At 36.4% G+C, this 134,284-nt stretch overlaps 5 protein-coding genes across 8 annotated transcripts; 1 reads left to right on the forward strand and 4 right to left on the reverse strand.

The window, feature by feature from the left end:
• Window positions 1-5,117: 5,117 nt before the first annotated feature.
• On the reverse strand, window positions 5,118-18,109 carry spmap2 (sperm microtubule associated protein 2; the record flags this gene model as incomplete). Its single annotated transcript, XM_084120297.1, has 6 exons — window positions 5,118-5,359; window positions 5,435-5,597; window positions 9,384-9,510; window positions 11,486-11,552; window positions 11,782-11,846; window positions 18,048-18,109. The coding sequence occupies 6 exons, from the start codon at window positions 18,107-18,109 to the stop codon at window positions 5,118-5,120; spliced, it is 726 nt and encodes a 241-aa protein (XP_083976423.1).
• A 7,371-nt stretch (window positions 18,110-25,480) lies between these two features.
• shda (Src homology 2 domain containing transforming protein D, a) lies at window positions 25,481-38,389 on the reverse strand. Of its 2 annotated transcripts, XM_084119830.1 has the most exons (8): window positions 38,272-38,389; window positions 36,611-36,675; window positions 36,078-36,414; window positions 33,159-33,312; window positions 32,724-32,921; window positions 30,833-31,013; window positions 29,595-29,714; window positions 25,481-27,824 (listed from the first exon to the last, which is right to left on the reverse strand). In XM_084119830.1, exons 3-8 carry the CDS (start codon window positions 36,408-36,410, stop codon window positions 27,638-27,640), a joined length of 1,173 nt encoding a protein of 390 aa, XP_083975956.1. In that variant the 5' UTR covers window positions 36,411-36,414; window positions 36,611-36,675; window positions 38,272-38,389; the 3' UTR covers window positions 25,481-27,637. The 2 variants fall into 2 exon arrangements, with proteins under 2 accessions (XP_083975956.1, XP_083975957.1); XM_084119831.1 differs by lacking the exons at window positions 36,611-36,675; window positions 38,272-38,389 and having other exon boundaries at window positions 36,078-36,552.
• A 914-nt stretch (window positions 38,390-39,303) lies between these two features.
• Window positions 39,304-46,037, reverse strand: yju2 (YJU2 splicing factor homolog). Its single transcript, XM_084118784.1, has 8 exons — window positions 45,894-46,037; window positions 45,498-45,598; window positions 44,214-44,358; window positions 43,993-44,127; window positions 43,563-43,744; window positions 42,426-42,570; window positions 41,026-41,161; window positions 39,304-39,879 (listed from the first exon to the last, which is right to left on the reverse strand). The coding sequence occupies exons 1-8, from the start codon at window positions 45,915-45,917 to the stop codon at window positions 39,743-39,745; spliced, it is 1,005 nt and encodes a 334-aa protein (XP_083974910.1). The 5' UTR covers window positions 45,918-46,037; the 3' UTR covers window positions 39,304-39,742.
• Window positions 46,038-46,693: 656 nt separating this feature from the next.
• On the forward strand, window positions 46,694-106,359 carry scn12aa (sodium channel, voltage gated, type XII, alpha a). Of its 3 annotated transcripts, XM_084119620.1 has the most exons (28): window positions 46,694-47,159; window positions 53,758-54,064; window positions 55,824-55,934; window positions 60,251-60,348; window positions 63,233-63,361; window positions 67,004-67,095; window positions 67,239-67,481; window positions 68,025-68,088; window positions 75,794-75,935; window positions 76,039-76,236; window positions 76,559-76,735; window positions 78,714-79,064; window positions 80,291-80,405; window positions 80,853-81,091; window positions 82,426-82,599; window positions 84,287-84,643; window positions 88,670-89,092; window positions 92,897-93,014; window positions 93,121-93,275; window positions 93,496-93,669; window positions 96,294-96,320; window positions 97,516-97,638; window positions 100,417-100,689; window positions 101,706-101,759; window positions 102,776-102,917; window positions 103,011-103,111; window positions 103,205-103,475; window positions 103,773-106,359. In XM_084119620.1, the coding sequence occupies exons 2-28, from the start codon at window positions 53,798-53,800 to the stop codon at window positions 105,002-105,004; spliced, it is 5,850 nt and encodes a 1,949-aa protein (XP_083975746.1). In that variant the 5' UTR covers window positions 46,694-47,159; window positions 53,758-53,797; the 3' UTR covers window positions 105,005-106,359. The 3 variants fall into 3 exon arrangements, with proteins under 3 accessions (XP_083975746.1, XP_083975744.1, XP_083975745.1); XM_084119618.1 differs by lacking the exons at window positions 46,694-47,159; window positions 53,758-54,064; window positions 55,824-55,934; ... (4 more) ...; window positions 68,025-68,088; window positions 96,294-96,320 and having other exon boundaries at window positions 75,818-75,935; window positions 103,205-103,499; XM_084119619.1 differs by lacking the exons at window positions 46,694-47,159; window positions 53,758-54,064; window positions 55,824-55,934; ... (4 more) ...; window positions 68,025-68,088; window positions 96,294-96,320 and having other exon boundaries at window positions 75,818-75,935.
• Window positions 106,360-115,557: 9,198 nt separating this feature from the next.
• Window positions 115,558-131,320, reverse strand: acvr2bb (activin A receptor type 2Bb). The gene is made up of 11 exons (XM_084118602.1): window positions 130,878-131,320; window positions 126,934-127,141; window positions 124,535-124,644; window positions 123,687-123,838; window positions 122,229-122,372; window positions 121,952-122,095; window positions 121,628-121,773; window positions 121,404-121,518; window positions 119,983-120,121; window positions 118,692-118,822; window positions 115,558-117,861 (listed from the first exon to the last, which is right to left on the reverse strand). The coding sequence occupies exons 1-11, from the start codon at window positions 130,918-130,920 to the stop codon at window positions 117,658-117,660; spliced, it is 1,536 nt and encodes a 511-aa protein (XP_083974728.1). The 5' UTR covers window positions 130,921-131,320; the 3' UTR covers window positions 115,558-117,657.
• Window positions 131,321-134,284: the final 2,964 nt, after the last annotated feature.

Raw genomic sequence — 134,284 nt, forward strand, 5'->3', positions numbered from 1 at the left:
GATACAGCTGCAAATAAGTATTTGAACACCTGTCTATCAGCTAGAATTCTGACCCTCAAAGACCTGTTAGTCTGCCTTTAAAATGTCCACCTCCACTCCATTTATTATCCTAAATTAGATGCACCTGTTTGAGGTCGTTAGCTGCATAAAGACACCTGTCCACCCCATACAATCAGTAAGAATCCAACTACTAACATGGCCAAGACCAAAGAGCTGTCCAAAGACACTAGAGACAAAATTGTACACCTCCACAAGGCTGGAAAGGGCTACGGGGAAATTGCCAAGCAGCTTGGTGAAAAAAGGTCCACTGTTGGAGCAATCATTAGAAAATGGAAGAAGCTAAACATGACTGTCAATCTCCCTCGGACTGGGGCTCCATGCAAGATCTCACCTCGTGGGGTCTCAATGATCCTAAGAAAGGTGAGAAATCAGCCCAGAACTACACGGGAGGAGCTGGTCAATGACCTGAAAAGAGCTGGGACCACCGTTTCCAAGGTTACTGTTGGTAATACACTAAGATGTCATGGTTTGAAATCATGCATGGCACGGAAGGTTCCCCTGCTTAAACCAGCACATGTCAAGGCCCGTCTTAAGTTTGCCAATGACCATTTGGATGATCCAGAGGAGTCATGGGAGAAAGTCATGTGGTCAGATGAGACCAAAATAGAACTTTTTGGTCATAATTCCACTAAACGTGTTTGGAGGAAGAAGAATGATGAGTACCATCCCAAGAACACCATCCCTACTGTGAAGCATGGGGGTGGTAGCATCATGCTTTGGGGGTGTTTTTCTGACATGGGACAGGGCGACTGCACTGTATTAAGGAGAGGATGACCGGGGCCATGTATTGCGAGATTTTGGGAAAACCTTCCCTCAGTTAGAGCATTGAAGATGGGTCGAGGCTGGGTCTTCCAACATGACAATGACCCGAAGCACACAGCCAGGATAACCAAGGAGTGGCTCTGTAAGAAGCATATCAAGGTTCTGGCGTGGCCTAGCCAGTCTCCAGACCTAAACCCAATAGAGAATCTTTGGAGGGAGCTCAAACTCCGTGTTTCTCAGCGACAGCCCAGAAACCTGACTGATCTAGAGAAGATCTGTGTGGAGGAGTGGGCCAAAATCCCTCCTGCAGTGTGTGCAAACCTGGTGAAAAACTACAGGAAACGTTTGACCTCTGTAATTGCAAACAAAGGCTACTGTACCAAATATTAACATTGATTTTCTCAGGTGTTCAAATACTTATTTGCAGCTGTATCATACAAATAAATAGTTAAAAAATCATACATTGTGATTTCTGGATTATTTTTTTTTAGATTATGTCTCTCACAGTGGACATGCACCTACGATGACAATTTCAGACCCCTCCATGATTTCTAAGTGGGAGAACTTGCAAAATAGCAGGGTGTTCAAATACTTATTTTCCTCACTGTATATCTCGTGAAAAAATTTACTTTCATACCTCCAAAACAAGTTTTGTTCAATAAATGCAGCAGCAGATGTTGAATATGTCTACTGTCTTCTTGGTGGGGGGAGGGTCTAACTGTGCATGTACAGTGTGAGTGTCATCACTCTAGCTTGTTTCTGATTGGAGAAAAAGTACATGTTGCAACCATCCCGATGTTGCAACCATCCCCATGTTGCAACTGTCCCCGGTCTCCCCTAACAATAAACATTCCAAACAGTAGTACACTGTAATAAAGATTAAAGTGCGTTTTACAAGAAAATACAATTTAAGTTTTTCTACTCCAAAATCATGTTTAATACAATGTGTTACTTGCCTTTTCTAGTAATTATTTGTGAAAATTACTAGAAATTAAATAGTAAATCACATGACCTCATAATGTGCATGCTTAATTCTGCAAGTCATGTCATCATTTTAGGATTAAATATGTATTGTGAAAAAAAAAAAAAAAAGTAGCCTATTGTGCATTGCATTGTGGGATACAGTACAGTGTGAACTGATGTACTGCACATTTTGGCAGTACAGGTCACAGGTTGCATACAGAATATTTGTATACTGTGCACACAGATACTGCAGAATGGCAGTAACATGGCAGAATATATGAATAAGGAATATGATAAAGGTAGCCTACTCTGGGTTTGGACAAAGACCACAGAAAATGTCCACTAAGGAGTCGAGGTTGGTGCGGTGGTTCAAAAATATTGAATTTGCGCAAAGATGCACTTCATGTGTTTTTCATGTGAAGAGAAAAGACTTTTTCATGAAGGCCTGGAACAGAAATTAGCCTATATCAACCACACACCTTGAGGAAACATGACGGGTCTATGATGACATAATGGACATTGACTCACTCACTCCATCACTCAAAACAATCTAATGGAAACATTAATGAGTCTCTCCTGAGTTCAGTTTTGATGAAGAATTTAATGGAGAAGAACTTAAGATGACAAACACATAGGCCTACTGTACATCAGCTCAAGTAAAAACATTCAAATGAGTCATTTGCTGTTTTCTGAATATCAAAACGAATCATTTGTTAAACTGATATTGGCCTATAAAATAACACTAGACAAGGCTTAAGCTTAAGCAAGGTTTGAGCTGTTTTAAATGAAAGCAACTGATATATCCTTAGCTATGTGGAACTCCCGATCGAACGTGCTCACCGGGTTGGGAAGAGATCACCTGGAAGCTGAGCGCGACCGGTGGTTGTCCGTTTCAACAGGTGGACGAGATTTTGGATAAGGACGAGATTTTACAGAAGCCACGACAGAAAACACGAGAATGGCGTGAACGAAGCAACAGTGAAGATGATGGATCTAACGGACGAATTCGGGTGTCAGAGGACTTCAGCAGGCTATCGAGTGCGTGAGATACGGAGAAAGCTGGTTAATTACATGCAAACTCTTCGTCTAAATCAGGGATTCTCAAACTCGGTCCTGGAGGGCCACTGTCCTGCAGAGTTTAGCTCCAACCCTGATCAAACACACCCGAGCAAGCTAATCAATGTCTTCAGGATCACTAGAAACTCACAGCTAGGTGTGTTTGATCAGGGTTGGAGCTAAACTCTGCAGGACAGTGGCCCTCCAGGACCGAGTTTGAGAAACCCTGGTCTAAATCAACCTAACACACGGATGTCGCTTCGTTTTGATAAACTTTTTGTGGACTTTTTTCACTTATGACACCGAATCTGAGTCTGTGGTTGAAATTGGACTTGATAATGAAGAAACATTTGACACTCGTGTAAAGTAGGATGACGGCCTCGGCCCAGATGAATTTACTATGATCTCATGGTTAAAGACGAAAGTCAATAACTGTGAGTTAATGGATACCTTATGAGTCATATGCGCAAAAGTTGTTGCTGGTTCTAGTAGTAGAATTTGCTTTGACCTCATATTTGGTGTTAATGCATATGCTTTTAATGTGTTGTAGCCTGGAATATTTTCACATTTTATATTGAGATACAATACATTGTATCTCTGTGTTAATGATTTAACTTTTCAACTAATATATCTATACAAATTATTTCTGCGGTAGAAAACATTGTGGCACCAAGATAAGCCACTATGAAGGGGGCCCTTGGGTTGGCTTTAGCCCCAGGGCCCTATGTCTTCTTAATGCGGGCCTGCTTATGAGTCTGAGCTCTGTCACTTATTGGCTGGTTGCACAGGGTTTTTTCTCATGCATAAGCAGCATTTGGACTTAACATTGGAGGTATCTGTGTATATGTAGCCTACATGATTCTATATTGTGAAAGATTTTTCGGTTACACTTTTACACTTTATAATACACTTTATTTATAAATTAGAAAAGAGTCGGTTATGCAATATCAGTTTAACAAATGATTCGTTTTGATATTCAGCAAACAGCAAATGACTCAAAAACATACATTTTAGTTTGGGACTAGGCTTTAGCCTTGTCTGTGAAACCGGGGGAATATGTAGTCAGTAAATACGGTTTATTTGAAGTTTGATACAATATAATTTGATAAAGAGCTTTAAATTTGTAATATTAAAAACAGATCATTTATGGATTTTAATACTGACACGACGGATGAACCATAGCCTACTGATGATCTTCATTCATTCTGTGATCTTTATCAGCGAACGCAGAACAGATTAATACAACCTATGACGGTTACCTGAAGGCTTCAGGAGCAATTTCAGATGTGCAGTAACATGTCATTGAGCACAACGTATAATTTCCCTCAAATGAAGACATTCCATGTTAGCATGAAGTGCCTTCAAAGCACTTCTGAGCACTCTCGCTGGCTACAGCCTTCAGGACACGATCTGGAACCGGCCCAGACACCGGCATGGTGAATATGAGAGTCTGAACGTCCTTATTTTAGAAGCAACAAACCCTGACTAACATTACAAGTCTCTTCTGCTCACCAATGCTGCATTTATTTAATCAAAAACAAACACACTAAAAATAAAAATATTGTGAAATATTATTACATTTTAAAAAACAGTTAAAATTGTAACTTGATCAAAGCTGAATTTTCAGCATCATTACTCCAGTCTTCAGTGTCACATGATCCTTCAGAAATCATTGTAATATGATGATTTGCTGCTCAAGAAACATTTTCTGAGTATTATGTTAAAAACAGTTGTGCTGCTCAACATTTTTGTGGAAACCGTGATGGAAAACTTTTGTGAAAAAAAAAAAAAACTACTTTTAAGAATGCATTAAACTGATGAAATGTGACAGTAAAAACACTTAGATTGTTAAAAAAAATCACGATTATCCACAAAAATATTAAATGGCAAAAACTGGTTTTAGCATTGATAATAAGAACCATTATTAATAATTAAGCACCAATAATAACTGATAATATCTGAGCAGCAAATCATCATATTAGAGTGATTTCTGAAGGATCATGTGACACTGAAGACTGGAGTAATGATGCTGAAAATTCAGCTTTGATCACAGGAATACATTACATTTTAAAATATATTCAAATAGAACACAGTTATTTTAAACAGTAATAATATTTAACAATATTATACTTTTTTTTAATCAAATAGATGCAGCCTTGGTGAGCGTAAAAGACTTCTTTCAAAAACATAAAAAAAAATCTTAATTATTCTAAACTTTTGACCGGTAGATTAAATGATAAACAAACCAGCCTCACTAAAGATGGAGGGATGATGGTTTATTGGCTTTTACATTTGCGTGGTAAGGGTAAAGACAGCTCAATGAGTCTGGGGGAGGCGGTGGCGGCCCGGGCGGCAGGACTGACCCGGTAGGGGTCGTACCCCTCAAACAGGGCCTGCCGTGTCTTGGGTCGAGCCAGCGTCTGCAGACTCTCGCTGGCTACAGCCTTCAGGACACGATCTGGAACCGGCCCAGACACCGGCCTGGCGAGAGCGTGCTGTGCGTGAACCTGTTTAGGAGCTGAGAGTGGAAAACATGAGAGATGAACAGAAAATTACTATTCAAAGCTCTCCAAACGTGGTGATATGGACTCACAGGCCAGCTGCAGTATTCGTGAGGAGGGTGGGGTGGGGATGCCAAACGCGTGGGTGCTTGACTCCACACTGGGTGCTTCAGTTAACACCATCTTCGCTCGCTTTGGTTGAGCTAAATGGCATATCCTAGGACTTGGCTTGGCCGTTTTAACTGCAACACTCAGCTGTAAAGGCACAATAATACAGATCTGGTAAACCGTAAACACATTCTTCAGAATGTGCTTGAGGGCTTGTGATTCAACACTTTAAAACTGTAACGCAGAGCAACACACCTAGAAAGAAACAACTGAAAGAAACAAGGAGATCACTGACAAACATTAGAAGATCTGACCACTACTAGTGGTCTAATTTCTGGAGTTTAAAGGGTTAGTTAACCCAAAAATAAAAATGATCCCATAATTTACTCACCTTTAAGCCATCCTATTTTTATATGACTTTCTTCTTTCAGCCAAACACAATGTGGAGTTATATTGAAAAATATCCTGGCTAGTCCAAGCTTTATAATGGGAGTGAGTAGCCTGAGATTTTGAAGCCCAAAAAAAGTGCATCCATCCATCATAAAAGTAATCCATACGGCTTCAGAGGGTTAATAATGGTCTTCTGAAGTAAAGCGATGCGTTTTTGTAAGAAAAATAAAGGATTTTTTTTTTTAAATATAGGATTAATACATGATATTTTTTAACCTAACTCCGATTGTGTTTGGCTGAAAAAGGAAAGTCACATACACCTAGGATGGCTTGATGGTGACTAAATTATGGGAAATTTTCCTTTTTGGGTGAATTAACCCATTAAAGAGGACCTATTATGCTTTTTTTTAGTGTGTAATGTTGCTGTTTGAGCATGAAAAATGTCTGCAAAGTTAAAAAGCAGAAAGTCCCTCTTCTCTATATCAGTGTCAGTGTTTCTGAACTCCCTGCTCTCCATTGTAGTCTTGAGGTTACTTAAGGGAACGAACATGTCACAATATTCCTCATTTGAATAATTCCCACCAAATGCATACACACACACACACACAAAAAAACTATTCTAGTAGACCCCAAAAACAAAATCAAGATGTTTTAAAAGGGCATACTAGATCAACTTTAACTACACCTTAAGTTCTAACATGCCCGTGTCATTTTGAACTCGAAGACTTGGGTGCTCACTAAAAGTATGTACTTCCCGTGTTGTGCATGTTCATACTTTGAGATTTTAGTAAGACAGAACATATAGTACATTTTTGTACATACAGTACATTATAGGGACATACCAAATCATAACTTTCATAGCTCAGATATCTTTAATTTATATATTCATTGCTCAGATTGCCATCCAGCTACATTTACTAAATCACTTCAGTCCAGGAAATGGCTTGATGAATGTAGTTTTTCCTGTGTCGTCAATATATTTCATGCTGAAACAGGAAGGTGGGGTGGCAGACACTGAAGGGATTGTCCCAATTTTAAAATAGTTCATAGTTTTTAGTTAAACTCACGCATGGACCAAAATGTGCCTATAAAGCAAACACACCAGCACACTTCCAAAGTATACAAGAAACGGTATATTACAGTATGACAGTACGAGTTTGGGAAAATGCTTCTATTTTGAATTATAAATAATAATTTCCCCATTATATTTACAATTCACCATAGATCTCTAAATTATAAAAAAAATTTTTTTTTATTGTATTATTATTATTGTAACATCTTTCAAAATATCATTTATTCCTCAGTCTTCAGTGTCACATGATCCTTATCCAACATGATCTGCTGCTCAAGAAATATTTATCATCAATGTTGATAATATGCTTTTTTTATATAAATGTTTTGTAACATTATAAATGTCTTTCTTGTCATTTTAATGCATCCTTGCTGAATAAAAGCATTAATTTCTTAAAAACACTTTACTAGGTTACTTAGGTTTCATTTGTTAACATTGGTTACTTAGTTGAATTAACAATAAAAAAACACTTATTAATCTTATTTAGTTCATTTCAATATTTACATTACTAAAATCGAAAGTTGTACCTGTTAATATTTTAATGGACCTGAGCAAACATGAATGAACAATGAACAGTAATATTTTTTATTAACTAACGTTAACAAAGATTCATAAATACTGTAACAAATGTATTGCTCATTGTTGGTTAATATTAAGTAATGCATTTACTTGCATTAACTAATGGAACCATATTTAAAGTGATACCAAAAATCTTAAAGTGCATGTACTGGTTCTTTAAAGAACACAGAAACCAATATAGTCCAATATTAAATTCTCTAAAAAGTATTTTTGGATTATAGTGTGGGTTTTGGTCGTATTTAGTCATGTGGTAAAAAGGGTTCAAGGTTTTCCTTTCTCCAGAGAGGTGAGAAGCACCCATTTGTAACCACTCATATAAAGGTGTGATTCATATAAAGGTTACAAACCAGTTATTGAGGGGAAAAACACTTTTTTATACATCTTGATACTACTATGCCATTTTAAAATAACTAATATGCTCTAGTTTACATTACAGGCATGATGGAATCTAATGCATATTAGATATGAAAGTCATTCTCCTTTGAACAACTCAGAACGTCAGTGGAGAAAGGCATATAGTTAATCATAACATCGTAATATACATCATATCACCCGCTATATTGCTAAATGTATCTGATTTTTCATATCAGCAGAAAATATACTGTGAGAACCTGGCTTCTCTTGAGACCCCACTGCTTCACAGCAGATAATGATATGCTAAAGCCCGCCGGCACATTGACCTGATTGGTTACATGGTCCAGATGGCAGAAACACCAGTGATTCCAAACCGCAGTTTTTTCACTGCAGTTTTAAGGAGAAAATACTCAGCAGTGGTGCTGACTTATGAATTTGCACATGGTTTGTCTTAAAGCATATTAAAAACACCACATAAGACATATAAATACCATTAAAAACTTTGATTTTCACTTTAACTAAAGCATTATTATTATGAATCCTTGCAGAACGGCTTCAGCTCAGTGACATTTGTAGGATTTCTTAGAGTGCATGATTGAAACCTTGCAAACAAAAGAAACATGCACCAAACTTTGTGTACATTTTACCACCAGACTCTAAATACTAAACACAAACCAAAGGATAATCTGACAAAAATAAAATGTTAAAATGTGCACAAGCTCAGGCATTAAAGGTAGGGTAGGCAATTTCGGAGAGGCTAGCGATCGCAAGCTAGTTTTGAAAGCATGAGATCCCACTCTCCCTTCAGAGCGTCTCCAAAGCCACGACTCCTTCAAAACACATGAACACACACAGCAGAGAGCGAACAAAAGAGACGGCGTTAAACTACCTAATGTCTGAAAGCACATAACATTATAATAATAATGAACATAACTTAAAAGAGAGCTGACCTTTATCACCTGACTGCTGCAGATTGATTTCAGCATGGTGGTCTTGACATAGAAACACATAAATCTCCAGGTAGAACGTCACGGGTTGCCATCTCGTAATTACGGTTAAGACATGGCGTGAACGCAGCATAAGCTGGTAGTTTTGGTTCAGGAGGAACTGTAAAAGGTGCTGATGTTTGTTTGTGGCGCTCGGTGACTGTTTGTCTACAATTCTGCATGGATCACGCTGATGAACTGTGATGTCTGAGAGAGCAGGTGCACGGAGGAATGGAAATACATAAGTTATGTTGACAGGCAGGTAGGATATCGTATCATTGCGTTCAGACCAAATACAATGATTGGATGAAAATTTTTCGGTCCTGAGACTTCCACAGAAGATATACAGTACAATGTTTTTTATATTTATACCACTTCTATGAATGATTGCTATCAGGATGTGAAGAAAGTTTCAACCAGTTTAATACCAGTTTAATCTATTTAATATCTTGTCTAATAATAATATCTTGTAAGTTTAATAAACTATTTCAAAAAATATTTTTAGGAGCGCAAGCCTGATCTGAAATTGTAAGATGTAGTGTTTTTACTCACAGGAGCCAGAAGGGGGCGATCAGGCTGCCATCCATCAACAGGCACACGAGGCGAAGCCAGTGAACACACTCTTTGAGAAGGACATGCTTTTAGCGCTGCTGCACTAACCATCCACTCCGGGGACCTTCTGTGAGGACAGACGTGTGAGCTATGTTAAGTATAGCATACTACCATAATACTATTTCTGCTGTACACTGTGCAGAGTATGCAAAAATAAAAGGTCACGTAGCACTCAACTTGACCTTCCATTTCATGTGAAAATGTCTGTTGCTGCATTATGTTTTCTGTTTAACATTATATATTTCTATCACTATATCATTATATCACATTTATGTTTCGTACGGCCATGAATCGTGATCATGAACTTCTAGCTTCTTTCTTTTCTTCAAATCAACTAGATGACACCCGAGAGAGCTGGATTCATATTTGCTTATTAACTAATTACAGATGCGCTCATCAGTTGAGAACGCAGCCAGTTAAAGCCCTGTGATGAGCTTTGAGACTGAGTTTAGCGTTTGAATGAAACCAAGAGGACCGAGAGCGGGAGAGCAGTTATTGCACGAAGACGTCAGTTGTTGTACTGCCTGCGTTATTAAACTCTAAACGGAAACTGAAATTATGAGATAAGCATCCTGGGATATTTTGGAAGTGAAATTACTGTTTGTGTCCTTTAACGATGATAAAATGGAATGAATATGAGCTTAACTCTCATCGGTTGCATATGCACATGAATGAAGGGGGAGGTGTGTAGTGCATGTGAAACAGTTTAAGTGGCTATAAGAACTCCATATACACACATTCAATAATAATAAAAAAAACTTATTAATATTAATACATGCATATATTTCTATAACTTAACATTTGTTAGCATATTGTATAACATGCAGGGGAATCTTATATTGAATTGGATTTAAAATTGAATTGAATTACATTATATTGTAATGGCTTGTTATGCACATGGAGTTAAAATGCATTTATACAGCCCTGTGTGGTGACTATTTCTTTAAGAATTGTAGCTTTACATTAAACGTACAGTATGGGATTTTTTCTCCACTAGGGGTCGCTAACCTATTTACAATAACAAAGGCGTAGTTTGATGACGCAACATTTGCTAAGAATTATGGATCTTGTCGTCAACGTCAAGCCGACCGATCTAATAATGTTTATGGATGACTGAATACATCAATGCTTTTATCATGACTGTGATATGAAGCAGTTCGGGATTGCTAAGAGACAGCTATCAGCTCCACAAGCGACGCGAGTCCCGCGGATATAAAAGGAATATGGACATTTCATTCTACCGAACTACACGCGAGTGCAGAATTACTACTCACAGGTCAGTTTATTAGACAAATTAAACTTGTGAGGTAACGCAGCGCTGTTTCACTTGGTCTAACATTACACTAGCACACTAAACTGCATTTGAATGTGTTGAAATGTATGTGTTAGTTTGTCTGTATGAGACTAGCAGTAAACTAGATCAACATTAGAATAACATACAGATCATATTCTGACATTTTATCATTGTTGAACTATATAACATTGATTAGTTTTATGTAAATGTGCTCACCTGTTTAATAAAGTACATGTAGGAGCGGTCGAAGTCTCAGACGTGGAGCTCTCGTTTATATACTGTCTATAGGAGCTCTCGGCATCTCGAAAACACCGCGCTGATATTAATTCTCGTTTTAGTTCTCCTTTTTTATCCAAAGTCTGGTTGCCATGGTCCATAATGTTTGAACGAAACAACAACAGCGTGCAGATAGACATTGCGAACTACAGTGGTCCACGTCTGTCGTCTTGGTTACTATCAGAGGGCTCTGGTTCATAACTCTGGTTACCATGGCAGCACGAGCGGAAACCAGGGACAACGCGGATATGACGCCATTGACTGCGACAAAACGGAAATAAAGAAACGTCCCGTGTCTTCGAATTAAATTAAAATTTCTCCTGGTTTGAAAGTTGTTGGAAACAGTCGGGATAATGTAAGTACACAACTAAAAAAAATATATAACATAGATATAGTGATTTTTGCTATTTTTAAAGCAAAAAAGTTACATATTGTGCCTTTAAGTAGTTTTAATGGAAATAACATCAGTCACCTGCTCTCCTTAAAGAAACGGCTTGATTGTTTGCTCTGGGCGAGCTTCTCCAAGCGAGGAGTCAGTTCTGTGGAGACAATCTCAATTACCTTTTTAAATGAACATCCTTACTGAAAATATTTTCAATATACACAGTATAATTGTAAACTTTCACACTGTAAAAAAAAAAAGTCCTATACTTTAACTTTTTAAGTAAAGCAAAAGAGGTGCCAGATTTGCAACCTCGCATTCATTAAAATCATGTTAATATTTTCATAATGCTTCAAGGTGTTCGGTAAATGAAGTGATTCTCATACCAAAGGCAGTTGTGGAGATGTTCTTTGACCTGGCTGGTAGTTCGTCAAGCCAGTATACTGAGCGCCTGTTTTGATATTAAAAGAATACAAAATAATTAATTATTGCAGTGCAGAAAAACACAAAGATAAATGGGTGAATTGAACACATTTAGCTGCTGTATTTCATCATATACTCTTAAAAATGAAGGTATTTGCAGTGATGGCTCCATGAAGAAACTTTAACATCCATGGAACCTTTCCAATGCACAATAGTGGAAAAAAGGTTCTTTAGATTACTAAAATGTTCTTCACACTAAGAAAAAGTGGTTCTTTTAAGAACTGTTCACTGAAAGGTTTTTTGAGGAGCCAAAAATGGTTCTTCTATGGTTATTTTAGGAACCTTTATTTTAAAAGATGTACATTTCCAAAACTATTGTTGGGGTCAGTGTCACTGCAGTGTTATTACAGGAATGCGGCAGAGACAAGTTAATGTGAAAGCATGAATAATTCACAAAAGGAAGCCCAAGTTATGGTTATGTGCTGCAGTTTGAATGAGTCAAAGAGCCCCCTTGTGGGCAAACACGCCAGTTCATTTAAAAACTAGGTCAAGCACAGACAGAGGTTTTGACCATGTGAGAGAATGGCAGTCTTTATTTTCCTGGGACACAGCAATTCAGTTCTGTCCTCTGTAGAGGATGATGCCACATATTGAAGTCCTTGTATGTCTTGTATATCTATATTTTCGAATGACATTCAAAGTAGAGTAAGATGTTCTTTACATATTCTGAATTATTACTCATTATTTATCTATATATAAATATATGGTAATAATTAACTATGACTTTTGCCTCAGTAAAATCCTAATTACTGCTTATTAATAGTTAGTAAGGTAGTAGTTAAAGTTTAGGTATTGAGAGGATTAAGGGATGTAGAATATGGTCATGCAGAATAAGGCATTACTATGTGCTTTATAAGTACTAATAAACAACCAATATGCATGCTAATAGCAACTAGTTAATAGTGAGAATTGGACCCTAAACTAAAGTGTGAGCAAAACATTTTTTTTTTCTCTGGCTGGTGACTAGCTTTTCTTTTATTAATCCATCTTCTGTCTCTGAGTTAATCTTGAAATCCAACTCCAACTTGACCCCACATCTACTGAAATTCTGCCACTCTGTCATCTTTGCACCTGTTTCTTATTTCATTGATACATCTCTGACCTTTGCTTCATTTCCTCTGCCACTCAAAACTGCTGCAGTTTCCCCAGTTCTCAAGAACTTTCAGTTCTATCTAATTATCGTCCTACAGTACCAGTCAAAAGTTTGGAAACACTACTATTTTTTATGCTTTTGCAAGAAGTCTCTTATGCTCATCAAGCCTGCAGTTAAAAAAACTAAAAACTAAAAAAAACAGTAATATTATGAAATATTATTACAATTTAAAATAATGGTTCTCTTTTTTAATATACTTTAAAATGTAATTTATTTTTGTGATGCAAAGCTGAATTTTCATCAGCAAGTACTCCAGTCTTTGGTGTCTTATGATCCTTCAGAAATCATTCTAATATGCTGATTTGATACTCAGTTATTATCAATGATGGAAACAGTTGTGCTGTTTAATATATTTTTTTGGAATACTTTTTTCAGGATTCATTGATGAGTAAAACGTTAACAGCATTTATTCATAAAAACAGCATTTATTCAAAATAAAAACATTTCTAACAATATAAATCGTTACCATCACCTTTTATCAATTTAACGCATCCTTGTTGAATTAAAGTACTAATTTCTTAAAAAAAAAAAAAGTTATTGTTCCCAAACTTTTGAATGGTAGTGTATATTGTTACAAAAGATTTCTATTCTAAATAAATACAGTTCTTTTTAACTTTTTATTCATCAAATAATCCTGAAAAAAGTATCTCAGGTTATAAAAAAAATATTAAGCAGCACAACTGTTTCCAACATTGATCATAAATCAGCATATTAGAATGATTTCTGAAGGATCATAAGACACCAAAGACTGGAGTACTTGCTGATGAAAATTCAGCTTTGCATCACAAAAATAAATTGCATTTTAAAGTATATTAACCCTTGTGCATTGTTTAAATTTACTACCTTTCGTTATGTTAGTGGCTGAAAACAGCCACTACTTTAAACTGCTGTAAAAATGTATCAGATAAATATTTTTTTCAATTTTTTTTGCATAAATCTATTAATCAACCTCAGTCCTGCTCAAAAATACTAAATGTTTAAAAAAAATTCAGGATTTTAACTCTTTAATTGCCAAATTCGTAAATGATGTCACTGATTTGGGGGGAAAAAAACACAAAATGACTAATTTTCAATATAAAATGTGATTGTGGACTGGATTTTTTTTTACCTTTTATCACAGTCTTGGACATGTCAAAGATTAGAAACAACATTGGTTTTGATGCATTGTTAGTTTTTGTGCAGCATGAGATTTTAACTTTTTCTCCCTCATTTACTGTTCGTGGCTGTTTTTGCCCCATTGACTTCCATTATAACCACATTTTTTGATTGCAAAGCCATGACACCATATAATCATGCATTTTTGATTGTTGGTGGTTTTCCCTGTTGGGAAGAGGTAAAATTTGTAATTTTTACTGTTGATAACTAGGTGGAACCATTAACCCTTTAGATAGGCCTGTGCAAAAAAAAGCTTAGTTTCTGGCTTTTACATGGAGTTATATGGAGTTTATATGGAGTATAAAAGCATAATAAAGTGTGTGTGTGTGTGTGTGTGTGTGTGTGTGTGTGTGTGTGTGTGTGTGTGTGTGTGTGTGTGTGTGTGTGTGTGTGTGTGTGTGTGAACTCACCTTGATGCATCTGAGAAAATCAAAATATGCACCTCAGCTCTCAGAACTACATGGAGTAAACAAAAACAAAGTAAGTGTATTTATGCATCTGCTGCCTTTTGATGGTGAGAAATGCAGACTAAACAAAAACAAAGCAAGTGGATTTAAACGCGTGCATGCAAGCCTGCTGCTCATTTGATGGTGAGAAGAGCAGCAAGCAACATGAGAAAGGGCTTGACTTGTAGTGAAGTTTTAGAGATGATTATGCAGCCTGACCCCTCCAGCGAGCTGCATGATGTATCGTCTTCCCCCTCTGACACCACAGACTCAGGAGAGTCAGATCCTGATTTGGATGTGGCACCCTCATCATCCTCTCTAGCTTCCACTGAAGGCAAGGAGGATTCGGAGGATCCTGGATCTGGGTGGATTGGGAGAAACGGCGAAGTGTGGTTTTCCACTAACGCGGAGACAACTCCCTTTCTTCAGCCTGCCAGAGGCGTGACTCCAGGGCCGACGCGCTATGCCATCGCAAAGGTCCAGAACATGGATTCCGTGTTCAATCTGTTTTTTATGGAGGAGATGATTGACCTCATTGTCAGCATGACTTGCGTCAACACATACATGTTTGTACAGTCATACAAACATGTATGACTATGCTTTGTGATGGCATAGCGCGTCGGCCCTGGAGTCACGCCTCTGGCAGGCTGAAGAAAGGGAGTTGTCTCCGCGTTAGTGGAAAACCACACTTCGCCGTTTCTCCCAATCTACCCAGATCCAGGATCCTCCGAATCCTCCTTGCCTTCAGTGGAAGCTAGAGAGGATGATGAGGGTGCCACATCCAAATCAGGATCTGACTCTCCTGAGTCTGTGGTGTCAGAGGGGGAAGACGATACATCATGCAGCTCGCTGGAGGGGTCAGGCTGCATAATCATCTCTAAAACTTCACTACAAGTCAAGCCCTTTCTCATGTTGCTTGCTACTCTTCTCACCATCAAATGACCAGCAGGCTTGCATGCACGCGTTTAAATCCACTTGCTTTGTTTTTGTTTAGTCTGCATTTCTCACCATCAAAAGGCAGCAGATGCATAAATACACTTACTTTGTTTTTGTTTACTCCATGTAGTTCTGAGAGCTGAGGTGCATATTTTGATTTTCTCAGACGCATCAAGGTGAGTTCACACACACACACACACACACACACACACACACACACACACACACACACACACACACACACAAACACACACTTTATTATGCTATTATACTCCATATAAACTCCATATAACTCCATGTAAAAGCCAGAAACTAAGCTTTTTTTTGCACAGGCCTATCTAAAGGGTTAATGGTGCCACCTGGTTATCAACAGTAAAAATTACAAATTTTACCTCTTCCCAACAGGGAAAACCACCAACAATCAAAAATGCATAATTATATGGTGTCATGACTTTGCAATCAAAAAATGTGGTTATAATGGAAGTCAATGGGGCAAAAACAGCCACGAACAGTAAATGAGGGAGAAAAAGTTAAAATCTGATGCTGCACAAAAACTAACAATGCATCAAAACCAATGTTGTTTCTAATCTTTGACATGTCCAAGACTGTGATAAAAGGTAAAAAAAAATCCAGTCCACAATCACATTTTATATTGAAAATGAGTCATTTTGTGTGTGTTTTTTCCCAAATCAGTGACATCATTTACGAATTTGGCAATTAAAGAGTTAAAATCCTGATTTTTTTTTAAACATTTAGTATTTTTGAGCAGGACTGAGGTTGATTAATAGATTTATGCAAAAAAAATTGAAAAAAATATTTATCTGATATATTTTTACAGCAGTTTAAAGTAGTGGCTGTTTTCAGCCACAAACATAACGAAAGGGTAGTAAATTTGCCCACAGTGTACTGTTGAGTTTTTGAAAAATTTCAAAGCATTTTCCCAAAATATGTGTCAAAATAAGATTTGTCACCAAAAATCATTCCATTTGCTGAAACACAGAGAAAGTTATGGCCAAATTTATACTAAAAAATACCCCATAGTGGATGAAAACATCCCCAACAGCACATAAGGGTTAAAAAAGAGAACCATTATTTTAAATTGTAATAATATTTCATAATATTACTGTTTTTTTTTGTTTTGTTTTTTTTTAACTGCAGGCTTGATAAGCATAAGAGACTTCTTTCAAAAACATTAAAAATAGTACTGTTTCCAAACTTTTGACTGGTACTGTATTTCAAATCTACCATTCATTGCCTAATTACTGGAAAGAACGGTTCCTTCCCAGCTTCAGTCTTTTCTAGTTGAAAATAATCTCTTAGATAAATCTGGTTTTTGCTCATTTCATAGTACTGAAACTGCCCTTGTAAAGGTAGTAAATGACCCACTACTTTCTGGTGACTCTCTCTCTCTCTCTCTATACTTCTACAACTCAACCTCTGCATTTAATACTATATCTGCCATGATTTACTTATTTCTCGCCTCTCAGATGTGGGTGTTGCTCTTTCTTGGTTTTCTTCCTATCTCTCTGATAGACAATTTTACATTTCAATGCAGGATTTTAGATCTCAGACTATCCCTCTGAAGCGAGGTGCCCCCCAGGGAACCATTCTAGGGCCATTACTATTCATCATTTACATAATACCTCATACTACATGGTTTTATCATTAGCTGATGACATCCAGATATACACAGTGCAAGCCTGCTTTATCTACTCAAATTGATAAAATATCCACTTGTGAGAATGAAATGAGAATGGCTCAACTCCAACTCTCTGAAACTAAATATGGACAAGCCTGATATCATTATTACTGGAACCCCAGCACTTACAAGCAAAATTCCTACTGACTTTGCCTGCTAGTACTCTAACCAAACCATTCAGTACTGTAAAAAAATCTGTTATTTTTGATTCCTCTCTCACATTTGAGGCTCATATGAACTATCACCAAATCTGCTTTCTTTCACTTCATGTCACATTGCCCATTATTGCACATTGTTAATAATATATAGGCTATAGCCTACATATACATATATAATATAATGTATACATATATCAAGCATAGGAATATATATATATATATATATATATATATATATATATATATATATATATATATATATATATATGTAGCCAAACTCTGTAGCCGAACTCTGGAACAGAAACTTGTGTTTTAACATTCCAAATATATCTGCATGCACATGTAGACTAATTGAAGAGTAAAGTGAATGTTTAAGTGCTAAAATAAAGTGAATGTTGCTATATGCACATAAATTTGGTATATGCATATATATATATATATATTTATCAAAACACTTATTTTGCCTATATTCACACAAATTGAGTGATAAGAAAATTGTAAACATTTATTTGTCAAGTTAATTATGTCATTTGGAAACTTGCCACCGGGATGTATATATAAACACACGGCCATATATAGGACAAACCCCGCTGTTGATCTATAAAGGGATGTGCTGGTGTACCTGTCTGGGAATCTGAGCAGGTTTGGTTTGGGCAGCGCGAGGCGGTCTGTGCTCGTGGCCATGATGAAGCGCGTTCCTGCTCACTAAACACAATAGCTTACAGTAGTTATAGCCGAACCCTGGAACAGAAACTGGTGCTTTAACCTGTATAAACATATGAAAACATTCCAAATATATCTGCATACACATGTAGGCTAATTGAAGAAAAATAAAGTGAATGCTGGTATATGCACATAGATTCGAATGTAAAAAAACAAAAACAAAGCGAAAGAAGCCTAACCTACAACTTCAGACAATACCGTTAAATACAGTTTAAAGGTTATTTTATTAGATGAACAGAAGCTTCCACAACTCACTCACCGATCCAAGCGTCAGTGGCGCGTTACGTGTCACCATAGCGACCGGTGACGCGAGGACGCTCTATCTACCCGGATCTTCATTTAAAAGCATTGGGGAAAAAAATCTTAAAATTTGATCATATGGAGAGGTTTAAAGTCATTTTCTGTAGGAGTCAGATGTTATTACAAGGCCATTAGGAAGGGCATTTCAAATCCCGTATCATGTTTTAAAGACACATAAGAACAGATTCTCTCTCAAATACTCACTCCCTGGTTGTGGGGACTTTCCATAGACATTATAATTTTATACAAACTGTATATTATTCTATCCCCTTACTCTAACCCTGCCCCTAAACCTACAGAGAACTTTCTGCATTTTTACATTTTCAAAACACTTCACTTAGTATGATTTATAAGCTGCTTTACTCATGGGGACCCAAAACAAAAAAATTCCCCATTTAGTCAAAATGTAGGCTATGGTACCTTTGTGGGAGACAAAAATAATGAGTCCCCATGAGTAAAAAAAAAACACACACACACACACACACACACACTCTTGACAAATAGCCTATATATAGGGTATAATGTATACATATACACATATATACATTATAGCCTACAAATATACATAGCCTGCCTTGTCCTGGAAAGACAATTCAACCTAACAGTTAAAATCAACCTTAATTATATTCTCGTCCCTGGCCTGAATTAATGCTAGTGTGGTTTTATTGCGTTCATAACACATACAAAAATATGATTATATTACAGTTTCAATTTGGACAAAGTTGTGAAGTGAAACCAACATACATAACCACAGCTAGAGAAAACAGACATGTATGCAATTTGACTCACTTTAGGGATGCAAAATACAGACCCCAAGATAATTAATTAAATGAAAATAAAATCAATTCACTTGACTTGCATGAAATAAACAGTTTGTAAACAGTTTGAGGTGTAGCTAATTCTGCTCACGCGGGGAGGAGCTGCAGATAAATAACAGTGTCAGTGTGTGAGAGCTCCAGCACAGCAGCACATGGGAGTCAGAGCTTAGCTTGCGTAATGATCACCAAAGTCAAATGTTAGACTGGTAACTGAGCCCAGCAGAGGGTGAACCACGAGCACAATGCTGGAGATTAGAAAAACACAAATGCATCAGACAAGAAGGCCATCAGCAGCTGTGTGTGTCCTCTTTCATTCAGATCTCACTGCACCTCCTGCAAACTCAACTGAACATTTATATCATATTCGGATTGGTCAAACGCACTATACAATGTTTGTACAGTGACCTCTAAAGTGGTAAAAGATCACTGTGCTAGTTTCACATCATGGTCTCCTCCCTTGTGAAAAAGAAGTACACTTTGAAAAAGTGTGGAATGTAATGTTTTCGGACTCTTAATTGCATGTTATTTACAATTAAATATAAAATTATTATTGTTTAATTACATAATGCATTTAGTTTAACATAAGAATGCTTTTTGACCCATTTAAGTATGCAATTTCAAAATTACTTCTATTGTGTTTGAAATAGCGTTTGAAATAGTTTGACAAGCGTTTATGATAAAGTAAAATATAGATAAATGGATAATTGGGACATTTTTTCCCCCAGTCATCTGAGAGGCAACAAGTGTCCAAATTTAGCTGAATTCACCTGTATTTTACTTATAGGCCAATTAAGTAATTTGGGACGCTTTGTGCCACTGAGACGTCTGGGGAAAAAATGTCCCAATTATCCTGAATTTACCTACTTTAATGCAATTTCTACTGAAACTTGTTTTTAAATATATTTGTAATGAAGTTGCAATTTAGTACATTTAAAAGGAATTTTAAAAATAAATAAATATGTTACAATAATCATCAAAACAAGTATATATATTTAAAGCATGACAACATATTAAAGCAATGATTTATGATGTACTTTAAAATAAAACTTTTAATGTGACTGTTACAAAGTGTACATTTAAAACTGTGTAAAAAGTTGCTGCCTTTTTAATTTTTAAGTACAATCAACTTCGATTTTTAAGTCATATCATCTTAAATTACATTAAACTGACTTTAAAAAATGAGTTGAGTGTTGTTTAACTTAAAACTTATTTTGATGAGTTAAAGCAATGGAAAACATTTAATCCAAATTTTTTAGTGTACACACACTTAAGTGGCCTTTTATTTCATTAATATATTATCTGCAAGAGTTTTTTGTATTTTTTATTATACACTTAAGATTTGAAGCACACTTTAAGTACAGATTCAATACATTTAAGTGCACTTATTTTCACAAGGTAAATGTAGTAAAATAAATTTAACTCATTGCAATATTTCATGTCTATTTGTGCAATAAGCTGGATAATATTAAGTATCAATGTAATAAGTTGGATAATGTACATCGTAAATCAATCCCAACAGGACACAAGAACCCTAATTCCTAAAATAAAGAGGGTTCTTTGCTGAATCATACCATTATCACATCATAATGAGGACATAAACAGAATCTGCTACACCATTAAGCTTGTTAAATCCATGTGAATCTTTGGATCCTTTAAAGATCTTTGAAGAATAAAGGTGAATGTTATGATAAGGTTCTTGAGAAAAGAGCTGTACTATCGCTGCAGGGAAAAACTCTGAACATCAGTGTGTTTCAACATGCTGAAGTATGCCAGATGAGCAGAAATCACTGTACATGTAGACACATGCTAAATATTTACCACTGTATTTGTCTTGCTCGATAATGCATTACCAGGGTGAAATATTACATTTTTCTAGAGTAAAATCCACAAAGGCATTAAAGGGATAGTTCACCCAAAAATGTAAAGTTCTGTCATCATTTACTCGCCCTCAAGTTGTTCCAAACTTTGTATGAGTTTCTTTCTTCTGCTGAACACAACAGCAGGTATTTGGAAGAATATGAGTAACCATACAGTTGATGGACTTCTATAGTATGCCAGTGGGGCCAAATTGGCCAATGCATCAACTGTTGGGTTACCGACATTCTTCAAAATATATATAATTCCTCAAGGAAAAAACTGCAAAATGTGATTTATGGTCAGGCATAATACATTCACATGTAAACCTCATCCTTTATCAAATTCAAGTACTTGATCTTTAAACATACAGAAAATGAAGATGTGTACCTGTACAGAAGTCACAATCATGATGCAGTCTTCAGAGTGATTGTTTAAAGGGGTGATATAATGCTCTTTTCACAAGATGTAAAATAAGTCTCTGATGTCCCCAGAGTGTGTATGTGAAGTTTTAGCTCAAAATACCCCACAGATATTTTTATATAGCATGTTAAAATTGTCACTTTTTGAGGGTGAGCAAAAACGCACCGTTTTTGTGTCTGTTCCTTTAAATTCAAATGAGCTGCTGCTCCCGGCACAGGGGGCGGAGCTTCAAGAGCTTGCACTCACACAGACATGCACTGAAAATTTCAAAAACTTTTAGTCTTTTATGTTCAAACCGGATTCAGACAATGATGGAGAGACTCAAGAAGAAGTGACAACATGTAGAAGCAACAGGACATTTCTGAATGGTTAGTTGATGAATTTATGTAGCTTATGTGTAGTTATCTTCTAGTCATTGATTAGCATATTCTGTCTTGATAATCTATAAATCGCGTTCAGAGGGCGGGGTTTATGTAAATTCTAGGGTTAGTGATGTCACTAACCCGGGAGGAATGTTGTGTAGTCTCTACCAGCCGTTTGTTGTAGTCCTTAAAAAGCGATTTCTGTAAAAGCAAATATCTCCCTTTGCTTTGAACTTTGATTGTAACTTTGCAGATGTTGTTTATGCTCAAACAGCAACATTACACACTAACTAAAGTTAGAAAAGTGAAATCATAATCAACTACCCCTTTAAAAGCATGATTTGAGGTGTCGTCCTCTTTGTAGCACAAACATCGCAAGAGAAGTTTAATAGTTTGGGTTTAGAGCAATAATAATAATGATGCTGCTTAACAAACACCAGTAATAATCTATTACAGCACCTACACTGACAGAAAACAGTTTTGAATAATTTCTTTTCTTTCTGTTTTTCTCTCATGCTCACCAAGGCTGTATATATTTGATCAAAAATAGTTATATTATGAAATATTATTTTAATTTAAAATAGCTGTTTTATACATGAATATATAGTAAAGTGTAATTTATTCCTGTGATCAAAGCTGAATTTTCAGCATCATTACTCCAGTCTTCAGTGTCACATGATCCTTCAGAAATCAGTATAATATGATGATTTGCTGCTCAAGACACATTTATGATTATTATGAATGTTGAAAACAGTTGTGCAGCTTCATATTCTTCATAAAAACCTTACAAACATTCAAATGTTTAGAGTAAGATTAAAAAAATAAATAATTAAACTGATCACAAGCGACAGTAAATACATTTATCATGTTACAAAAATATTTCTATTTCAATTAAATTTTTTGAACTTTCTGTTCATCAAATAGTGCTGAATTATTTTCATCATGATTACCTTCATTTATACGGTAGTAATTGTGCAGAAAGTCTAACTTGTCCACACCCTTCGGTTGCCCTTTTCTGGTCTATCAGGCCGAAAGGATCAGCTGTTGCCGTGGTGATCAAGGTGGTTTCCTGGTGGTTGTCCAGGAATTTTCTTTGACCCGACGCTGTTGAAATGTTCCAGCTTCAGTAAACAGTACATTTACACACACACACACACACACACACACACACGAATGAAGTTACAGCACAAGGAATATTAATCAGAAAACAAATATTACAAACAACATTATAAATAACCAACTCAATATCAACCCCCAATTTACACGAAAAAACAAAACAAAACAAAAACAAAAACACATTAATAAGTAGTTGAAGTGTAACATCCATCAACATTTTAGGATTAAAGTTATATGAATGTTTATGGGAAAATGTATATCCTAGACCTACTATGTCATAATGCCTTTTATTTTTTCGCAATTTTAATCACCTTTTGCCTTCACTAGTTTATAATTGTTGTATAATGATAATTAATAATAATAATAAATAACAAAATTCTGTTTAAAATAGTTTAGATAGAGTGCAGCATGTCAACTACCCAAATGTAAACAGTATTATAATAAACATAATGACTATTTCATCTTGTCAAGCGGACAGTGATGCAGCAAGACATTCTCAGCATACCGACAATAACACAATAACACAATGCAAGGATGCAGGACGGGTTCTTTACAGTGTGACTCACTCGGGACAATGTTGGCACTGGATTCCTCAGGACAGCATGGCAGAATGTTTCTATGATCATGAGACAAGCAAATCACACCTGCATGTTGCCATCTTTTCAGAAGCCTTTGGTAAATCATAAATCATAATTATGACATAAAATGTCATAACTGTGACTCAAGCCATTGACCTCATAATTATGACATACTTTTTATTAGTACATCATAATTTTGCATTTGTCATGATTTTATTTTTTTATCTCATTTATGATTATCTCATAATTTTTTACTTATTACTAGTGTCAATTTTAACCATTAATTTAAACTTTTGCAGTAATGTCATTAGTTTTGTTTTGTCACAATTATGACTCATTTTTGACATGTCATAATTTCGATTTTAATCATAATTAAGAAAAAAATGCTTTGCTAGATCATAATTTTGACAAAATGTTAAATTCATGACAAAAAGTTTTAAAAAAAACCCTGATACTAAGTTATAATTATGCAAAGTCACTGACAAAAATTGACTTCAATTGATCTCATAATTTTTTTATGAATGTCAATTAATTTATAGCTCAATTATGATTTAGTATCTCACAATTTCAACTTGTGCCATAATTATTACTGTCTTAGTTTTGTGCCATATTAGTACTGTCATAATCATGACTGTTGTCTAAATTTCGACTTATCTTATAAAGAAAAAAATGCTTTGGCAGATCATAATTATAACAAAACGTTATATTTATGAAAAAAAGTCAAAACTATGAGATACTAAATCATTATTATGCAGTCACTGACAAAAATGCCTTCATCTTATAATTTAAATTTGTATTACTGTCAAATTTTTACTCATAATTTTGATTGTCATTTGATTTTTATCTCAATTATTTTCTCTTATTATTTGTGTCAATTTTGACCATTCATTTCGACTTGCAATAATGTCATCATTATTACTGTCATAGTTTTGATTTTTGCCATAATTATGACTTTTTATCTCAGTTTCGACTTCTCGTCATAATTTCGACTTATCTTAGTATTTCATAATTTTTAATTTTTATGACAATTATAATTTTGCAAAGCACGATTTTTCTTGACTTTCATTCCCCATTACTTATTACTGATAATTTTCCAACGTTATCCTACTTGTCATTGTATTTGCTGCTTATATCGGTTTTTAAATACATCAAGATATGTAGTTTAAACACCACATATGTGACCCTGGACCACAAAACCAGTCACATGTCGCACGGGTATATTTGTGGCAATAGCCAACAATACACTGTATGGCTCAAAATGATCGATTTTTCTTTTATGTCAAAAATCATTAGAATATTAAGTAAAGATCATGTTCCATTAAGATATTTTGTAAATTTCCTACCGTAAATATATAAAACATTTATTTTTGTGAGTGAATGCAGCAAAAGCGCGAACATAAATGAACAACTTTGAAGGCGATTTTCTCAATGTTTTGATTTTTTTGCACCCTCAGATTCCAGATTTTCAAATAATTGTATCTCGGCCAAATACGGTCATATCCTAACAAACCATACATCAAGAGCAAACTAATAGATGGCGCTTTAAAACAGTCACAGAGCTGGTTCTTATCATCTTCAGATATGAGAAACATTTCAGATGTCATTTCAGTCTTGACAGCATAAATCAGCCGTGTTGAGCCTGAGTCTCATAACACACACATACCCAGAAGCGTTAGAGCTCAGAGTCAACAACAGAGTGTGTATAAGCTCGGTCACATGGCGGAGGCCTGACCTATTTTTTACAGTGTTGCATGAACGCTTTATAAGGCAGGACCCTTTCGCTGCCTTCTGCTTCTCCCTTCAGCCCAGTAATGTCACATCCAGTCTGGATTCAACCGTAACATGGGATAATAATTCAACACACTTCATTTTTTTTATGAAAAAAAAAAACCCTCCTATTTTATTCCAAAGAAAAGCTGGAAAACAGCAAATAGAAAAAACCCATAAACTCACTAAAAGTACAGTCATCATAACAAAACATTATCTACCGTGTGGATCTCTATAGCAAGTCAAAATGCAGTAGTGTGTGTCACGTGCAAGTAAACCAATCCCAAATCCCTTAATATGAAAGCTGTTTATCATAACATACACTATAGAGTGGGAGATTGTGTTTCTTCAGAGGAGAATTTAACAGTAGTGGTTTATGATTCTGGGGGACGTGGTCAAACTGACCTTATTTCAAACATCACGTTAACCTAGATAACAGTCCATGTAAGGTCACTCATGAAGCTTTAAGTATTGCTAAGAAGTCCTCGGAAACGACCCGACGGCACTGAGCGGGATCATGATGGGTCGCATTGTGACAGCAGCCTTAAGTGAAGCGAAAAACCACAGTAATGAAGACTGCTTCCTGTCATACAACAAGACCGGAGCACTGAAGCCAATGAAAGTGCAGCATTAGATGGTCTGAGTACATCACTTCCTGTTTTCATCATCCTCTGCCGCCTGGGATTCTGGGAGCAGAACAAATCTCTGTGCAGATGGCCATCCGGACGAGTGAAAGTCACATTCGGAACATTCCAGTGTCGTATCCTCACTTCCCTTAGCATTAGACCATGATTCATCGCTTCTAGTTACTGACAAAAGGAAGTCAAGGACCGCTTTCCTGTTCCTGTTCCTAAAGAGAAGCACTCATTTTCACCTACAGTCACTCAAAATTAAAATTCGGTCATTATTCACTCACCCTCATGTCGTTCCAGACCAGCATGATTTTATATCATGGAACAGAAAGGCAGAAATTTAGTAGAATATTAGTAAATGTACAATACAATGAAAATGGATTGTGACCATCGCAGTTAAGCTCTAAAAAAGCACCATAAATGTAGTCCATATGACTTTTGAAGCTAAGATTTGAAGTTTCAACTTTTTATTACGTCATAATTTTTATATGGCATAATTTTTTCAAATGTTAATTATGGCTGAACTGCAAACTTAAATCTTATCATGATTTTGTGTCAATTTCAACTTTATCAACGGACCAAAATTGAAGTTATTTGTATCTTTCCCTCTGCCCTAGTTTTATTAACGCAGAAATGCAAATGAGTATTGAGAGCTGCAACATAGTATGAAAAATGTACATAACTAAAATTATGGTGTTAATAACTATGACATAAAAAGTCTACATGAGATAGAGTCTAAATTATGACAAGTCATAATTGCCAAAAAAACCCTGACTTGTCAGAATTGACTTATCTTATTCTTATCAACTTTTTATCTCATAATTATGACCATGTATGTCAATTTCAACTATTTATCAACAGTGCAAATTTTAAGTTGTTATTTGTATCTTTCCCTCTGCCTTAAGTTTGAATTTGAGGAAACAAAAAATGCGACATAATGAAAGATTTATGAATAACAACTAAAATTTGTGCTGTTTTCCACATACAAAGCTACTATATGACTTCAAAAGACTTGGAGTATTGTGCACAAGTCATATGGACTATATTTATGATGATTTTGCCCTTTTTAGTGCTTAACAGCCACGGTCATCATTCAATTTCATTGCATGGAAAAGAGCAGCTTAAAAAGCATTCAAAATATCTCCTTTGGAACGACACGAGGATGAGTAAATGATGACAGAATCGTCATTTTGGGTGAATTATTTCACTTTTGAAAACAAGGACCTCTTTGTAGTGTACATCATTGCTTTTTTTAGTATTGTAAATCTCTATAAATACTTTGGTCAGTTTACATTTAATCCTCAAATCTTAAATCTATTATTTGAAGAGTTTGGAGCAGAAAACAAATATTGCAGTTCCCACAGTGATGCAAAAAAGCATTAAAGTCCAGTGAGAATATTCTTCATATGCGTGTCGCACATCAATACAGCGTCATTACAAGCCCACTGTGTTTCCGTTCGCACCAGGGTTGGTTTCGATCACGCTCCGGAAAAAATCAAACGCGCACTCCGAACACAAATCAAACTCTCAAAGATCTGCTCAAGCCTTCGATGTGTGATTGAAAATGAAGCACTAAAGTAGTCATCTGAGTTAAGCCCTGAGTGTGTGTGTGAGCGTGTGTGAGTGAGTGTGTGTGGCCTCAGAGCGTCTGCACCAGCACCGGGAAGAGCAGAGACAGGTGTTCGGCTCCGCGGATGGGCAGTTTGTTTGTGGTGTAGTAATGAATGACTTCAGGGATGGAGTCGAACGGAGGACTGTTCTCTCCCAGGATGAACTTCCCATCACGAGACCGCGAGAACTTCATGTGCATGAACCCGTGACAGCTCCTGCAGAGAGGCGAGACAGAGAGACAAAGCCATTGAGTTTGCATGTTGCTTTTCCATGGCATGCAATGCAACGGTAGAAATGTGTCAGCTGGTAGAGATTGCGCTATACTGTTTACACAATGCTATGCTGAATGTCAAGTGAAATAGTGTTGCTGTTGTGAGTGTGACCTAAAACTATTGAAAATCATTTTATTTAGATGAAATAAAGCTGAAATAAAATCCAATGTAAATATGACAAGTTTGCCTGCCTTGGCAACTAAGTGAAATAAATAAAACTTGAATAAAATTTAAGTTACATACAAATACAAAACAAAAATGGAAAAAAAAAGCACATAAAATGACTAAAACTTAAGATGAAATAAACGCTAATCAAGATATTAATAAATACTATAAAAGTATAGAAATAATACTAAAATAACCCTGAAGTGAAATCAGTAAAGAAATGTGGAGATATGCATTGCAAAAAAGGGAAAATAATTAAATGAGATGAAGCGAATTTCATTTGTAAAGTATTAAATTCACCGGATCATTCATAAAAAGGTCATTACAACATGAATACATTTTTTGTTTACACTTTATTTTAAGGTGACAGTTACACTGTACTTCCTAGTAATATTAGCTAATTAACCACATCTACTTACTATAGTTACGGTTAGGGTTAGGTACTTGTAATTATGCATAATTTACTGTTATTACTATAGTAAGGACATGTGGTAACTATGCCACCTTAAAATAAAGTTTTTTTTTTTGTTTTTTTTTCGCAAAAAACAACAACATAAAAAAACTATATGGTGAATTATATCATTTAAAAAACTTAAAAATGTTACATAAAACAAATCTTACATAAAAGATGCACACCATGATGTACGATTTTGGTAATTCTGCTCACACCTATACCCACAGCCATGCTTTTTAGTGGGCACTACATTATTAATAGCATGCTTAACACATTCACACCCACACAAAACACCTCAAACCTGAATAAATTACACATTCAACCAGAATAATTAGATGTAACTTCCCTTTCCAGCAGGAAAATATCAAGGTAGTTACAGAAGAACAAAGCATGAGGGGGAAAAAAACCCAGATGGCTGCTAGGGGATTGCTATGTGGTTGCTAAGGTGTTCAGGCTGGTTGCTAGGTGGTTGCTTACTGGCCTAAGTCCAAACAAAACCAGCCTCAGATATTCTGGGCCTTCCTTCAATGAACATCTTGGATTACATTATCAAAATTTAAATCAGAAAATCGTCATAAAATCTTAAAATCAAATGTTCCATTTAGATTGTTTATGTGGATTTTCATAAACCTGTAAATATTAACGGTGGTCATGTGTTTTGCGTACACAGAAACACTAAAGACTCTGGCCTTAATAACCACTTAAACATTTGGCAAAGACGCAGACGCAGAAACATGAACCTAGTTTAGCAGGAACAATTTGTGCTATTTTTAGAGACAAATGACTCCAACTGTTTCATGAAACAAAAGCGAATATGGGACACGTACTTCAGTTATTATACCTCTGAAAACAATCACAACAGACAGTATAAAACAGTGGACATTTTAATGGACAATTATACCACACTGAAAGAGAGAAACAGAAAACAGCAGCCATTTTCTACTCTCAAATGACTCACAACACAGACTTTGATTTGCAGCAGAACGGGATATGAAAATAAGAAGAACAGCACTGTGTACTTCAGAAGAAATGAGTAAACTTTAACTGAAATGATGTCACTGCATCAGTTTATTGGGTTCTTACAGTGAGTTTACCTGAGAGAGAGCGAATAGTCGTTTCGGATGGTCTGGCTTTTCCTCACCAGATAACTGCACTCCTTACAGAGCGTGAGCAGAGATTCGGCTTCTGAGCGTGTCAATGCACCATGGTACCACCTAAAAAACACACACACACACACACACACACACACACACACACACACACACACACACACACACACACACACACACACACACACACACACACACACACACACGGGTCACTACTAGGGTTTTCATGATACAATATATTCAGCAGAAGATACAAATACCTGGAACATTTCACAATACTCATAACTGAAGTGTTTCTGTTATTTGAAAATGCAGAGAGATTGAATACAACTTATTTGACCAAATTAGAATACACACATAATTAAGCTAAATAATTAAAACATAAAAAATAAAACAAATGTAATGGATGGAAATAGACAGACAGAAAGAATAGACAGAGAGACAGACAGACAGACAGACAGACAGACAGATAAGCCCCTTTCACACAGCGCTTTGAACCCGGGAAATTGCCGGCAAATTGCCAGAGCGCCTTCTGTGTGAAAGCAAACACGACCCGGGATTAATGCCGGGATCGATGCCGGGTTGGGGACCTAGTAACATTGCCGTGTTCAGTCCCGGAACGCGCGCTGTGTGAACAAAAGCCGTAATAATGCCGTGTCGTAGTGATGACGATTTCGCCAGCTGTGAATTGGTACGTAATGCGCAAGTTTATGATCGAATCAGAGAAAAAAATGCACAAGCGTGGTTTCTCGAGAGGGAAATCGCAGCTCATAAGCAAACTTCGGACGCTGCTGAGACATTAAAGTCACGTCAATGTCACGTGTCTTTACGGGATTTTTACGGCTTGTGTGTGAACGCACTCTCTGATTCCGGAAAATCACTGGCAGTGTGAATGAACCAAAATCAAACGAACCCGGGTCAAATCCCGGGTCACTTTATCCGTGTATTTTCCGGAATCTCTGTGTGAAAGGGGCTATAGATAGATAGATAGTATAGATAGATAGTATAGATAGATAGATAGATAGATAGATAGATAGATAGATAATATAGACAGATAGATAGATAATATAGATAGATAGATAATATAGATAGATAATATAGATAGATAGATAATATAGATAGATAATATAGATAGATAGATAATATAGATAGATTAGATAGATAGATAGATAATATAGATAGATAGATAGATAGATCTCAGATTTGCAGATGTGAATACCTACACCTGTTTCTCCAGGGCCAGTGTGGGGTCCACCCTCTCACCCAGGATGCAGTGGGAGTTGCTGGTCTTGCTCAGGATGGTGGCTCTGCTGGACGCTGGACTGATTCTGGACACTCCGGCTTTCCTCAGGGAATCGTCACAGGGCAGAGTACACTGATCCCAGTCTCCCGCTTCAAACGTCACTACAAAACAAACATTACAAACACACTACAGGTCAGCTTTACGGTCTGTTCCTCTTTCTGATGATCAAAACCATTAATATTATTGCAATTTAAAATAAATGTTTTCTATTTTAATATATTATAAAATGTAATTTATTCCTGTGATGCAAAGCTGAATTTTCAGCATCATTACTGAGTTGTAATCATAAAAATAAATGCATTAATTTATACAGTAATTACATTACATTACATTACAATTATATTTGAAATTACATCTTTTTATGACAATAAAGCATAACTCCCCTACTTTTTTGCAAAAAAAAAGAATTTTGCAAAACAAAATTCACGTTTATTATATGTTTAGTATCAGATATAAGCAAAAGTCGTGTCCATAGTACAAACAATGCAAGACGAGTTACAGATGCATTAACGTTAATACTTGCCATGAGAGTCAAATCACTAACTGAGTATAGAATAAGCATTAATAAGAGTGATAATAGTGAATATTGTTTTCACTATTACTCTTTACTATTTGCTCTTTGTCAGCACAGCTGTTCCTGCTGTGAGTTACCGTAGAGCAGCAGTGGAGGATTCCTGCTCCCTCTCTGCCATTATGAGAAGCTCTTGTCATGTTTGTGTGACAGAGCATGAGCAATCCATATGCAACTGGCAATCTGATCAGAAGTGGTGAAATGACGATCTGAGTGTGTGTGTGTGTGTGTGTGACGCTGATCTTTCTGCACGACTGCTCCTCTCTTCTGGTCTCCACCTATCGTGTGCCCCACATCCCTCTCCTCACAAGAAAATCCAACAGAATAGAAATCTTCCTTCCTCACGTGCAAGATAAAAGACAGACTGTAATCTGTGCTTAACGATTAATCCGTTGATGCGTTAAATCACGGTTCAAAACCAACGTGCCAACGGCCGGTGACTTGAGAAAATGTACTGGCCAAAAATATATATATTTTAAATTGGCCACAAAACAGTTCATTAAAAAACATACAGCTACTATTAAAACTAATACTTAGGCCAGAAGGTTTTGGGAAATAAACAAGTAATAATAAAAATCGTTTTTAAATTATTTAATAGTCTATAATTAATAAATGTATTATTATTCAATTATGTACACAATATTACTACTACTATAATTCTATCAAGTAAACAATCAATGCAACAGTAAATTGAGTATTTATAATTAATAATAATAATAATATGGTTTATTTATTATTTTATTAATATTATAATCATAATTATTATTTATTTTTTTATTTTTAAACTACACAAATCAATAAAGAACTATTACTACTGCAATAATACAATCAAGCATGCTATACAATCAAGTAAACAATCAATGCAACAATAAATTGAGTATTTATTATTATTTTGTATAATAATATTTGTATTTCATATTTTATGTGTATTCATTATTTTTAAATTACACAAATCACGCAATAATAAACTGAGTATTTATTAATAATGTTATTGTATACAACAGTAAATTAAAATTCTAATATTTAAGGACATCTCAATTTATTTGCTTTCAAATGCTAAACCAGAGGTTTTATTTTGGCAGAAAACTGTGCGAACTGTTACCGACCGACTCCGTTTCATATACTCGCATTTGCTACTTGGCGACTGATAATTTTGGACCCTGCTTGCAGAGTAGAAAACCACATTGTCAAAAGTATGAAAATGTACTGTTGTGGAACAGAGCCCAGTGCTACATCTTACCAGCGAAGGCTTTGGAGATGTTCTCCTTCTTCCACTCCCAGGGCTGGTCGTACTCATCGGCGGGCCTCTCGTCATCCTGGGGCAGATGGCTCTCTCTCTCGCCCTCTGCGGCGGCCTCCCGGGGCCGAAACCTGTCCTCATACGGACTGTCGTAGAGCTGCGGGCTGCTCCTGCCCCCATCTGAGCTGTGCTGGAGCTCTGAACAACATCAAACACAGTCATTAGCACCAGATGACACGACGATATGGCGTTGTGTATTATGAGAGTGAATGAGGACTGGAATTGTCAAGCTTTGAAGAACATGCAAAAAGGACACATACCACAGACCAGACCACAAATTAAACGGACTGGAATATCAATGGCTGAATAAAAGCTCTCTTTGGCATATTTTCACATCTCTTAAATGATGAGAGATCCAGCAGGGAACTACTGTACCGCTTATGAACCGCTGGGCCTCAAACGGCTCCATGTAACTGCTGGAGGCTTCTACAGCGTTCTGCTCCCAGCCGGGTCTGGGCCGCGGGTCTGGCCTGGCGTCAAACGGGTCCGAGTAATCCGTCTCCCCGACCACAGGAGCTGAGGGAACCACCTGGGGAAAAGAACAAGGAACGAGGGTTGAGTGATGTCTGAGTGATCGAGAATCAGAAACGAGGACAACTGCAGTGCTTTACGCAGATCATGTAGATGCTCATGAAGATTTTAGTTTAGATTAGTTAACTAAACCTAAAACCATTTTTGATACTTAAGTGAAATAAATTAAAGAAAACTTTAGTTGCCAAAGCAATTTCATTTACTTTTACTAGATGTACTAAAATAATTAAAATTTAAATGAAAATAATAAAAAACATTAAAAAAACAATAAAAAACTCCAAAATCAATTCAAAATATAAAAAAACTGTAATATACTAAAATAACACAGTATTTTAGAGCAAAAATACACATCAAATATCATCAAAAGGCTAAATAATATCAAGATATTGTGTTTTGACCTACATCGGCCAGCCCTACTTCACATTACATAGCAAAAGTATTCTGAATATGGAGATAAATAGTCTCAAAACTAAGGCATTTGCAAAATATAATTCACAAATACATACATTTATTGTTTTACAAAATAAGATTGGCTAAGGAGGAAACCGTTTAGCAGGATGTTCATGATGCTCTTTTCCATGAAATGAAAGTGGAGCTCTCAGACTCCAAAAGTTGCCATAAAAGCAGTCCATTCAACTTGTTTTCTACACTGTCCAGCAAAAACAAAGTCGCTGTTTGGATTTAAACAGGCAAATACTTAAGAGTCTACGATTGGATCATTATTGCAGTGATTATTATGTTTCTAGCATGTTATATGTTTGGCTACAGTTCCTCTAACCCTAACTGATGGAGTGTGTAGATTTTCATTTCTTAAACACCCATGTAGGAAGACACATCATGGCCATATTCCAGGATGACAATGTCAAAATTTATAAGGATCAAACTGTGAAAGAATGGTTCTGAGGATCATGAAGAATCATTTTCACACATGAATTGATGATCCTCTGAGTCCAGATCTTAAATTCATTGAAAGTCTCTGGGATGTGCTGGAGGAGACTTTACCGAGTGCTGGACTCTTGCATTGTCAATACAAGATCTGGACCAAATATTGATGCACCTCTTGATGGAAATACATGTTGTGATGTTATTTCCATACATTTTTGACCAAGATCTTGTAAAGTCTCCTTCAGCACATATTACCCTTCGCATATCTTCAGGCAAGATGTTTGATGTGCACATGCCTGAATGAAGTTTGAGAGCTATGCCAGAGGAGAAGATTATTAGTCTCTCAAACAAAGATTATCATATGACTTAATTGTTAACTAAATCTTTAAGATTTCGATTAAAACAAACTCTGGTGTGATTGCTCTGTTCATTTGAATAAACACTACCATCTGAACCCTGGTGCGCACCAAACAAGCGGACCATGACCTGTTTTTTCTCATCATAATCGTGATGTTTCCCATCACAGTTCAGTTCAGGCATCAGAACTTGCTGCAGAACTCGCTCTCCTCACTGCAAATCTGTGTGTGACAGAGGGATCCCTGCCGCTGTTTTGACTCCTTTACGCATTTATAAGCTCTTCACGAGTTCTCAGCTTCATCATATGTAGCTATGCACAAGCGCATTTAGCCCAAAACACAGCATTGTTCTGGATGTTTGACAAGTTCCGTCGCAAAATATCATAAAAGCAGTTTTTTTTTTAATCTTTAGGTTCTGTCTTAAAAATTACAGTGTGAATACTAAATGAATCAGGACTAAATGTATAATTGTATTTTTTGGTCCGGACTAAATGGACCAAGAGAACTGAACTACAAGTGTGAACACACCCTTAAAAATTATGTGAAGTTAAAAGAAAATTTTAATATTAGATGAAAAATTTAAAGAAAACAATTAAGATTTTAAACAATTTATAAAAATGACAAAAGCAAATAACAAAACAACTAACAATTAAACAAATTAAAACAAAACCTGAAAAAATATAACAATAAAAGCCATTTAAAATTAATAAATTTTAATAAACAATGTAATAGTATATAAATAATAGTTAAAATGACCTGAAATACAGCGCACGAGCCAAAAGGACTTCTTTTATAGTGCTTTTTGTCCTTTCTAATGATTGACAGTCACGATCACATTATGCTTCCGTTGTACAGAAAAGAGCATTTTGCTCTTTTGTTTCCCTAAAGAAATACAAGACGATTGAAACAAGAATGGTGGTGTGTGATAGTCTATAACCCGCAGCCATTGGGATTAAATGTATTTGGGTTAATGAAATGGATTCCCTATTCCCCCACCCTTCATCTCCGACAAGACAATCGTCACCCGGGCAAGCTCTGGAAACACGGCAGAATCGTGCGTCTGGGTTGGTTTGTTATGACATCCGCAAAACTCGTTCACACGTGAACCAATCAGATCTACTCTAAAAGAATCACACATTAATGTAATCAATCTCTGCCACGCTCATAATAACCACCTGATCTGTGGTGTAATGATCCATTCATGATGACAGAAGTTGACTGGAGGCTCTTTACAGGCCATATAAAACCACCAATAAATCACTTTCACATAAACAAACTCAAGTTTACTTGACATTATGATGATCATTAGAAAGATGAAGTGCTTAAAAACCACAATTCTCCATTAAAAAACATAGCATATTACTCAACTACATTTTTATACTTTCTGAAGAGGTGTTTGTCTAATCCCAGACATTTTTCTAAATATCAACCCAGGATATCTTTCAAAACACTCCATTCTTTCTGATAACAGTCCAGTAAGACCCATTTAAGCTCTCTGTATATTAAGAAAACAATAACTTACAGGGGCCTGCGGTTCCTCAAAGGTCACGATGTTCAGCGGTACTTTGCTACGCCCGAATTCCTGAGATTCCACTTTTATCAGTCTGTGTTTGGGAGACACAATCTTCACCTCCACGCCGTTGGACAGCACTGTGCCAAATGCGGGAAACACTTCCAAAGACCCCGAGCCGTTCACCACGCGGTTCTCTGGGGGTTCGTAGGGGTCCTCAAAGTCCAGCTCTTTCTGAGCCCTGTAGGCCCGTAGGATCTCGCTTTCGGTGTAGTCTGGTTTCGGGGGCTGCGGCGGTCCTTTCCTGCTGCCAAAACTCAGGTGATCTCTAAACCACTTTGCCATGGGTCTACGACCAACGCGAGAAGGAAACAGATCCAAATATATATATATAAATGAGCTGTTATGCCTCTAAAAATCCCTCTATCCTAGTTCTTCCGTGGAACACCATCCATAAATCTTGAAACACCTAACCAATAAGTTACTTATTACTCACAGTGTGTCAATAAACGGCACATAGGATATGATATTGTGCAATAGCTCACCTCAGTTTCCCCAATGCATCGATCCTTTAGAACATCCAACTTCTATTTGGTAGCATTAAATGGATCTGGAAAGCAGAAGCACAGTCATGACACATTAACAAAGAGAAAAACAAAAAAGATGTGGATTATTTTAAGCTTCCACCCCTAGACCTGCCCCCAGTAGAAAAGACATATTAAAGGGATAGTTCACGCAAAAATGAAAATTATGTCATCATTTACTCATCCTCAAGTTGTTCTTTCAAGAATAAAAGCCTTACAGGTTTGGAACGACAGGAGAGTAAGTAATTAATGACAGTTTTTTTTTGTGTGTGTGTGTGTGTGAACCCTTTAAGGGTTTTTTCCCTTCATCAGGGAGGATCAAATGAGCTGACTTGCTCTAATAAGGACTTTGGACAAACTTCAGAGAGCTCATTTGATCCTCCCTGGTGAAGGGGGTCTTGAAGGGTTCACAAAAACAAAAAAAAATCAATTCTGTCATTAATTACTTACTCTCCTGTCGTTCCAAACCCGTAAGACTTTTGTTCATCTTCAGAACACTCCATTGACAGCTACGCAACTACAACTTTGATGCTTCAAAAAGTTCATAAAGAGATTACTTTTATGATAGATGGATGCGCTTTTTTGGGCTTAAAAAATGGTACCATACACTCCCATTATCTTGGCAGAGCAAGGGTATTTTTTTTTATATAAGTCTTTGGTTGAAATAAAGTCATATACAACTAGGATGGCTTGAGGGTGAGTAATTAAATAGAGGTGAGAGTAAATAATGAGGGATAATTTTAATTTTTGGGTGAACTAACCCTTTAATGACCTTCTTAAACCCGAAGAACTCAATTCTTCATTGGACGAAAAATTATGCAACAAAAGTGAATGGTGACTGAGGTTGTCAGTCCCTCACATTATGCGTAAGAGCTACTTTTTGTGTTTTCCTTGGAAGAAAGAAAACAATACGGATACACGTTAGCGTAAATAAAAGGTTTGGGTGAGCTGTTCCTTTAAAAATACACATCATATCATATACTGTGGAACAGGCGATAAGCCTGTATAACCTGATCTACTGTAGATCAGGTTATACGCTAATGCATTTGTACTTGGGTCATAGATTAAACATAACGGCGATGATTTCTTATACATGGAAACATATAATTCAGTATTACTCAAAGAGAAAGTTTCACACTCACACAACTCAAAGAATCCTGTCAAAACAAAAACATGCACCAACTGTACACACCCACTTTCCTACTGTTCCCATTTAACTCAACACACAATAGTAAGATATTTACGTATTTTAAACTGAAATTATACAAAAACTGTCAATATATATTACAACTAATGTTAGCATGCTGGCTAACATCTCTAAACTTCGCCAACCGACATTATTTTCACTTTCTTTGTCGACAAGTCTGATTATATACACGAATACTAGAGTATATTGAATATAGAGGTGGAATTCTGCATTCATTTGGAACACAAAAGTAAAAACCAACAAATTTAAGCTGCGTTTTGTTAGCCGGATTGCTTGCTGGCTAACTATGCAGCGCGCGAGCCCGATGGATAGTCACTGAGGAGCGTGTGCAAATTGTTCATCTAAAACGGCAGTTTTAACTCATAAAAACAGTTCCGAAACAAACATGCCCCCAAAACATTTGCAAAACACTCACCTCTCAATGACGGAAGGATGGATGGAAGCGAGTATATAAAGAAGCTGTGAGGAAAATCTCAAAAAGTGAGGAGCGTGTGCACGTGCAGATGGATGGATGAGTTGCATCGGATTGCAATGGTTGTTGCAGCTCAGCTCAGCTGGTGAACATCACATAAGCTCGACTGACTTGTTGTTAAAGCCCACTGGAGAGTTGCATTGTCTTTGTTCTTGCTGAGGCATTTCATTTCACATGGTGCCTCGTGCTGTTTTACATGCATTCTGCAAAATGCAGCATGTCTGCAAAGCAGTTATTATGAAAATACATGTTTTAGGTGAAATAAAGAGATTGAGTGCAATTAAATGCATATAAACAGGGGCTTCTTCTAGTTAACCACCCACAAAAAGAAACGATCCGATCAATACACGTCGCCAAACCTCATAAACACCTTCTCCGTCAGCAAACAGAGGTCAGATTGTAAGGTTAGAAGGTCACCAGCACTTTGGTGGATCAATATGCCAGATGGTAAACAATTAAGTGTTGACACATTAGACTGCATTAACATCACATTAGCAAGTGTTACCTTGCTAATGTGCCATTTGCGATTTAAATGCAGAATGTCAAAAATATTTGATACACAATAAGGTAACACACGTTACATGTATTTACTATAGCAATAACTATAAATGTGGCATAATTACATGCAACTAACCTTGAACCAAACCTTAATCCTATCATCATCCCATAGTAAACACATGTAGTTAATCAATATTACTCAGGTCTCATTTGTTAGCGTAAGTTAATGCATTAACTAACAATGAGAAATACATTTCTTACAGTAGTTTCTTTGTGAACATAAGTTAATAAAAATACAAGTATTAACAGATACAACTTTTGATTTCAATAATGTATTAGTAAACGCTGAAATGAACATGAACTAAGATTAATAAATTATTTAGAGGTATGCATTAACTAATGTAGTTAACAAATGAATCAGAAATTCATTTTTCAAAATATTTCAAAATAAAACAAATGGAAAAAAATAGTCTAAGCTTGGAAACGAAACACAAGGAACATTTTATTTGATGTTTGTGAAGAAAGTCTATTGGAGATGATCAGTCTAAATTAGATTCAGATTCACTTGTCTCCACTGCAACCCTCAAATGCATTTCCTCGTATTGACTGAACTAACATGGAGAAAAAATACTACATTATAGTGCATAATACATTATAAACACATTATAGAGTACATTAGAGACACTGGGATGACGCAGATCTAATAGCGAATAAATTCCAGGCAATGGAAACAGCTTCTTATAGACAGACAGTGCTTATCCAGCTAAAAAGATCATCACTGAAAAATAAAAATCTCTCAATTATACTTTTAAAGAGTCCAAGTAATGGAAAATTATAGTGGTCTGTGAAAAAGAGAGGTGGTCATTTTTGCTGGTCTAAAAATAAACATTTAAAAACACCACAGTGTTTTCTCGGCCTAGTCAGAGTTGGTGTCATCGCTGTCTGTGTACGCCCCCAAGAGGCTGAGCGATGAACCGCTCTGAGACGCGGCTGGCTGCCCGTTGGAAGCACTAGCTGAGGCTGTGGAGGGCGCGGGTTTGGCAGCACCGGCCCCTGAATGATGCACAGAGAAAAAGCAGATTAACAGATGTGAAGGAATGAGGGAGTTTGATACGTAAATACAACATCAGGGATTCACTCATAAGAAAAAACAATCTACGGCACAGGTTAAAAACAGGTGACAAGTGACGGCACACCTACGCATTGCGGCCAATAAGCCAACATCAGGGTTTGTAGGTGGAAACTGTAGTTGGTCAGGCATCATTTATTCAAGTGCCCTTATTTTATTAAATGGTAAATTTTGTCCACACCCATTTATATATATATATAAAAAACAGCTTCGCAATCCATATCTGTACCATTCCTCGATTCCAGAGAAATAATAAAACAAAAATAGTACAAATACTCCCCGAATCCTGATATACATCCACTGATGTAGAGTTGCAATTTTAGTTTAATAAAAAAATAAACAACAAATATCAATTTATTTATTAAATAATATTAATAAAATAAGTCGTCAAGAAAATAACCGTTAATTTGCAATTTTAGTGTTTATATTTAGTGTTGCAATATTATTAGTAGTAGTAGTAGTAGTAGTAGTATTAATATATACACTACCGTTCAAAAGTTTTGGTCAGTAAATTTGGTTTTAAAGAGAATAATACTTTTATTAAGCAAGGATGCATTAAACAAACAAACAAAAACTTTTCAAATAAATGCTAAAAATTCTATTTATCAATGAATCCTGAAAAAATTTCAGCATTGATAATGATGATTAATGTTTCTTAAATAAGTAAAGTAAATCTGCATATTATAATGATTTCTGAAGGATCATGTGACACTGAAGACTGGAGTAATGATGCTGAAAATTCAGCTTTGCATCACAGGAATAAATTACATTTGAAAAATATTCAAATAACAGTTAAATTGTAATAATATTTCACAATATTACTGTTTCTACTGTATTTTTGACCAAATAAATGCAGCCTTGGTGAGAAGAGACTTCTTTCAAATACATTAAAAAGTCTTCCTGACCCCAGAATGTGCTATTGTGTTTAAATGACTGAATGAATGCATGATTTCTTTTATAATCGGAATGTTGTTAATTGCTGCTTACACCCCCCACACACTCGTTTTGACCGGACTGTCCCTGACACTTTTGAGAAATCACAGATTGACTAGTTTTAATAGATCATGAACCTTTTTGTGTGTCAGGAGCTTGTGGTTTCTTCCTCACCACCAGAGACCCCAGAGCTCCCTTCCCGCCCAGACTCCCGACACTCCTCTCCCAGCTCTCCAGCTTCTGCTTCTTCACAGCCACAGATGATGATGAGCCCTGTGGAGTTCAGGAGGAAAAGGAGCACAACAATTAATGACAAGCATTTGAGGAGAAAAAAAAAGCAAGACAAATGAAGTGGGAAGATTTACTTTAGGACCACAGATCATCCTATATGAACATATAAGTACAATGTATAGTTAAACAATCTGTCAGCTGATAGTGCATTATCTTGCTCATTACATGGTTACTTGGCAAATAAATAAATAAATGAATATTAAATATGTATTTGAGCTGAAATGATTATGTGTGTGTGGAGTGATAGGAGAAACATGAATCTAGCACAGCTACACTACCGGTCATAAGTTTGGAATAATTACGTATTTTTAATGTTTTTGAAAGAAGTTTCTTCTGCTCACCAAGGCTGCGTTTATTTGATCAACAATGCATGTAAAAACAACAATATTGTGAAATATTATTACAATTTAAAATAACTTTTTTATTTGAATTTCTTTTAAAATGTAATTTATTCCTGTGATCAAAGCTGAATTTTCAGAATCATTACTCCAGTCTTCAGTGTCACATGATCCTGTGTTAGAATCACTCTAATTATTATAATCAATGTTGTTTTGTGGAACCAAAATACACTACAATTCAAAAGTCTAGGGTAAGGTTTAATAAAAATATAACGACGAATAGTTATATTCGGCAAGGACACACAAAATTGATTTTATTAAAAAATAAAAGTTACCAAAGATTTCCATTTCAAATAAGTGCTGTTTAAAGAACGCATTGTTTCCACAAAAATATGAAGCAACAACTGTTTACAACATTGATAATAATCAGAAATGTTTCTTGAGCAGCAAATCATCATATTAGAATGATTTCTGAAGGATCATGTGACACTGAAGACTGGAGTAATGATGCTGAAAATACAGCTTTGATCACAGGAATACATTACATTTTACAGTATATTCAAACAGAAAACAGTTCTTTTAATTTGTAATAATATTAAACAATATTGTTGTTTTTACTGCATTTTAGATCAAATAAATGGTAAGCATAAAATACTTTCAAAAACATAAAAAAATTTAATAGTTTCAAACTTTTCAACCATAGTAAATGTAGGAAATTGTTTGCCTGAGAGCATCAAAAATGTTTGATCACAGCATGTCACAACTGACCAATCAGAGTTGAGTATTCCAAAGCCATGTAATAAAAACTAATTTTTCCGATTATAATGTATAAAAGTGAAAATGTTAAAACATAAAATTAAATAGCAGAATAAAGAAACTCTAACTGAGGCAACTGTCTTTCACTCGACCTGTGATCCTGCGTTCCCGTCTGTAGTGAGGATGTCTGTGGGTTTTTCAGCCGTGTGTTTCCTGCCTTCGTCTTTTGCATTTTCCGTCTCTTCCTCAGAGTCCGAGTCTCTCAGTCGCTTAATCAGAGCTCTGTCTAACATCTCTCTATGAGAAGCAAGAGAAGAGAGAAGTCTAAATCACAGAATATACAGTATATACTATAGAATTCATGTTTCTTAATCTTGACATTAAGGCCTGGTTTCACAGACAGGGTTTAGATTAAGCCAGGATTAGGCCTTAGATCAAATAGAGCATTTAAGAAGCTTTTATAAACGTACCGTAGGAAAAAACATTACTGGTGTACATCTTGAGACAAAACAATCACACTGACAGATATATCAGTGTAAGTTGCTTTCAGTTAAAACAGCTCAAACATGCATTTTAGTTTGGGATTAGTTTAAGCCTGATCTGTGAAACCAGGGGTATGTGCTTTGGAAAAACATACTTGAATGTACTTGAAAAACATACAGTGAATGTACATAACCTCAAAGAGGTGCTATTATTGTCACATGTAAATATAGACAGTAAACAATATAAACACAATTATGATTTTCAAACATTAATATTTTAGGTTAAAATGCATGGGAATATCTACAATATTGTACATAAACTATATTTTAGATGCTGTAATCTAGGGCTGCCTGATTTGGGGAAAAATCTAATTTCAGATTTTCTGATAAAATTTGCAATTTAAATCTTAATTGGACCTGTAGTGTGACATTCATTGTTAAAAGTTCAAATATTCCACTATTAAAGGATAATTCACCGAAAAATTACATTGTTCAAAACCTGTATGAGCTCCTTTCTTCTGCTGAACACAAAAGAAGATATTTTGAAGAATATTATGGGTAACCAAACAGTTGATGGACACTATTGGCTTATATAGAAGGAAGAAAATACTATTGAAGTCAAAGGGGCTCATCAACTAGTTACTGACATTCTTTAAAATATCTTCTTTTGTGTTCAGCAGAAGAACGATATTCACACAGGTTTGGAACAAATTGAGGATGAGTAAATGATGACGTAATTTTCATTTTTGGGTGAACTATCCCTTTAAGTTTAAAAAGCAAAAAGTCCAAGCCTTTCTCTTTTCATACTTGGTCTCTCGTTCGTCTTCATCCAGCTCTCTTTCTCTCTGTCTCCGCTCCATATCTTTATACTTATCCAGCATGCCCTCGAAGTCCACCCGCGCCTGCCTCTGGTTCAGGTCCTTCAGCTCCTGCAGGTTCTCCAGCACCTCCATCTCCATCTTTGAGTCCCGTGTGCGGTTCTCCAGGACCTGTGACAGCATTCAGGGAGATTAGCTTTTACGTTTTTAAGGGTTTGCTTACAAAGACACTGTAAAGGCTTTTATGTACACCATATGTGGAAAGCAGAGGAAAAAAACTAAATGCTTTTGTCACAAAAATACACTGATGGAAAGTGGAAGTAAATCAAAAATTAAACACGAATAGCACAGAATAAAACGATGAAAAAACCTCTAAAAGACCACATGCGTCTTTTATGATATTAACGTTTCTAACAGACCTTCATGGGGTTATTGAGTTCCTCTTCCTCTCGCTCCAGCTGGATCTTTTTCTCCTCCTCTTCTAGAAGTTTCTCAGCCTGAAAATTACGTGTTGCACCATGTTCCATGGCATAGTCTGTGTTCTCTGGATCTGTCTGCGAAACACACCAATCAGATGAAGTGCAACCGAACAAACACACAAGGAAATCTCCTGAAGTGTTGTGCGTGTTCATTGGAGTACCTTGAAAGTGATCTCAGCCAAACATCTGGTGCATTTAATGTAGAATCTAAAAATGGGAAGCCCCATGTACAGTTCGTTCTGAACGGTCTCCTTACGAGCATTGAACTTCTTCCCTTTGTAAATGTATTCTCCACATGTTTTACACCTGCAAAACAGCAAGAGTTATTATCTGAAAGATGATATATAATCTATAAAAAAAATCAAACTACATATGTTTCCTCACAAATCAGAGAAATCAAGAGATTCTTTGCCATTAAAATAGCATTATATTCAGTATACCATTACTTAGATTGTTGTATTTTATTTATATTTTTCTCTTATTTTTATAGTGATATACAGTACCAGTCAAAAGTTTGGAAACATTACTATTTTTAATGTTTTTGAAAGAAGTTTTCTCAAGCCTGCATTTATTTGATTAGAAACACAGAAAAAAACTGTAATATTGTGAAATATTATTACAATTTAAAATAATGGTTTTCTATTTTAATATACTTTAAAATATAATATAATTCTGTGCTGCAAAATGAATTCATCAGCCATAACTCCAGTCTTCAGTGTCACACGATCCTCCAGAAACCATTCTAATATGCTGATTTATTATCAATGTTGGAAACAGTTGTGCTGCTTAATATTAATAACTTCTTTCATAAAAAAGAAAGAAAGAAAATTACTGACACCATACTTTTGAATGGTAGTGTATATTACAAAATATGGTAGTGTATAACAAAATATTTATATTTAAAATAAATGAGACAAAAAAAAGAAAGAAAAAATTCTCATTCATCAAAGAATCCTGAAAAAAGTATCACAGGTTATTAAAAAAGCATAAGCAGCACAACTGTTTCCAATCATGTGACACTGAAGACGAGTAGTGATGATGGAAATTCAGCTTTCATCACAGGAATAAATTATATTTTAAAGTATATTCAAATAGAAAACCATTATATTAAATTGCAATAATATTTCACAATATTACTGTTTTTTCCCCTGTATTTTTTATCACATAAATGCAGCCTTGGTGAGAAGAAGGGACTAAAAATAGTAATGTTTCCAAACTTTTGACCGGTAGTGTATATTGTTGTTCTTCTATGTAATTTTATCCTTAGTCGAGAAGCTGCATAAAGTTCTGCATATCTAAAAACATGTCATTATATGAAACCTGCAATAATTATAGACATTATAACTACCTCATGTCCTTATATGACAGACCTGTGTTTCTATCTCAAACCATGTATGATATTGGCAATAGTTATATAAGTTAGTTAAAAATAAAACTTGTCTCACCTCATATTAAATGGTGCCATCAATCTGACCACATACTGACGGTCTTTGGGCAGTTTGAGTTTAGGGATTTTAGACGGATCAAAATCCGGAGGATAGTATTTCTGAGGAAAAACAAGAAGAAATGTTGTAAAAGTGACAGTTCACCACAGTAGAGTAACTTTGTAAACATAAACTTATTTCGAGGTTCATCTTAATAACTGTTACGTGTGCTCAAGGTTATGTACTTTAAGTGCATAGAAAACATTACTTAAATACTTCAACTTAAATTGAATAAATGTATACACTGCGTTGCTACTTCATTAGCATGCTGTTAATGATTATCTTAGATATTACTCCTCTAATCCACCTTAAGCCGCAGCACAATAATAATATAGAAGTAAACAAAGAGGTACTTACATTCAAAACTTTTCTTTCCGACATGGTTCTCTTTAATTTACTAAAATGTAAACTAAAACCGACAACTGAGTGCCCAAATGTTTGTTACTGCGAGCTGGACGCTTCTTCCTCGCGGTCTGTCGCGCGGTGTGTGTGTGTGTATCCGTCACTCACGCGCTGCAGTGCTGCCACCACCGGCAGAGCCTCAGTATTACAGGACACAAGGCAAGCATTAGCATACAGAAGATGATCATAGGCCTACATAATAATACAAGCCCAGTAATATCATATGAACATGCTTAGTATGCCAAAAAATGTTGTAAACAGGAAGGTGATAGGGTAAGTAAGGTGATTTATTATATATTAAAAACAGAAGCATAAATCTCTAAGACATAAAGACTTCACTGAGGCCACTAGAGGGAGATGCTGAATAATAAATACATTATTAAACGCTAAAGAGTTTTTCGTGTTGCTTCGATTAATTTTAGCGCATGCATTTCCTATTAAAGTACAAGCTGTGATATTCACAATCACGGCATAGAAGAAAGCAAACCAAAAATGTTTGGAAGAGATCCTTTGTACTAAATAGAGCAAGTAGTTGAGTGCAACCTTAAGAAAAAGTAAAAACATATATTTACTACTTTTTATAGATATGACAGTCACTGGAAACACAAATCCTGACGTTAAAACCATCCTGTAAGGACAAACCAGCCGTTCCCGAAGTGAACTCTGCATTAGGCACCAGTCAAAACAATCAATACTTGCAATAAAAGAGTCGTACAGACATTTTTTCTTGCTTATTATCTAATTTGGCGCGCGCAAATGTTTGGTTATGATGCGCGTAATCCTGCAGCTCTAGGGCGCGCGCATGCATTGAGACGCGCAAACTCATGCTGTGCGCAAAACCAGCTGGACACATACGTAAATGGCTTAAAATTCAGTCATATCTTCAATGGGAAGCACGGACAGCGTTTGGATACAGAGTTCTGTCTTAAGTGAATGCTGGGATATAGATAAACTTTAAATATGGATCGCGTAAAACACGTAAAATGAGCGTTGCGTGGGATTTAAGAGTACTAATGCATTTGTGCGGAATCCAGATTTCAACGAACAACAATTTACCTACAGCAACAGAGACAGTCTGAAAAACCTTCCAGAGTCCTTGACGGAATACTTTATCTGGGATTGGGGTTATTCCCATCATGGATCAGTTTGGGATTTTGGATTTACATCAGCGCAATAAATGGAAATGCGTGGACGCAGTGCTGCAATTAACGGAGTTTACATGTAAGAGATTTTTTTTTTTATTTACATTTAAAACGATAAAAGTTCATGTGGGTAATACATTTTGTAATCTTTGTAGAGTTTCCGAACCCAGTTCATTGCAGGTGTAATTCCACATATGCAATATTAAAAAGGCAGGTTGAACTATATGAATAACAATTCAGACATAAAAGTAAAACTTCTTCAAGTTTCAACCTCCTTTTCTATAGTTCTATACTGCATGGTTCTTTGGGCATTAAAAAGTTGTTCCAATATACTGCAGGTTCTTCAAATCAGTGTTGAGATTTCCGTATTTTAACAGAAAAAAGACAGAAGGTCCACTAAAAAAAAGGGAAAATAATGGATTTCTTTTTCATTTCAACTGAGATATAAGTTGAAGCATTTGAGGATTTAGAAAAAATTAAAGAAAGAAAAGTTTAAAGAAAAATCATGTATATTAAAAAAAGGGCAGAAATGATGTGCAGACCCTTTGTACAGAATTGCAATGCTGATATAGTGCAAAACCTTCACTTGTGGACTAAAGTGTAAACTTTTTCAGAGTGATTCAACCTGAAAAGAACTCATTCACTCATCCTAATGGTGCCATGGCTGTGGGTTCAGTTCCTGCACTTGGATGTATTTCCCTGCGCCGAATGTTTGAACCCTGTCCTCACTTCTCTATCAGCTGGGGTTCAGATGGCCTGCAGGGTGCACAGATATAATGCATTATGGGTGACCTTAATATACATGACTCCTCCCATTTAATGATCCTTAATGGATCTGTTGGTTTTATCAGGTCGTGAGAATTCAGTGAAAGCATGAGTTGTGCTGTTGTAATTTTCAGGAATTTTAGTTGTGATTTCTTTCTAAAATCCCAGTACAATTGTTGGTACTTTATTTTACGTGTCTTTGTGATACTTTAGTTACTGTTGTAGCCTAATAATAACTAAATTATGCATACATGCAACTAACCCTAAACCAAACCCTATTCCTAACCCTTAGGTAAGTAGTTAATTAGTATTACTCAGTAATTACACTGTAACACGGACGCCTTAAAAAGTGTAACCAAATTGTTTTTAAAAAAAGATACTGCATTTAAGAAAATGTCCTTTGTCCAATGTGATCGTTATGACAAAAACACTTTATATTACTAAAACTTTCAAATAATAAAATAAAATGTAAAATATAAAATTAAAAACTAATTCAAAATATTAATAAAAACTATAATAGTTTCTCAATTCGTTTTCCTAATGCATTAAAATGCATTCATAATGCCTTATAATTCATCATATGTTCTTGCTATGCATTATAATATTTAAATACTGTAATACTTTAAATCACATGGCCAACAACTTGTTTCATAAGTTTATGCTCTTTAACAGTTTAAGCATGAATTGATAAGGATTAAGGGTTTCAATTAGTTTTAAGCAGAGGTTTTCAAGTTCAATCTTGCCCCAAAAACTGCAAATAATTTGCATTATGTAATTTAATAAGCAAGTGAGATGTACATAAAATTGCTTAGACATATAACCAAAAATTAAACAATATTTACTCACTTCACACACAAAAAATAGAATACACAAATTCTCAAAATAGCCAAATATTGATTTATCAGCATGAACAAATTTTTAGTTTATATACGAAAATATATAATGCCTTACTTGATGTACAGCATTATGACTGATAAAGGATATAGAAAACGAATGGATGTTTGTAATGATTACGATACCTTAATTCTTCGAAACGTCTCTGTAAAAGTGACTAAATAATACAATATCTGTTTGCTCTGAGGAAATATTTGCGCTTCAAAATGCTTGCATTGGTTCCACATTGTCTGAAAGAATAAGCAATTCCAATATAAACTTGATTAAAAACTGACAGGTGTCATTTGTCTGTCAGATGAAATATTACACTTGGCTTTGTACAAGTATCAATAACACAAGCTATAGCTGTTGTTTGAAATGTATGACCATATGGCTGACTATTTTGATCCTTTGTTCCTCAACCAATGAAAATAGATCAAAAATAGCTCCATGATGTGAACCATGAAACATAAGATTAAAATATAAGATACATATTAAAAAGAGAATTTGGTCTGCTAAATTGAATTTTGATGAGGACGGCCTAAATCAGCCGTGCTGCATGATCAGAGTCTCTAAATCCACAAGTTTATTAAACGTAAAATAACCTGCTGAAAAAGTTAATATCAAGAGTAGAGATACAAATGAAGAACCTGGAGGAAGCACAAGACAGAATATAACCGTGTGTTTGTGACTGTTAACCGCCTGTTAAGACGATTAACAAAATCCTGACTTTGATTACATTATGTTTGTGAGAATGTGAGAGTCATTTAGACTGATATCACATATAAATCTACGACACACACTGATTTTGCATTATTAGCTGAAGGAGTGTTAATTTCAACACTCATCAGTTTGATCAAAGGTCAGGAAATGAAACGCCGGATTTGTGATTTAAATGACTCTTTTTATGTTCAGAATGGTCTTTGTAATGGCTGTAAAGGCTCATCTGAAAGCTTCAGAAATACTGTATATGGGGACAGACCTTTTATTTTAAATGAGAACCGATGATCCTCTAATACACTCTTAGAAAAAAAGGTTGAATTGGGTTCTATTTAGAACTCTTGGGTTCTCGACTAAATTTTAAAGAACCCTGTTTGCCAAAAAGTTTCTATATGAGGAGATATGTCTTAAATGATTGCATAAAACTTTCATGTTTAAAAGGTTATTTCAGTTTTTTTTACTAGTGATCAAGGGTTTATGAGCCGTTTACAATTGAATTAAAATAAATACCCCTTTAATTTAATTCAATTTGTAAAGATTGCAATCTTGAACCATTGATGGCATTTGTAATGCAGAAATCACATTTTTGTCTTCTGAGAGTAAAGCCACCGAGAACACTGCTGTATAGTGCAGTATTTTGTTGCGTTTTGTATACGACACTTGGTCAGAGAGAGGCTAGTCATCGACCACTTCAGTTCATTTGACAGTTTTTTTAATTGCTTTGGCACAATTTTCACATGCAATTGAAAACTCTTAGTACTAAAATCACAACAGATCATAAAAAGGGCACTTTTTTCAAACATTCCATATATTTTTAATTGTATTAATACAATACACAAAATCACAAAGTCCTTTTCACTACACAAAATAAGGTTTTTATCTATATGTTTCATGTAAAAGTAGTAGTAGTAGTATTGATCTCATTTGGGAAATTAAAGTTTCAGTTTAATGTTATATTGTATATTTCATTTACAGTAACCGCCTTTCATAAAGCTCTTACTGTCAAACTTCTGATTTGCATCTCTTCTCGTTCAGTTTAATACATTTGTCTGTTATTTACTCCAAATGAACTTAATGGTTAATCAGTGAATGATTTGGCACACCTATAGATTTCTATAGATACTTATTCTATAGACATGTCTATAGAATGTTTGCAACTTCGGATATGGTAACCAAATGTTATGAATTCTTTTTACATAAGGGATTTATAGATAAGAACCACTACTATGTTCAAAGTGTGTGCACACGTAAGTGTGTTTGTGTGTGTGTGTGTGTGTGTGTGTGTGTGTGAAAGATTTGCAATTTGTGAACACAGAGCAGCATTTTACATTACAGTATGCCATGTGATACTGTAAACAGAGACAAAACTATGCTAGAGACTGCCAGAATATATTAAACAGTAGTATAGATTGAGTCATATACAGTGAGAACATTTACTGTATTGGCAGCATATACTGTTTTATAGCACAAAACCCCCATGGCCGTGTCATAACTTCATCAGACGTTTTGATAACACACTGGCTAGATACTATTACAAACAATATGGATTCAATTGCATAAGTTAGGTGATGCAAATTTTTTTTAATGTGGCATCTGTAGCCTGTATTACAGTTTTTTTGGTTACACTTTATTTTAAGGCGTCATTGTTACAGTGTAATTATATATTTAAGTACTGAGTAATATTAAGCAACTACATGTACTTACTATAGGGTTAGGGTAGGATTAGGATTTGGTTGAGGGTTAGTTGCATGTTATTATGCATACTTTACTGTTATTACTATGATAAGTACATGTAACATATGTAACAAGGACACTGTAAAATAAAGTGTTACCGTTTTTTTTAATTCGCTTTAGTACTATTTTCACAAGCTGTACATTTTCAAAACTCTTGAAACTAATCTAAACTGATCACACTTTTAACACAGCTAGTCATTCTTTCAAAACCTGATCCCGTGCTTTCGTTACAGTTATACACATTTCAGTTCACATAATCATTGTTTCAAACACATTATTATTGTAAAATGTAACTGAGAACATTTGCTTTAATCGCAGGAACACAACAGTATGATCTTCTTTCAGTTTTGTACTTTTAACACTCAGTTCATTCAACAGCAAAAAATGCAAGATACATGTTTCAAATCACCCTTGTTGCTGAATTAATTACAGTAATACAGGCTTCAGTTGCCACATTAGAAAATACACTTACATTACATAACTTATGTAATTGAATCCATAATTTTTGTACTAGTATCTATCTAGTGTGTTATCAAAAGGTGTGATGAAGTTATGAAACTGCCATGAGGTTCTGCACACCAGAGTTTGCTGACAATACAGTAAATGTTTTCACTGTACAATATATGCCTCAGTCTATAGTCTATAGTTGACCTTTAAAAGGATGAGTTACAATAATGTGGCAGTCTCTACCATGGTAATCTGTTTATCACATGGCATACATACTGTAATGTAAAATGCTGTATTTGATACCATCTGTCTCCCTTCTACTGATATATCTCTGATCAGTCTGACTCTATTCTGCTCACAAATTGCACATTTTTGTTTCTTTTTTGTGATGATGATTGACAATCAGACTCCAGAGAATCTTTCTGCACTGGTTTAGATCCAATCGGGCAAAAAAACTATATGGCTAGTTCGCAAAAGTTTTTCGGAAAAATCCAAAACAGAATGGTTTAGGAGTTATGAGCCATTACAGACTTTTGATCGCTGTAGCGCCACCATCAGGCCGATTGGGGCGAGCCTTGGTGACGTTGTAGACGGGGTGGGTACTACCATCCCTCAAAGTTTCAAGTCTCTACGACTAACGGTTTGGTCTGCCAGATCACTTTTAGGGGAGAATGCTGATCCTTGGAAATTATAACAATTACAATAGGTTTTCTGCGCTACACGCTTGAACCAGCATGTTAGTGCCCTCAACAGGCCTCTTAACTAAGCTTCACCAGCTAGTTTTGCTATTCTGGACTAGCAGCACCTCACCAGCTTGGAGACTCGTGTTGGTATATGCTTTTGCTTGTTTTCTTACAAAAGAAGCACAACAGAAGTGACGTCCCACATTAATATGCATCTAAACTGACAGCTGAGTAATTTGCTACAGCTGAGAATTGTGGGTCAGATCAAGCCGCCGTAAGCCACTTTGAGGCTGTGGGTTAGATAACGCTTTCTGGCTTTGGTCGGCGGTGAAGAATTGAAAACATGTCTGCCAGGGAAGGAACAGGAACTTCCTTCTCCACGCGCTAATCTTCAGAAACACGTCACTCCAGCTGCTGAGTTAAACTGCAATAAAAGCACAGGCTATAAATGAGAGCGGGTTAGGCCTGTTAGTCATCAGTTTTAATATATGCCCTGTCTGACACCAATTTAGTCTGATGTTCCATTCAGGATGAGAGATGAAGCAGGAGGTTGAGGAGGTCAAGGCTGGATAAGCTTTTCTTCACGCTGGACTTAGTGGATGATTCCTTATACAACATACTGTATAACTGTACTGAATGAATCCGCCTCTGGTTCAGTCACAAATTTCTAAACACTAGAACAAGAAATCACTAGATGGAATTGATAATCGCTTAATATTTGAGAATCTTATACATGACTACTGGAATATGTTTCTGTAACTTTCAAACAAAGTTGAAAAGTGAAAAGTGAAAGCTGTAAAGTGACTTTATAACAAGCAATTGCGACTTTATATCATGCAATTCTGACTTTTGTTCTTGCAACTGAGAGTTTATATCATGCAATTGGAAGAAAAAAAGTCAGAAAGAAAATTGCATTTACCTTTTTTATTTTTTATTCAGTAGCGGAAACAAGCTTCCATGAGGCTCCGTATTCACAGACTGGTGATTTGATAGTCTCGAGGTTAACGCTAGTCTTAAAAATTAAAGGCTCTTTATTGGCATTGATGGTTCCATGAAGAACCTTTAACATCCATTCCACAAAAGGTTCTTCACAGTGGAAAAGGGTTCTTTTGATTATTAAAATGCTCTTCACACTAAGATAAAAAAATGGTTCTTTGATGAACTGTTCACTTAAAGTTTTTTTAGGGAATAAAAAATGGTCCTTCTTTGGCACCTCCTGCGACCTTTATTTATAAGGGTGTATGAACTGGGAATTTAGATGATACACGGGATCTCTGGTACATCCCATGAGCGCATTAAAGTCCCTGAGGAATCCCCATCATGCCCTTGAGTACATCAGGTGACTCCAGAGGGACTCAACCCACAGTCATTGTGCTGTAAATTGCAAAACAACAAGCTCATAGAGTGACTTTCTAACTCTATTTTTCTCTCTGTCTCATGGCCGACTCCATCTAGCTTTGAGTAACTTCTAGTACAGGACGATCAGGATGAAAAGATGGCGACCATGCTCTTACCAGCGGGTCCTGATGGCTTGCGACCGTACACTTGTGAGTCTCTGGCGGCCATCGAGCAGAGGATCAGCGAAGAGCGGACGAAGAACACGAAGGATTACAAGGCGGACCCCGGGTACACGGAGGAGCCCAAACCCCGTGCTGACCTGGAGGCCGGGAAGGGGCTTCCTCGGATCTTTGGTGATATCCCTGCAGGACTGGTCGGAGTCCCGCTGGAGGACATCGACCCTTTCTACTTCAAGAATCAGAGGGTGAGTCAGTCTGAGGTTACAAGTGGCCTTCGAGATGTTTTAGTGCATCTTAAAAAAAGACTAAGTGCAGTAAATAAGGCCTAATGGATGTGAAGTTCATGTTTTTAGTTGAATATCGTCACAGTCCATGAATAAACAGATGTATTTATAGAAGTGCATGTAATGCTTTTGTTTTTCGAGATACATACTTGTGCATTTTTAAAAGCTGTGGAAAAACATTTTCTGTTTTTTTCTGAATCATCTACCTTGAAATCAGCCTCTTGGTTCTGCTCTGGTTTCTCCTGGAGAGCAATGAGATTAACTGGAGAGAAAATGGAGAATATTTCCTACATCTCCTGAAAAACAGGACCCCCTAACTTTTGTCTCTTTGGCCATGTTTACAGCTGGAATTAAGATGCGTTTCGGTCGATTGGATCACAAGTAGACAAGGGAGACATTCCCGTTTACACCTGTTGTTTTAATCCGTGTCTTTTGTCCACTTTCAACCACTTCTGTCCTGATTTCTTCGAGGAGAGGGTCTATGGACGGGTAAATGTGTAGACTTTTTCAGATCTTTCGATCAAATGGACAAAATAAGCTCACACAATTTTCTCTGATAGCTGCAAGATATTAGAAATCAGGAATGATGAGAGAACATTGTGCTTGGTACGTTTTTAATCTTCGAAACCAAACTTTGGTCTAGTTTAAATCTCGTCTGGCTAGAGCGCTTCACATAATGTTTACACATTAGTTCAGTAGACGGAGAGTAGACGGTCTTTTGTGACTGTTCAAACACATTCAGTCACATGAGCTTTTACACTATGAAAGCAATCCGGTCCAATGCGTTTTCAACTACCTCTGGAAGTGGTCGAAAGTGGACAAGCTCAAAATGTTTTAGACCCCGTTCACACCTGTATTTAGTGTCGTCCACTTGTGATCCGATCTGACACATAATTGAGAATTTCATAAATTCTGCATATCTATACAATAAAGCAACCTCTGAAATTTAAATAGTGTTCACTAACAACCCATTATACAGTCATAAACATAATTGACAGCAGAAGACCAATCAGAATAAACTATTACAGAGAGTGATTATCTAGTATTGGCCAATTTGGTCACTGGTATATTGTGATACATCTGATGAAATATTAGCTGAACATTTAATTTATATATCTGTTTAATCAATTGTCTTTTCTAAAAATAGTGGTATTGTGAAACATAATTACATTTTAACCCTCTGGTGCTCTTCACGTGGTGGTCAAAAATGACAGATTTTTATTATTATTATAATTTCAATGAAATTACTGTACTATATTTTAGTTTGATAATGTTTTTTATTTAATATGTGTATCTTTAGGGGATTTTATGGTACTAAATTATATTTATGCAGTAGTTAATTAATTCATTTATTTACTTTTTGAGCATAGTCTAGTCTTCAGTGTCACATGATCCTTCAGAAATCATTCTAATATGCTGATTTGCTGCTAAAGAACCATTTCTGATGTTTAAAACAGTTGAATGCTTAATATTATGTTTTTTTAAGAATAGAAAGGTCAAAAGAATGATTTAACATTATTTACATTTAGACAACATTATAACATTATGCATGTCTTAAAACTTTTGATCAATTTATCATTTCATTGCTGAATAAAAGTATTAATATTTAAAAATAAAATCATTCTGACAACAAACCTATGAACATTATGTATCTTTAGATGCAGAATAGTGATATTTCATGTGTTCAGACTGACTGTTTATCTTTTTTCTCTTTTTACAGACTTTTATAGTAGTAAACAAGGGAAAAGCCATCTTCCGCTTCAGTGCCACATCTGCACTCTACATATTCAGTCCGTTTCACTGCATTAGAAGAATCTCCATACGAATTCTAGTCCATTCATATCCTTCCACTGAACGTTTCTCTATATGTGTGCATGTTTACTTGCTTGGAGAATTACACAGAGATTTGGTCTGTTTATAGCCGTGCTTCTGATTTGTGTTTAGTAACTTGCGCAGATATCAGACCTTAAGACCACAAGCTTCTCTAGAAACACAGATGCACTGATTTCTTTTTTCATTTGCAAAGTATTTTATAACCATATAAATCTACTTTCCAAAAGCGCCATTCAAAAAGGTATATATGAGAAACTAGAGTTGGGTGGCAGGCTATTTTGACTTGGGCCAGTAAATAACCACCTCGCAACCATTAAAACTTCCTAACAACCACAAAGCAACATGCTAAAAAAAAAAATCTACCCCAAATATCATAGAGCATCTGCACCGCAGTGCATTGGCAACCATCCAAAACATCGTAGTATCATGCTGGTGATTTTTGCACGGGCAAACACCACTTACATTATCAGAAAACGTAGAAACAGAATTTAAAGTGGTTTGGTTTTTCCCATTAGGTCTCTGAAACTAATGAGGATATTATCAAAAGGCATCAAAAGCCAAAAATCTGGACCAACAGCAAAATGATATCCAGCTGCTCACATTGTGAGGCGAATCTGAAATATTTACCATCGGAGTTCTATTGGATTTGGTCTCATCTCTGAAACAGCTCTGTAATGTTCTTCCCTGGCATCGCCAACCAAATCCGCTGATATTCCTCCTCTAATTCCCCAAATGAAATAAGAGCGCAGTGATTTGGCATCATGTGACAGCTGCATGCACAGATGTTTGAGTGTCCGTGGTCATGATGCACACAGGGTTCCAGTCCTGTGTCAGACGTTTCTGTGTTAAAACAGTTAAAACCATTAATATTTTAAAGAGAAAGGGACATACAGACTGTATCACAATGCCACTCCAGGTTACTGTCATCATGCTTTACCAGAATACACATATATTTCATTCTACATTTCTACGGTAACATTTACTGTATCTTTTTATTTATTTATTTATTAAACTCATCATTATTGAAAAAAATATAATAATGATATTAATACAAAAATGCTAATACTTTACTAATTAAATAATATATTGATATTTTACCTAATTTCAAACAAGGTCACAATAAATAATTGTAGGTTTTTTTTTTATTTGTATTTGTATTTATCACTAACCTTTTTGTATTGACAAAAAAACAAACTACTTATTATTCTTTTTTTTTTTCTTTTTTTTTTACCATAACTAACCATTAACTTGTTTGTATTGACACAAAATATACATAAATTAATCTGAATTATAATTTTTTAAATAAAAAAATAAAATCACATTTTACCAACGCCTACTTGCTATTGCAAAAATTATAATACTTTATACTAATCAAATAATATATTGACATTTTACCTAATTTCAAACAAGCTATTTTTTTTATCACTACCCTGTTTGTATTGACAAAATAATCTAATTAATCTAAAAATACTGTTTTGTAAAAATATTTAAATAATCTGAATTTGAATTTAATTCATCTGAATTTGTCTGAATTAACTTGTTTGTATTGACAAAAATATCTATAAATATATATATATTTTTTTTAATTTTGCCGTAACATTACTGACACTAAAAATGCTGTTTTGTACAAATATTTTATCTGAATTTAACAACATTATCAGTTTGTTATAGGCTATACTTTTCAGATATGGTTTAACAGATATGGTTTCATTTTCCATTGTGGGACAGATAACAGAGTTCTTTGAATGTAATACAAATACGCCAGTAGTTGCCTTTATAACGCAGGAGTTTACAGACGATATGAGATGTAATTAGAGACCGTGTTATGGAGGATGAACAGATATTTCTGTTTTTAACTTGTGTTTACTTCGCTCAAATAGTGTGCTTGGACAGCTAGAGAGAAACTGGCAGCCAGGCATCAGACAACCGAACAGGCTCACGTGGAAATAGAACCATAACTGTTCCTTACTGTTCTTAGAACCCGACGGTGGAAAAGCGGCTTTATTATATCCCAGCCTTTCTATATTTTCATGCTCAGAAATGTACAAACAAAAAAGTTTTCAAAAATTCTGATAATATGATGTAAAACATACTGAGTTACTGTTATTAGGAACATCAATACTACATTTCCTAGATACTAGCAAGACTTTAGAATCATTTGTAGAATGACCCACATTTAGTTTAAACACTATACTGTGCCACACGTGACGCAGCATCTCCTCTGACTGGACAGTTCAGATAGGGCCAGCCATGTCTTGTTTTATCCTCAAATGCCACAGGCTCTGAAAATCCCTCTGTGTCCATGTTCAGGCTCTATTAAAACCTCAGATCCATAAAACAGAAAACAGAGTAAAGGAACAGCTGTTTGCCAATCACTAGGGTGAAATCCTTTCATATTTTCAGTTAGGATAAGCATAAATGACATCATGAATATTACAGGATAGCAACTTGACATGACGTACACCTTAGATCAGCAAAGTCCTCATTTACTGTGTAGTTTGGCCTACAATGCAACTTACTTCATGTCATGGATTTAAAAAAATATTTAAACGTTACGGTTAGGGTTAGGGTTACTTAAAATATTAACATAGTTTTTGTTTGCACAAAAACCAAATACGTTACGCATACTTTCTTTAGAAAGTGACATCGCCAAATTACTAGCATAATACAGCGTTTTTAGTCATTTCCACAGATCTGTGTGAACGGGAATCATTTTGATGACGTTTTTATGTATACAGAGGGTGGAAAAAAAACCTTTTGTAGTAGGAAAAGGATCTATCGGCTGCAGTTGATTTTGATATTATAGGTATTATCAACTGGCCAGAATTTTGAGATCGTAATAGATATGAAGGACTATAATGTGTTAAGAGCTCGCTCAAGTACTGCGGAGCTAAACCATTTAGTGCTTTGTAAGTAATCAGCAAGATTTTAAAATGTATACAATGTTTAATAGGGAGCCAATGCAGTGTTGACAGAACCGGGCTAATATGGTCATACTTCCTGGTTCTGGTAAGAACTCGAGCTGCTGCGTTTTGGACCAGCTGTAGTTTGTTTATTAAGCATGCAGGGCAACCACCCTGTAGAGCATTACAATAATCTAGCCTTGAGGTCATGAACGCATTAACTAACCGTTCCGCATTTGTCATTGAGAGCATATGTCGTAATTTAGATATATTTTTAAGATATAAGAATGTGGTTTTACAGATGCTATGGCTTTCAAATGAAAGATTGGTATCAAAGAGCACACCCAGGTTCCTAACTGACGACGAAAACTTGAAAGAACATCCATCACAGTATTCTAGGTTATTACATGCTGAAGTTTTTTCAGAATTAAGTAGTAGGAAATTACTAGTCATCCAGTTTTTTTTATATCAGCTATGCATTCTGTTAATTTCGTGAATTGGTAAGTTTCATCAGGGCGCGAAGAAATATAGAGCTGAGTATCATCAGTGCAACAGTGAAAGTTAATGCCATGCTTCCTTATGATATCTCCCAAGGGTAGCATGTACAAGCAGCAACGGTCCTAGTACTGAGCCTTGTGGTACGCCATACTGTGATCGATATGACACCTCTTCATTTATTGCTACAAACTGATAACGGTCAGATAAGTATGATTTGAACCATGTCAATGCAATTCCACCAATGGCAACATAATGAATGTTGTGGTCGATGGTATCAAATGCAGCACTAAGATCCAGTAACACTAATAGAGAGATACAAACAAGATCGGATGATAAGAGCAAATCATTTGTAACTCTAAAGAGAGCTGTCTCAGTACTATGATACGGTCTAAATCCTGACTGGAAATCCTCGCAGATATCATTTCTTTCTTAAAAGGAACATAGTTGTGAGGATATCGCCTTTTCTAGTATCTTTGACAAAAAAGGTAGATTCGAGATCGGCCTGTAATTGACTAATTCTGTAGGATCAAGCTGCATTTTTTTTAATAAGCGGTTTAATAATAGCCAGCTTAAAAGTTTTTGGTACGAATCCTAATGGCAAAGATGAGTTTTAATGATATTAAGAAGAGGATCTGTGACCTCTGGAAGCATCTCTTTCAGTAGCTAAGTATAGGGTCTAACATACATGTATATATAATATAATATAATATAATATAATATAATATAATATAATATAATATAATATAATATAATATAATATAATATAATATAATATAATATTGAATCCAAGTTCAAATGACTTTTCTGCATCCTGCTTACCACCTTAATTCAATTTTAGGAATTTAATTTGAATGGCATTTTCAGTTCAGTTATGTATAGTGCACAACCCGTAACTGCTGCTCATTTCCTTAACTTGTTCACTTTGTTTAGCTTGTTCATCATGTGCACAATTTTGACAAACTGCAGCTTCATGGCGATGTCGGATCCTCCGCTGTGGACCAAATACCTAGAGTAAGCAACACCTTTATTCTGTTGACTGTTTTTAAATGTTTAAACATATATATTACAGTATATATAACAGTAAACATTTTGTATTTTACTACTGTTTTTAGTTATATCTAGAAGATGTCTGTATAGATATTCTTATTTGATCACAGTTTTAAACTCTACAAACAGCTGCATATTTAATTTATTTGCACATATGAATTTTAAGGTCACAACCCATTTTACTTCTAAAATTATGCATTTCTGAGTGAAATGGGATATTTAGTGAGAAATCAATTTACATTAATTTCATGTTGACTGACTGTAATACACAAGAATATAACATTATGGGATTCTGCAGGTTTTATAAGGGAACATTTAAGACTTTTTCCAAGACCTTTTTAAGACCAAGATTAAAAATGAAATAAAATATGGCTCAAAAACAAATCAACTTAATTCAAAGGGAAGTATAAGCATAAACTAACTTCATTCTGTTACATTTTTCAAGACTTAATTTTACACTTGCATCTCAAGTAAATGCCAAAGATGTTTAGATATTTGTTTTGGAAAACAGGACAAACATACTGAGGAAGATATTATTTTTTTGCAATGCATGCTAAATTTAATGCCATAACTTAATTCATTTGATACTTTCTGCTCTATTTAAGACATTTTTAAGGCCTTAATTTGTGTAAGGGAAAATTAAGAATTTTTAAAACCTGCAGAAACCCTGTGCTTCAGAATGTGTATCGAAATGCTAAAAAGAGTTTTCATCTTAATTTAATTGCTTTGCTAGGGTCCTGATAACCACATTGGTAAGAGTTGCATCTTCATAAGCCTGCTGTCGCCATTCTGCCTGCAGCATCAGGAATGCCACATTTCCATGACAGTTCAATTTAAGCTAAAGCTGCGTTAGCGCAGGTTTCCGGTGTCTAAGCCCTGACCTAGATTTTAACAGATGACCGGAGTTTCCATATTCACTGATTATGCCTCTAGATTCTCTAATACAAAGCCACGGTGACCCAGCTCAAATAAAACATCATATGCATGCATGGAATATATTTTAAGAGATTGAATCTGAGCATGCAGCATGTTAACAATTCACCACTCTTGCATCAAAATAATAACTGTGTGAATGTTATTTATGTTTAAAGGGGTCCTATTATGTTATAGGGGTCCTATTATTAACATGTTTTTTTTTAGTCTTAGTCTAATGAATGTTTCTGTTTGAGCATGAAAAAGTTCTGCAAAGTTACAAAGCACAGTGGGAGTTATTCTCTATATCCGTGTCACTGTTTCTGAATTCCCTGAAACGCCTCTATTGTAGTCTTGAGTTTTCTTCCGGGAACGAACATGCCACAAATCCCACCCAAGGCATACACAGAATAAAGGGACGAGGTCTGGTTGAGTTAGTTAATAGTGTGCTGAAACTCGCGGTTATGGAAAGGGGAGGGGCATTTCTCGCTCAAAGCAGATGACCAATCACAACACACTGGTCCAACCAACCAATCAGAGCACATTATGCTTTTCAGAAGGAGGGGCTTCATAGAGACAGGAACTAAACAAGGCCCGGTTCCCCGAACGCTCACTCTTAGTGCGCTAAGAAGACTCAAAAGATATATCTTACCAAAGTTGTGTTCCCCGAACCATACCTTAGGAAGCTGCTTAAGATATTCCTTCTTACGTGCGACATTACCCGGTGCTGTCCATGGCGATGGTGCTGAATTGGTTGATATCGATGGCTCGAGAATCAATTATTCTCTCGTGCAGGGGCTGCTTCACTGCGTTATGTGAGAAAGCGGTGTTCTTTATAAAATAAGCACTTCAGAAATAGTTGAAATTGCATTTATTAGGACTCATGGGATATTATAAAAAATAATCCAAACTATAATAGCCTATAATAGCCTAGCCTACATATTTTTAAATTGTACCATATATTGCTGCCATAATAACCATCTCAAATTTGTACGTGCTTTCTTCTCTTTCCCATTTTTGTTCGCTGAGGTGGAGATGCGATGAAATATTGTTCTTGGAAATACTTTCCAGCATTTCAGTAATAAAAGTGTAGGCCTACATCTCGGTGCTCGGCAGTGATCAAAAAGGGTTTAAACAGTGGATTTTGAATCTCTTCTTGTAAACTCAGAGATGTAGATTCAGACGGCAATTAAATTACCACACAACCTGTTTGTCAAAAAACAGTACTAATTTGGCCAGGGATTTTTACGCGGGTTGGGTGAGAAAAAACACTGATATTATGGATTCGGACGGCACTAAAATCACCGACTCACCCCTATAAATGTTTAAAATACCATACAAGCCCATGAGAAACAATATTAGCGTCCGAATAGGACTTAACTGACAGTAACCTATGCTTTCACTGGCCTTTAAAAGCGCTTTGTAATTAAATTAATAATATTGTATAATAATATAATTAAAAATCTAACAACAATCAGTGTAATGACAATTTTATTCTTTGCATGAAAACACTTGAATTAGCCTAACTGAACACTGTCTGGGTGTATTAAAACTTCAGAATTATATTCGTATAGACCTGCAACAGTGATAAGGTAAAGCTAAGAGTGGTCCAGACCAACCTTACGAAAGTGTGACTTACAGAAGATATACTTAGCGTAAGAAAGTGTCGGGAATCGTGCCATAACGTTAAGAGAGAGGTTAAGGAATAGGTTAAGAACTACTTAGCGATAAGAACGTTTTGGGGAACCGGGCCCAGAGCGTTATTGACAGACTGGGCAGATAGAAGCTGTTTTTTGTTGTTGGTTTTTTTACATTAAAGCATGAAAACCTATTCTAAACAAAATCAAGACTTAATAGGTCCCCTTTAAAAAAGTCCAGTTAGTGACTAGTAACAGCTCACCGTAAATAGTTCATGTTTTCTCTTGTATTCTTTCAGGTATACATTCACTGGCATTTACACATTCGAGTCTCTGATTAAGATCTTGGCCAGAGGGTTCTGCATAGAGCCCTTCACCTTCCTCCGAGACCCATGGAACTGGCTGGATTTCAGTGTCATTGTCATGGCGTGAGTGTGACATTTCATTTTTATTAAGACTAAAATAACTGTCTGTTCTGAAAGCTGTGAAATTAATATGAATAAGCTGTTCAGAAATATGAAAAGTCTGTCATCATTTACTCACCCTTGTGTCATTCCAAATTTATATGACTTTCTTTCTTCCCTGGAACACAATGGAGAAGTTTAGCGTAATGTTCATGCTGCTCTTTTACATTTACATTTGTACATCCAAAGTGCCTTAAAAGAAGCACAAAAGCGTCAAAGAGCCAACAATATTCTTAATTTACAATGCCAGGTATGTTTAAGGGTGTGCGGTGGTTAAGTGGTTAATATAACAAATGCAAAAAGTAATTCATAATATCAACCTAAAAAAAACAAAAAAACAGCAAGTCTCATGTTAGTAGTTAATTTGTTAAATTTGTTAAAAGTCCTACAATTTATTTGTGTGAGAGACAGACTTAAATTTAAGTTGTTATTCACTGAAATGTAATCTCAGTGAAACTTTTTGTATATTCATATATCCTTTGTAAACATATTTTACTGAAAATGTGAACAAGTGTAAAAAAAAAAAAAAAAAAACTGACTGTTTTTTTAAGTAGATATTAGCATATCATAACCAATGAGACAAGAGACTGGAGTTGAGTGGAATAGAAAGAGGGAGGAATCAAGAGAGATGTAAATCAAGGTACACAGGTATCCAGAAAGAGATTTGTCAGGTGACCTAAATATCCAGCATTTACAGCCCAACCAAATCAGAGGATTGGATTAACTAAAAGAGACAGACTACTGCAGGATGAACATTTCCCCTCATTAATAAACCGCTCTAGTTTGTCCTTCCAAGCTGTTTTTTAAAAGTTTAGAGGGTTTATCTCTTCTCATGCTTTGCATCTAAATTTTTCTAGGGTCAGATAAATGTCAGATGCACTCTTTCTCAGGACACCTGGACATTTGTGACCCTCTCGTGCCCTTATGACTTACTACGGAAATAAATAAATAAACAAACATATAATAATATTAATTATCAGTAAATGTTTATTATTATTTTATATCTCATTTTAATTCATACATACATATATAGATAGATACACAGTCACGTGAAAAAAGAAAGTACACCCTTTTGAATTCTATGGCTTTATGTATCAGGACATAATAAAAATCTTGTGGCCTTTAGCAGGTCTAAAAATGAGGTAAATACAACCTCAGATGAACCACAACGCATGACATATTACACAGTGTCATTAATTATTTAACAAAAATAAAGCTAAAATGGAGAAGCCATGTGTGACAAACTAAGTACACCCTATGATTCAGTAGCTTGTAGAGCCACTTTTAGCAGCAATAACTTAGTAATAATTAATTAAAGTAATAATTTTCTATATGACTGCATTAGTCTCTCACATTGTTCTGGAGGAATTTTGGCCCACTCTTCTTTACAATGTTGCTTCAGTTCATTGAGGTTTGTGGGCATCTGTTTATACACATCTCTCTGATGGTCCCGCCACAGCATTTTAATCTGGTTGAGGTCTGGACTCTGACTGGGTCAATGCAACTCCTTGATTCTTTTCTTTTTCAGCCATTCTGTTGTAGATTTGCTGGTGAGCTTGAGGTCATTGTCCTGTTGCATATCGGCCAAGCTTTAGCTGTCGGACAGATGGACTCACATTTGACTCAATAATACTTTGGCACACAGAGGAGTTCATGGTCGACTCAATGATTGCAAGGTGCCAGGGTCCTGTGGCTGCAAAACAAGCCCAAATCATCCCTCCATCACCGTGATGGAGAGTTGGTATGAGGTGTTTGTGCTGATATGCTGTGTTTGCTGTTCGCCAAACGTGTCGCTGTGCATTATGGCCAAACATCTCCACTTTGGTCTGGACATTGGTCCAGAAGTCTTGTGGTTTGTTCAGATACACATTTGCAAACCTAAGCCGTGCTGCCATTGTCCTTTTAGAAAGAAGAGGCTTTCTCTTGGCAACCCTTCCAAACATGCCATACTTGTCCTGTCTTTTTCTAATTGTACTGTCATAAATTTTAACATTTAACATGATAACTGAGGCCTGTAGAGTCTGAGGTGTAGTTCTTGGGTTTTCTGCTGTTTCTCTGAGCATTGCACGGTCTGATCTTGGGGTGAATTTGCTGGGAACTGTCTTGAATGTTTTCCATTTTGTGAATAATCTTCCTTACTTTAGAATAATGGACTTCAAATTATTTGGAAATGGCTGTGTAACCCTTCTTAGATTGATGGCAGCAACATTTGCTTCTCTAAGATCATCGCTGATGTCTTTCCTCCTTGTCATTGTGTTAACACACACCTGAATGCTCCAGACCAACGAAATACCAAAACTTCTGCTTCTATAGAGTTGGTCATGCTTGCTGATGATCAATTAATCAAAGACATTTGATTAGCAGCGCCTGACTGCTACTTACTCTCTTTATTCCTATGGAAGCAGTAACTTAGTTTGTCACACATGGCTTTTCCATTTCGACCTAGTTTTTTTTTTTAAATAAACCATGACATGGTGTAATATGTCATGTGTTGTTGTTTGCCTGAGGTTGTATTTACCTCATTTTAAGACCTGCCAAGGGACCAGATGATTTTTCTTTATGACCTGATATGTAAAATCATAGAATTGAAAAGGAGGTACTTTCTTTTTCACATGACAAAATAAATTAAACATTTTATTTTAAAATTGTGTAATGTTTACACATACATATGTATATCTACACACACACACACACACACACACACACACACACACACACACACACACACACACACACACACACACACTGGTATTTCTATCATTATGAGGACATTCCATAGTCGTAATGGTTTTTATACCCTAAACCTACCCCACACACACAATCACGCACACACACGCGCACACACACACGCACACACACGCACACACACACACACACACACACACACACACATTATGTTCTGTTCTGATGATGTTCAATTACTAATTATTCATTAAGTTGTCTTTAAGCACACATAGTGGGAACAATCTGCTGCTAGTGTGTGACACCAAAATATCCGCTCTGCTTGTTATTAATTTAGCAAAATGGTCAAAGCCCATAAAGCCCAGCTGATTAGATTATAGTGCTGTCTTTTTGTGTAATGTCACGAGAGGACAGAGACGATTTCAGATGTCATGTCCTCTGGTGGCAAAACTAGAGAAATACTGTGGTGAAACATACAGATTTTTTAAAGATTTTAAAGTTTAGCTGTATGTACAGCATCTGTGACAAGCTGTTGACTACCACATTAAATCATTTAAACTAAATCACATGTACAGTAAATAGAAGTTTAGAGTAACTTGCACATGATATGCATAAGGATCAGGAAGAGTTTTTCCATCCACAGGAACAAATCCTGATGTTCATAGACATGTAGTCCTATAGGTAAAAAGGCAAATGATAAACTTTATTAACTTAAGACATTTTTATAAAGAAGAATTGATATAAGCATATTATATTTACACCCCCCTGAATGGCATGCAAGTGCATTACTATAAACCTGAATTTTGTTTGCTTCTACAAATTGAGGCATGAGTCAAAATTATTATCTTTGAATGAATATAAATCAATGTTCACGGTCTGCACTCTTTTGAATCGAAGAATGACTTTGAATCTTTTTCTCTCCAGGTATGTGACAGAGTTTGTGGACCTCGGCAATGTATCAGCATTACGGACGTTCAGAGTTCTGCGTGCTTTAAAAACAATATCAGTGATCCCAGGTGAGCGACACCTTCAGGACCACAGTCAGCTTTGCTTTCATACAGACACTAGATTCAGTGATGAGTTCAAATGTGGAATATATTGCATACATTTTAATTTAATATTAACCTTCTTTTTTTTTTCTTTTTTTTTACGTCTGTAGGTTTAAAGACCATTGTCGGTGCTCTTATCCAGTCGGTTAAAAAGCTAGCGGACGTGATGATCCTCACTGTTTTCTGTCTCAGTGTCTTCGCTCTGATTGGTCTACAGCTCTTTATGGGCATCCTACGCCAGAAGTGTGTCCGTAGCCCCGCCCACTGTGTTAACTCCACCTACCCTGGCAATGGGAGTTTCGTTTGTAACAATAAGACATGGCTGTCCGTCAAGGACTTCTTAACAAATGAAGGTTCAACCGACTTATATTGGATATAATGCTTTATATTGTAAATGTTAACTATTAATGTCACAGTAGGGGTGTAATGATTCATTTTTTTTCTTGATGCATCGCTTAAAAATAATTTCTTACCTAAAGCTGCACTTTCTGTGTCAGTGCATCAAAGCTTATTTGCATAAAGTTGAGCTCAAGTTTGCCGCGTGATTGTTTATTTCATCACAAAAATGTAAACTGTACTGTAAACTCTTGCATTGAACTGAAAACAAATGAATCATGAATCAAATCGATTGGCTGTCAACCCAAAGATTCAAACCTCTACATTACAGGTTAATATTTAAATGTCGAACAAGGTTCAGTGATCAGCGCTGAAAACAAATCAATGAAACTCACCAAAATTGTCAGTCAGAATTAGATCAACATGACAGCTTCTGTTAAACTTAGTATATAGTGATGAAGTCTATGATTAAACTGAACAGGAATTCAAAGTGTCAGTGATTCTCAGTCTGACGATGTCTTGTAAAATTCATTGAATCATTCTCACTCTTGTTCCCGCAGACAATTTCTACAAAATTGAAGGATCCAAGGATGCCTTAATATGCGGATACAGCAGCGATGCTGGGTAAGTAATCTGACTTACTACATTGAGCAAACCCAACAGGGTTTTCTGTACAGGGTTACGACTAAGAGATCTATCTTCAGACATTGCGTGCTTCAGCTCAGACTTATGTAGATAATCACTCGGTATCAGTTTACCATGAGCTCATCCAGCCTATTGTCATTACTATGAAATGAAACACTGTCGTAGTGCAGCAATAATTTCCATAAATCCTAAAAGGGACCATGGTTTATCTGAGAACACACATCGTCGTCTCTGCGTGTGAGGAGACTGAGCGGTCAGCATGGTGACATGTGGCATATAATCGGAGGTCCGTGATAGTTAACCACAATCTCTCATGTTGTGACTAAATGAGCAGCTGTCTTTAGGACAGGATGCTTTAAAGCCCTTAGGAAAAGTTTAGCAAAATTGCAAAAATGATGGTTTTCATATAGGTTTCCCAAACCAGGGTTATTATCATTAACTAAAACCATAAAATAAACCATATTTTCGCCACTTGAACAAAATAAACATGAACTAACATAAAATAAAATGTAAAAGAAACAACCTTTTTTTTTTTGCCAAGGCAACATTTCTCATTTTATTTAGTTTAAGTTGAAGTACAATAAAAATAACTCAAACTAAATAAATTAAAACTTTGTAGACAAAAAAAACTAATACAAATGACAAAAACAATTTTTTTTAACTGAAATGAAAATGAAAACAGACAATATAAAAATAAAGGTACCACTTTAGTTTAACTATTTGCTTATTAGCATGCATATTATTAGGATATTGGCTGTTTATTAGTACTTATAAAGCACATATTAATGCCTTATTCTGCTTGACCATATTCTACATCCCTTATTCCAACCAATACCTAAACTTAACTACTAACTTACTAACTATTAATAAGCAATAATTAGGAGTTTATTGAGGCAAAAGTTATAGTTAATAGTTTGGACCCAAAACTAAAGTGTGACCAAAATAAAATCTAATTCAATATATTAACAAAAACTATAACAGTATATCAGTGACTCCCAAACACTCCCCTGAAGATCAAATTAATAGATTACAGTATTTACACTCATCAAGAGAACTGACCTAGTTGTCTCTGCATTATAAGAGAAAGTATATTAACATCCAAAAAATGCATCATTGCTTTTAAGCAACACTAATAAAAAAATAAATAATAATCCTATTTTATAATATGTTGCTGTACAGCCATCCTAAAATGCTGTATTAATCTAACCCCACTGGTTTAGCCCTCTCATACAGAACTCAAACCAATCCTCATGCCTAAATGGTAATCAGTCCAATGCAGTCTAGAAACCACTAAGCTAATAAACCTGCAGTGATTCTCCTATGGGAAAGAGGCTAGAGATTATGATGCACTTTCCTCAAAATCTTAGATTGCATTGATGACTAAGCTGCATCGACCCAATTTCATTGATGACTCTCTTTAAAAAGTCCTATTATGTTATTTTTTTTTACATTTTCAGCTTTCTTTACTGTGTAATGTTGCTGTTTGAGCATGAAAAAGGTCTGCAAAGTTACAAAGCACAAAGTCCCTCCAGCGGGAGTTATTCATATCAGTGTCACTGTTTCTGAACTCCGTGAAACGCCTCCATTGTAGTCTTGAGTTTTCATCCAGGAACGAACACACTGTATTCCTCATTTAAATAATTCCCGCCCAAGGCATAAAATAATAATAATAATAAAAAAAAAAACGTGGAAGGCCTGATTGAGTTAGTTAATGTGTTGAAAATAGCTTGCTGTGGCGCGAAAGGCAGATGGAGGGCACAATTTTTTTTTTGCATTGTTTATGGTTGCTCAAATCGATCAAACCGTGAAACCACAAGGAGGTTTAATCGTTTACCAAAAGTTGTCGCCTTTAGTGACGTTTTGTGTCTGTTTATACTGAAATGAATATGGATTCCTGCTTACCTTTTGTTTTGTTTTTGACTTGGTTAAATATTCACATACTTCATGGCATTGTTTGCAGGGAAGAGAAGCTATTTTATCGCATTGCATGATCATTTGATGTTTTCACTGAAGTTAATCAGTGACATTATTATAGATTTGCTATCCGGCGCCTTCCCGTCACCTCCTCAACCTGCTATCTTGGTGTTTTACATGTAGAAAAGGCAGAGAAAATGGTTTTCTCTCTGAACGATGATGCAAGTTCCTATGGCAATTCTCGATTTAGCAATAATGACCTATAATGGCAAAATTGTTCACAATCACTGGGAAAAGAGGAGCTAAAGCAATGTCAAATATTTGGAAAATAATGTGTTTTTTGAACATTCCAGCATGAAAACCTATTCTAGTAGAGCCCAAAAACGAAATCAAGACTTTGTAAAAGGGCAAAATATGGTCTCTTTAAAAGTCTAACCACTGTAGTGGTCAAATTACAGCAAAGGCTTAAAGAGAGCAAATTAATTCATAATATGAATATATTATATTTGGCCATTTACATGAGCCAAATAATTAGAATGACTTTATTAAAAGAATTACACTTTAACTGAAACACTTTATCATTTACAATCCATGAACACTCAGTGGGGATTTTTGTTTGTGCATAAACAATCTCACGGAATAATCCCCTGAATTAAGAGTGAAAGTCCTTCATTGTGGGTCTCACTAACCATCTCTGTCTCTGCAGTGCACAGGGACATAATCCTGCAAATCCCAGCAACACTGTTAGCCATGGGATGATGTTTGTTCAAGGATTTCATTGTGCTAAATACCCAACTGTGTTAATGTGTAATTCTGCACTGTTAGGGCGAAAAATTTTAATGACTGAGAGGTATAGAAGTAAAAAAAATAAAGTCCACCGGACATACACACACACACACACACACACACACACACACACACACACACACAAAAAGTATAGAAACAATTTTCACTCGAATTGCTAGTAAATTTCACCATTGATTACAAAGAAATGGCAAGTGTCATATTGAATTTAACATAAAATTTTGAAGTAGAAAGACTGCAATAGTATTCAAATACAGTATCTGTTTATTTGAAAAATATTTTTTACATCATATAAATAAATACTATATAGTACAGGCTCTGAATTCTGAATTCTCTGAATAATGCACAAAATTCACACTTTATTTAGTCTTAAAAAATAAATAACATTTAGTGTGGAGAACATTTTAAAAATCCGAAGAACCTTTTTCCACTATAAATAACCTTTTGTGGATAGGTTCCTTGGATATTTAAGGTTCTTCATGGAACCATCAATCCCAATAAAAAAAACTTTATTTTTAAGAGTGTAGTATAGGGTTTTGTAATTACTTGAGATCATTCAAAGGTTTCACTTAATAAAACCTCATCCTCATCCTACGAGTCCTTATAACTAATATCAAACTCACCCAGTAGGAACAAACAATGATCTCTATTTTTAGTTCGTCTGAGATCTAGATTTAACACTTTCAGAGTTCCTCTGAACTGAACTGCTCTCCTCGGCTCACGGCACACATCCTAGAGAAGATTTCCCATCTACATTCACATTTGATCCATCCTAAGCCCCTTTGTAGGTTTGGTAATGGCTGTTTTTACGACAACAGAACATTGGGGATTACACTGCTCTTCTCTCTCTCTCTCTCTCTCTCTCTCTCTCTCTCTCTCTCTCTCTCTCTCTCTCTCTGTTGTCATTCTCATAGACAGTGACTTGTTTGCAAAGTGTTTGGAATAGGGTGCATAAAATGGCCCTGCTACTATCCTTGATAAAACCCTTTACAATGCCACTGACACAAGACAAATTTAAGTTCTCAGCACATGCTTTCTACCCAAAGCAACTTATAAATACAGTGATGAACAGTTCTTGCAAATACCAATGCAGACAGCTGAGAATAGCAAGTATCTTGCTAAGATAGACAATTTGGTTGTTGTGAGTATTTGCAGCTCGTTTTTTGTATTTGGTTGTGTTGTGAATATTTGCAGCCCATTTCTGTATTTTGTTGAGTTGTGAGTATTTGCAGCATGTTTCTGTATTTAGTTGCATTGTGAGTATTTGCAGCGAGTTTCTGTATTTGGTTGTGTTGTCAGTATTTGCAGCGTTTTTCTGTATTTAGTTGTGTTGTGAGTATTTGCAGCGAGTTTCTGTATTTGTTTGCGTTGTGAGTATTTGCAGCACGTTTATGTTTTTGGTTGCGTTGTGAGTATTTGCAGCACGTTTCTGTATTTGGTTGCGTTGTGAGTATTTGCAGCGAATTCCTGTATTTAGTTGCGTTGTATTTGCAGCGAGTTTCTGTATTTAGTTGTGTTGTGAGTATTTGCAGCGAGTTTCTGTATTTGTTTGCGTTGTGAGTATTTGCAGCACGTTTATGTTTTTGGTTGTGTTGTGAGTTTTTGCAGCACGTTTCTGTATTTGGTTGCGTTGTGAGTATTTGGAGCGTGTTTCAGTTTTTGGTTGCATTGTGAGTATTTGCACTGTGTTTCAGTTTTTGATTGCTTTGTGAGTATTTGCAGCGAGTTTCTGTATTTAGTTGCTTTGTGAGTATTTGCAGCGAGTTTCTGTATTTGTTTGCATTGTGAGTATTTGCAGCGCGTTTCTGTATTTGGTTGCGTTTTGAGTATTTGGAGCGTGTTTCAGTTTTTGGTTGCGTTGTGAGTATTTGCAGCGCATTTCTGTATTTAGTTGTGTTGTGAGTATTTGCAGCACGTTTCTGTTTTTGGTTGCGTTTTGAGTATTTGGAGCGTGTTTCAGTTTTTGGTTACGTTGTGAGTATTTGCAAGTGTGCAAGTGTTGTCAAACTGATGAAGATGTTTTCTTAATTTGCTTTTTTAATTTGCATGTGTTTTCTTCAGTTGCACAAACTATTCACAATAACTCACTTCTCTCATTTGGCACACATCACTTTGGAAAATACATTCTGAAGAAAATGTGCATGATTGTTTGCCTGTGCAAAACTACCCATCATGGTATTCCAGGGTGTTGCTATGCAGTTGCTAAGATATTCGGTGTGATTTGTAGTACGTTGCTATGCAGTTGCTAGGGATTTTCTGGTCTATATGGCTCAGCTTTCTTCAATGCAAGTCTATGAGATTTGTTTGGTTGTTTTATAGTCTACCAAGTGAAAATCATAAGCCTGCTCACTTATAAAATGTATAATAATAGCACACCTGCATCTGGAGCACAAACGGTGCCACAGTTTATGTTTAACAGAAACACAAATATATGTTTGATTGGCCTTCTGTCAAATGATTGCATACTTGCTAAATTCTAAAGCAGATGGTATGAAAGGTCAGCACTTACATGTGAGTGGGCAGAACCATCGTTTCAACCACTGTTACTATAGAGACCCGAGTACGTCTGTCCTCATGGCAACCTCAATCCTGACTACTTAATCTGTGAACTGACAGCGAACTGGACCAGACCTTCAGGAAAGGAAAAACACAAATTACGTCTCATTAATCTCTCAGTTTTTTCTCCTATAATTTTGCTTAAGTCTCCTGATTCTTAGATGTTGCTCCTGAGAAAAAGATCCCAGTAATCTTTAAAATTTTCAGCAGTAAATCTTCACTAGAACTATAACTTCAGAAGAGATCCATCTCAAACTGCTCAGCGATGCCAGGATACCCAAGTCTGCAAAGACTTCACACAGGAAAAGTTTATTGCTCAAATAATAAGACTTAATGGAGTTCTTAGGTATGTGTCATTAGAGCATCAACTTTGTCTGAGATGTTTCTTATAAAGCTTAGTAGAAAAAATAAAAGTAGATACAAATAAGATTGTTGTACAGATCTAAAATTAAGTATAGGTATATAAAATTATAGATACACTACTACCATTTAAAAGTTTGGGGTAAGGTTTTGTTTTGTTTTGTTAAGAAATTAATTATTTTATTCAGCAAGGATGCATTCAATTGATCAAAACGCTGTTCTTTTGAACTTCTTATTAATCGAAGACTCCTGAAAAAATGCATCATGGTTTCCACAAAAATATGAAGCAGCACAACTGTTTTCAACATTGATAATAATCAGAAATGTTTCTTGAAAATTTGCATATTAGAATGATTTCTGAAGGAGTAATGATGCTGAAAACTCAGCTTTGACCACAGGAATAAATTTCATTTAAAAATATATTCACATAGAAAACAGTTATTTTAAATTGTAATACTATTTCACAATATTACTGTTTTTACTGTATTTTTGATCAAATATATGCAGCCTTGTTGAGCATTCTTTTTAAAAGATTAAAAATCTTACTGACACCAAACTTTTGAACAGTAGTGCATAAAGACATGCACACATAAAATTGTCAACAATTCTCTCATTAGTGCCTCTTTTATTCTCCTTTCAGAGAATTTTAGGATAATCATGAGATAACTTTCTGCTTGGCAAATCCAGTACTGTAAGATCTCTTCTCTTGTCTATGACACAGGTTGTATCGCAACAGTCACTAAGCATGGTATTGTACTGCACAGTATTATATAAACCTGAGTGTGTTTGAACACATTGTCAGGGAGATCATGTTTGCACGATCTCTCTCTCTCTCTTTCTGCCTTTGGGCGAGAGATTTACAGATGGCCTCGTTTTGCGGCTCTGCTGTCCAGCTGTTGGCATTTCCATTACTAAATGATCCCTCTGTCAGATTGACATGCGTCTGTCCTCTGCTTGGCCTGTCACTCAAACTTAATGTCACCATGGTAACCGAGAGAAAGAGAGGATGGACTGAGGTCAGGAGGAAAAAAATTAACTGCAACTCGATACCCATCTGTTTACTTATAATCTTTTTTTGGGACCTCAACGCATGTGACTGCTGTGCTGTCTGAGATGGTTTTATATCCTAAAAATATATATATATTTTTTTTAAAGAAACTTATACTTTTATTAATCAAGGACACATACATGATCACAAATGACAGTAAATATATTTCTATTTCTAATAAATGCTGTTCTTTAGGATTTTCTATTCATAAGAATCTTGAAAAAAAAAATGCTTTTAACATTGATAATAATAAAAAATGTTTCTTGAGCAGCAAATCAGCAATGAGTTCTGAAGACAATGAAGACTGGAGAAATGATGCTGAAAATTCATCTTTTATCACAGTAATAAATTATATTTTAAAACATTCAAATAGAAAAAACATTGTTTTAAAATTCTAATAATATTTCACAACATTACCGTTTGATCAAATAAATGCAGCCTTGGTGAGCAGAAAAGACTTCTTTTAAAATGTTTTATTTGTAAACATTTTAACAGCTCTTAATAATAATGCAATTAATGTCTAATAAAGGTTGGTTTAAAGCACTTAATTAATGTCATTTTCCATAAACTAATCTAGTGAGAACTATTTACTGTTAATAAGTTGTTAACAAAGCATAATCTCATTATCTATTAAACTCTTTACATATGAGCTAATTAAACAATAATAATTTGTTAATTACAGTTGAATGAAGAACTCACTATTTGTATATAGTCTGTTAATGTACAGTTGATAAAATATTAATTAACTATAAACTAAATATGCAAATGATTTGTAAGTACTTTATTACACTATAGTTATTATAAAGTGTTACCCTAATTTCTTTCGTGTGATAAAATATGTTTATGAACATTTAATTCATAAAATTAAATTAAAATGAACTAAATCCATGAAAATGATTCCCTGATGGGAACCCCTATAGGTTCTATATATGAAGCGCCTGACAGACCATTTAAGGTTCATTCCCGCTGTTAAACATCTTCATGTTTCTTTCATTCACACAGGAAGTGCCCTGATGGGTTTGACTGTTTAAAAACAGGTCGGAACCCAAACTATGGCTACACAAGCTTTGACACGTTTGGCTGGGCCTTCCTGGCTCTCTTCAGACTGATGACACAAGACTACTGGGAAAACCTCTACCATCAGGTACCAGCCTTGACATTGAAGACATAATAACCTTTTATCACAGAGACTAATTATTATTACAAACCTCTCTTCTTCTTCTCTGATATCTTCCTCTCCGTGGCAGACTTTGCGGTCAGCAGGGAAGACCTACATGATTTTCTTTGTGCTGGTGATATTTCTGGGTTCGTTTTACCTGGTGAACTTGATCCTGGCTGTCGTGGCCATGGCATATGAGGAGCAAAACCAGGCGACCATCGCAGAAGCCTGGGCAAAAGAAAGAGAGTTTCAGCTGGCGATGGAACAGCTACGCAAGGAACAGAGTGTAATTCGACAACTATTCTTATTAACAGTCTGAAATAAAGAATCACCTGGACCTTAACTGTTTGTGTTGGCCCAGATCCGGCCCACATCTGGTACATGTGGATTCCACACGTACCAGATGTGGGCCGGATCTGGGCCGACACTATGTTGCTGTCTGGGATGGATTGCAAAAGTTTTTGAATGCAGCTTAAAATGACTGAAATTATGTTATTTTCCCAGCAACTACCTAAAATGTTTTGCTTTGCACTGCAAGAACTCAGTTATAATACTCATTGCAAATTCAGATCAAGCACATCTGATTTGTCTGTTCTCTTTGGTGTTAGGCGTTAGCAAAACAGCGTAGAAAAGACGCTGAGATGGCTCTGGCAGTGGATTTATCCCCGTCAACCTTCAGTCGGAAAGACTCTTTGAAAGGCCAAAGTAGACCGAGATCCCACAGAACGCTGTCAGAGGAGACGGAGGACAACATTTTGCCAAAATCTGACCCGTTTGATGAGAAAGTAAGTATTTTCTAAGTATTTCAGAACTGTTTTATTTATATTTGGCTTTAAGGAACACTCATACATTTTTAATGTTTAAAAAACAGCATTTATTAATCCTTGTTCATGCATTAAATTATGTTAAGAAATAAGACACTGTAAAGTGTTAGCCTTTTTTTAATCAGGAAAAATGTCAAGAGTGAACATTTAAAGCCCAAAAATAAATATAACTGGAGAAATAGTAGCGTAGTTCAGGCAGAACACTGATCGCTAAACAATATCAGCTGACGCTCAGCTGATTTGTTACTCCACCTACTCTAATCAACTATAGTATTTAAGCTCATTCAACGAATGCTCCGCAGTCTGTCAGCATTTACACCACCTCCACCTCCTAGCATCTTCATAATAGAGCAGGGGATTCTGTATAGAAACTCTATATGTACGTAATCATTGTATCTCCTTCTGTAAACATATGCTAAGAAACATTTGGTTATTAAAGGCTTGGGGGATTTGTGTCTCAAGGATGTATATCTCAAGCTGTCTAGTACAGGTGAAACTCGAAAAATCTTAATATCATGCAAAAGTTTGTGTATTTCAGTAATTCAAATTAAAAGGTTAAACTAATATATTTAGTATATAACTATATACATATGCATGATTATACTTTTCAGAGGGCCGACATTTCTGTATTTAAAATCCTTTTATTAATTGATTTCATGTAATATTAAATTTTGAATTGGGGTTTTCATAAGCTGTAAGCCATAATGATCAAAATTATAACTTTTGCACGATATTCTAATTTTTCGAGTTTCACCTGTATGGCAGCTCGAGCACCTTAGAGCCTAAGCCTCTCGCCAAATCCAAAGATTGTCAATAAAATTCATTCTCAAAGTGGTCCTGGGTGAAATATACACTGGCGGTCAAAAGTTTGGAATTATTAAGATTATTTAATGTTTTTCAAAGAAGTCTCTTCTGCTCAATAAGGCTGCATTTTGACCTTTAGTCAAAACTTGCCCAGTGTTTGGGTTAAGATCTTTTTTGGTCCCACTTTATATTAAGTGGCGTTAAGTACTATGTACTTGCATAAAAAAATAAGTACAATGTACTTATTGTGTTCATGTTGTATTGTAAAACACTTTTGCTGCTATTGAGGTGTGATACGGGTAAGGTTAGGGACAGGTGTGGTGGATTGGGTAGGTTTAAGGTGTAAGGGAAGGGTCAACTGTGTAATTACAAATGTAATTACATAAATTAATTACAGCTGTAATTACATGCAGGAATTTTTAAAATGTAAGTACAATGTAAAAACATGTAGTTACACAATAAGTACATTGTATCAAATTATTAATTTCAATGTAAGTACATAGTACTTAAAGCCACTTAATATAAAGTGGGACCTCTTTGGTTAATTAATACTTTTATTCAACGAGGATGCATTAAATTGATTTAAGTGACAGTAAAGACATTTATAATGTTATAAAAAAATCTATTTTAAATAAATCCTGTTCTTTTGATCTTTCTATTCATCAAAGAATCCTGAAAAAAATGTATCACAGTTTCCACAAAAATATTAAGTAGCGACATTGATAATAAGAACTATTATTATAGCAAATCAGCATATTAGAATGATTTCTGAAGGATCATGTGACACTGAAGACTGGAGTAATGATGCTGAAAATTCAGGTTTGATAACAGGAATAAATTACATTTTAAAATATATTCAAATAGAAAACAGTTATTTTAAATTGTAATAATATTTTACAATATTACTGTTTTTACTGTATTTTTGAACAAATAAATGCAGCCTTGGTGAGCATAAGAGACTAATAAAACAAATCTTATTTTTTCCAAACTATAGACAAAAAAAATAAATAGAGCACTTAACATAATTCAATTTTAAATATAAAAGTACCACATTTTCCACATAAAATTGCTTCTGTCTTGCTATATGAATGTGTTATATCATCTGCCCTCTCTCTTTCAACCTCTTGTCCTCCAGCCAGCTCACCCTCTGCTCGCCACTCTCTCCTCTCATCCTCTGAGCTCTCATCGCGGAAGCCAACTCAGTATCTTCACCTTCCGGCCACGCAACAGTTCAGAGGCCGACTTTGCGGACGACGAACACAGCATCCATGACACCGGCCGGAGCCGAGCGGGCTCTATGGCGACTCCGTGGCACAAGCGACGTACGGGCAGCATCAGGAGTCACTCCTCACAGGTGTTCACGCCCACCCTCACTCTTAACGGCAGACTAAACCTTTCTTTGGACCAGAACGGCATCACCAGCATCGGCCTGCACACCCCAACCTCTTTTCCAGCGTTCAGTATGGAGCAGGTCAAGGAGGGCACGGTATGGTCTTATCTGCATCACACCAGATTTACATTGATTAAAAACCTGTATGTTTGTCCTCCAAAGAACACAAAAGTAGTTATCGAGGAGAATGCCCAGACACATCTATCCAATTTAATTTTTATGAAAAAGAGCAGAGTTGATGGTTTTGTCCCAAAAGTTACAACAATCTCAGTGAAATAATAAGTGCAGTAATAATAATTTGATGCTGAAAAATATAAATAAAAAAAAAGTTCAATCTAATTAAAAATGGACTGTTTTAACCAATATGTGTATGTATGCCTGGCAGCTTGTGAGGAATGTTTCAAAATGGTGACTTGTAGCGCTTTTCACAATACACATTGATTCAAAGCAGTTTTACAGAAAATCATGATGCAAATGTTTATAATATCTTAATATTTTCATGTCTTATAGTCGGATTTAGCAGATTAGAGCTGGGCGGAAATAAAGTTAACATTTTGTGATGATACAAGCATACAGGCAGTTGAAATTTGCTTCATAGTATATATTGCTTTATGTGAGTGTACTATATGTACGCGGATAAAGTCGGAGTACAATAACTGGAGACAATATAGTTACATTTTGCAATGAAAATAAAAAAAATCAGGCTATACAATATGTACTGCGTTCCATTAGTGTACTGTATGTATGCAGATATAATATGTATCCAACTTTTAATATTTCGCTGGTCGATAAAATAGTTTACATTTTTCAACAAAATGACAATCAAGCAGTTGAGATTTGCTATATGTGACCCTGGATTACAAAACCAGTCACATGTCGCACGGGTATATTTGTGGCAATAGCCAACAATACATTGTATGGGTAAAAATTATCGATTTTACTTTTATGCCAAAATCATTAGGATATTAAGTAAAGATCATGATCCATGAAGATTTTCTACCGTAAATATATAAAATATTTATTTTTGTGAGTGAATGCAGCTCAATCGCGAACATACATGGACAACTTTAAAGGTGATTTTCTCAATGTTTCGATTTTTTTTCAACCCTCAGATTCCAGATTTTCAAATATTTGTATCTGGGCCATATATTGCCCTATAATAACAAACGAATAATTATTTATTCAGCTTTCAGGTGATGTATACATCTCAATTTCAAAAAACTGGTTTTGTGATCCAGGGTCACATATAGTCTCAGCACTTATGCTGCTTTAGAAGGAAGTTCACTAGGATTTGATGTTTTGATGTTAATTTTGATTGACAGGAGTCAGTGTGTCAGACTGAACAGACCAGTGCAGCTGCCAAGCAGGAGGAAGTTCCGCCCCCTCAAAGGAAGAGAGGACTGAGCTCTGTCAGCTTCTTCAGTGACGCCATGGACGGTGTGATGGACTAAAATTATTTAGGAAAAATAAAAATAAAAAACAGACAAATCAGAGAATTTCAGAATGCTGTTGAAGAATAGACATAGATGTGAGAGTATCAATGTGGATATCGGATCATATCAGTAGTAGATCATTTGGTTTTAGAAGAATTTGATGAGAAATATTTGAGTTCACATTGAGATCTCTAGCTTTTGTTTGCAGACTTTGGTATCTTGACAAATCTGAGCACAGTTTGAGACCGCTGAACTCTCTTCTGAAACTCTTTCTCATGAGACAAATAGTGAGAAGCAAAAATGAACATTGATTGCTCTCGATTTAATCTCACTGCCCTCAAGGAGAAACAATTTATCTATTAAAAGATGATGAAAAATATTATGATTTTACCTTAAATCAGCTTAACGCCCTTAATGTTACTTATTTATTGTTTTCCATCTCTTCTCTTAGAACTTGAAGAGGCCCATCAGAAATGTCCTCCATGCTGGTATGAATTTGCGAAGAAGTACCTGATTTGGACATGTTCTCCAGCCTGGATGAGAGTGAAGGACACACTTAAAGTCATGGTGATGGACCCCTTCCTGGACCTTGCAATTACCATTTGCATTGTTCTAAACACATTGTTCATGGCACTGGAGCACTATCCCATGACTGATGAATTCAACAGCATGCTGAGTGTTGGAAACCTGGTGAGGACAATTACAGTAAAAGTGGCGCTCTTAAAAACTTGGTTTGTTTGAGCATCTCAACCAGCCCTGTTTCTTTGCTTTTTCTGCATCTGTAGAATTGAACTACTGGCCAACAGTACCAAGGCTGCATTTATTTGCTTAAAAAATACAGTAAAAATTGTAATATTGTGAAATATTATTACAATTTAAAATAACTGTTTTGTAAGTGAATATATGTTCAAATGTAATTTACAAAGCAAAATTTTCAGCATTATTACTCCAGTCTTCAGTGTCACATGATCCTTCAGAAATCATTCTAATATGCTGATTTGCTGCTCAAAAAACATTTCTTATTATTATCAAAAGCTATGTTTCCATCCAAAGTTGCAATAATTAACTTGTGCGCTAAATTGGAATATCAGAATAAAAAAAATAAATTGGAATAAAACATTTGCGAATAAGGCATGCGTTTCCATCCCATGTGTTCAAGAGAACAAAATTGTTGGTTCCTAGGAAATTGGCACAAAATATCTGTAATAAAAATGGAAGTTGCTGCAATCGGGGAAGCTACTGTGTACATCATAAATGACTAGCGTCTCAGAGCGTGCAGACGAAACGCATTAAACGCTATCATGTTCTCTTGCGTTCGGATGCTGGTGTTTGGGGACGCAATCATGCCAGACACCTCTGGGAGGGAATTAAACTAAATCATTCTTTCGACAGACTTTGGCTCAGGAATTTCAGAATGACTTAACAAACTTTTGAGAAGCTGTGCAATGATTAGTCCACTGGTTAGTCCAATTATTCAATCACATCCACTGTTGAGAAAAAGTCATGTGAGTTTTTTTGTTGAGCATTGAGGGATTTATTTGGTAAATGTTTATGCATGACGTCTTATTGGATAAGAAAAATGGATCTGCCTCAATTGAGTGCACATCTTGGTGTTTCCATCCAGTGTTTTTTTTTTTATGCGATATCCCAAAATGCACATAAAAATAAGTCGTCTAAACCATATTTTGTGATAACTGATACAGTTTTTTTGGTTGATGTGTTTGATGTAAAAAAAAAAAAAAGTATTTTTTGGCATTTTTGCCTTTTATGAGGACAGTAGCTAGACAGGAAGTGAGATGGGAGAGAGAGAGGGGGGACGGGATCGGGAAAGGTCCACGGGTCGGGACTCGAACTCAGGTCGCCTGAAGCACAACGGCGCTACATGTCGGCGCACTTGCCCACGAGGCTATTGGCGCCAACAAAAACTGATACAGTTTTTGTTCAGGATTCTTTGATGAATAAAAAGTTCAGAAGAATAGCATTTATTATAATTTTAAATGTAAAGTTTTGTTCTTGCTTACCAGGTGTTCACTGGAATCTTCACAGCGGAGATGTTGCTGAAGATCTTTGCTCTGGATCCATACTATTACTTTCAGCAAGGCTGGAACATCTTTGATGGAATTATCGTTAGTTTGAGTCTGATGGAGTTGGGCCTTTCCAATGTGGAGGGTCTGTCTGTCCTCCGCTCGTTCAGACTGGTAAGTTTCGATCCTGTTTGGAAATAGACATATTAAATTCTATAGATTGGACAGCAGTGGATTGTCAGGTGGACAATATATGAGAATGCCATAAGGAGACCTGTGAATATTTTTGCGAATCATTGAATTAGAGTTTTGAATCAGTTAAACAGGGAATTCACTGCTAGCAAAATGGGCTTTTGATAAAACTTGGCTATCTACGCTGTAGAAACAAACAAAAAAAATGCTATGTGAGAAAACCGAGAAAAAGGGCTGTGGTGTTCCCTTTTGCTTAAAACTTCAATACTCATAATGCACTTTTGATTTTGGTGCCATCCTTCTGTCGATTTGATATTAAAAAAAGCCCTGGAGGTATCAAAAATCCACCAGATGATGCAAAATTATTTGTTTTGTGTCATCCGGTGGAATTTGCAGACAAATAAGCAAATTATCCATTAACTGAAGCAGACTATTTCAATTTATTCACACAAATGTTTAAATCAGAATCTCTGTCAAACATCTGTCGTAACACTCACTTACTTATGGGTCTCAAGACATGGAAGGATCATGAAACTAGTTTAATGTCATTAGAAAACTTAATGGCCAACTAAAAAGCGCATTAAAATCATAAAAATGAAATACAATTTCAGTGTTACTTAATTTTATATTTCCAGCAAAATTACTGTGAATATCATGAATATTCGATACATTGCTTTGAATATTAGTATGCATCATTCAGAGATGACAGCTTTGAAAGAAAGAAAAAAAACCACCATAGATTTACACAATTCAGATTTGTATTATCCCAAAACCAAATCATTTCACACTTGATCTTGATCCTTGGCTCTAAAACTGCCGTCATTTTTTGTACCTGTAGTGTGTAATTAAGAGGCATAAGTGTATTTGACACACACTGAATCCATTAGTGCAGATAGCCCATCGACACATCTGTATTTATGTGATGAAAAACAGTACGCAGGACAAAGGTGGCACGCAGAGTCCATCGGAAATTGTATTACCCCACGTTACCTCAAGCGTCTAACAGTTCATTAACAGATTAAAGCTGCACAGTGCTTTTAACATCCCTTTATATTGTGATAATAAAAACAGTTGTTAAGCAGTTGACCATGAAAAATTCCAATTTTTAATGTACACACACAGTAAAAATTATGGCAGTAATCCATTGTCCATTAGTGAGATTAAATATGTTAGAGTTGACATCTCAAAAAGTGGATTATAACTTTCTTTTAGTTCAACATCAGTCATATTGCTAACTAAATATAGGTCATGCTTTAGCTCAAATAAAATGACCAGTTAGGTGAATTTACATTAGAAAATATGTATTTGATTGGCATACAAAATCTGATGGTTTGCAATATGATTATTAAATTAATAATTTGAGAGACATTATAGAGTACTACCAAAACATATCTTGCAATTTAATTCAACACAAATGCATTCACAACTTCTGAAATCTGATGTATTTCTTGAGATATTCAAGGAGAAAAAAAGTTTCAAAAGTTTCTCTGTAGTGGTTCAATGGTACGAAAAATAAAAGAGCTTAGCGACGGCAACCGATACTGAAAGGCATTTTTTGGTCTGGAATCAAACAAGCATGATAAGACCAGAATGAATGTACTGAATTAATTACGGTTATTTTTAATTTCATGTTAACTATATTGATATATGTTCTGTATTTTGTCCTCAGCTGAGAGTTTTTAAACTAGCGAAATCGTGGCCCACCCTCAACACGCTGATAAAGATCATCGGTAACTCCGTGGGTGCTTTGGGGAACCTGACGCTGGTCTTGGCCATCATCGTCTTCATCTTCGCTGTGGTAGGCATGCAGCTGTTTGGAAAAAACTATCAGGACTGTGTGTGCAAGATCAGCTATGACTGCACCCTTCCTCGCTGGCACATGAAGGACTTCTTCCACTCGTTCCTCATCGTCTTCAGGGTCTTGTGCGGGGAATGGATCGAGACCATGTGGGACTGTATGGAGGTGGCTGGACAGCCGCTTTGCATTCTGGTCTTCATGCTGGTCATGGTCATAGGAAACCTGGTGGTGAGTACGAGAGAACCTTTTGCTCAGGTTCTGATAATGAGGTGCTGTGGAATACTTGATTCTGATTGGTAAATCACGACATTCTGCAGTAAAACATCACTCAGCAGTCTTTTTTTTTCACACATAATAAATTAGTTTGGATTACTGTATGAAGACGTGATTGATCAGAGTGGGATTATCCATGTTCTTAATAAACGCAAGAACTGAAAGAAAAATAATACCTTAAAGGTCCCCTATTATGCAAAATTCACTTTTGCATGCTGTTTGGACATAAATGTGTGTTGGCAGTGTGTGTACACAACCAGCCAATAGTGATACAAATCCACTCACTCCTTTTTTATTAATACCCATAAATCATCAGCAGTGTCTCCCAACGACCTGTTTTCAGAATGCAGCTTTAGTGACGTCACTAAGCACAGGCCCCGCCCACGAGTGTTGACAGACACTGCCGTTTCAACATAGACTTGCCCTGTTCGAGTTCACAGCCATAGATGAGAATGTCTCCTAAGCATTGTAGGTGTTGTGTGGCTGGATGTATTAATCCACATCGCTCTCTATTTACTCCCGAAATCTGAGGCAGCCGCTGAAGACGAGGTGGAATTATTTTGTTTTTAAAGAAAATGCTCCCTCAACTCTACCGAAATTCGTTTATGTACTTGCGCACTTATTATAACTTACTGTGTTTACTCAGCTCTTACGGTGATTTTCTGAAGTAAAACTGACGCTTCATCTTTTGTGTGATGTACAATAAACTTTATTAAACTCATCAGTATATGTTTGATCATCATTCGGACCTGATCCGAAACAGCAGACTTGTAGGCTATTAATAATGGATAACGTTACATACAAGCAGATGACACATACGTTATAACCGTAATTAAACTACTAAACTATACCTGTTCCATCTCTATACAGCACTCTGACTCTGTAGGCATTATTGTCCGACTCGAAATGAACACCGTTACTGAGAGTTTCTGATATTATCATCATTCCGTGAGATGAAATTGTCCTGAGAGACTGAGCGCGAGCTCATGAAGCTCCGCCCCCTGGGCTGTGCAGCAGCAGCTTATTTGCATTTAAAGGGCACACACTAAAACAGCGCGTTTTTCTGAGCCCCAAAAAATGACAATTTAAACATGCTGTAAAAAATGATCTGTTGGGTATTTTGAGCTAAAACTTCACATACACACTCTGGGGACATCAGAGACTTATTTTACATCTTGTGAAAAGGGGCATAATACGGGACCTTTAAAGCAATTAGGTTTGTAACACATTTGCATAATGCCAGCCTATGGTCTTCATTGGCTTCCCTCGAACAAGGTCTACTTTGACCCGCCCTCATGTAGTTGCACCTGAGGCCTGGAAGAGTTTGGTTTGTGTTGTCAATGTGGAGAAGATGCTGTTTTCTGTGCAAATCCACTTTGCTGCTCTTCCAAAGGATGAATTTATACTGTAAAACTGATGCCCTCGTTTATGTTTGTATCACTGTGTGTGTGTATGCAAGTGCTGAGGAAGGTCTGGATCTGAAATTCTAGAGATATGGTAATAGGTGTTATACTGTGCCATCTGACCAATCAGAGCAGAGTAGGCTCTTGGAAAGAAGGGGATTAGAGCGACCGAATCCTTGATTGAACCGTTTCAGACACTGTGAGAAAAGAGCTTATGCTGCAAATGTATTTTATATGAAAATTCAATGTTTTTTGACCTTGGATTCATGTAAATCTATCGTAGGAGATCACAAACCAAAATTAGGAACCTTTAAAATAGCATAATAGGGGCTTTTCCAAAACAGAAAAAGGAGACGTTTGGCAGAATGTCCAAGCTAATAAGAAAGTGAATGCATATTTTATACTGACAAGCTCCAAGGACAATGTTTAGGATATTTTATGGTATTTTTTGGAGCTTGGCAGAAAACATTACCACTCACCTTTGTTGTATGCAAAAAAAGCATGCCAAATGTTTGGGTAAATTATTCCTTTAAAGACAAACTTGAGAGAATGGATTTATCCACTGGCTAATTCAGACACATAGATGGTCAGTAACAGGAGACAGAAGTGGTGGCATTTAAACAAAGGATTTCCTCTACCGAGATCGGATTATTATTGAAATGACTCTATGATGGGGTCATGATGTCTACTGAACTCCTGACTCTCAAACGTTTAGACATCACAATCGTTTATTGACTAGACAAAAGAAAAGAAAAAAAAACACCATGAGAAGAAACACAGATCACATACACAGAAGTTTTGCATCTTAAAACACTAAATTGCCATAAATTTGCAGAGCTCAGTTTATATTCTTTTTGAGTCTCAAATTATCAACTAGTTTCTGGGAGGTCTGGTTCATTACTCTTTGTAGTGAAATATATATTTTAAAGATAAACCATCATACCCTAAGAAAAATCTGATTGTGGGGATTTATAAGATGGCATTAGAGAAATATTACTTAGGCCTAATACTCCCAGATGTTCTTGATCCAGTCATGACTAAAAATACCTCCAAGAAATTAGGGTCTTTTCCCAGAAAATAAGATGCTACTAAGCTTTCCTTCCTAAGTTTTCCTGTTTTGACATGATGACTGTCCTAAAAGAAGACACTGATGATGTTTCAAAGAATGAAATTGCTGATGTAACAAGCACAATTATTTTCAATCTCTGTAAAATGGCTTTTAAAATAGCCAATAATCACAAACATTAAAAATCATTGGCCAAAAGGTGTGAGAATCCTGGTTTACTGTGTTTGGCAGATTGAAAACAAAGGAAACCTCAGGGTAGATGCAAATGGAAACAAGTCATTGAGGGATAGAAACAGTTAGTTGGCTGTACATATTTTGTACAGTTGTGTGTGCACTAGAATACTTTTTGGAAAGACTTTTTCAATACGTTCCTTCCTAATGATTGACACCAATTTGCACAAAAGTACAACCATTTGAACGTACTGTACTTCTGTCCCTCAAAGTCATGTTTTCCTCAAATAATAGTGTAAACCCTGACTAGCAAAGAAAAATCTGCACATTTTAGCCTTTATTATTTTACCCAGAAGTCCCCTGTTGTGTGTCGCTTGGAAACACATTCAGTATGTCCAAAGGCTTGTGCTTAAGCATACTTAAGTACACTGTTATCCTATTCTGGATTTTCCAGCTCGAAATTGGCAACTTGTGTACTCTATAAATGTTGTAAAAAAAAAAAAAAAAAAAAAAATGCTACAGAAGCAGCCGACATTGGTAATTCATTCACAATTCTTTTTAAAGCCGGGTAGAAGGGTAGACAGCATGGACATGTAAAATCGTGAGGCACTTTGTCCTTTGTCCAGAAAAGAACAAAAAAGCCTCACATCTCAAGTGGTGTGGATGATCTCTCAGTGAAGGTCTTAAATTAAAATCACTAAGATGACATATGGTCCAAAATGATCAAATGGCCATTTCTACAGAAAATGTGCATCTTTTTTGGTGTTTGTTTCAATTTAATCACAGACCACTTAATCAAACATCATTTTATAATCTGAACTGGGTCTGAACTTCAGCATAAAACGTAAATTGCAAGAATGTTTTCTCACCTATTGACCTTATTCGCATAAGCCTCCTCAAACGCTCTGTAACACAATCCGGTGAGATCTGTCTGGGATTGAGAATCAGTTTGGGATTATCTTTGCTGTCTTATTAAAGGTCAGAGTGCAACTAATCAGGTTTCCATGACAGCCCGTAAAGTGGCTCTTATAATAGACCAGACTGGAGGAAAAAAGCCTGTTGTGAACATGGGACATTTTTGTAAGCAATTGACATTCCTGGAATAGAACAAGAGCTTGGCACAGGAGGACTGCCATGGAAACAGTTGATGTAACTGAAGGTATTTAGATCAACAACTGTGCTTATAATATTCTAGTCGGATATCAAGATTTACCATTTCAGTAAATGTATCGCTGTGCACAGCTGCAACATCAGAACATATAATTATCTCAATTGGCTATCCCAAAACAATCCCAGAAATCAAATTTGCTTACAGATCTGCATTCTTTGTTTCTCTCTTAGGTGTTGAATCTGTTTCTGGCCCTGTTGTTGAGCTCCTTCAGCTCTGATAACCTGTCTGCGCCCGATGAAGATGGAGAAATGAACAACCTCCAGATAGCCATCGCTCGAATCCACTGTGGTTTCTCTTGGCTGCTGAACGCCATCAAAGACCTCTGTAACGGGAACCTGGCAGGGCACAGACAGAAGGCCAAGGAGGTGCCGGCGCCCCTGAAGGAGAACCATGCTGAGTGCAACGGCGGTTTGGGAAGTTTGGAGCGGCATGGAGAGAAGTCCGTTATTCCAGAAGGACAGGACAGTTACATGACCAATCCCAACCTCACCATCTGTGTGCCCATCGCTCCAGGAGAATCAGACGTGGAATTTCCTGAGGAGGAGGAGGATGATGAAGACACAGTGTCATCAGAGGATGAAGAGCAGAAACCGGTGAGAGGTTATGAGAGGTTATGAGAGGTGATTTATTAGTATTAGTGTTGGGAATTTGGTTCATTAGGTTCTTGAGGTTGTGTAGTCCGATTCACGAGCAAATGATTCATAAGAGTCGGTTCTTTTTAATGGATTGGTCAAAACACTCTTGGTTGGTTAAAACGTTTTCTGATCCGCTCAGTGTTATTTTTGTATTATTGAGATTTTGTGTATTTTGGTATTTTTAGTAGTCTTAGTTTTTTAAATATGCTTAATATAGTTTATTTATTTATTTATTCATTCAGTTTGAGTTATTTTTAGCTAAAATGAGAAATGGAGGCTTTATTTTTATTTATTTTTTATTTTTGGGACCAACTATTTTTGCATCCTTAATTGTTAATGGAATTGTTTATTATGAAACCGGAATCATTTCCATTTTAGTTCTGTGAAATAGAACTGAAATTCAAAACCAGAATAATATAATTTATTTTGATTATGATCCCTAATTAGTAGCTTATACATCTGAACTTTTAAGAAATCACACCAAATTTTTTTAATTGGTATCACAAATTTGGACTTAACAATGGACAAGCAAGTTATTTAGCATATTGATATACAGTAATGCCAACTAACTTGCTTTTACACTGTTTAAATTCAAATGTCTGGATTTCTAGGAAAACCAAATGCATAAATGGCATCCGGACCAGTTAGATATATAACCCTAAATCCTTCATATACTGCATATAATAGTCCATTTGTTTATCCCTATTTTGAGTGGCTGGGAGTTCAAACGAGCGAGTGATGTCAGAGGTCAGAGAGATGATATGATATAACACGTGTGAGGAAGCGAGCCAGTGGCCGTATAGGTGGGGAGGTTGGGGGGGGGGGGTCATCCAGATTCATAAGCTGATAAGCTGCAAAGCAGGCAAGGTGAACCCAACAGACACGCCATACAGTATATTTGTTATATAAGAGAAACGGGCTGCGGAGAGGAGCATAGGAATGTGGATATAAAATGGTGGAATGGTGGACCAAAAAAATACCACCAAAAGTAGTCCATACAACAGCGTTATATTTCAGACGACAGCTTTGTTAGGAACTGAAATTTAGTTGTTATTTACTGTAGGTATTTGCTGTACCTCTCAAACCTCAATCTGTTCTAATATGGTGCATCAAGATTATGTGGCATTATTGTCCTGCTGACACATCTTTTTGTCAAGTCAAATCAAGTCACCTTCATTTATATAGCGCTTTTAACAATATGGATTGTTTCAAAGCAGCTTTACAGTGATAATAGGAAATCACCGCAACAGATTGTTTAGGCTTTACAACAGCTCTAAGATAAAGTTATTGTCCAGCTAAAGTTAGTTTTAATTGATTGATTCACTTCCGTTGCGAAGATCATTAGTTATTAACTTAGGGGCCGCTAACACAACACCGTTCTAACAGGAAAACCCTTAACGCACTCCGGCCACAAAACAGTGCCTGGTGTCTCGAGAACGCACTCCCTGAAATAGGTTCGAAGGTGCAAACGATTATCCGTTATCTCTACGCAAACCTCAAAAACGTGAAAACGCAGACGTCGCACACATGCGTATTATGTGTTCAGTCCAAAGGTATGCACGTTTGAATATATATGTGCGCAGGCGTGTTGTCCTTCTTTACAAATCAACCCTCAATAAACTATTTTTGTGACTTATTAGAATTGTAAGTTTCACAACACTGAAGAGTGACTTCATTGAAACTTGCAAGCAAAGTCTATGAGACCACAAGATACCATTTGGAACAAGGCCTTTAAAAATCTGTTGTTTAAGTGCCCCTGTTATGCTTTTTCAGATATTACCTTTCATATAGTGTGAATCATTCATTGCATTAAAAGCATCTCAGGATGAACTTCCTGGCATTGTTTGGTTGCAAACTTCTTCCAAAACCTTTTTGACATCTTAAGACACAAAATTAAGAGTAATCCAGCCTCTCTCTCTCTCTCTCTCTCTCACACACACACACACACACACACTCGCTTGCCTCGTAATGTGGGATTACATAAACAGCACTATTGGATTGTACTGGCACCTTTGGACCAGTAATCTCTGTAAATCATTTTAAATATGTTGCCATTACATGCAGGGAAAATCTCATCAAAATTGTATTAAGAAGGCCTACTGCCTACATAGAGAAAGAAACAAGGAGAATGAAACAGTATAATCTGAAATCTTGCCATCTCAGATTATACTGGAGGTTACTGACCTTGACTTGTGCGCTCGTGGATTAGATGCATATGCTAGTATCGCGCCATATGTATCTTGGGATGCATGTGTTCTATTAGCTGTCTGTGTTTTCCATGCCAAACCCAGAGGCTTTTTCAACCAGTGTTGATTTCCTGGCTTATATGTGCAAAGATACACTGAATTGACAGATATAATACCAGTATATATATGAGGCCAAGCAACTAAATGGTAGCATAATTATGCATCGCATTAAGCATTACATGAAGAATGAACAGACACAGGGAATATAATGTAGAAATGCAAAACTGAGATTTTCATAAGTTCATAAGTTACCCTGTCCGTTCAAGCACACAGACATACAGTAATATATCCAATCAGTAGGTCCAGCATGGTTTTAAGATCATCTGAGTCAAACTTGGAAAGAACTGAACATAATTTGTTGGGTGAAGTAGCGGTAGGTGGATCAGTTTCCAAACTTCTCAGTAACACTCAGAACATAATGCTAAAGACCCCCACAAAGTTGTGTTTTAAAGGGGTCCTATTATGCCCTTTTACGAAGTCTTGATTTTGCTTATGGGGTGTACTAGAAAATGCTTCCATGCTTGATTGTTAAAAAAACACAATTTTTCACATATTTTATATTATTAAAACTCTCTCCCCAGTCTGTCCCGAACGAGTCGTTTTCGATTAAGCCTCTCCTTCCGAAATACGAAATGTGTTGTGATTGGCAGTGCTTAGCATGTGTTCAGGAAATGTCCCGAACTGAGATAATTCATCCATAACTGTGAGCCATACCTGCGAGCTCTATTCTAGTGTAAATATAAAGGATAGCAGCAATTTTAAACCAATTTGAGCCTGATTCAGACCCTGACAATGTTAACAAACAAGAGGATCCTCCAGAAAGGATTTCATGCACGGACTTTGCAATGCACGGATTTCACAGGACGTTTCAGAGTGGTATGTTTTTCTTATACATTATAGATATGATGTTATCCACCATTTAATAATGATATTTGTCGGAAAACTATGGTCATACAAACAGCAATCAATCAAAAAATCATGGTTGATTTCCTAAGAGGCGGTGAACAGCCTTACAAAAGCGAGAGCTTACAAAAGCTATAGTAAATAACACTACACTATATCTACACTAATGTTGGCAAGCAGGAGAGCGTTGGAACTGTTAATAGAAAATGCAACTAAAAATAATAAGACATACTTGCAAGTTGTGATCCAACACTAGATTGTCCTGACAAAGTGGAAACTTTCTGTTCTGGAAGCTGTTCTCCGTAAAATGTGCAGTAAAATTTTAGAATGATTTCTGAAGGATCATGTGACACTGAACGATGCTGAAAATACAGCTGTGCATCACAGGAATAAATTACATTTTTAAATATATAGCAATAGAAAAAAAAGGTATTTTAAACTGAACTAATATTTCACAATGTTACTGTTTTTACTATATTTTTGATCAAATAAATGCAGTGTTGGTGAGCAGAAGAGTCTTCTTTTAAACACATTAAAACTGACGGTGGATTTGAATGGTATCTGTAATGGTTGATACAATTCTAATGAAAACTCATTCAACCTTGTTCAACAGGAAGTCATCAGCCTCTCTGAAGGAAGTACCGTGGACCTGCGGAAGCCTGGGGAGGATGAGGAAGAGTATTCTGAGATGGGAGAAGATGTCATGGAACCAGAAGAGTGTTTCCCTGAGTGTAAGCAGATAAAACACGAAACAAGACTATATATAATATTTGTTCTCCTGTGAACATGGCACTGTGCATGGTGTTTACAGGACCTAATCTCTCTGTATCTCTCCAGTCTGTATGCAGCACTGCAAGTGTTGTAATATAAACACAACCAGAGGTTTGGGACAGATGTGGTGGAGGTTGAGGAAGACGTGCTATCAGATTGTAGAGCACAGCTGGTTCGAGACCTTCATCATCTTCATGATCCTCCTCAGTAGTGGAGCTCTGGTGAGGAACAAAGCTGATTGGTGAACTTTAACCATTCATTTACTGTTTACATCAAAGCAAAATCCATCTTCCAAACCGTGTTTTGTTCATTGAGTGCTAGAACGCCAAAAGTTACACAGGGTACCTTTAAATTGGTCCATATTGTGATTAAATGTGTAGCTAGATTAATCAGAATCAAGTTTCCTGTTCTCATTGTGTAATGCTATTCTTCTTCTGACAGGCGTTTGAAGACATTTACATAGAACAGAGGAAGGTGGTGAAGGTGATGTTGGAATATGCTGACAAGGTGTTCAGCTACATCTTTGTGCTGGAGATGTTTCTGAAGTGGATTGCGTATGGCTTTAAGAAATACTTCACCAATTACTGGTGCTGGCTGGACTTCCTGATTGTGGATGTGAGTAGAAGAATCTTCTCTAGCTGAATACTGGATCAGGGTTGAACTGTTGCGTTTCCATCTGGCAGACTTGGATCGTTTAATTTAGGCCAAGACACTTCTGAGATGGATATTTAGTATGACATACAGTCTTAAAAATAAAGGCTATATATTGGCATTGATGGTTTTAACAACCATGGAACCTTTCCGTTCCTCAAAAGGTTATTTATAAGGGAAAAAGGGTTCTTTAGATTATTAGAATATTCTTCACGCTAAGAAAAATTGTTTCATTTATGAACTGGTCACTGAAAGGTTCTTTGAGAAACCTAAAATGGTCCTTATATGGCATCGCTGTGATAAAACCCTTTTGGAACCTTTATTTTTAAGAGTTTAGACTATATTAGATTTAGTATAATATTAGTGTAACAATATATTGTGTTAGTATAAAGGACCATGAATGTAAAACTAGATATATTCTAACTGGTCTAACATGAGGAATCATTAATTTTGCAGATTTTTGAAGGCTGTTTGTTACAGTGATTTTACCACAAATAATATGAAACGTAGTGTCCTTAATCATGGAAAAACGCACAATGCTTTTATAAAATGTCTGCAACAGCAATCTTATAAAAACAATAAATAGTTCAATAAATAGTTTGATTTATTAACAACTGGAATAAATAATTCTTCCACAAATAATATCATTATTCTTACTGTAGGCTGTTAACATTTGGAAAGCAATCGAGTAACTTGTTGCATTAATGTAGATTTGCAAATTTAGGATTTAGAGTTTGAGCTATACAATGACATTAGAGATATAGGGCCAGATTTACTTATGTCCCATAAAAGCCCCGATGGGATTCAAGTTTTCGCGCATGATCTACTGATAACGCGCAAATTAATGAACACAGACGCAACCGGATCATTTCCATAGTGACCAATGCAAACTAGCAGTTAGCTTCTGGTTTAAGACGTGCTTTTTTTTGGGAGGTAAAAAATGGCGCAAATACCAGTAAATTGACTAGCGCAAACCTTAGTAAATCATCTTGCATGATTCATATAAATACTCTCCTCCCATAAATTTGTCTGAAAGGAAAACTCCTACAAATGCATATGCAATAAGGTCAGCCGCAAAAATAACCCTGTCCATGCCTTTTCAGTGCTAACTTTTCACTGCGTGTCTTTAGTAAATCCTGACAGTAGTTTTTTAACGCCAAAAGAGAGTTTGCAGTGACGCAAGCTGTTAGTAAATCTGGCCTATTGTGCAAAGATTTCATTTTAAAGGCACAATATGTAACTTTTTTGCTTTAAAAATAGCAAAAATCTCTATATCTATGTTATATATTTTTTTTAGTTGTGTACTTACATTATCCCGACTGTTTCCAACAACTTTCAAACCAGGAGAAATTTGTAATTTAATTCGAAAACACGTCCCGTTTCTTTATTTCCGTTTTGTCGCCGTCAATGGCGTCATATCCGCGTTGTCCCTGGTTTCCGCTCGTGCTGCCATAGCAACCAGAGCTATGAACCAGAGCCGTCTGATAGTAACCAAAGCGACAGACGTGGACAAATGTGTAGTTTGCAACGTCTATTTGCACGCTGTTGTTGTTTCGTTCAAACATTATGGACCATGGCAAGCAGACTTTGGATAAAAAAGGAGAACTAAAACGAGAATCAATATCAGCGCGGTGTTTTCGAGATGCCGAGAGCTCCCATAGACAGTATATAAACGAGAGCTCCACGTCCGAGACTTCGACTGCTCCTACATGTACTTTATTAAACAGGTGAGCACATTTACATAAAACTAATCAATGTTATATAGTTCAACAATGATAAAATGTCAGAATATGATCTGTATGTTATTCTAATGTTGATCTAGCTTACTGCTAGTCTCATACAGACAAACTAACACATAGAATAACATAAATGTCAACACATTCAAATGCAGTACACATTAGTGCGCATTAGTGCGCAACACATTAGTGCGATAGTGTAATGTTAGACCAAGTGAAACAGCGCTGCGTTACCTCACAAGTTTAATTTGTCTAATAAACTGACCTGTGAGTTGTAATTCTGCACTTGTGTGTAGTTCGGTAGAATGAAATGTCCATATTCCTTTTATATCTGCGGGACTCGTGTCGTGTGTGGAGCTGATAGCTGTCTCTTAGCAATCCCGAACTGCTTCATATCACAGTCATGATAAAAACATTGATGTATTCAGTCATCCATAAACATTATTAGATTGGTCGGCTTGACGTTGACGACAAGATCCATAATTCTTAGCAAGTGTTGCATCATCAATCTACGCCTTTGTTATTGTAAAGAGGTTAGCGACCCCTAGTGGCGAAAAATTCCATACTGTACGTTTAAAGATTTGAAATTTTCTTAGTTAGAATTGGTTTTATGGTTTTTATGGTTTTGTGTTACTGCCATTTTTATGACACCTCAAACATTTTTATGGCAGATTGTAAGTCAAAATTGAGATGTTATGGAAACACATTTCTTAGACACTGAGATAATTCGCTCAAAATACATGTACACACAACTTTACATGAACACACTGAATGAAAGCATCTGGAGTAGCTCAACTAACACTAGCAGATTCTGTGAGTGTGTCTCACCTGATGCTCATCTGACCCACACAGATCTCCACACACACCTCTAATGATAGGGTAAGTTCATAGTTCAAAGGTCAGAGGTGAGCGAAGGCTCACATCTGTATCTCAGCTGCAGTTCTCTTCTCACCCAGATATAAATGCCACTGTCTCTCTGTCAGCATTTATTTCGACCTGTAATTTAACATGGTGTCAAGTTTGTGATGTTTGATAAGTATCTTTACAGGACCTTGGCTTTTATATCAGAATATACACACTGTATCAAAGAATTATCTGGAGAAGATCAGTTACATTTAGGACCGTCAATAAAATCAATGATTGTAAATGTACATTACAGTGAGACGTGTTAGTAACTAAAGAAAATATGATCTATACCATAAAGTTTTTATGACTTTTTTTAGTTTTAGTTGTTTAATTTTGCACTTTTATTTATGTCATTCATTATTTTGTTTTAGAGCCAATTGCACAGAAATATCTTCTTTAGATATATTGCAGTGACAAGGGAAACTATAGAAATAGTTTTTTATAAAGAACTTCCTATTCTTGGGACTTTTAAATTTAATAAGCCACACTATGAAACAACATCCTAATTGGAAATTCAGAATACTATTTGGACTGATGAAAATAATAATAAATTATGATCAAAAGAAATTATTCAAAAGAAAAACCCAAATTCTTTATAAAACCTCACTCTATTTTTATATATATGCATATTGATTATGCATATATAGTTGAGTATGTGGGTATGTACATTGATGTACATATGTGCATACTTGTCCATGTTTTGTCTTCATTTCACCTCATCGAACAAAATCCCACTGTACCTGTGAGCCACAACCTGCCATTACAGCAGAAGACCATTCTGTTCTACACTGTCTGTCGACTTTGACTGTAGAATAGAGTGGAAACCTATTGCGATTTGTAAAATCTGATTTATATGCCCTAATAAATAAGTTCCTATAGAATGTCCCAAAAAAGCATAAATATTTAGTCAAAACGTGTTTTTTCTTCTTATTTTATACTGTTATTTTATGCTGTTTTGATATAGCATTACCAGCTGTCAGCAGAATGTTAATGTCTCTATAAAAATCTTTATTAGGTATTATTTTATAAAAAAATTAAAATAAAATAAAATTACGATTTTCAGTCTTATGCCATTTTTTTTGATTGCCTATTAAATCTAAAAAGCCATTCATAGTGGTTAGAATTACATATTTTATTAAAAAGTTCTGTATGTTTTCTCATATTGCAGGTGTCTTTGATTAGCTTGGTTGCTAACTCTCTGGGCTACTCGGACTTTGGGGCCATCAAATCTTTAAGGACTCTCAGAGCTCTGAGGCCATTGAGGGCCCTGTCTAGATTCGAAGGAATGCGGGTAAGATGCTCTCTAAATATGTTATAAAACTGATAAAGCATGTCGAGTTTTCAGGGAATCTAGTTAGATTACACCACCCAGCATCATATTTGCTGAATGAAATTCAATTCTTTTTTTTTACTAATTTTGGCGTGCTGATTCATTTTGCTCTAGCATGTTACACTTTCTCACAAAATGTGCATTTCATAGCATCTTTGCTTTCAACAACCATTTGTAAGGTTAAGAAGTCTTGTATCATCCCCTAATCACCAGAAAAACTGCCACAAACACGATTCCTAACTTGCTCTGAGCCAGGTTAGAATTATTTGTTAAATTCTCAGCCGATTTTCACATGCTTGACATTATTTTATGCCCAACCCTGATTTCAAGTTTAGAACTATGGCCGGTGAGGAAATGTAAACATGACCCAGATGTTTTCTGCTACATCTGTGGGTGTTTTATTACATCCAAACGGCAACAGAATTTTTTTTATAAACTTGTGTTTTTGTAAAGTTCTATTTGAACATATTTTTCCACCCCTTTGCCGATTGTAAGTTAAATTACACATTTTGAATGCTTCTTTTTGACATTCGACGGCTTTTATTATTTTGATAAGTGCATTAAAGCTGATATATAAATATATATATATAAATAATAAAATAATAAAATCATAAAATAATCATTTAACTCAGCGGCCATCTTTGAAACACCTCTCGGGCAGCTATTTCAGTCATGCAAGTGCAACTCCTATCTCTTTGAATGGGGAACAAGGCAAGGCAAGTTTTTTTATATAGCACATTTCATACACTGGCAATTCAAAGTGCTTTACAGAAAGGAATTAAAATAATCACAAAATAAAGCAAGTAAAATTAAAACAGTTATAAAAGAAATTAAAAGAGACATATGATACAGTTACAAAATTAATTAAAAGAGTAAAGAGATGATACTTAAGCCCTATTCGCACGGGATAAGGATTACCTGGTGACCTCTAGTCATTTGTAATAATTGGGTGGGTGGGTAATTTCTAAATCACACGAGGTCCCCAGATAATACTAATCCCGTGCAAATAGGGCTATAGATAAACTTCTCATCTGGCAAAACATATTTTTCACAACTCCCAGTTTTACTCAGAGATTTTCCCATGGTGATTACACTGTGTCTGTGGTGTTCTTTCGGCACGCCTAAGAAATCTATTGGACGTCTCCGATGGACCCGATTTTCCCCTAAAATCGGACAGGAGGAGCTCTAGGACTGACCTCAGGTTCACTGCCCCATCAGTCCGCACCCCAAAAACCCATTTGTTCGGAAGCTCTATATGGAATCAATCCAGTCCGCACCCCACATAACCTCGAGTTTAATTACACATCAAACTCACTACTCCACTACAGACCCAGGTCATCAGCATGGTTTCATCTCTAAAGTTCCCCAATTAAGTGGTTTATGTTTCTCTCTTACCCAGTTCTCAGTGCCATTTGAGTTCAGTTTAGAATCAAAAGGAGGAATACAGTGCAATCAAACATCAGCTCAACAGCTGAAATTCTCCAAAGCTGTTCACCAAGATTACGAGATCTCAAATGAAATCTGACAACAACTGTCTCATACAATTGTTTTGTTTCGAAACACTAAAATTTTCAGGCTGGACCAATGCGCACGTAAGCGTGAATAAACGTGCATCTCAGAACACGTTTTTAAACGGCTTTTAAAAGCAGCTGCATAGTGACACAATAACTTTAGCAATTGGCGATTGGCTCTTTTATTTAGAACGTGGAATTTATTTCGCCTTATTGCGCATTGCACTTTCTCCCATTCAAAAGAGTGATGCAGGGGTGACGTCAAAACCCGGAAGATTAATTTTCCACTAGTTAACTTGAGATTTTCCTATGGGGTTTCATAATGGGGTTTTTCCATTTATGAGTAAAATAAAGCCTGTGGTAAACATAACTTGACAATACTTGAATGTTTTGTTCTACAATGTAAACGGCACACACTCACACCCAAAAAGTTCTTATCTAGTTATGTATTAGAAACATACGTGAAAAATTCACGTTTTCGATATTGGTGTGTGTCATTTACGGTGTGGAACATCATGTTCAAATAAGTTATGTTTACCACAGACCTTATTTTACTCCTAAAAAAAAAAAAGAAAAGAAAACTCATAAAATCCCCTAGTAAAATCTCAAGGCAACCCGTGGCAAATTAGTCTTCTGTGTCCCTGCACCACTCTATAGTAATATGAGTGCACCATCTTTGTATATTTAAAGTATTTGTTAATATTAGGCCTTCTTTGCTAATCAGCAGACTTTTTTTCCCCAATCAGTAGTTAAAAGGCTGATTAAATTACATTTACATATCTTGAGCAAAATATGCCTGAATTTGTTATTTAGCAGACAGATCTGATTGCTTTATGTTTGAATTGCTTGTGTGATCTAGCATGCATGCAGTCACAATATGATTGATTTCTGTATGGTATCACAGTCACCGGGATGTTGCCAAGTAAGACATGTTTCCAGGACCACATTCCTGTCTGAAAATGTATTCCTAACCATATCCCTACCCCTGACCAAACCCTACCCAATAAGTTATCCCTTAAATCAGAGGGGAAGATGAATAAAACTGATGTAGAAGCACCTAACCCTGGCTGTAAGCCTAAACTTGACATAATCTGTAAACTTTGCCCTCAAATCTGATTGGTTGATTGAAATGTTGTTCTTGGATCAACAGAGATGTTGATCCAGGAACATGTTGCACTTGGTGAAATCACATTCACCATGGTATCACATCCTAATTTCTGTTGTTCAGGTGGTAGTGAATGCACTGATTGGGGCCATCCCATCCATCATGAACGTACTGCTGGTGTGCCTGATCTTCTGGCTCATATTTAGCATCATGGGAGTCAATCTTTTCGCTGGGAAATTTGGGAAATGCGTCAACAGGACAGGATACATCCACAATGTAACCCTGGTCAACAACAAGACTGATTGCCAGTCCATGAATGACACCCAGTTCTACTGGACCAAAGTGAAAGTTAACTTCGACAACGTGGGACTTGGCTACCTCTCGCTTCTGCAGGTGGTGAGTGTCTTGAAGCTTGTGCACCAGAACTGGCAAACAGGAGGCCGAATTCAAGTTTAAATTTAAATTTAAGGAAGTGGAATAAAAATGCTGTAAGTTTAGTTTTATACAATATAAATTAAAATTGTAAGCATTATCATACACAAAACATTTGGGGTAGAAACATTTTTTACAAGACATTTTAATATTTAATATTAATATTTAATGTAGATATTTATTCTTAAAATAAAATATTAATACAAATATAATATCCAACAAAGTTTTAAATTATTAATTTATTTTTAATAAAAACAGTTTTCATGGCTTTGTTAATTGTAAAGTGCATGGGAATATTTCAGTTTGGGAAAAAAATATTTTACACATCAGAGAATAAATTAGCATAATTAGTCCAAATTAATGATGTGATTATTTATGTTTGTCAGAAAACTTGTGTTGGACCTATAAAATGCCTCTGTAATTTGACTGATAAATGTCTTTGAATTGCGGTTCAGTAAATTCCTCTTCCTGTCATTCCATTCCATAGTTGTGGCCAATTCAAATTCAAATTCAAGGGAGCAAATTCTTAAATTTTTAATTCTGACCTTCCTGAAGAATTTAGTCCAACACTTTTGGTGATTGTGCTGTAGAATCATCCTTCATATTTGTTAGCCAAGCAACCAGAGTTCTTCAGGGCCCTGCAACTCCTCAATGGGCCTTAACTTGTTATTTACCTCTAAGAACAGTCTCTCAAATCACCACAGGTTATAATTTCTGTAACCATGGCAACAACATCCCAAAATGGCCTTGCTTAATAGCATTCATGCTGACTCTTGGTGAGTCACCCTTTGTCTTTACAGAAAAGAAATGACTCGTAAAAGCGTAATTACCTCAGCCTAAAAAGTCAAGTTTTGCCACAGTCAGGCATTGAAAGAAATGTGCTCACCTAGAAACAGAACATATATTTGAATAAATTGACAATCTTTCTCTTTTAGATGGACATTTTGAAAGATTAAATACTTGAGTATTCTGTTTTTCAGGCAACATTCAAAGGCTGGATGGAAATCATGTATGCCGCTGTAGACTCTCGTGGAGTAAGCTGTTTTTTTTCATTACTAAAATTAATGACTTGCATGCAAATGCACAAAATAAGAACCAAGCTACACTTTACACTTTACAAAAAGGTCCCGAATAATGCAATAAAACAAGTGTAATAAAAAAAAATCCTTTCATATATTTAATCTTAAACTACAATCTAGTTCTGAAAAAAGAAAGTCAATTCAAAGAACCTAGAATTTAAAGGGGACCTATTATGCCCCTTTTCACAAGATGTAAAATAAGTCTCTGATGTCCCCAGAGTGTGTATGTGAAGTTTTAGCTCAAAATACCCAACAGAATTGTATTTACAGTACGTTTAAATCATCATTTTTTGGGTCTGTGGAAAACGCACTGTTTTAGTGCTTCTCCTTTAATGCTAATGAGCTGCTGGTTCATGGCACAGGGGGCGGAGCCTAAGCAGCCGCGATCAGAGCCAGAACAGGGAAGATGATAATAATAAAACAGACAGTCACAGTAATGGTGTTCATTTCGACCATAAAAATGCCTACAGAGTCAGAGAATATATGCTGTATGGAGTTGGAACAGGTATAGTTTAGTTTAATTACGATTATAACCTATTTGGCATTGCTTGTATACACTATTAATGCAAGCCTGCTGTAGGACTTCGTCTGACGATCTGAATTGTCTGAATGATGACACAAAATATACTGATGAGTTTAATAAAGTTTACTGTATGTCACACAAAAAGTGGATTTTTATCACTGTAGGGTGGTTGTGTACACACACTGCCAACACACATTTATGTCCAAACACCATACAAAAGTGAATTTTGCATAATAGGTCCCCTTTAACAAGAACTTTTTTAACCTCCAGAGAAACTAATAGTTACTCAATTATCCAATGCAAAAAATAATAAAAAATTTGATAAAAACTAAAGAGGGTTCACCTAAGGTGCTGCAAAGAACCATTGAAGAACCTTCATTTTAAGAGTTTAGAGTTTAGATTGTCTAAAAAAACTTGTTCTAAGTTTTATGTTTTTCTTGTTTGTCAGGTTGAGGAGCAGCCCGTCAAAGAGATAAACCTCTACATGTACCTCTACTTTGTCATCTTCATCATCTTTGGATCGTTCTTTACCTTGAATTTGTTCATTGGTGTCATCATCGACAACTTCAATCAACAGAAACGAATGATAGGTGTTTAAGATTTACTTCTTTTCCTAAAGCATCCAGTTTACATTTAATGTGTTCCATGAAAATAATAGCAGCTGGTTGTTCTCTGTACTAAAGGTGGCCAGGATATATTCATGACCGAAGAGCAAAAGAAGTACTACAACGCGATGAAGAAACTTGGATCCAAAAAGCCACAGAAGCCAATTCCAAGACCAATGGTAAGAGTATGATTTTTATCAACAAAAAATTTGTAATCGACCTCATAACGAATGCCCTTTCTAATTTCTAACCATAAACACATTTCCATCTAGAACATTCTACAAGGATTCTTCTTTGACTTGGTGTCCAAGCAAGCCTTTGACATCACCATCATGATGCTCATTATCCTCAACATGATAACCATGATGGTCGAGACCGATGAACAATCTGCTCGCATGGAGTCCATCCTCAATAACATCAACCTGGCCTTCATCATCATCTTCACCACCGAATGCCTCATCAAGATTTTTGCCCTTCGCTGTTATTTCTTCACCATTAGTTGGAACATATTTGACTTTGTTGTTGTCATTCTGTCCATCGTTGGTAAGTGCACGACTTTCCAGTCTGGTAAGTGGTAGTGTGGCTGATGTAAGATACGTTCCCTTCTGAAAAGACCAACTTGGTTTATACTAGTTAGTACTGGTCTATCTGGTCACCATTATGGTGAAGCCAAGGAAGTTTTGCTGGTTAAAGATAGTTAATAAACTTGGGAGAGACACCAGCTGGTCTTTTCAACGGGGTTGAAGTGATCTGAGATGTTCAAAGTGCCATTTCTCAATTCCTCAAAAGATTTTTCATTGCATATGTTGATTTCTGTTCTTTGTTTGTCTTTCCAAACAGGAATTGTCCTTGCTGACATAATAGAAAAATACTTTGTGTCCCCAACTTTGTTTCGAGTTATCCGGTTGGCAAGAATAGGAAGAGTTCTCCGACTAATACGAGCAGCTAAAGGAATAAGGACGTTACTTTTTGCCTTAATGATGTCGCTACCGGCGTTGTTTAACATCGGCCTCCTGCTCTTCCTGGTCATGTTCATCTATGCCATTTTTGGCATGGCGAACTTTGCCTACGTAAAGAAGCAGGGTGGGATTGACGACATGTTCAACTTTGAAACCTTTGGGAACAGCATTATCAGCCTTTTCCAGATCACCACATCGGCCGGTTGGGATAACCTGCTGGATCCGATTCTGAACAACTCACCGGAAGAGTGCAGCCCTGCTTTCATCAACACTGGAACTCATACTAAGGGCAACTGCGGCAATCCCTCAGTAGGGATCACTTTCTTCGTCAGCTACATCATAATTTCCTTCCTGATCGTGGTCAACATGTACATTGCCATCATTCTGGAAAACTTCAGCGTGGCCACCGAGGAGAGCACAGAACCTCTGAGCGAGGACGACTTCGAGATGTTCTACGAGGTGTGGGAGAAGTTTGATGTCGAGGCCACGCACTTCATCGAGTACTCCAAACTCTCCAGTTTCGCCGACAGCCTTTCAGAACCTCTGAGAATCGCCAAACCCAACAAAATCAAGCTTGTCCAGATGGACCTTCCCATGGTCAGCGGCGACAGGATCCACTGCCTGGACATCCTGTTCGCTTTCACCAAGCGGGTCCTCGGGGAAACCGGGGAAATGGACGCTTTGAAGCAGCAAATGGAGGAGAAGTTCATGATGACGAACCCTTCCAAGATGTCCCATGAGCCCATCACCACCACACTCCGGCGCAAGCAGGAGGAGATTTCGGCAACCCTGATCCAACGCGCCTATAGAGGGCACCTAGTTAGACGGCAAATGAAGCAGGCTTCTTACTTGTACAGGCACATAAACCAAGACACACTCTGGTCAGAAGAGGACGGCGCTCCGGAGCATGAAGGACTCATAGCATCTATGATTAAAGAGCACTACGGTCCCAAGAGGGGGCCACCGGTGCGGACACAGTACTTAGCTTCCTCTCCGCCATCCTATGAGGCTGTAACAAGGGGTCCTAGTGACTGTTTCACAATGTTAATATCTGACTCCAGATCCGGTGAGCCTCATAAATCAGAAGAGACGTATGATGAGACCTTTCTTTAGGAACTCTTTTCTAAGTAGACAATCTTTGCTTGCTTTTTTACTTCATTTGGATGTGTCTAATCAGGAAGAATCCTAAACAAGATTTCACTTTTTTAATATATAAGAACGTCAACAACCTATGTTGTTTTGTCTAAAAATATGACATGGCATCATGGTAAACAGACAAATATACATGGATATATCAAAGTAAGGATGTACACGCTAACCTTTCAGGTAGAGAATGTACTTCAGCTCAGATGTGTTGCACATATCGCAACTGTAATATATTGCACAGACGTTATTTTTATTGTTTCCTATAAAGCTTAACAGGCCACATATAGTTTTTTCCCAGGATTACAGAATATAAGCAGAGTTTACTGTTGCTCAGGTGAGGCATGTTATCACTTTTTTACACTTGAGGAGTGTGACTGTGATTTTGAGTAACTGGTGCAAGGAAAAGGCCCCTAAAAGCAGTTTGAATGACTAGTTTGCTTCTTACAAAGTGAGTGATTTTTGCATTTTTATCCGTGCTTGAGGAATTTGTTTTTCTTGTTGAACACAGGCTGGAAACTGTTTAAAAAGGGTTTAAAATCAATAAGAAATCGAAATTGATTATTTGAGTCATTATGTATGTGCACACATTATTCCAAAGAATGAACATGTCTATGTAATCTTTCTTCAAAATGTATCAGCTTTCCTTTTCAAGATGATGTCATGTATTTTTCAGTCTCTTCTCTCCAACTGCTTTCCTCCATTTTGATATGCAACGCCCAGTTTTAATGATTCAATCAATTCCCAATGGATTAAAGAAAATCCCGTGTCACTAAGCTCAAAGCAGTAAAATGGATTTCATGTCGACTTAAACTGAAATAAAATGGTTATACAACTATTTTTAATACAAAATCTGAATTAGCTAAAATTACCTTCAGCTCTTGTGTTTTATTCAAGGGCTTTTTTACTGCAGCATTGTCAATATGTGGCGCATGGAAATACTTACTAATTACTGGTAACCGTGCATGCTGTATGTCAGAATAATATGACTGATATTTGCTGATAGAATACACATTTTAATTTTATTCATATAGCCTAATCACCGTTTTTTCATGAATAAGGAATATGAATTCACATGCATCAAATGAATTTCTGTGACATTTTAAACTAATTACGTTAACCAATATAATGTACATAAGTGAATGGGAAGAAATGTACAGATGTATCATCAACACATGTGTACAGGTATATCAATTTCTGTGTTCAACAAGATATTCTTCTCTTTTTTTTTTTAATGAAACAATGTTCTCCTTTCCACAAAATGTATTTAATTTTATGGGGCATTTATGAAACATAAAAAAACAATAAAAGTTCTCAATGCATTTTACAAAAATGTTTAGGCTATAAGAGAATGACTGATGGATGGATGACAGTCACATATTTCGATCTAACTTTGTATGTTATACACTCGCTCTTCTGCTGTGAATCACATAAATTGGGAATTAATTGAATGCCAAGAATTATATAATTAGTTTATCAGCAAAGTTTTTATCTCTTCTCAAACATCAAAGAGCTGGGTCTGTAAGAAGCTATTGTTTGTCTTTATCACCCAGTAAAGAAAGACTGGTCAACACAATGTTTAACATTCAAAAACAGGTGCTTCATACTCAACAGCGGGGCAGTTTTTGTTGATTTGGTAACGGTATGCATAGATTCGTGCTCTGGGCTCTTGGTTAGGGAGCCAATTTGGCTGCGTCCCCTGGGAGTTTGCCCTTTTTCTAGCCCAGGACGAGGGTGTTCAAATCCTCTACAGACCAGCTGGACCTCCAGGATAATCCCAGCAGAAAATAATCACTTGTTTTAATTACACACAAATGCACGCATACTTTAGTTCGCTCTCTGTCACACAGTCACAGACCTTAAAACTGATAACTTTTAGAAACACACAAATGCGGTTGCCTTTTCCATTTGGAAAAGTGAATGCTTGATATTTCTTTTCAAAGATTTAAAACATTTTATTAGAAAAAGTATCAATCTAATAGTCTTCAAGTGCTAATGAATTGTATAATGCTGGCTAAATGATGGTAAATTCATTTTAAAAAGTAATAATATGAACTGTGATGGACGGAAAATCTTGAACCAAAATGGTAGATTTGGAATTGCCAAGTCATTCTATAGAGAGCATTATTTTGTTTGATTTGATTGTCTAACACTCTACCTGTATATTTTTACTTTGTCCAGTTATTTTCTGAACATGCTTTAATTTTAATTCTTTGTGTCTCACTTTAAAGAAATCCACTTTAATGAATGTGCCTGCGTAACTGATCTGATGTTTAAACATCTGAACATGTGGCTGGGATTAAGCTCAACTAAAGGAAACCCATTATTAAAGATTAAAATGCACTATAACTAATTACATACACACACACATGCACATCTAAATTAACAGAAAAAAAGTGATTTTTAACAAAAAATAAAAACAAAGTGTTTTGCTATTTTTTTATTATTTAGACAGCAAAATAACGCAATCAATGATAAATGCGATTAGATTAGTACCAGAGGAGTGACTGATGAAGATAATCATTTGTCCACTTCCTGGATTTAAGGATGTGAACACTCTTAATCAGGATGTGTGCATTACCGTTGCCATGGCCACCATGGAAAAGCTCCACTTGATTGGTCTAGCCTTCTGATTAAGTTATCACAATAGTCTAAAAATTAATAATAGAAACTACAAATAACAAGTCAAAACCTGTATGAAAAGGTACTATTGATAATATATGAATATTCATGTTTACAAAATTAAATTCATTGATGAAGGCACTAACTCTAAATACATTCATGATGTGTATTTGAGTACTGTGTGTGTGTGTGTGTGTGTGTGTGCGTGTGTGTGAGTGAGTGAGTGAGTGAGTGAGTGAGTGATACACATACTCAATTCACATCATAAATGTTTGTATATGAATATATATATATAATTATATATATATTTTATTATACATTTATATTCATCAAATAGACATGAATGTTTGTGTGTGTATGTATATATATATTCATATAGATATATATTTATTAATAACAACAAGCAGGGTTAAACTCCTGAGCCATTAGGAAAAGATAACAGTCATAAAGACTGCAAAATCTACATGCGTGTGTTTGTGAAAAAAACAGGCTGACATTGAGACATAAAGGCTCTCAGAAGCTCTAAAGTGCATGACATCTACAGTAAAGCACATTTGTGACCTTTGACCTCATGAAAATCCCCCCAAAAAATGTATATCATCATATCGTCTCTTGCTATTTTGATGTCTCTGATAAGACTTTTGGGAGATATAAGAATATTTGAATGTTAAGGAATATTCCCACACTGATTTGTGGGTTCAAACTAATCCGTAAACAGATGCATGAATTAATAAATGTTCATATGATGACATCATGGAACACTACAGTGGAAATATGATTCCAGTTCTTGAAATACACAAGCAAATGTGTACAGCACCGTCTTCTGAGAAACAAAAAAATCATAATATAATCATAATAATCCGCCATAGAAAAAAAAAATGAAAAAATGGAAAAATGCAATTAACGCCGTCCATCTGTTGGTGCAGCAAAGGCTTAGAAAGGTTTCCTGACCCAGAGGGAAGCTCTGCTTATTTCCACTAAACTGAAAAAGAGACTTTTCCGGAAAAAGGCTTTTTTTTTTTTTTTTTTTTTTTGCTGTTGCTGTGTTTTAATGCATTTCCTTTGCCATTATTTAGCATGTCATGATCACAAAATAAAACGTCTCATGACCCTGACGTGAAAATGTTGAAATGATTCCACACTGCATTAATGTTACAACATTAATTTGCATATTATTATACAACTTAATTTGCATACTATTACAATGCAACTTTTCAGATATCATATAAAGCTACAGTCTAACCTGTCTTGCTTTATTTAAAGTTCTTGTCTCTTACCGGTTTGTTGTTCTTCTGAGGGATGCTTCAGTTGAGCTTCTGTCCAGTGCGTCATTGTTTCTCGCATGTTGTAATCGAAAACATCAAGCCAGTCTAAATATTTGTAACAGAGAGAGTTTGCTTGAACAAAGACTTCACTTTTGGTCTGTTTCTAACACAAAGTCATTCTATAAGACTTGGACGTAGTGCTCAAGACATGCTACTTTTAAAGATCTCTTGAAATGGCTTGACAAACGCAGTTGTCTTTCCAGTGTTGAAGTGTTTCCTATTCAAGCAGGAAGTTGAGGCAGGGCATATTAAAGGTCTTGTTTTTTGTTTTTTGTTTGTTTTTTCAATTAGCCAATAGCCTTCATTTTATGTTAAAGCCGTAAACTATGACAAATTAAGGCTTGAAGGCAAGCTACAAGCTACACCAGCCGCGGAAGAGACAGTCAGCCAATAGCCGTGCCGCTAGGAGTGCTCGCATCTGATAGGCGGAACTAGACCAATTTGCATATCCAAACGCAATGAAAGCGAAGGCTGCACTGAAGCCAGTGTCAACGGTGGTAGCGGTGACAGCTGTATTAACACTAGTAGCCATATACACAGAGTCAACAGCATAGCAGTAACCACTGCATACAACTAGAAAGTTCAAAATACATGAGTAAGAATACATCCACCAAAGCACACAAAAAGCTGGTCCGACTGACGGAAGGTGGCCGAGCGATTCACATGCATCCGCAAAGCCCTGACAGGGCAAACAGCGCTCTGAGCATTAGTGTCACGCGAAGATGACGGTTCAGCAGATAAAGCGGGCAGGGAAACAACCTGTGCTTTGACCGGTGTAGAGAGTGACTTAGGCATGTAGCGCCGTCTCGGCCGGAGAGTAGCGATGCAGTCGCCCGGGTCCGAAACAGATACAATCATCATTCACCGAGAACGCGTGTAAGTCTCCAATGCGCTTCGCAGAGGCGAGAGCAAGGAGCAAAGCCGTTTTCAGGGAGAGCTCCTTAACAGCAATCAAAGCTAGGGGCTCGAACGGCGGTAGAGAGAGAGCCCTCAAAATTAGAGCTAGATCCCACGGCGGCACCGATGGCAGCCGTGAAGGACACAATCTCCTTGCTCCCCTGAGAAATCTGGTCACCAGAGTGTGCTTACCGATCAATTGCCCGTTAACCGGGGAACGAAACGAAGCAATAGCGGCCACATACACCTTCAGCGTCCAGTCTGTGCTGTAGGAAGCGCAAAACATCTGACACGGATATGGCACCATTTTGCAAAAACTCCCCATTTTAGAGCTTAAAGGCGCCTAGTAGAAGGCGCGCGCACCTCCGCGAGTGTGCCTGGCACAGTGTCTCGCTCGTTCAAGGTCCCTAAAGCGGCCACACATGAAGGTTCCACAGCTCGGGGCTGGGGTGCCATTTCGTGCCGTTCGCCTGAGACAGCAGGTCCTTCCTGAGGGGGATTTGCCATGGGGGAGCCACCATTATCTCTCTCAGGTCCGCAAACCAGGGCTGGTTCGGCCAGTTCGGGGCCACGAGGATCACTGACACTCTCTCCTCCATAGGCAGAATCTTCACCGGAGGGAACGCGTAAAGCCTGGCTTTCAGCCAAAGCGATGTCAGAGCATCTTCCGTCAGCGGGGAGTGAGATAGCGAGAAGAACGTCTGACAGTGCATGTTCTTGCTCGTGACAAACAGATCCACGTCCGCCCTCCTGAATCGATCCCAAATCATTCGCACCGATCCTGGGTGAAGCCTCCACTCTCCTTGAGGAATCCTGTTCCTCGAAAGTATGTAAGATAAGATAAGATAAGATAAACCTTTATTCGTCCCACAGTGGGGAAATTTCTGTTACAGCAGCAAAAATTAAGAAATAAAAATAAATGCAAATAAAATAAAAAAGAGAATATACACATACTATAATAACAGTATATACAGTATATACACAGTACAATGTATAGATACAAAAGGGGGGGGGGGGGGGGGGGGGGGGGGGGGGGGAATAAATTAGAATACGCATTTCAGGTAATATTTTAAAGTGGTATTGCCCTTAATTGTGGGTACTATGGCACATAATATTGCACATGTTACATGTAATATTTCACACAGGTAATGTTTATTGCACAGCTAAAAAGTAATAACAGTGTATTTTGGTGACTGGTCTACTGGGAACAGCTTTGGTTGTAAAGTCTAACAGCAGCAGGGAGAAAAGACCTTCTGTAACGCTCCTTCAGACACTTAGGATGTATCAGTCTGTGACTGAAGGAGCTGCTCAGTGATGTAACGGTTACATACAGGGGGTGAGAGGCGTTCTGCAGCAATGATGATAGTTTTGCTACCATCCTCCTTTCTCCCACCTCCTGTACAGTGTCCAGGGGAATCCCCAGGACTGAGCTGGCCTTCCTGATCAGCTTGTCTAGTCTCTTCCTGTCTGCAGTAGAGATGCTGCTGCCCCAGCAGACCACTCCATAGAATATGGCTGAGGCCACTACAGAGTCAAAAAAAGTCTTCAGTAGCTCTCCTTGCACTCCAAAAGACCTTAATCTCCTCAGCAGAAAGAGTCTGCTCTGCCCTTTCTTATAAATTGCCTCAGTGTTGTTTGTCCAGTCCAGTTTGTTGCTTAGGTGAACACCCAGGTATTTGTAAGAGTCCACTCTCCCAATGTCCTTTCCCTGAATGTTCACTGGTGATAAAGTTTGTTTGTGCCTACGGAAATCCACCACCAGTTCTTTCGTTTTCCCCGCATTTATCTGGAGGCAGCTCCGTTGGCACCAGTCCACAAAATTCTGAACAAGTCCTCTGTACTCCCTGTCATCATCATCCGTGATCAGACCGACGATGACAGAGTCATCAGAGAACTTCTGTAAGTGACAGGTTGCTGAGCTGAACATGAAGTCTGCAGTGTAGATGGTGAAGAGAAACGGGGCAAGAACCGTACCCTGCGGGGCTCCAGTGTTGCAGACAATCATGTCAGACTCACAGTCACAAGTCCTCACATACTGTGGTTGGTCTGTGAGGTAGTCCAGTATCCAGGCAGACAGATGATGGTCCACTCCCATGTACACCATCTTATCCCTCAGGAGCGCAGGTTGGATGGTGTTAAAAGCACTAGAGAAGTCCGCTCCGCAGTTTAGGAGACCGGGGATATGCACCGCTCTGATGGCGAGAAAGTGTCGATCCGCCCACAACAGGAGACTCGCTGCCTGTTTGAAATGAGCTCTGGAGCACACGCCACCCTGGTGATTTATGTACGAAACCACAGACATGTTGTCGGTTCGAATCAGTACATGCTGCTGCTCCAACCTCGACCGAAAAGCTTCCAGGGTTAAGGACATCGCCTTTAATTCCAAACGGTTTATGTGCCTGTGACTCCAACCACAGACCTGAGGCAGGCACGCCCAAGCACACTGCTCCCCAGCCTGAGGTCAATGCATCCGTCGAGACCACGGTGCGTTGTGTCACTATTTCCAAAGGCACTCCTGGGCTGAACTATCTGGGTAGCGCCACGGTCTCAGAGCGCTGACTCAACTGTGAGTGACCGGAATGCGCATGTGACCTGAAGACCACGCACTTGGCGGGACTCGTGTTTTCAGCCAAAACTGCAATATTCGGCGGCTCCAGGCCCCGTCGTCATATTCGCCTCCAGGCAGGGGAGGGCCCACCAGCGGCTTGCTGGCGGCAGTGGGCCTCGTCCCCGTTATAGCACAAACCATATCCCTCCTGGTTTGGCGCAGTGGGCGCACGTGGAGTCTGTGAAGGCCGCCTCGATGTGGGCGAGGCAGGAGACGCCCAGACAGGTGACGCAGAACTCATGTTCGTCGGGCAGGTCGATGGGGCCCGCACAAATCTGCCAAATTGAAGCCATCGGATGCTTGGAGGAAAAGGTTGCTAGTCCTCCTGGTGCAGTGTCCACGATGGCAGCGTGAAGAAAGAGATTCTGACGCAATTGCTGCACCCATTAATTTTATACTGCCCGCGAGCCTGTCAGTATTTGCATACTTTGCGACAACTGGTCAGCTGTTCCAAGCTGGCGTTAGCCCATAAGATTTCAACAAAAGTGGAGAAGGGAGGAGTTCCCGCAGCGTTGCTACGCAATGTAGTTACTGCTCTTAAGGGAACAAAACTTATATGTTTATTTTGTATCTTGATTTAAGGATATCTGTATTGGAAAACATGACATAAAAACTGAGGAAGATAGGCTACTCATGTTTTGCATTGCGTGCAGCATTTAATGCCATGACTTCATAAATTTGAGACTTTCTGTTCTAAAATAATACCTTTTTAAGACTTTAATTTGTGGAAGAGAGAATTAATAACTTTTTAAGTAAACAAACTTGCATTAAAAGGTTTCTAGGAATTTTTTTTTTTTTTCACAATTTTGACTGATAAATCAAAACACTCACGGTCAAATGAATCGTCTTTTTGTCAATAGAACCGAACGTCTATTTTAAGCAGGTTGTCTTGTGACTCTCTCTGAGGATTTCAGTCATTTGTCATTCCTGGTGTATTATCGTAGATCCTTACAGGGACAGAGGAGTCTGGCGAGATTTCTGCGGAAATTAAATATTTGGTACTGTCCATATGTCCTGTTTCCTAACCTTGCATTCAACATCTGTCCGAAATGAGCGCATGCGCTGAGAGATCATGAGAACACATACTGCCCTCTGCTGCTGCATATAGTCAAAACAGAGCGTCAAGTGTGTGAGTGAATGCAATCTTTAAAAAAAACTGCATTTGTATAATTGATAAATTACACAAAAACTACAGGTTAGAATGTGTTTGTCTAAAAAAAAAATATTGGCCTACTCGTTCACATAAACGAATGTGGTCAGATGAATCAAGACACATCTTATGTAATATCACATTCAATTGCGAGTTTACATCTCGCAATTCTGACAGAAATAAAGTCAGAACTGCGAGTTATAAAGTCGCAATTACCTTTCTTTTTGAACATTTTCAAAGAAAAAAATGTGTCAGTTTTAAGGGCTAGTAAAAAGACAAGAGAGAATAAAAAAAATCAAAGAGACAGAAATAAAAATAAGTCTCTACATCCTACAGTAAACGACAAACAGGACGTTTAAGTGAGAAACATGGGTAATGTTTAATTCAACAAAATACTGAACATGGCAGCAGAATCTGAAATGACCCAAACAGGGGCAACACAACACATTTACTACATTAGCAGCAGTAAAAATAATTTAAAAAAAAAACACATCAACAGACCTCCATCATCTCCTTAATGAGAACCAGCCCACATCAGGCCAGCAAAGGATCATGGGAAATCTGTACTCAGGTAGTCCTAATGGATGAACACTTCTTCAGTTTGTGTGAAACGTAGAGAAATATAACAAGAGTAAAAGATGCTTCAACTACATCAGTTAGCGGATCTAATATCGTTATATACATCACACATCAACACCTGATATAGGATACAAAGTTTGGCTTAAACTAAAATTTGCACAACTTGCACTGCAATACTTTAATTATATTTCAAATCCCTGATTTGATAATAGACAAATCCAACTTAATACAATTGTTAAGGTGGAGACGAAGGAAGAAGATGTACCACACAAACAAACAAACAAAAAACACAACTGTGAAAGGTTTGCATGTCCTCAGAGAACAGTTATTCTGAACCACAGAAGCCATTTCACCTCCGGATGCTTGACTCGAAGCAAAAAAAAAAAAAAAAAAAAAAAAAAAAACTTTGTGAAATGCACCGAGCACCTGGCGATCAAATTCAGAGCACCTTCTGTTAAAAATAACTGATTAAAAACAAAAAGATCTCCTTTAAATCACAGAAAAGCAGCTGTATATTAAATTATATTGCTACCACAAAACAGAATAAAATACTTTTTTTTATATATATATATTTATACTGTATATAAAAAAACTCACAATATCTGAGGTATATCTAATCACTGAGCGTATGAAGGTGGATATTCAGTGAAGGATTTAGTGTTACGCTGAATGAGTTTGATAAAAGCTGCCTGTTTCTGAACAACACCGGGAGTCCGTGAGATGATTGAACAGTTTGACAGAGCAGATTCCAGCACTACGGACATTCAGTCTTCTTCACTGCTGAAGTTATTGCGTGAAACAGGCCAGCTCTGAGAAATCACCACTGCCGAGATGATCGTGAATCAAGAAATGTCCAGGGTCATGTTTCACCTCAAAAATCAACAGAAAAAATAAGAAACTAAAACGTTGGATTAAGTTAATAAAGTCTACTTTAGGACCATTATGATTTTTTAATATTGTGACATTATTTTAAAGACATCTTAGCACATTTTATTCTCATTACAGCAGTGCAAAACAAATTATATCTGTGCTTTAATTTTTTTTGCATTATGATAATGATATTTAATTGTTATAAAATAAATGCTGAAACGGCAAAAAAAAAGAAAAGAAAAAAAGAAAAAGAAAAAAAGAGCGTTATTTTCTGCAAAATGTAATGTTCCATAAAGAGAATGAAACCTATTTTAGGACCATTATGTTTTTTATATTTTGACATTTTCATAACAGTTCAGCTCATTTTGTTCTCATTACAGTAATGCAAAAAAAACACTCATTACTACGATTTGAGAAAAAAACATTTAAACGGTAAAATATGATTGTAAATGTATTTAAGGTCATTTTTGTTGTGCTTCACATCAATAGAACAAAAACCTTTTAAAATTATTTCTATAATGCGGGACAGTGTTGTTTTGCATTACGGTAATGATAACTTGGGGGACAAAACTGTTGCTTAATTACGGTTATAAAATGTATGCTGCAAAAGCCCAAATTTTGCTTTATTTTCTGCTAAATTAAAGAAAACTAATCCTATTTTAGGACCAATATGATTTTTTTAATATTGTGACATTATTTTAAAGACATTTTAGCACATTTTATTCTCATTACAGCAGTGCAAAACAAATTATATCTGTGCTTTAATTTTTTTTGCATTATGATAATGATGTTTAATTGTTATAAAATAAATGCTGAAACGGCCCAAAAAAAAAAAAAAAGCGTTATTTTCTGCAAAATGTAATGTTCCATAAAGAGAATGAAACCTATTTTAGGACCATTATGTTTTTTATATTTTGACATTTTCATAACAGTTCAGCTCATTTTGTTCTCATTACAGTAATGCAAAAAAACTAGAATTCTCTACGATTAGAACTAGAACTCATTACTACGATTTGAGAAAAAACATTTAAATAGTAAAATATGATTGTAAATGTATTTAAGGTCATTTTTGTTGTGCTTCACATCAATAGAACAAAAATCTTTTACAATTATTTCTATAATGCGGGACAGTGTTGTTTTGCATTACAGTAATGATAACTTGGGGGACAAAACTGTTGCTTAATTACGGTTATAAAATGTATGCTGCAAAAGCCCAAATTTTGCTTTATTTTCTGCTAAATTAAAGAAAACTAGTCCTATTTTAGGACTAATATGATTTTTTTAATATTGTGACCGCCCATTTTGGCAATAATAATACAAAAAAAATCACTCATTGTGATGTGCAAAAAAAGTTTTACTACTGATGCAAGAATTTTTTTGATCTGTAACATCTGTTTACAATTGTGCTCTACAAATTAAATATATTTTAAGGTAGTTTTTGTTGTACCAAATTCCTTACTCTAATTTTTTTAAATAATTATTTTCATTTTAATTGTTTAGCATTACGCCAATGATAATTTGGAGAAAATGTGCATAACGGTTATGAAAATAATGTCACTTTTGGCCCTAAAAATAAGCTTTACTTTCTTTGAGCGCAAATTTTCCTAACTGTTTAATTCAATATTTTTTCCATTTTGATTTGATGATGATTTATGACCCAGGTTTTTCTTAGTGAGATTCACCATACTGCTGAGAACTATTGCTGTAAGAGTGAGCGGTCACACAATCACGTGCACAGAGTTTACCTGAGTAGTGTAGTGGAGAAACATCACACACTTTCCTGATGCACCGATACATTTAGCTGTGATTGAAAATCAAACCTGTAACGCAGCGCTGGTCTTTGTGCGGCCGCAGCGCAAAATAATATTTCAACTGCAGCTCTTGTCACGCAGAAACAACGAACGCTAAAACACGCCGCTCGGGATGCTCTACTGATGGCACTTCAGATACTTCAATTTAATGCGTCAACGACAAGCGGATGCTACATTAAAATCAATCCCGACGCTCCGAAAGGCAACTCAAATCATAACAGTCCTGCTGCCTTCAGCTTCCAGTGTCCCAGACCACTGCCGTCACAAACGCAAATAAGAAAAAAACAACATCCCACGAGACATTTCAGGGAAGAAAGGGTACAGGTAAACAGCAAGAAAACTACGCTAAAATTCACTGAGAACAAAGAGGACCTTGTGTGCTCTTGGGAAGGTTGCTTTAGTGTAACAGTCATCAGATCGTCGCGTAGTCTCGATAAAATCGGGGTAGAGCGTTCGGATGGAGGTATTCATGGAGTGAAGGCAAAAAAAACAACATAAAAATGGCATTAAAACTGATGAGGTAACGTGTGCTCATATCCCAGCAGTCTGAAACAATCCCCTGAATGCCCTCTGAGAGTTCAGTCTTCTCACGTTTGAGGTTTTTTTTGTGTCTGCCTTCCGAGAGGAAGAATACAGTAGATGAATGTGCTGGTGAAACCGATCCAACGATGCGAAAAAATTAAATACATGACGATCGAGAGATCAAATTAGCAGCAAAGTTCACATTACTGGAGAGGTTGATTACTCTGCAGCGTTCAGGTTCAGGTGCTGGACTCTTTGGGAGGAAGGTCCGTGTCGCTGTCAGATGTGACCATGGAGACCAGGCACTCTGAGGTAGACGTGTTGATGGTGTTGGGTGCCTTGGAGGCGGTGGAGATGCGCTCCTCCACGCAGCCCGCAGAGAGTCGAGCCTCGGCGTCGTGGTCCCAGCACTCCTCGATGGTCTCGCATAACTGGCCCAGACCCTGGTGGGGAGAAAGATGTCAAAATAAAACCTCTGATTATTTACAATATTTGATTTTAATTAGATTTTTAGGCCTAGCAGGGGGGGGGCGGGGGGATTTCTGATTTAAATTGCAATTAATTTTTTTTTTCTTTAAAGGTTTGCTGTGTTGTGAAGATCAATATGGCTTTAAAATGTATAATAATAATAATATTATTATAACTATTACTAGATAAAAATGACTAAATTAAAACAAAACAAAATGCTTGTTTTGTGAATATATCAATATGGCTACAAAATAATAATTATTATTATTATTAATACTAAATAAAAATGTAAACAATTACTAAATTCAAAACCCCCCGGAAATTCTTGTTTAAGCTGAACAATGTGTCAAATTTTGTAAATATTTTAATATGGCTACAAAATATTATTAATAATAGTATTACTACTAAATAATGTAAAAATTACTAAATGAAAACAAAATAAAAATGATTGTTTGATGGGCTGCACAATTTGTCCAAAATGTTGTAAATATATATCAATATGGCTACAAAATAATAATTATGATTATTATTAATATTATTACTACTATTAAATAAAAATGTTAAATTACTAAAAGAAACTAAAATAAGAAATGCTGTTGCGTCCCAAATGTATGTTGCAAGAGCCCAAACTCAGAGCAGATGCAGAGATGACGTTTATGTGGATCAGCATTTAGTGTGAACCGAGTCGCTCTCAGACGCTGAAAACGTGTAAAGGAACCCAGTGACAATACAGCACATATCAAGATTTTGGTTTTATTTGGATTAACAGTGCAGCCCTAATTCCTATTCAAATGTATTTTCTCACCGGATGTTTAATCCAGCAGTCTTTAAAGGTGGGCCGTATCTTCTTGTGGACCACCGCGTCTTGAAGGTCCTCCAGTGAAGGGTGCTGGCCCACCTCCTCCTCAAAGGGCAGCTGGTACTCGCCTACAGGACCTGAGTGAGACAGCACCAGCATCAGCTGCAGCACACACAACATCAGGGCTACCCCTAATAGTGGACTAAACGTTAGTCGACTAGAAGAGGCTGAGAAGACCAAACATTTTACTAGCCAGTAATAAAAAAAAAAAAAGTTACTAGCTCGCTCTAATGTTAACCTAGATAAATGTGCGCTATTATTAGGCGCATATCCAAGCATTTGTGTAGAGTGTGGAAGCTAAACTATTCTTAAAGTAAACTTAAAGGGGTCATCGGATGCAAAATTCACTTTTATATGGTGTTTGGATATAAATGTGTCTTTGCGGTGTGTGGACAACCACCATACAATGAAAAGAAGTTGCTCATTATCATTTAAAGAGACATGCACCGAACCGGGTAGCTGTGAACAGAGCTGTTTTTGAGGAGGTAAAAAGGGTTTTGTTTTACACAACCATTGAGGAATTTTAACCAAAGTATGTTAAAAACTTTACATGAAGACCCTAAAGAATCATACCAACTTGTGGAAAATGGGCATCCAATGACCCCTTTAAAATACTGTGTCATTTTTGGTCATACAAGAGTAATACATCATTCGAAACTGTAGAGGGTCTACTTTTATTTGTGTAAACTCACAATAACGAGAAAACGATGTGCCTTTGTAAAATAAAGAAAGCAAACAGGATGCGTGTCCCAAAAATGAACCAAAACTCAGGATACTTGCTTCACAGACATGAGAAATATATCTATAGAAAGCTTGAAAATGTCTACTTTTAAACTAACCAATTCAACTAAAATAGAAATACTCTCTGATTATGTAACCCATATGAAAGGTGCATTTCACTATATAGCGGAGATGGCAGCCGACACTGACTCAAAAAAACACTAGTTTATTAATAAATAATTAAAATATCTCCTTGCTATTTTTCTCCTGACACATTCATAATCATTACTTTTGTTGGTCCTTTGCAGCAAGCTTTATGTGTGAGCTTGAGTGCTGATTAGGCTATATATATATATATATATATATATATATATATATATATATATATAATACACTCATTATGGTTTAGTAGTCTCCTCAGTAAGTAATTAAATTAATATAAACATGCATAAATTCCAGAAGCAACTCATTGACTGCACACACAGAGCCGGAGATCCTGATATGTGTGTGGACTCACCATCAGAGGCGGTGCAGCGAGACATCAGTTCCCAGAGCACCAGTCCTAGAGCGTACATGTCGATCCTTAGGAAGGCGTCCCTTTGGAAGTTAATGGCTCCCTCCAGCACCTCTGGAGCCATGTAACGGCGCGTTCCCACCTGTGACGGATACAGAAAACGCACACACGTTAGACACAGGTTCACTGTCATTCCAGTGGAGTTTGGGGACAACTTGGCAACATCCTATGATTCAAATTTGTACTTATTTTTGGCTAAATTAAAAATGATGTAATCTTATTTAAATATATATATATATATATATATATATATATATATATATATATATATATATATATATATATATATATATATATATATATATATATATATATATATATATATATATATATATATATATATATATATATTGCTCCAGATTTTTTTTTCTTTTTTTTTAACATTATTTATTTGAAGTAATGAAGATGAGTTGGGACTGACACATTTGCATTTTCTTTTAATTTTTATAATCCTTCTGTAAAATTGATTTGATCTCGGACTGAAAACTTCATGTTTCTTACATTTATTTATTTAGCAGATGCTTTTATTCCAAAACAAAGAGAAACATCACAAGCACTTTATCATAAGAGCAGCAATATTTTCAGTACACAATGGAACATTTCAAGTATAAGATGGATTAGACTAGTGTTTCTTTGAATTTGCATTTATAGTTTTACACTAGGTGAGCAGATTTTGTTTTTATTTTTTCTGAATTGATGCACCTGAACACCAACAATTAAAATTGATATACAATTTTACACAAACCTTTTAAAAGTTTGGGGTCACAGATTTTTTTTTTTTTTAAAGAAATAACTTATTCAGCATGGATGCATTAAACGTATCAGAATTCACAGTTAAGACAATGATAAAGTTCAAATTTCAAAATTCAAATTGACATTCTATTTCAAATTAATGCTGCTCTTTCGAACTTTCTATTCATTAAAGAATGCTGCAAAAATGCATCACAGTTTCCACAAAAATATTAAGCAGCACAACTATTTTTAATATTGATAAGACATTTTTCTTGAGCAGCAAATCAGCATATTAGAATGATTTCTGAAGGATCATGTGACACTGAAGACTGGAGTAATGATGCTGAAAATTCAGCTTTGATCACAGGAATAAATTACATTTTAAAACATTCAAATACAAAACAGTTATTTTAAATTGTAATAATATTTCACTATATTACTGTTATTATTGTTTTTTAACAAATAAATGCAGCCTTGGTAAGGAAAAAAAAATCTTACGAACCCCAAACTGGTTGTGTATATTCCTGCAGAATGTTTTCTTTTTTTTTACTTCAAAATGATATTTTATGTGGATAAATGAAGTGGAATGTAGTCAAAGGCTTGGCTTCATCTGTTTGCACTCAGATCCTCACCTGACCGTGTGTATCTCCAGGCGGTTTCCCAGGCTCAAAGCGGACCGCCAACCCAAAGTCTGCAATCACTGCACTTAAATCCATCTTGAGCAGGACATTCTTACTCTTGAAATCTCTGCAAAACAAACATCAAATCACCCAATGCCTACAGTAACAGCAAGAGCATAATATTTAAAACTCTTTTAAAAGTACACATCAAATGCTGCAAGATCAGGTTTGTGTACCTGTGTGCAATTGCTGGTTTAGGTCCCTCTGCACGGTAAGGAAGGTCTTCATGAAGGTACGCCAGGCCACGGGACATAGTTGCGGAAATATGGCACAACTGAGGCCAGCTCACCGGATTCCCCTTCAGGTAATCTGTTAGCGAGCCCTGCAATGAATACAAATTTTGACATTTTTATGACATTATGATAGCTTCTATGCATATCTTTAGATACAACAGTTTTTATATGGTGCATCTTTAAAACATAATTTGGTCCATTTCACCCCATGCACATTGAGGTTGTGTGTTATAGGGACATTTGAAGAAAAATGAAACACACACTGACCCTTTCGTGGAATTCTGTGACCAGCCACAACTCCATCTGAAGGTTGGTGCCTCGTTTTTCTGCTGAGATGTAGTGTAGAATATTCTCATGTTTAAAACCCTCTGTGAGGTAAATGTCTCTTTCGTTCTGCCATGACTGCTTGTCCTGTTAATATACACATCGTTTTAGAATCAAGCATTATTCACACACACACACACACACACACACACACTAGAACTCATTTGAGAAAACCAAAACAAGCAATCCTCTTTTCAAGGTGCATGAGTGGAATATGTACCTGGATGGGAAATATTTTCACCGCCACATATTCGCTCAGTAACTGGGCCTTCCACACACAGCCAAAGCGCCCCCTAGCCTTCAACTCCAGCAACTGCAGAGGCTTCAGTCCAACCAGAGGAGACGGTGGAGGAAGCCCGGCATCCTAATCAAGACAATCAAAATTAATACTCATTTAAAAGCACATATAAGTGCAGCTGTATAATCAAAGAAAATACATTTAGTATGACATGCATTTTGAAAGAAGTCTCTTTTGCTCACTATGCTTATTTGATCAAAAATATAGTATTATTATATAGTATATTACAGTATTATTGTGAAATATTACAACTTAAAATAACCAATTTCTATTTTAATACATTTTCAAATGTAATTTATTCATGTGAATTTTCAGCATCATTACTCCAGTCTTCAGTGCCACATGATCCTTCAGAAATCATTCTGATATGCTGGTTTGCTGCTCCAGAAACATTTCTGATTATTATCAATGTTAAAAACAGCTGTGCGGTTTCATATTTTTGTGGAAACAGTAAAACAATTCTTTGCGGATCCTTTGATGAATAAAAAATTTAATAGAACAGAATTTATTTGAAATAGAAATCTTTTGTAACATTATAACTGTCACTTTTGATAAAAATTAATGCATCATTGCTGAATAAAACTGAACTTCTTCAAAAAAAAGAAAAAAGAATGGTAGTGTATGGGTCAACAAAAATATTGAGCACATTTTTATTCACGGGCGTTTTCAAATCGGTTTCGTTTGGCGCGTTCATTTCTGCTTTAGTACGATTTGTTTAGACATATGTGAACACGGCAATCATGCTCGGATCCGCACCAAAACAATCAATCCGAGATCACCTGAACGAGGTGGTTTCGGCCCGATTAAAAACAAACCATAGAGTGGTTCTGTGGAAGTGAGAAAGCAATCTGACCCAACGGACCAATGAACAATGCGGTATCAGAATTCATAACAGGAAGTGTGTAATATGAAAAGCAGCATTGTCTGAATCTGTGAGTGAGCATATTAGTTATCGCAGTTGAACACCAAAGAGTGTCTCTTCATCTTAAAATGTCGTGTAATTGCTCTTCTCTGTGCATTGCAAGAACGCTGTCCCGATGAAGCCTTGATTCCCGCTCTAACTGCATTATGTATCATTGATCAGTTAGAGCGGGAATGACGGATACGTTTGTATAGTGTCTGCATGTGCCACGACAGCAACAAATAAAGCCACAATATGCTGGTGGAGCAAACTTGTCAATCCATTTTGATGGATGACATGGAGGAAACTCTGACTAATAAAAGGACAGTTGTACTTGTATGTGACTTGCATAAACACATTTTGGTACGCATCGAACCAAGAAGAAAATGCAACATTGTAACAAATTAAGTCCCTGTTTCGGTACAAAGCAAACGATCTACAGGTCTGAAAACACACTAAGACACACATAATTGTCAGACCTGGCCGATGTCAACGTGTCTGTAGGGTGGTTTCCGTTGGTGGTACGTCCAGCAGGCGAGCACCAGGACCAGAGAGAGAATGGCCAGAGGAAGAAGGGAATAAACCAGCACGCCCAGGAGAGACGGGCCCGGGTCTGGAGGCTGGATTTTTACTAGAAGAAAACATACGACATAATATCAGCTCAACAGCAATAGCAGACAAGGAATGTATTCGGGTGTAAAATAAAATGCAAATTATTAAAAAAAGAAGAAGTTTGAAGCCATTATAAAATCGCTCAGCTATGGCCGGACATCAAATTTATATTAATATTAATCCATCATATACTGTGATGGTCACGGAAGGAGGAACAAATGAGTTTTGTTCTTGTGAGTCAAGCAAGTACACTTGAGTTTCTGTTTATGTTCGCTGATCAAAGTTTATATGTGAATAAAAGCCTAAATTAAATTTGTTCTTCATATAAAGCGATCGTATCTCTTCAGAAGACTTCCGCTGAATTCATATGGATTTATTTTATGATCTCTTTATGAACGTTTCAAAGTGTCAGAGTTTTGGGTGAATGGACGTTCAATGGAGGGACAGAAATCTCATAGATTTTATTAAAGAGATCTTCATTTGCGTTCCGAAGATGAACGAAAGTCTTACGGGTTTGGAACGACACGAGGGTGAGTAATTAATGACAGAATTTTCATTTTTGTGTGAACTAACCCTTTAAGCATGGTAAAAACATGACAAACATGTTTTCTACACAAAACATTGACAATCATGACTATTTACAGTCCAAATAGCAATAAAAGTCCCATCCACAGATATTGTTGGATATTGAGGAGACACATGAAGTCTGCTTTACCTGCAGGGGCAATGGCTTCTGGCAGGTGTGTGAACCTCTCGTTGCAATAGTTTCCCTCACAGCAGCAGAAAAACACCTGCGGACTCTCTTCTGTGGCCACACACTCCTGTCTGCTCACACAGAGAAACAGTGAAAGGGATGAATTGAAAATTAGTTGTTGCTGTAACATTGCACTGATTTTTTTATTTTATTTAAGACTGCTATGTGGTAGAAAGGCATTGCTAAATTATTGAATCAATCTAACTGAAGTAACATTGGCCCTGTTTACACAGCATTAAGATGCGTTTTGGTCATTCGGATCACAAGTGGACGACACTAAATTCAGGTGTGAACGGGGTCTAAAACATTTTGAGCTTGTCCTCTTTCGACCACTTCCAGAGGTAGTTGAAAACGCATTGGACCGGATTGCTTTCGTAGTGTAAACGCTCATGTGGTCGAATGTGTTTAAACAGCCACAAAAGACCGTCCACTGGTTTGAAGATGAAAAACGCACCAAGCACAATGTTCTCTCATCATTCCTGATTCTAACACAGACTCACAGAGTTCGGCTGGCCTTGCGGCTCAGAGCAGAAACTAAAGCTGATGCTCTCTGTGTGTTTTTACGTCGTCTCCAGGCACGTTCATATGTAAATTGCATGAGCTTATTTTGTCAACTAGATCAAAAGATCTGAAAAAGTCCATACATTTAGGCTACCCGCCCATAGACCCTCCCCTCGAAGAAATCAGGACAGAAGTGGTTGAAAATTGACTGAAGAGACAGATTAAAACACCAGGTGTAAACGGGTACGTGTCTCCCTCGTCTACTTGTGATCCGATTCGATCGAACGCATCTTAATTAAAGCTGTAAACAGGGCCTTTGATGTCTGCAAGAAAATCAGCAAGCACATCTGCAAAAACACCATTGTTTCGGCTTTTCCAAAAAATTCATGTTTCCAGTCCTCATTGATCACTTTCTAATGTGACCTACATCTGCACACGTTCACTCAAGAAAAGATGGCTCTTGGCTGAATTTTTTTTTGTATATATAAAATTGAAAATTGTCGTCATTTACATCAGAATGTAATCAACAAAAATGTCTACTCTACACTAGAGCCCTATGCAAAACATGATTTTCTTGTGCGTCAAAGCTATTCAAGTGCTTTTTATTTTCCCTAACAGTTCAAAATAAAATGGTTTTATTTACAAATATAATATACATATGATTTATTTTCATTATCCACTACCGTTCAAGGGTTTGGGATCAGTAAGATACTTTAGTTCAGCAAGGATGCATAAAACTTGAATGCAAAGGATGCAAATAAATGTTTTTCTTTTGAACTATCTATTCAAAGAATTTAAAAAATATGCATTACGGTTTCCACAAAAATATGAAGCAGCAGCACAAAATGGATAAGAAAAGTTTCTTGAGCAGCAAATCAGCATATTAGAATGAAGGATCATGCGACACTGAAGACTGGAGTAATGATGCTGAAAATTCAGTTTTGCATCACAGGAATAAATTACATTTTAACATATATTACAACATAAACCAGTTATATTTTATAATATTAAAGGACTTGTTCACCTCAAAATGAAAATTGGTGAACATTAAAATGGTCTGCGACGCGCCAGGCATTATGTAATCATGTTGGAAAGGTCACGCTGGACGTAGGGGGAAGTACCGCCCCATTGTTTACAAAGCGAACGTGCAAAGACTAATACAAGCGCCTTTTAACAAAAAAGGTCAAACAAAGATGTCGGACGATTTTGAAGTTGGAGGAGAAAATGAGTTTTTCATTTGCTTTGTAAACAACGGGGGGGTACTTCCACCTACGTCCAGCATGACCTTTCCAACGTGATTAAGTTATGCCTGGCGCGTCGCAGACCAGCACAAGACGAACAATTGTGGTTAAAAAGAATATAATTTTATTTTATTTTTTTTATAAAATGACCGATTGTTTCACTAGATAAGATCCTATTCCTCAGCTGGGATCGTGCAGAGCCCTTTGAAACTGCATTGATTTGGACTTCAACAATTTAGTTACCGTTGAAGTCCATTGTGTGGAGAAAAATCCTGAAATGTTTTCCTCAAAAAACTTAATTTCTTTTCCACTGAAGAAAGAAAGGATGCATCTTGGATGGCATTGGGGTGAGTAAATTATCAGGTGAACTAATCCTTTAATGTTTTTACTGTATTTTTGATCAAATAAATGCAGCCTTGGTGAGCATAAGAGATTTCTTTAAAAAAATAAATAAAAAAAAGATTACCGACCCCAAACATTTTAACAATAGAGAATGCTTAGTATGCTTAATGACCAGACCATATCAGTGGAGAAAAAAAAGCAAACAAACAAAAAAACAAACAAACAAAAAAAACAGAGTCAAACAGTGACATTATATAAAGGTGGTTTTGATGAGACCTGTCGTAACAGTTGAAGTCGTCGAGCCAGCAGCCTTTTTTGACCAGGCGGATGGTCCCGGTGGAGTTCAACCAGGAGGCGTAACAGTGCAGTCTCTTGTCCTTCTCCCCCTCACACCTCTCAAAGCCACTCTGATTGGTTTTCTCTGTCCGCCAGTTATCATTGTAGTAGACGCACTCTCTGGTCGCCACCTCCGCATGACTGGCTCCTGATAGAGAAAGACAGACATTGAGATATTAATACATTGAATCATTTTTCAATTTAATACATTGGCCAGGCACAATTTTTCTAGTCAAGAACCCAGAAATCAGTTACACTTCCGATTCCATCGTCCTGAAGTCAATGGCCGTGTTTGGAAAATGGATGGATGATTCAGCTGGGGGCGGCATCTTCATGAGCGGGAATTCATTTGGCATGCTCTCACAGTGCATTATGGGTATTCTCTAGCCGTTGAGTGTACATCGGTTGTACACTCATTATCACGGTGCATTGTGGGATTGAATGAGTGTACTTGATAAGGTCCACTATGGTTTCGGACACCACTACAAATGGCTGTCCCCTCAAATAGTGTTGTATTTAAGGGTATAGGGGGCGATTTCGGACACAGCCAATGAGTTTTTGGTTAAATGCTGGAAATAAGGTCTGTGGTGAACACATGCTTTAAGATATTTTCACATTTTATTCTATGACGTAAAATACATCAGTAATACCCCTTTGGGATTTTTTTTAAAAAGCTTTTACTTGTCTTGTAATAGGCGGTTGCTAACAAGTGTCTAAATGAGACTATAGGTTGTCAGGGATGTTACATCTTCAGCCTAATAGGTAAACTCATCTACTCCCTCGCTTTCATTGCCTTGTTTTTATAAATCACGCTCTTGCAAACTCTTCTAACTCAAACTTTCAGAGAAAATCAATGTTTTTTGTTTTTTTGTTTCTTTAAATAAAGATTGAAAGAGTTGTTGGAAGCTTATTGGTGCTGACTCTGGAGTCATGAGACTTGTGTAGCTCGTTTACAGCCTACATTTAACTTTATACTTCTAGCGATTGTAATTAAGCTTCAAAATTCATAAAAGTTCATCTGTGAATCTTAACATGAACAAAACGTGGAAGAATTATAAACTTTTGTCAGTCACAGTGTTTTTTTTCTGCAATAATCCAAAAACCAATGAAAAAATCTTATTGAGGTTTTGTTGAGTGAAAAAGGGTGATGCTAACTTCCAGGTTGAGCTAAAAAAAAAATACATCAAAGCAGCGCTCTATTAAGAAAAATATATTTTAAAATGTCTTCTGAAGCTCACTGGGATTCACTTATGTCCGCCTATGTAATGCATTGCACAGTAGTTACAATAAACTAGTGTCTTAAAAAAAAAAATATATAAAACCATAGTGTATGCAAACAAATGAAGCATTGCAAATGATTGGCAAAAAAAGACAAATGTTTTGCTTTTGCTATCTTTAATTATTCTTTTTTTTTGGTATGCATAATGCATTAGAATTGTGGCTGCATCTATCCAGGTATTAGTCAACAAATAACTGAACTGAATAACTATTATATATTATATCAAATATTGGTTTTCATAGTTGCAAAGTAGTTCAATAGATAACAAGCAACATTTACCTGTCAATCAAAGCCTAATGAGACATTTGAACACTTAAAAGCCCTTCATCAGAAACCCCAGTGTGTGTTCAACTAGCCATCAAACCTCAGTACCAAAACACACAACCACAAACCACATGCTTCAGGGGTAGATGATTTAAGACCCGTGAATTGCGTTTCTGTGGTCTTTAAGAAAACCACCAAATCAAATCCAGATGTCGGATCAGCTGTCAGAAGGCACTTCTTCATATAACCGACGACGTGCATCACCGCACACATTTGCACAAAGAACTGGGTCATGGATTGTGAGATGTTTACATAGCATAAGATCCACACAACAGGCGAGGAGAAAGGCCTCCTAGGGTCAGATTTAAATGGGGAAAAATACAGATTATGACATAATGTTGGATGGGCTACACTGACAAGGAGGTTTATGCTCATTGCATGCTTTAAAAAATAAAAATAAAAACAAAGTCTGTCCCTTTAAATTCGACGTATAGCTGCTGGCCACCCATCCCCCCTGCAAATGTGACCCCACCTACTCACTAAAGCACCCAGGATCAACAGAAATAAGGGCTACAAGAGCTTCAGCACCAGGGTTCATGGTATAAGTTGATGTTCATCGTGCTTTTAATGGCTAATTCCTGCCTATATATCTGCACATGTTCGATCTATAGCTTCTTTGTCACTGATACTGGGTGTCACATGATAAGAGTGAATTACATCAGTAGCCCCCTACTTAAAACCCACAGCACTCCACTTTCCTCATTCACACACACACACACACACACACACAGTAGTGTATTTCTAAGATCCCCTGTGGTGCGCTTTCACACCGAAGCGCCCAGATTTTACCTTTCTTCACCCTGTCACCACCCCGCAGCTGACGCGCACACACACACACGTTGATCAAGAGGGGTGTATCAAAGACTCTTTTGTTTTGAGGGGGTTTTCTCCTCACAGCGACCTGTAAGGGACTCCTACAAATCAGCTTTAAGGATAAGATATCCTCACTGTTCCTTAAAACAATTATCAAATTCAATACATCAGCGTCAATAACTGGACAAAGCAGAACGTTTGTCTGCTGGTCAAACAAACAGACTGGACTATAAGGGAAATCAAAAGTAGCTATCAAAGGACACACACACACACACACAAATATTCATCTTATACATATCTTATATATTTCTCTCTCTCTCTGTGTATACATCTCTCTCTCTCTCTGTGTATATAGGCTATATATATATATATACACATATACATACATACATACATACATAGGCACTTTTGATTAGACTTATATTCTTATATATATATTAATTTAACCTAACTTTTATTTTATTTGGAATTTTATTGTGTTTGTTTTTTGTCACTACACCACCTCAGCCTGTTATTATTATTTACTCTTTATTTGCCTTGTCTTTTTTAACACAACTGAACGAAAGATACATGGATTTATTAATAAGTTTTTTATTTGTTTTCTGTCTTATTAAACCCAATGCTTAACCTATAACCATTAAACAAGTTTTTATTTGCCTTTATTAAAATAATAATTATGATTTAAAAATAACTTTTAATATTTTTTATTTGACAGCACCGGCACTGAACATGATGCTTGCTTTAGTGTTATTGTTATAATTTTTTATATTTGACTAATTTAGTTTAATTTCTGTTAAAGTGCTTTGCAGTTTTGAATGAGCACATGACTATAATAATAATAATAATAAATAAATAAATAAATTAAATACATTAAAAATGCTTTAAATATAATACAAATATTGTGTTTGTTTATATTATAAAGGACTGAACACAATGCAGAAAAGCAACAATCCCAGCCAAGAAATGAGAGATGTTTATTATTTTATATCTAAAATGTCTTATAAACCTGCCCTGGAAACTAACCAAGTTGAGGAACCAAATGTTGCATGAAAACATGAGGTGAATCTGCTAAATGTTTTGTGGAGAGCGATTGTTTCAACACGCCACCAGCTGTTTTTTACTTTGTGCCCATTGAGCCTTTAAACAACCAGAAATCTCTCACGAGAAACTTTAAAACAGCCAGGTCGAGCTACCTGAAGAACCACAACTAAAGAAATATATCAAAGTACCCACGTGAGTGAACAACAAATTAATGTTACATTGAACCCAAACACTCGCTGGAATGGTTTGGTAACACTGGCCGTGTTTCCAAACCTAGTGCGCTGCCTACCTAGGTAGCATTACTGGGCTTCACGTGCGAACTAGAACGCTGTCTAGATAGGCAGCTGACTAGGTTTAGTAACAAAGCCAACCAGATACTATCGTATTAATTGAAGATGAACCAAATCTCTGTAAACGAACGCCTTACCTGTGCACCAGATGAGTGCAAAAGTCAGCCAGGGAACAAACATATTCCTTCCTTCGAGGATCCTGGCGCTAAATGTTGTCCTTTATGCCGTGAAAGCATTTAAGAATGAAATAAAACACTTGAACGCGAAGGAGCCGCGGGCCTGCGCGCGTTTCTTCAACGCTACAATAACAACATGAGCTCTCATTCACAACAACACAATGTATCCCTCAGAAGCGAGCTGATCGGAAATAAAGTCCCTGATGCCACAATCATCCAGCAGTTCATCCTGCCCGGGCCAGCATGGAGGAGCGCGAGTTTGGCGGACGCTTGGAGTAGAAGCGAAGCCCCGTTGTGTGCACGAGCTCGTGTGTTTCTCCCCCTCTGCCGGGGCAGTTGGAGGGGGCAGGAGGGACTGACATGCGAAAAGCTGAACAGCGTCCAAAATGGCTCCTGAGAGCCACAGCAGCGGTGCCAGCGGGAAACCCGGATGTTCACCAGGGCCAGTGTGTGTGTGTGTGTGTGTGCTCACTGCTGCGCTTCATCATCACAAGTCAAACGAAAGGAATATAAAAAAAAAAAAAAAAAAAAAAAAAAAAAAATTCTGCTAGAAACTTGATTAAGTTCAATTGCAGTTACTATTTTTAATTTTATCTATTTAAAAATCATTAAACCAATAAACCAATTAATTAAAATACAATTCTCCTATAGGCTACAATTGAACAATAAGGTTCATTCGTAAATGTCAATTGCATTATTACTGCCCCCATTTTTAATGTTAAATTAAACATTGTGGACTTTAAAGTAACGGCACATCCCACTCGAATAAAGGCACAACAACCCAATAATTAATAATAAATAAAATATTGTCCTATATAGCCTACTTAAAATTTATATTATTTCAAAATACATAAAAAGGGTGGAATTTTGCCCTAATATATATTAGTGCTGTCAAATAGATTAAAGTTAAAAAGAACAGAATGTATTCAAAATATTATTTTAACTACTACCACTATTTAAAAAAAAGAATATATATATATATATATATATATATATATATATATATATATATATATATATATATATATATATATATATATATAAATGCTGTTCTTTTTTAACTTTTTATTTATCAAAGAATCCTGAAAAAAGTATCACAGGTTATAAAAAAAGAAAAGAAATAAGCAGCACAACCATTTCCAACATTGATAATAAATCAGCATATTAGAATGATTTCTGAAGGATCATGTGACACTGAAGACTGGAGTAATGATGCTGAAAATTCAGCTTTGATCACTGGAATACATTTACTGTTCAAACTGTGCTATTGTAAAATACACACAAATATCACCTGATACTAAACTACATTATTTTATGACAAGGATGGACTTTTAAATTGAAAGTTTCAAATCTCTGATGAACCAGTCATGCTGATCTTGGTCAGGTCAAACGTTTTCTTCACAACCGATTGTGAGAAAGTGAGAGAAACCCCCAGCGCTGGCTGACCCCAGAGGTCATGGCTTTGTCCTCTCTGTTCCCTCTGCTAACAAAAAAACTTCAGAGGGTCACATTCCACCCCACAGACCCCCGGATACTCAGCTGTCATGAACAAACCCAGGATATTCCCCTCTCACAGACTTACCAACACAAAGACTCACACTGTTGTCCAAGCAAGGAGCAAACAGGACTGTTACCTTGAGATTTAAAGGGTTAACTCTCTCAAAAATGAAAATTCTGTCATCACACTCATGCTGTTCCAAACCCGTAAGACTTTTGCTCATCTTCAGAACACAAATGAAGATCTTTATGTTGAAATCTGAGAGCTCTTTGTTCCTCCATTGACAGCTCCGCAACTGACACTTTGACGTTTCAAAAAGTTCATAAAGAGATCATAAAACTAATCCATATGAATTCAGCAGTTTAGTCAAAGTTTTCTGAAGAGACTCGATCGCTTTATATGATCGACAGATTTAATTTAGGCTTGGCAAATTCATTACTGGTCAGTATATTACAGCATCATACACTGAAAAAAAAAAAATAGAAAAAAAAAAATAGCTGCAAGCAGCGATGACGAGCCCAAGCCCCAGCGCAACCAAAATGACATAAAATATCTTATATATCATTTGCATATTCATAGAACCGCGTATACTAAATGAGGCAAGGGTGTCGAGTTACATTCAAGATATTTTAAGGCATGAATAAAAAAAATTCAAGGAAAAAAGCTTAAATATGTCATTTTGGTGATCAAAGGTGAGTTTTAAGGGATAAAATGATGGACTACAGGGGGACTTTAAAGTCTATAACAGTTGTGTGGTGGTGTGGTGACTTTCCATGTCCTTTTCAATGCCTTGCCTCCTGGCCCCCAAGTTAGATCTTCGCCATTATCCTGTTTCCTTAGATAATGTTTATTTTATTGGCATTTTAGCCAAATTGCCTGATCCATGGGCTTTGACCTTTGAATAAGTTTAAAGCTCCAAATACTTTCATTTGATTGTCCACTTTAGACATTCCACTAACTGCAGCAGCCATATCACCCTATAGCTGGACTGGTCAGTACCTGGGGTGTGTTTCCCGTACAATGACGTAACTCACTGCTTCACTATCATAGTACGATGCATCATTATAGAAATCAACTAGCTAGTCACAACTGTTTCCCAAAACCATATTGTCGCAAAGTGGTCGTTCAACCACGTTGGTTTATGACGTCATGCACGTGGAGGAGTAATAACTTCTTTTAATGAAACTGTTTGAGATCAAATTAACGCTATATGTTTTGATATAAATTACAGACATGGCATTTGAGGACGATTTCTCATTTTTCTCAGTTATTTTGCTTTATTTCCAGATTCAATCATTGGGTCGTTCTTACATAGTAGAGCACGTTCGCACATGCGCACTCTTCAAAAACGGTGCTTTAAAATCTCTTGACAAAATAAAAAACGTAAATGACATTTGTATGTATTCTAAATAAAAGACACAGGTTGTACTGAATGACAACTTGCTTATTTTGCTCAAGATAAGGATTTATTAAGTTCACATGTCATGCAAACAAGAAACTGCTTCTAACCACAGGTCGAGAGCTGTCGTTCTAAACTCACAACTTTGAGATGCTGTTTGCGAATGTTCGTTTGCGAACATAGTTGGCTAACGATGCTTTTGGGAAACGCACCCCTGGATGGGAGACCTACTGGGAAAACGATGTTGCTGTTGGAAGAGGTGTTAGTGAAGCCAGTAGGGGGCGCTCACCCTGTGGTCTGTGTGGGTCCTAACGCCCCAGTATAGTGACGGGGAAACTATACTGTCAAAAACCACTGTCCTTCGGATGAGACGTTAAACCATCAAATCAAATCAAATCAAGTATATTTGTATAGCGCTTTTCACAATACAGATTGTATCAAAGCAGCTTCACAGTATTAAAATAAAATAAT

The sequence above is a fragment of the Abramis brama genome (assembly GCF_963993115.1).
Source record: "Abramis brama genome assembly, chromosome: 7".
NCBI classification, from domain to species: Eukaryota; Metazoa; Chordata; class Actinopteri; order Cypriniformes; family Leuciscidae; genus Abramis; species Abramis brama.

Coding starts and splice junctions, on each gene's coding strand:
- shda (XM_084119830.1), bottom strand. CDS start 36,410: ATGGCAAAGTGGTTTAGAGATCACCTGAGTTTTGGCAGCAGGAAAGGA. Junction 32,922..33,158: donor GGCCCAGCGGTTCATAAGCG/GTACAGTAGTTC, acceptor GATGTTGTTCAG/AGCTCCAGCACAGCTCAGAT. Junction 31,014..32,723: donor CATCTCCAAAGCCTTCGCTG/GTAAGATGTAGC, acceptor TTTGTTTTGTAG/TGACGTTTGAAGCGGGAGAC.
- yju2 (XM_084118784.1), bottom strand. CDS start 45,917: ATGTCGGAAAGAAAAGTTTTGAAT. Junction 42,571..43,562: donor GAAGACGAACGAGAGACCAA/GTATGAAAAGAG, acceptor TGCTTCTCATAG/AGAGATGTTAGACAGAGCTC. Junction 39,880..41,025: donor AGCTCCTGACACACAAAAAG/GTTCATGATCTA, acceptor TGCATCATTCAG/GGGCCGGTGCTGCCAAACCC.
- scn12aa (XM_084119620.1), top strand. CDS start 53,798: ATGGCGACCATGCTCTTACCAGCGGGTCCTGATGGCTTGCGACCGTAC. Junction 60,349..63,232: donor CTGTGGACCAAATACCTAGA/GTAAGCAACACC, acceptor GTATTCTTTCAG/GTATACATTCACTGGCATTT. Junction 76,237..76,558: donor AGCTACGCAAGGAACAGAGT/GTAATTCGACAA, acceptor CTTTGGTGTTAG/GCGTTAGCAAAACAGCGTAG.
- acvr2bb (XM_084118602.1), bottom strand. CDS start 130,920: ATGTTTGTTCCCTGGCTGACTTTTGCACTCATCTGGTGCACAG. Junction 127,142..130,877: donor TGCACTCATCTGGTGCACAG/GTAAGGCGTTCG, acceptor TTTCTCTATCAG/GAGCCAGTCATGCGGAGGTG. Junction 121,519..121,627: donor AAACCAGCAATTGCACACAG/GTACACAAACCT, acceptor TTTGTTTTGCAG/AGATTTCAAGAGTAAGAATG.